At 47.2% G+C, this 132,634-nt stretch overlaps 1 protein-coding gene and 1 non-coding gene across 2 annotated transcripts; both read right to left on the bottom strand.

The window, feature by feature from the left end:
- Positions 1–23,704: 23,704 nt before the first annotated feature.
- On the bottom strand, positions 23,705–123,866 carry LOC126525223 (nose resistant to fluoxetine protein 6-like). The gene is made up of 15 exons (XM_050173256.3): positions 122,687–123,866; positions 97,466–97,701; positions 75,437–75,518; positions 74,746–74,833; positions 62,059–62,153; positions 58,800–58,967; positions 58,007–58,100; positions 53,647–53,739; positions 50,171–50,336; positions 38,291–38,370; positions 32,700–32,813; positions 29,835–29,955; positions 27,999–28,188; positions 26,939–27,081; positions 23,705–24,281 (listed from the first exon to the last, which is right to left on the bottom strand). The coding sequence occupies exons 1-15, from the start codon at positions 123,315–123,317 to the stop codon at positions 23,988–23,990; spliced, it is 2,595 nt and encodes an 864-aa protein (XP_050029213.3). The 5' UTR covers positions 123,318–123,866; the 3' UTR covers positions 23,705–23,987.
- On the bottom strand, positions 88,910–88,982 carry TRNAS-CGA (transfer RNA serine (anticodon CGA)). The gene has a single exon. It is a non-coding gene; the product is annotated as a tRNA-Ser (tRNA).
- Positions 123,867–132,634: the final 8,768 nt, after the last annotated feature.

Below are 132,634 nucleotides of genomic sequence, written 5' to 3'. Positions count from 1 at the left end.
GTGCCAAAGACACTCACTGTCTCTCCTTGGGCGCGTTCGCGTCGGGCTTTATCTTGACCAAACCAAGCATGGGCTTCAAGATAACCACATTTCTAAATGCGTGGGTAAGACATACAAGGCAGCTTAATACGCCTAAAGTAACCGGTTTTCAGAGAGAGAGAGAGAGAGAGAGAGAGAAGAATACAGGAAGGCAGGGATGTTAACCAGTCAATAGTCTGGTTGGCTACCCTACACTGGGTGATGGGAGAAGGGGAAGAGAAAGAAGGGAGAGAGAAGGTGTAGGTACGTGTACGGACAGCACTTCAGTTAAAGTCGCTCGAGCAAACCAGAAGTTCAAACCTTATCACTGAATTTAGAGAAGCTGAAAACCGGTTCAGCTTCTCTAAATTCAGTGATAAGGCTAAAATCCCAGAGTGTAAATCCACACCTACAGCATTTTTATCATGGAGGCATCTGCTTAAATAGTACTACTGACAATAAAATTTGTCCTTGCAAGTAGTAGAGCATAACAATGCTTTATATAATGTGCAAAAAGATCGACTGTTCAGGAACACGTGAAAGCACATGGCTTGTGCCTACAAATGATACAAGCACGTAATAATTCAGGCTAGACACAAGAGCTATGTAAACGTACAGAGGAGCAACAAAGGGTGCAAAATATTACGTAGCTCTACAGACAGCCCCCATTACAAAAGACCTCCACCGGCAGACAGAACAAAATCAATCCATGTACGTTGACTACCTCGCAACATCGAGCGCCACTATCGAAAACGTGGGCCAGAACCACTGAAACGATCGTGCCGTTTTGCACAAAAGCGGCGGACCAGGATATGCACGTACAGTACAAGAAAAACCAGGACGAGTAGAAGATGAACTGAAACACGGGAGAAAGGGAGACAGACAAGAAAGTCGCTTCTCTATCGCCATTTGTTTCAGGTTGCAGTTCAGCTTTTCAAACTAGTCTTATACCCGTGCCACACGGGCGAGGTTAATGCCATTAAGAGTTTAAGGCCTTAAGCTTCTTAATTTCATTATATTTCGATTGCTGCTACACGTGCATACTTAATGACATTAAATGTTGCGATGGCGATAGCTGCAGTGAAACGGTTGAGTTTGCTTCCCAATCGTAATACAGTAAAAAAAAAAAAACAGTTATCTAGGGAGCAGATCTTTAAGAAATGGTGGGAGAAACATTAATAGGCGTATTGTATGTAGTCCACTTCAGCAAGGTCATTGTTTCACCCAGCCGTAAACTGTTTGAAGCCAAAGCTAGCTCGACGGCCGATCCATAGCGTCGCCGAAGCATTGAAATTGGAAAAACGGTGCTCACAACTTCCAAGCTCTCACGCAGCGATCCTGAAGAATTTGACCGTATGCTGCAGTTTGTTCTGGAGTATGTGCTTCTTCGAGCCAAACGTAGTTCAGAAATTCGAAGGCTTCAGTATGAGGCCAATAAGGCAAGGAGCCGCCGCCGGGCAATCGAACAGCTTCTCCTGGCTAACGCACTCACGATTAGTGCTCTAGCCATCCGTAGCGGCAAGATGGCCTGCTGATCTCTACGAAAATAAAGAACTCCTTTTAAAACATTGAAGAATACATTAGTTGTTTTGATCTACAAGTTCGCTTAATATAGTCAGAATGTGGTCACCACTGCCACGGCGGGGACATTGGAAACGAAAGTACGCATTCGATGGCCAAGCGAGTTGTAATAATTGTAAGAACGCACTACGCTGCGAGAAATAGCAATTTTTTAAAGAAAGTGAAGAATATATGAATTGTTATTCACTAAGAATCCGTTTAGTCTCGTCAGAATGTGGAAACATAGGGAACGAGCGTACGCATTTGACGGCAAAGTGAGTTACGAGAACGCACAACGTCGCGAATGGCATTAAGCTTTAATGCCTTTAAGCATGTCCGTGTGGCAGCCCGCGAATGACATTAAAGTTTAAGGCATTAGCCAGTTAATGTCATTTTCTGTGCCCGTGTGGCAGGGGTATTAGCTATGCACCAATTGACTCTGTTCAATACTATTCCGAGAAGAAACACCACCGACATGCCTTGAAGTTATTGCCGAAACCACTGGGAGTTTGCGTTGTGCATCAGCTCTTCCGGCCCATGCTCAACACTCATTACCGGCATTAAAGAGAAGAAATTACAAAAACAAACCACCGACATACCTTGAAAACGATGTGCCTACTGACGACCGGACACCATTGCAGACATGGCGAGAATAAGAAATGAAGTGTCACAGCATCAGAACCGCAACCTAAAAGTGGTTCGTTGAGAGAAAGGAAAAGTTGGCGCCATCTTGCTATCTTCTGCAGCCCTTCAGGAAGCACAGCATAGAGCAGCACGGCTCAGCCATAGAGAAAGCTCAGCGCCAGTATTGGAACACAACACAAGCTCACACATTCCCGCATATGCTTGCTTGCTGCGCCATTGCCTTGGCGGCGCTTATGGTAGCGTATAACCGGCACGTGACTGTGAGAATAATTGATAATTGGACAATAATGCTGCGTAAAATCTCTTTAAATCTTTTAAATTTTCTGGCGTCTTTAAAGGGACCCTGAAACGATTTTGGCGATTTTCTACAAACGTACTGAGTCGTTAGAGTAGGTCCTTCTGATCATTAATTGACACATCTAAGTGCTCTGCGTAAAGCGTGTAATTTATTATAAGGTTTTAAAAATGCACATCGCTGTCGATCGCAGCGCACTGCTCGGCGGAATTTTAAGCCGCCCCTACCCATATGATGCAAATAACCCATATGACGTCACGTGGGTGAGCTATCTGATTGGCTGACCAGGGCGCGTGACCGATAATTTTTCCAACTTTATGGTAAACAAATGATCTTCGTAATAGTTGGAATGTTAGTTAATTTGTTTTTATAAAGAGAAAGTAGCAGAAAGAGAATGCACAAGAACAATTTTTCAGTACACTTAAGCACTTCCGGCACACAGCAAGTGTCGTCTGCTTGTGTTACAACGTACTCCATTTTGACGAGAGCTCCGCGGTCAGAGCACTATGATTCGACTTTGTTGCCTTGTGGACTGCAAACGTAGTGACTGGCAATATGTCAAGCTGCGACATCGTGTCCCTCTGCAGGGCAGCGTACGAGCGAACTGGCTGCTGCGCATCGGACTGCCGCTATCCGATCGGCGCCAGGATTTGCGCGTTTGTGGCCGTCACTTTACACCGGAAGATTACTAACGCACTAGCGTTTCGCGAGTCTCGTATTAGGGCAAACGTAAGCGCAAGGGGACAGGGTCTGGCCGCTTGACTGTGCCGTAACGGGATGAGCCGAGATGAGCAGAAGGGCAAATGTGAATCGTCTGCACGGTGCAGCCACCTGGTGGCATAGAGCTCAACCATACACAGTAGCAGCAACGAAGCGTATTCTTTTTTGCTGCTGGTGCGTATTTTTCGCAGGAGTGTAATCATCAACACATTGTTTTTATAAATGTTTAAAATGTTTTACACTTGGTTAGAGCAATATTAGCGCTGTGTTTGGCTGGTTAAGCGCTGCGCCAACAAGTGTCTGGACCGTGCAGACCGATCAGGCCGCTCACGTACGTCTGCGCCAAAGTTCCTTCATCAGCTTGAGTTTATGCCTCCAGTCATTTGCCGATATGACCAGCTTGCCTGTGGCTAACGGAATACCAGACACGTTCGGCGCTACGACAGAATGCTCGCAACGCACGCTGCTTCGATAGCTCTCGCTTGGGGTCGACAGCCAAGCGGCTAGCGGAGAGCATAGAGTTAGTAGAATAGAGAGTTTTAGTATAGGGGACGCAAGCGGCTTGCGTACGCAAGAACTAGGGGCGACGGCACTGCGCATGCGCAGACCGCTACGTCTACTTGCGTCCTTGGGTTGTTTGGCCGGCCGAAAACATCGCTGCCCCTAAGTGGTCACGTTACCCACGTGACTCTTGCGGTGTAGGAGAACTTACGAGTAGCTAGCGGGTAGATAATGTAATAAATCTTTCGCCAAGTGTCGACAGACGTCGTTTTTATATGTATTAGAGAGGTTTAGCATGTCTGGTATTTGGATAAACGCAGTTGGGGTGTTGGGGCGGAGCCATAAACGGGAGCGTCCTGCATGGTGCATCCATCTGGCGGCGCAAAGCTCAAATTGACAAAAGCAGCTAATATTGCTGTAACCAAGTCTATTCTACTTCGCTGCTGGTGTAAATTTTCGGCACTGGCATAATTGTGTTGCTGCCAAAAATTTATACCCACAGCAAAGTAAAATTCACTTGGTTACTGCAATATTAGCTGTTTTTGTCTGTTTGAGCTTTGCGCCACCAGATGGCAGCACCATGCAGGCCGCTCTAGTTCATGGCTCCGCCCCAATGTCTCAGCCTGCGTTTACCAGATTACCGGACACTGTAAACCTCTCTATTAACTGCTTTTAATAAGAATAGTTTTATGTGCTTTACTTCATATGCTTGATTTCATGTTTTAAAAAATGATAACGCAGCAAACATCAGACGTTGATGGCGCTGCGAGCGCATGCGACCTCACTGCGGCTTGCGTTTGGGGCCGCTAACCTATAACGTGTTTCTGCTTGCGTACGCAAACGCAAACGCACCCAAGCGCTTGGGGCCCCAACGCCTTGCGTCCCCAACACTAAAACTCTCTAGTAGCGGAGAGGTTTCGCGCGGGCGGGGGCGGGCTTCAAAACAACCGGAAGTGGACGATGTGACGTCGCATCGTGACGCAGGACCAGTGAAGGCGGAGCTTAGCCCCGCTCGCTCGGCGAACGAGTTGAGGAGGAAAAGCATGGCTGGGGAGGAGGGTAACTTCTAATCGCTTGTAGCTCCATTAATACGTAACGCTTCACTTAAATTGTGGTGCGAATGTTCTACTTAAGCTGTACCCTACGCGTCTACAAAATTTGTCCGAACCGTTTCAGGGGCCCTTTAAACAGCATTTTTCATTTAGTGTAAAGTTTCTGGCGGGCTTCCGGCTCCTTGCTTTCGAACATGCTTTCGACGCACATGGCCTCCGAGATGGAGTGTCAAGTGTCGGAGGCCACACAATCACTTCCACACGGGAAGTTTGCCCGTCTTGTCGTTTGTGTTCTTCTTCCTAAGTCCTGGTCTTCTGCGCCTTGCCTTTACCTACTTCAAGCATGAACCAACTAGCCCAAGCAAGAGTTTTACTTGAGTGTGTAAACCCTCCCCCTCAAAGGCGGATCAGCTACGATGACTTTGGACGCTCCGAATTGGTCGAAGGTTGAACGGCCGTTTTCACTCACCTAGGGTCTAGGGAGGACAGAGTGTTATAAGCAGCCGTGTCGCGGCTGCTGAGTGTGTATTCTCTTTAAGTCATGCTAGACTGATGAACTGTAACGTTCTCATGCATATACTGTGAATAAATCCCATATTCCTCGTTCTCGATAAGAACAAGTCCTTCCCTTCAACAACATCCTCAGCGTTGATGAGTTGGACGACGGCATGGGCCAGCTACCATCTATTTCATGCCCGACCCCAACCATTACACCGCATACCGCTGCGAGCCCGGTACCATAGAGAGAGGGTCAGCTTTTATTGATGCCAGCAATCACTAGGGTGGACGCAGAGTCCATCCGCCTAGCAGACAGCCGAGATACCCTGAGTCTCAGCGGCTGCTTCGGCTAGCTGAAAGGCCCAGAACTGAGGCGGCTTGCACGAACATTTAATAACGAAAATAATGACGAATTTAAGAACGCGTTCTTGTGAGGACTAGGCGTTGTCAAGGCAACATTTAGGAAGACGTCCTCAAATTCGTTGTTATTTTTGTTTATAAAATGTTCGTTCGTGGAAGCCGCCCCTGGTCTCGCTGGTCTTGGCTGAGCAGCAGGGTCTGCCACTGCTGCCGGTTTTGAATTTTGTGACCCTCGAAAGGAGCCGCCTTCGAGCATGCCCATAGACTATGTGGCAGATCCGCCGTACCCATACATAATATACATTGATCATTATATTGCCCTTGATAATCTGCTGGAGGCTACCGTGTTCGGATGCATGTTTGTTTGCAGTAGCAGCCAGGCTACCACCTCTTTCTTGGTTAGCTCGGGATGAGGTGGTGAGTACCGGGTCTTTCCCAGCTGATAGTAATCGGTGATTTCTTTGTAGCTAACCATGCGGTCTCCTCTCGTTCCCGTCTGGGCTGGCTCACTTGCTTGGCGAGTAAGTCCACCAGCTACGTTGTGAGCCGCCTCGTTGCCGGCGTGAGAGGAGTGCACGGGCACTCACATGATTTGGACCGTCCCGCAATGGTGGTCGGTGTTACTTAAAATTTTGAGCACCTCTGGCGAGATGCGTCCTTTTGCGAAATTATGAACTGCGATACTTGAGTCACTTATGATAATCCTAGGTTTGGCGGAGGCCACCGCTAATGCTATTGCCGATTCCTCCGCAGCTTCGGGGTTGTCCGTTTTCACGGTTCCGCTGGCTAGTGGTTCCACGTCCGCGTCTACCGCTACGACGGCCACCCCTTTGCGTTCGCCATATTCCGCGGCGTCTACGCAGGCCACGCCCTCTACATCATGATATTTGCGCTAAATGTGGCGCGCCCTTGCCTCTCGTCGCTTCTTATGCCCATAGAGAAAGAAATTCAACAACAGCGGGCACTCTCATGGAACCCAGCGGCCTAACTTACTGTAACGCTCCAAGCCGCCGACATTAACACCTGAACTGCACTTCCGGTTTCGGTTTCGGGCACGCGCGTTTCGAACGCTAGCGGGAAGGCGTTACACTGGCTGCGCTGATCGGTACGGCATTTGTATTTTTGCTTTTACTGCTCAACCGCACGCGGTCTTGATGCGCAATCGCCTTTTTTATTAAGTAATAATGACTGCGAACGATCTTTATACAAGCCTCCATTGGATATGTGGCACGTGTGCTTGAAAATTTCGTAAAGAAGACGCAATACGCCTTGTGAAATGAGGAAATGTTTATTTTGCTCGATGCAGGGTGTCCCACAGAACTTGAGCCAAGAATTTAAAAATGAAAGGCACGTCGGAAGCGAATTGAACAAAACGCATACTATTCGCAATAGCCTATAGTAACCTACACAATTTTTTTTTGTTTTCGTCATAACTTGCTAATCAATTCAGTTTAATTACCCGAATTTTCAACTAGTGGCTGAGGACCCCAAGGAGGTTTGGTGATCGGAGGAGATCTGGCCCATCCGGAGATTTGTAGAGCACCTTCAGAAACCACCGATTGAGTTGTTTCCTTTATTGTACGTCTCGCGTAGTCCTTTCTTCCGGGTCGTAAAGAAAGCCCGCGAAATATGAAAAAAAAGCCACGTGACGGAGCGCTTGTGCAGTGGTATCATGCTGCTCTCAAGCGTGCGTTCGGTGAACGAGGGCGGCTCCCGTCGGGCGACGGCGAAAATGTACGCTGCCGGCCGAGCGCTGCCGATTAGAAAAAGAACGCCCTGCCGCTTCCTCGTCGCCAGTCACGATGCAGCCGACTTTGTTCACTGAACGCACGCTTGAGAGCAGCCCAATACCACTGCGCTGACGCTCCTTCAAGTGACTTTTTTTTCATATTTCGCGGGCTTTCATATTCAGGTGTTGGGGTGCTCAACCAATAATTAAAAACGTAGATAATTAAACTTGATTAGTGAGTTATGGGGAAAAATGACTGAGTACTGTAAGCTATAGGGAATTGTATGCGTTCAGTTCCATTCGCTTCAGACGCGCCTTTCATTTTTAAATGCTTGGCTCAACTTATGTGGGACACCCTGTATGAGTGCTCGCTCCAGGCTTTTTGCGCATTCATTGAACGTTGTGGCACCAGGGACGCGATCGGGAATCTTTGTTCGATACGCGTTCTGTTCGGTTGCTGCAACGTCACAATGTTACAGTATGGAAAACCGTTGTGAGATCCGGCCAGAGAGAGGAGTCAATCGGCAAGCGGTGAACTCCCCGGAAGTTTACTCCACTCGTTTGTAGTCTGCTTGCAGACAGTATACTACAAAACGAAATGTTTCTCGTCTTCCAATGAACAAAAGCTTCATCTAAATATGTATTTTTTTTTTCTTCTAAAGCTTAAACACGTTTTCAAATAGTACTACGTGGGACTACTAGAATTTATAACTATTAGTTTCAAGTATTAGTATCAAGGTCGCGCTGTTCGAAACTATTGGCAATTCTGCTTGGCGAGGTTGTTTGTACTGCTTCGTGCGGTACTGTTCGCAATCAGACCGCTCAAATGATGTTTATGATTGGATATGCCATGTGTTTATGCCTTAAACGAGAAGAAAATTGGTTAACCGAGGGGCCCCATATTTCTTAATCGTATCGTAGCAAGGCAACAGACATTGACACAAAGGACAACATAGGGGAAATGACTTGTACCTAATAAATGAATTAAAGAAATGATAAAATACTGGGAATGAAAATGCATGAAAAAGCTACTTGCCGCTGGTGGGCAACGATCCCACGTCTTCGCATTACGCGTGTGATGCTCTACCAATTGAGCTACCGCGGCGCATTTCCTCCATCCACTTACTTGGGTTTTTAAATGTTTCCTACTACGGCCCTGTTAGCCAGCGCCCCCACTCACAAACCTTGGCGGCGGATGGGGAACATCCTTTGTGCCGCAGGCAGAACGGATGTGATTTGAACTTGGACTCCTGCACAATCGCAGAGCTTCCCTTTTTAATATTAACAGAGCCCCAATTTTATAAGCTGGCGTGCCGGAAAACGAGACACACTGAAATTCCATGACGGCTCGCACATGCATTTTATGTATCATTATTAATGTACAGGGTCGTCCTTTTTGAAAGGGAACACGCGAGCGCGTGGCCGGTGCTCTGCGGCGGCTGCCTAGAGCGCCGGTCAGTGGCAGCAAGAGGAAGCACGTCCGCTTTTGGCGTCATCTATTGACGGTCAGAATGACTAGGCATGGCCGATTGGAAGCGCTTACTGGACTCCCTTCCGCGTATTACTGATGCGCAAGGAGCGGGGCCTGCAGCGCAGCGTCTGCTGCTAGCAAATCGCGCTCGCGCTGCTGGCCCCGCTGCTTGCGCATCAGTAATACGCGGAAGGGAGTCCAGTAAGCGCTTCCAATCGGCCATGCCTAGTCATTCTGACCGTCAATAGATGACGCCAAAAGCGGACGTGCTTCCTCTTGCTGCCACTGACCGGCGCTCTAGGCAGCCGCCGCAGAGCACAGGCCACGCGCTCGCGTGTTCCCTTTCAAAAAGGACGACCCTGTACGTCTTCGCAACCCGTATCGTCATACCCTTACTGTTATCGTAAGAGTATCGTCATACCAATACGGTTACTGATGTTAAGTAACCGTAAGTTAAGTAACCGTAAGGTAAGTAACCGTTAAGTTACTGATGTTAAGCTCCAAGGCATGCATGAGTTGCCTTAAGGCCGGCCCACATGAAACGAATTTTCCCGACGAAATTTCGGCGGCGAACGCCGACGCGGCAACACGGCGGCGTGCCTTCTTCGTTCTGCGCACACATGCAACGGAAAACAGGCGGCGGCCGCCAGGCCATGATTTTAGTGTTGCGAGAAGCGCCGCTGTATTGTACACAGTGAAATGAAAACAGAAACAATTTTGTTTTTACAGGAAAACCATTTATTATTTGTTGGCAATATAGAGAACGACTTATTGTTTAGGTTTCACGTTAATTTGACAATCTTAACTTTTTTCTTTCATCAGAACCTGGACTGCAGAAGGTGGAAAAAATGCTCGAGTTGCTCACACTCTGCAGTGGTAATCTTCCGATTGTTTCTTTTCCTACACAGAATAATTTCACCTTTTCGGCTCCAACGTTCAAATTGATACTCCATTGTTTTTTTTTTTTTAACACTTAATTTAACCACCCGATTCATGCCAATACATCACTGTGGGTATGCACCACAGCCACTCAGGATAACAAAAACGAATCTTGATCGGGTGTAGTGGCGGCGATGTTCTGTGCGACAAAATGCGAACTTCTCTTTTAAAAACGTCAGCGCCCACTTTTCGTACGCACTAATTTCCCGAAGAATGTCACGAACAGAAGAAAAGACTGCATCCGTGGGGCCGCAAGCGGCGGGCGGCGGTGTGAACCAGTGTGGACCACCTAGCAATGGGTCACGTGCGGCGACTTATTCTGCTGAAATTGTTGCTTTTGAGAAAACAGGAAGAAAATTAAGAAAAAGAGAATAAGGTTCTGGGTGCATCCACTGTGGCAAAAGAATAGGTCAGAAGGAGAGTATGACATGTCGGGGAGCATGACCGCGCATAGTTTGAGGATTTCGTGCCTGTATACTGGCTCTATACGCTGCATGCAATGTGCTTCAAGGCACAAAAATATGGGAGAATGGGGCATTCGCCCCCCATTGGCAACTTCTTGAAAGCGAGCTACCTGCTGCTTCTTTCTTTATTTCTTGGGGGTGGGGGGGGGGGGGGCTCTTGTTGCCCGGATACTGTCGAGTAGTAGTAACGAACAACATAAAAACTTCAAAGACGAAAACAAGTCCACTACTCGAAACGGTGGCGCGTCAACTCAGGCTTCCCCTGCCGCCGAAACCCTTGATCGGTTTGTTTTGATGTTACATGCAAGATTTGGTTTGGTTTGGTGCCTGTAGATATAGAACAACCCACTACGGGGGATTGGCCATGAATCGGGTGGCAGTGGGTCGAAAAAGCATAAATACCTAAATAGGATTTTTTAAAATGAAAATGAGATATTAAATGAATTCTAATCGTTAATAATAATTTTCATGCTATAGTATGTTAAAATTAGAAGTTAATATTTTTGGTTTCTTGCTGTGGAAAATAAAACACTAAAATTAGCATGGAAGTCTCCTTGTTTCAATTACAAAATTATATATGGCATTACATACGTTCCTATTACAGTGTCCTAGTGCCGACGCCCCCAGAGACAGAATGATAGGTAGCGTAATGGCTAATCCAAGTTGGCGGAAGGGACCTTCTAGAAGTCGTTTTCTATGCACGTTGAACCTACGACACTCTATAAAGAAATAACCCATAGTTTCGGGTGCATTGCAGTAAAAACATGTAGGAGAAGGTGCCAAACCAGACCTATGGGAATAGAAATTAAGCCTTGGTATTCGGCAACGCATACGCGTAAATGAAACTTCAAACTTTCTTGTTGCACACCATCCGCTGTGCCAAGAAAATCTGAGGTGCTGAAAGTCGGCGTTATCTAATACATATAATTTCGGATGTTCTTCTTGAATGGAAAAATTTTTAAATCTTGCAGAAGTGACGTTGCCGAAGGTCTTAGGATCCTCAGTACTGGGCCTTTAAGAGATGCCGCTGCTAGTGTGTCTGCTGACTCGTTTAAAGTGAGCCCCACGTGCCCTGGCACCCATACCAGTTGGATAAGGCGTAAATGTTGGGGAATGAATGAACCGAATTCTCGGAGAATGATACTTGAATTGGGCACAGAAAAAGCGGAGCAAACAGACAAGGGGTCGGTTAAGAATACGGCTGAAGAAATAGATGTGGGAAGTTTCCGTAGAGCTAGGATGATCGCCAATAACTCTGCTTGAAATATTGGCGTAAAGTCGGGTAGTCGAAGAGAGAAAGACCAATTTAATGATGCCAAAAAAATGCCCACTCCGGCCTTCTCTTCACTGACAGAAGCATCTGTGGCTACTACTGCTTTTATTTGGAGGTTTTCAAGGTGGTCATCTAATAAACCTTTTAGGTATCGAATAGGCAGGAGCTTAGCATTATTGGGAAATATATCACCAAATTCAACACTTACTGTCGAAGTAGGTAAATTTCGAAAACCCACATCACGGATTGATATTTGTAATGGCTCTAATAGCTTCTGCACAAAAACTACCTGGGGAAAATGCAGTCTGGACCATTGATTCTCAAAGAATGCAGTTGGTCCTCGAACAAAAATACAGTAGGAGCGTCTCTGGCGAGAAGCATAGATGTTTAGAAATGTTTTGACTGTCAGTACACGAAATCGAGTTTGAAGAGAAGGCAGGTGAGTTTCATGATATAGAATATTATTGGCTAGAAATTTTGCAAGGCCGAGACACAGACGTAGTGATTCGAGTTCTAAAAAAACCAGAGGACGTAACTTATACGTAGGACCTCCTGAAAATAACACGCATCCAAACTCTAGAATGGGGCGGACATACATACAATAAGTAATCAGCAACATCTCCCTGCGCATTCCAAAACAACTGCTGCAGACTCTTCGTAATAAACCAACAGCGCGTGCTCCTTTAGATGCGATGTATTCTATGTGTGTCTGCCAATTAAGCTTTTCGGTGTAAATCATTCCCAGATATTTCAAAGAATGTACCTGCGGAATAATCTCCTGGCCATAAGACAGTGTTATGCGGATAGGAAAAGTTAAGGAAAAGACAATGATCGCACTTTTGTTGACATTTAGCGACATTTGTATTCGTTTTAGCCAAATTTCAATGTGATTCAAATACGACTGCAAAGTTTTATATAGCCTATGTATATCATTCGATACCAAGAAAAATGCGATATCATCAGCATATACGTATACCTGTACGTCATGATGTGTCGGGATGTGATTTAGTAAAATATTGAATAATACTGGGGAAAGTACTGCACCTTTAGGAACGCCTTGTCTGTTTGTAACTTTTAGAAGAAACACCGTTTTCATAGCAATAAAATGTTCGTCGGCTTAGAAAATTTTGAATCCATGCAATTATATATTGTGGAAGATTCACACTATTGAGTCTGTTGATTAAAGTACTGTGGTCGACACTTTCATACGCCTTCGCAATGTCTAATTTCACTAAGGCTGCGGACTGGTTGTTGCGGCGAACGAGTTGAATTCTACTCTCCAAGTCAACATGAGCAGACCAAATTTAGCAGCCGGGCCTGAATCCTATTTGAGAATCACTTAATATTTGGTTCTCGCATATCCACCTATCGATGTGACCATACAGAACTCTCTCGATTAACTTTACAAGATTTGAGGTCAGAGAAATAGGTCTAATGTTGTCTATTGTATATCCATCCCCTGGCTTTTTGAGTAGTGGAATTATTTTGGCAACCTTCCAATCTGGATGAATCCATGCATGTTTAATCGAATAATTTATAAAATTAAGCAAATCCTGGGGAGACAATTCGAATAATAATTTTATCATTGCTGTAGTTATGCCATCAGGACCTGAGGCTGAAGCTGGCAGCATCTTTACCACTCTCATCAATCCTTCTAATGTGACTGTTATGTACTCATTGGCTGGTTCAGGTGCCGGTATATGGTTCAGGGGCGAAGTGATGTGAATCGATGCTCTAAGCCTTTTGCAATATCCTTCAGTGACTGCACTAATTCAGTGGTAGTTAAGCTAACAGACTCTACATTTATTGGGGCTGAAACAATCTTTTTTGACCGTGGAAACCGAAATAGGGCTTTTTTATTACTAGACTGCGATAGGTAACTGTAATGTTTGGTGTTATAATTTTCTTTCGCTTTGTCAACTGTTTGCCTGAATGTAGCTGCAACAAACTTTTAGTCATTCCAATTATGTGGACATTGATTATACAGTAACTTTCTCCAGGCTGCCTTTCTTTTCTTATATTCGCGTGCACAGTCCGGATTCCACCATGGTGAATAAGTACCACCTTTAGTTGACTGCATACTGAACTTGGATTTTTTATAACTGTCACTTAGCACTTGACAAAAATTATCTGCCTTAACTTCATCATTTAGGCTAACCTGTTTTTCTAAAGCTGATCGCAGTGAACCTTGAAATTTACTATAGTTTACATAGGTGCGGACATGCTTTTCAACCAAATTAATTGGGCGTGTTATTTCAAAAGTTATTAGAAGATGGTCGCTATTTGTGGCCCAGGCAATAGCTGACCAGGAGAAAATTACACAGCCCGAACTGGAAAAAGTTAGGTCTAACACTGAGCGCGATTTGTCGGATACATATGTTGGGGTTCTCGAATTTACACAATTAAGGTTATTTGACGAAACCCAATCTAACAATCGTTTGCCACAAGAGTCGGACCGATAACCCCATGATACGTGGTGAGGATTAAAACCACCAGCTATGATTATATCCTTTCTGCATGCTGCTACCGCGGCATCAAGAGAATCTGTATTGTGGACTTCTGCAGGGAAATAAACATTGATTATCGAAAATGGGGCGCATCCAGGAAGCGTTACATTCAATGCTAGAATCTCACTTTCAGTGGAGAATGACTGGTGGCTAATTTTAACTCTAGTACAAATTTTTGTTGAGATGAAAAATGCTAATCCCCCTCTACGAGAAGGACGATTTAGACTAAAACTGCGATAATTCTTTAAATGATAACTATTTTCTTTGGATAACCAAGTATTTTGCAGAATAATCAAATCAGGAGAAAGTTCTTCACAGAGATATAAGAGATCAGCGGCTGCAGCAAAAATGGAACGACAGTTCCACTGCAGCACTTTCCAGCTTCCTATGTTGACCATATTCCGGCAGTATTAACTGCCGTCTATTGAGTGTTACCCTTTAGGAAATCATCCTTTGATAAGCTCTTATTTTCACTCTTTTTAGCTTTTAGTTTTTGGCGGGTAGTAGCTCTCGGGGAGTATGGAGAAGCACGACATTTACAAGTACTAGCATCCAAATCCATGTTCTCAATGGTATCTGAACAGGATTCGTAACTGTGAAAGCCCTCATGTTCTACATGAGTTTCGGGAGCTTCGGAGACGTCAGTACTGCGAGGTGAAGCCTCTGCCGATACGTGTTTCTCTATGTTCTCATCAGAGACTGTGAATTCAGAAGCAACACTTGGACGCGCAGTAACATGCAAAAGTTGCGACAACTGAGAGGTGAGAACTTGCCCAATGGTCTCTGAAAGGTTCGTAAATAAACTGTTAAGGGATTTTGCCATGGCTTTCTCTACGGCAGCAGCTACAACATAACCAAGAGATACATCCATTGCTTTGGAGTGACGAGCAGCAGCTTCAGCATAGCCACATGATTTCTCTAACGAGAGTGCACGAGCTTCACGACGCGAACACCGTTTCCGTTCTATAATTTGTAGAATTTCGAGCTCTTGGTCTCTCGCAGGGCATTGCGCACAGTCCGCAGGGTGGGAACCTTCACACAAACAGCATCGTTCGCTCTGAGAGGAACACGTTTTTCCATCGTGGCCTTCTCCGCAAATGCGGCACCGAAGCTCTGATCGACATCCCTTAATACTGTGGCCATATCGCCAAAACTGAACGCATTGCACTGGGCGGGGAGAAATTGCTTCCACCCTGTATATTAATGGCCACGCCTTCATCTCTGACGGCCTATTTGTGCCTGCAAAGGTGACAATAACCGACTCTGTGGGGGCTCTTTGATTCTCACAAAGACGTGAACATCGGTAGACGGAGACGGCACCTGCCGGGGAGAACATCTGCAGGACCTCGGAAGCACACAGACTCGCGTCGACTCCACGAACTAGCCCCTCAACGCAAGCTAGATGAGCAGGAATAAAAGGCCTCACCGGGTGATTCGCGAACATTTCGCACTTCAGAAGGTCGGAGACACAGGTCTGGTCTGGCGAACAGCATAGAATGCCCTCTCTGCCAAATTGTCGAACATCGGTTATGCTTTGGAAATGCGGGGCTGCTTTCCGCAGCTCTTCTTGAATCGCCTTGGGATTCTTCACGCGGATGAATCCCCCATTGGTCGGCACTAGGGCCACTGGAACGCTGTGAATGCCACTGCGCAAGAAAGCCTCTATAGGCATGTCATTAGTGGGAAGCGAAGCCGTCCAGAGGAAAGATCTCTGGCCGGGAGAAGAAATAGACATTAGGAACTCACAATCAGATTGACGACGCAATAAGAAGAAAGTACAAAACAAAACTAAAAAAACATTAAACCGCCCGATACTTGACCAATTCCCCGCAGAGAACAGGAACGATCGTGATTGCTTTCAAACCAGAAACAAGCGGGCCCACCGTCTCACAACGATACGAAATCCCAAGAGATTAGTATGAACTCGCTGGTGGAGCGTCTTTCTCTTTCACGCTCACTATGCACTTGCATATGAATGGCTACATATTTCCACTTGAAAGTATTTACTTTAGTCCTTTTGGTCGTCTGTTGGCGGTGGAGAACATGGGTATTATGCATGCTACAGCGACGCAATCGAAAATTCCGAAGGGATTCGTAGCACTCGCGCGGTACTCTGATTGCTCCTCAGAGTTTATTCCTTCGACAGAACAGTCTCTAGACAAGCAGGGGCCGTGGGAAAAGACAAGACATTCAGTTTTTACGAAACAGCCAATCGGGGACAAGTACTGAGAGAAATTATGCTGCTTTTCTTTGGATTGCTTGCCCTAAAGCTTCCTTAAAGCTTCCGCAAATTCCAGATGGAGACAAGGCTATGTAATGTTCCCGCTGGTTTCCCATGCTTCGTCGTCGTGAAATTTAAATTGGGAGGTTTTATTGGGAAAGCTACTTCAACAGTTCATTTTGCACTCGCAGAACATGCGCTCTAATCGCATGCAAGCAGTTCCTGTGTTCAGAACTGTGCGTAGTCATGATGATTATTTTTTAGTTCCAGGTGAAGAGGAGGATCCTGCTTTATTCTTCAAATATTATCGCACTACTCCTCAGAAGTTTGATAAGTTACATGGCATCGTGCAAATCGAAGTTAACAAAAGTGTTCCTTTGCCGAACACCCTTGTGCTCCGAAGAGCGGCTAGCTAACACTCTTAGGTACAGTAACAAACATTGCAATGACGCTAGTTCTTGAGGATTTATTGTGTGCTATGATCTTGTTTCGGTATACAGGTACCTCTCGTCCGGAAGTGCTGTGAAAGACATAGCATTGACCTTCAGGATTGGCATCGAGGCATGCAGAACCGTAATTCACCATACCTGTCGAATGCTGTGGGAGAACCTAAATGAGCGCTACATGCCGCTGAGTATATACGTACTGAATAACTGATTTACATTAAGGATGTGCAAATGTTCGAAAATGTCAAATAAGAGATTGAATGCACTATTAGTGAAATCGCTAAATGAATGAGACAGTGTACGTTCAAAATTGTTCGAAACAAATGGAATAATGCTTTGAAGTATTGGAATAGATTTTGAATAATTTTCTCCAATTTTGAGTAAGCCATGCTCTGGTTTTCTCCGACTAAGATGTCATACAGCATGCTTCCATAAGCAATGTGCACAGCATGGAAGGCTCACCTTCACAACAGTTCTGTATCCTAGATGTCCAGCCTCGGACGCCTTGGCTCATACATAAGTGCCATTCCTACTAGGTATTTAAATGAAGGTCAAGTTTTTTTGTTCTTGTGAGGATAAGTAGAGAGAGAGAGCAAATGATAAAGGAAAGGTAGGAAGGTTAACCAGGACTGAGCCCGGTTGGCTACCCTACACTGGGAAAAGGGAAAAAGGGACGGAAAGTTTAAAGGAAGAAGAGAAAGTCTACTGGGAAACATCAGTAGGAAGCATCAGTAGGAAACAATTTTGCTAGGCGTGTGACATGATGCTAAGGTTAACATAACAATGAGTTTTGTAGGTCTTACTAGAAATCAATGCCGAGTCTTTCGATATCTCTAGCTGTAAATCCGCATGTTATACTGCCGTCCCACTGAGGTGCTGCTAGTGCTTAATTCGTTTGTACAATTATTCATTGTACTAATGCCTGATAATTATGTGAATATTTGTTTTCAGTTTGGTAGCAAGCCTGCACTATTCATATTTGGTTCGATCTTGAAAGGGTACCGTTTGCACGCCCTTACTTTACACCACGCATCAGTGTCTACAAGTATATCTCCTTTGAAGTTAGAAACTGTAAAAAAATTGCACGAATGTCTTCTGGTGCTTGTGCAACACTGTTATAACAATAGCTTAGCTACATTCATTGCAGGACAAAAAGCCTCCCATTGATGTCCTACACCATCTGTGACAACCGTATCCTTGCTCTCCCTATTCTGGCTAACAGAGTCTGTCTACCTAAATCCCTGCTGCCTTTTGCTGCATTTACTGTTTGCGAGAACCCATGGCATGATGCTAAGGAACAAACGACTAACTGTTCACTACATTACATGCCCTGCCTTCCATTGCGTCTATGGATATAGTTGTAGGCATTACATACATTTTCTGTATGCATGCACACATTAACTGTTTACATATTAACTCGGCAGTTTTGAAGGTATGTATACATATTTTGTGAGGGTCTCTCTTTCCTTCCAGGTGCCAGGAATCTCAGAGTAGCAAGAGGTTGCCCGTGGTTTACACAGGCAGTGGAACTTCCCCAACTGATTAGGTGCCATAGATGGCAAACATGTTCAAATCATGGCGCCACCAAACTCCGGCAGCAATTACTTCAACTACAAGGTAAAAACTTTATTCATTTTGTGTAAATTTTTTTGCAAGCTCACTTCATTGCATGCTCAGGCTAGTTATCTTGTACATGTTCTAAAGCAAGCCAAGCCAGAATTACAAACACCTGCTTTTTCTATATTTTAATGTGTCATTGACCTCAGGTACTACAGACTTTCAGGGAAGGCACGCCATTTGCGATTTAATGCGTGAACTAAGTTACTTTTACTGACAAGTCAACAAAATCATAGTACACGCGCTGTTCTATCTGAATTCTTAAGGTACATGTTGCACATTATGACGCTATCAAAAAACATTATATCTGCCGTATCAGCCTATGTCACGTGTCATTTGACTGAATAACAAAAATACATTTAGCCAATAACGAAGAAACAAACAGTTCCATGTGAAAATTATATGCTACCTTTTCCTTCTTTCAGGAAACATTTTCTATTGTGCTGATGGTTGTAGTTGACGCAAACAACAAATCTGTCATGGTCGAAGTAGCAGCACCAGGACGCCACAATGATGATGGAGTCTTTAAGGCATGCATGTTTGGGCGACAGCTTGAACATCAGTCTTCAGACATTCAAAGCTCGGCAATACAGCTAAAGAGCACCATGGTGGCAGCACATGTATTTATTGGTGATGAACCATTCCAGTTAAGCATCCATCCATCCATCCATCCATCCATCCATCCATCCATCCATCCATCCATCCGTCCGTCCGTCCGTCCGTCCGTCCGTCCGTCCGTCCGTCCGTCCGTCCGTCCGTCCGTCCGTCCGTCCATCCATCCATCCATCCATCCATCCATCCATCCATCCATCCATCCTACGCCGACCCAGTGGATGAAGTAGTCTACCTGCTTGGGACACTAGGTATGTGCACCTTTCATTGCTAATGACGCCAGAAAACCAAGTCTGATGCCCCGAACGCTCAGAAATCTAATCGGGAGCGCAGACTATGTACGGTGACGCTGAGGCGTATCTTTTATGATGCAGGAGAGTACATTGTAAAGACAGGTGCACGGTTGGACACATGCGTTCTAAGTTCATGAACTTGAATTGCATCAAGAAAACTCGTTCAAGCAATCGCACCTGCTTTATCAGAAGCCTACTGCACCACGAATATACCGGCGGTATTTTTCAACGACACCGAATTTTAACAAATAGACCAATGTAAGTCTTCCTAGCGAGATCTTTATTATTCTAATGTTCAAATGGTAACCTCCAGATACGGAGCAAGTGGAGCAGTTGTGTGCGTAATTCACGAAGCTATGTAAATATCTTTTAAATTGTTGATTATGCAAAAAAGAGGTGAGGCGTGCAGACACGACACAAGAATAGAGAAGTGGACAACACGAACGCCAACTATCAACTGAAGGGAGCACTGAGGCGAAAAAAGAAAGAAGACACAAAACTCATCTGTGCAAGCTCAGGAATGGTATCACCACGTGTCAGTCGGGTACATGTGCCGGTCTACGTGAGAGATAACTGTTGTTCCTATTCTTAGCAATATTTACCTGAGTAAGGTTGACAACTGCTTAGAGAAACCCTTAGGTGATAGCTTTATCAAGATGTTTAGTAAGGTGGATGATTACCTGATTTTCTGCAATAGGGAAGAATTCGATTCCGCTGCTACCTCAGTAAGTGAGCAATTTAAACTTGATGGAGGAGGATTAAAGTTTACCAAGGAATTTCTTCAGCGGCGCGTAATTCAGTTTCTTGACATTTCCTTTGTCTCCGGACAAAATCACGTTTGTTGGCTGTACTCCCCAAGATCTTCGAAGCCGTTGCTAAACTTTCAATCCGAGCATTCCAATGTAGTAAAAAACGGAATTGCCATGTCGTGCCTTAAGCCGTCTCTCACAAGATCCTGCATGCACAAAATGAGCGCCAGTTTTAATGCGTAGGTCCGGCGCCTATTAGAAGCAAGTTATCCTAGTGTAGCAGTGGCCAGTGTGGCTGAGCGCCTAAAGGAGTCTGTTTCGAGGGGGACGGACATGATTACAGAAAGCAGTAATAGCAAAAAAAGAGTAGTGGCTATTCCGTACATTCATTCAGCGTCGCACAGGCTTAAAAATGTTGCAAGTAGATATGATGTTAATGTTGCTTTCACTGCTCCCAGTAAGCTAGGTAAGATATGCGCTGCCGTAGAGAGGAAAAAGGAGCAGGTAAAAGAAAAAAAAAACAGATATTTGTCCAGTGAAGCACAATAAGAACAACAGGTTTACTTACTGTCATATGGGTGTGGTTTATAATATTCCCCTTAGCTGTGGCCAGTTCTACGTAGGGCAAACGGGACGGTGTATCAATTAGAGGCTAATGGAACATAAAAGGTCGTTAACCGGTGGATCGCCTTCGAATCTTTCCCTACATTGCCAAGATTGTAACTGCACGCCAGAGTTAGATGAATGCGTGATATTGTACAGGCATAAGAATGAAGGTACGCGTCTTATGGTAGAGGCATGGCATATCTATAATGGTGGAAGTGCGTGCGTGAGTCAACCTTCGATTACTTTACATAAGGAAGAGATTAAGTGCCTTAACAGTTATCTCTCACGTAGACCGGCACATGTACCCGAATTTAAGGATGCTGACACGTGGTGACACCATTCCCGAGCTAGCGCAGGTGAATTTTGTGTCTTCTTTCTTTTTTCGCCTCAGTGCTCCCTTCAGTTGATAGTCGGCGTTCGTGTTGTCCACTTCTCTACTCTTGTGTCCTGACTGCACGCCTCACCTCTTTTTCTGCAAAATGTATCCCTACCAACTAGCTCAGCTTTCTGTCGTTCTAAGCTTAAATTGTTGATCTTGGGTGGCAAAACAAATGAGTAGTTTTGGAGCCTGTCTTCGACAGTGTGTAGCTGAGCGAATATGTTTATTAAACGTGCTCGTGTAATAGGTATGAACAAATATTTTGCAATGAAGCGCTCTCTGAAAGCGTAACTGACGCGGGAAAAGCTCCTCGATAACATCGACCTGACATCTTCCAGCCTTTTGCGATATTGTCCTCAATGGTACGGCTCCGTGCGCGTGTCCTTGCTGCCAGATGACTTGATTTTTATTCATTGTTTTGCCGAATGGAAGCATTTTAAAGTTGAGATGCCAATGTAGTAGCCATCGTGCGTTGTCGAAAGCTTGCTCGGTCAAACCATGCACAATTCAATGATGGCGGAAATTTAGCACGTCATTGCCCTCAAGACATTGCGCTTCCGCCGACGGAGGCAAGATAACGAAGGTGAATAGTATAGTGGCTTCTCCGGGGCTGTGTCGATCAAGGGCGGCAATACTGACCTCAGACGCTTTCTTTTTTGTCGATTTCGCTTTCACAAAAAGATAATGCTATAAATGTGGTGTCACTCGTGCATGTCTGGTGGATTGGAATAGCGGTTTAAATGATCTCCACATTGCGTTTGAATCCAAGAGCAGGTGTAAGCGGGACAATGTTCGCTCACACACACACACACACACAGATACACACTCTCTCTCTCTCTCCCCTTCGCACACCCACAGACAGACAGGCGAATTCTCTCTCTCCCGCGCACATACACACAATACGCACGCACAGATATACATGCGCACACAAACATGCACTTATTTGTCCACACGCAGGCATGCTGAATCACAAACACACGTTCGCATACGTACACATTCACATTCGCCCATGCGTGCATCGCAACCACACACACACATGCACTAACACGTTCGTACACGCGCACGCATACGCAAATGCAGGCATTGACAGACGCCGCGAACGCTCACACAGGCACTCGTGCGCGAATACGGAGGGCACACGCTTGCGCACACATAAACGCACGCACACGCACATACAACCATACACAGGCACGCTCAAGACGTGCCCACGCATAATCACTCTCTACCGTCTCGGCTGCCTCTCAAAAACCTGCGCGTGCAAATAGACTACATAACACTTCCTTCTACCATTGCCGTTTCAATGCCAGCTGTAATAAATCGCGTTACGGTTAATCTGCCCTCTGCCAGGAGGGTGCAAAACGATTTGATCCGGTCATGTGACTTCACCGCCCATCCCTGACCAAAACTCTGCTTCAACGCACTGCCACTGTTCCGACTATGTCTCAAAATGCACAGGTTGTTAGAAGGGACTACCCTCTCGTTGTAGTCAGCTGAAACTTTTTGATCCTCGGCCGATACTCTGAAATAATTTTTTTTTTAATTTTCCCATTGTGTTACAGTTGTGCATTGCCGTAACGTTCCGAAGGAGAATGTCCAGAATTCCTGGACATGGTTTTCTAAGGTTCACTAATTTCCTGACAGGGCACGTTTCCCTACTTTCAGTAAGTAATGCAGCTAGGGAATGTTCTGAGGGCAGGTAATGCTTTTGTAATGTCGCGAAAGTAAACTGATCGAGCAGGAAACTCTCGGCAAAAAACGCGCAGGAGCCGGAACATGGTGTTTTATACAAGAAAGGCCGGCGGTGAGTAGTCCCAGCCTCAACAGTATTTAATCACATAGCAATATCTTCGTGGCGTTGCGTGAAAGTGAACCGGCTTCTCGCAACCGACAAAAGCGCCTTCTCGTTCTTCACTGAAGGAGCAGCCTAGCAAATCGAGTGCATGTTCACTTTGTCCACTTCACTTCATAGCATGTTGATACCGCCGAAAGCAACGAAGTGGATGGCATGAATTAATTACTACTGTGCGTCGCAGCAACTTACACTTGTTTATCCTTAACTGGAGGCTATCGGTGCTAGCGAGTGGGCTCGATGTGGCCTAAGCGACATTGAGTATCATGGTGGCACGGAAAGGTAGGTCTGAGGGTTATGTGGTACAGCAGTCATTCGTCGCGTTGTCACTAAAAGTTCGAATTTTTCTGCAACATCGACTTCCCTCACGAACGCGACTCAGACGATCTCAGATATCACAACACGGCGGCGGATAAGCGTCTGCCACACCGTTTTGCTAGAACGTACAAGTTCGACGTGAGCAGTACGGTTGTCCGTTGGCGTGCTTTCAGCAGCGGGATTATATGGCGCGTTGCGGTGGCTCGATTCAGTGTTGGTGTTTTTTTTTTAACATAGTGGCCAGGTTGCCAGGTGGCGACCCAAAATCATACATTTTTGCAGAAAAAGTCGTTAAGGGACAATGACGATGATGGCTTACTCGACCTGAATTTTATATTTCTTTATAATTCTTTGTGGACGCCTTCCTCGTTATTTTCAAGTTTGAGTTTTGATGTACCTCGCATAGTGGCAAGTCAACGAACGGAATGGGAGCCCTCGTGTTTCTAAAACGGTATCAGATGTTGCAATTGTATTTGACCAGAAAACGGGTTTTGACGCACCCTGACTGCTAACTAATACGCTGTCTGATATGTCTTTAGAAGTAGCGACCGAATGAAAGCGTATATCCGCATCCGCATAAAATGAACGTGAAGCACAATTTAATGGATGTTCACGCTACATAAAGGTCACAGAAAAGTCACTGAAACTTCAAAAAGGCAATGTTGCCGCTAAGGTGACTAAAAACTCGCTAAATTTAGCGACCTCCTTGCTAAGACACCGACACTGGCTCGATTAGCCTCGTGTGGACGCCCGGTCCTGGGTCCTTGAAAGCACGCACGGTCATCACAGTAAGGTCCAGAAGCACCGGCATTGTCCGCGCTCTCGAGGCCTGTTGGCACCACAAGTCTGAAGCCTCGACAGATGTTCACAAGTGCAAAACCATGTCCTTGAGCGACGAGAACCTCTGCAGCGTCCGCGACACATGCTGCGGTTGCTGCAATTCTTTGGCAGTCCTCGGCGACTCCATGCCCAGCAGCTCCGAGAGGAAGCGCACTTTGCGGTCACATTCGTCGAACGATTGCCTCCGCCGCGCCGCCTCGCGGCCGATCACCAAAGTGCGCAGCAGCGAGCAGAGCGACTGTGCCGGCCCGTCGCACACCACGTAAAAGAGCAGCGCGCCTGCGTAGCTCAGAACCGTGTTGGCCACGAAGTCCCGAATCTGGAAAGAAAATGAGTCATTCCGGCGGAAAGATTATATTGGGGCGCACGTACTCAACGCACCGTCCATAGAGGCGCCACTTATGGCCTCCTAGAGGGCGCTTTCGAAAGTACAGTCGATTGGAGGATTGGTGGAAGAAAAGTAGGGAAACGACAAAAGACGGAGACGTACAAAAGCACAGTTCGCAGTAGGAGATTAGAAAATTTGGGCGTGGTAGTTCGTAGTGTTTCTTTTTCTTTTTTCATTGTTTAACCTAGTAGGACATTAGGCAGTATAAGAGCAAGAGCTTGGTGGCACAACCCACCGCCCCGTTCCAAAGGGTCGCTCATAACATCCATCCATCCATCGGGGTGCAGTAACCGACGACAACACTTTGCAGCAAGTATGTCTGAAGTTCGCGGCTGCGATTACCCCGTTTGCTTTCGGATGCCAGCCCACTGCTTAAACGGTGACAGCTGCAGGAAAGGCGCGGACCTCTACGAGAGTGGATGTTTAGACGATGTTACGAGCCAGATGCGTGCTGCAGGCAAGCCCAATAAAGGACAGTTATTAGAAGTGCAAATCGAGTTGACTAGTCCCTTCGTCTTGTTGTCTAATGCGCTGTCTGAACAGATTTTTTTTTCATTCTACCTATCCAAACACGCATGGGTGAATAAAAGCGCGAGTTAGCAATGCACCATTGATGCCATTCCGCTGCGCATGTCGAAGAACTGTCCTTCCTGCTACAGTTCTCGCAATATGAAATTCCCTGAGTGACTGGCTTGGAAACGTACAACGTGAAAGTGCCACCAATTCCTGAGCCTATATTTTTCGTTTCTAGGGAAGAGAGAAACCACAGGATACATTTAAAGGTGGAGCAGCGCTGGCCAAGCCAGATGGGCGCTGGCGGCAAGGCCGGGTTTAGTCCTTTGCGGCGTAGGCATTGCCACTCCTACGCCGCAAAAGATAATGAAAAAAATAATTCAGCTGAGTACAAAATGCACACGCAGAAATGCACTCAGTTCCGAAACAGACAAAGTGCTTTGCGTTATGAGCCTGCACACACAGCATCAAGGTGTAATGACTCCACAAATATGACACGAATTTTTCAGCGAAAGTCAAACAGCAGTACCGTATATGCAGCAGCCAACATCAATCTTCATCGTGAGCTACGTATTTCCTAATGCATTTCCCAAGAAACCACAGTATCGAAGGTGTCTAGGGCAAAGCAATAAAATTGTTGAAGGAGCAGTTGCCTCTTATCATTTTGAAAAACTACAGCGTGATTTAGGCCCCTTACAAAGGAGGTGAGGCGAAGACTTCGTACTTAAATATATCAACAGGAGTTCTGCATGCAACAACTAGCAACAGTTCAAGATGCGCGAGGTCCCGCATCAAATGCACCCAAGAACATAAATCGCGTAAGAGTTGCCACGACGATTTACCGCGCCTCATGAAAACAACAAATTCAGTCCTTGCAAGCCTTCAGCAGCTCTAACACACAGTCTCGTACAGTCGGACTAGAGCAACACAGAAAAGAAGCTGCAAACGGTAGAAGCGGTAAGGGGCAATCAGAACCTAAGCGAAATATTCGTCCTGTCCATACCGTTTCTTTCCGCACTTATTCCGCTCAAAGATACAACGAAACGAAATGCGTTTAACCTGCATGCGACACTGCGCACAAACCGAACCAAAACATGGCTAGGCCATGAACGGCTTCGTCACGTATTCGTATAAACATGATCGAGTGCAACAAACACCGAGGTGACAAAAGAAAGCCTGAGAACAAGAAATGTACCGGCGGCGATACATTGCTGCAGTTTGCACACCGCTAATGAAGCCTCGCTGATAATTGTTAGAGCCGTGTCGCCTACAAGTTTTTATCTGTATTTGGCCACCTTACTGCGCAAGAACTGTTCTTCAACATGCCTTGAAGTTTGGCCACCACACATATGCCACGGATGTGGCTTATTTCACTTCAAAAATGTAGATCAAACAGAGAGGCACGAACAACGACGCAGAAAATAACGGCGGATGGCTCCCTCCTTTCCCGAGTGCACTTAGCAAGGCCGCCACCAGTGGCGCGTCCATCGGCACGCACTACGGATATACACTGCAAAATACACGTCACTGTTAAAAGCTAACTGCAGCTTTATTTCACTTTGACCAAACTGTTAATAAATGGGTAGACAACATCATGGTGAAGCTATCTTAGCAAAGCTGCAAGGCTGAGAGTTGCCTAATTATACTATTAGCACCTCAGTAGAGGATGCACGCACTTCGTAGTTAGTTCCGCATGTCGCCAATCTCAGCACCTCGCCTCAGAGATTTTCAGCGCGCAGAGCGTGCCGCTATATCACATAGATCGTGTCGAGGAGCCGCGGTGGGACGTTGGTTCTGAACGTTCTGAGTCCTGGGCCACACTCAGCGAGCGGTAATGGGGGTGTTTCTCTTTCAGTTTCAGTGCCAAAGAACGTCCCTTTAGACAGTTCTTGTCGTACCACATCCACTCGTATTTCAAACGTAAAATTTTCCATGGAGGCTGCTACATACCTACATTTTCTGGAACTACACCATCTGTCTACACGATCCGCGATTTCGTCACAGTTGGTATTCAATGGTAAAATGCCACACAGTACACAACGTGTGTATAGCCGCCGTTATTTCTCGGCACTTACAAGAAAGGCTTGAGCGTTCTCAAGATTGTTGCGTGCAGAGAGCACGCCGTGCATGACGATCATCCAGGAGCAGAGGTAGGCGCCCAGCGAGAGCCTTCCCAATGCAGCAACGGTGCGGGAGCCAAGAACGTCGCGGACCAGTCCTGAATAAAGCGGATCCGCGTAAGCAGGCTTGAAATTGTAACTGGAAAAAGTTACAGTGCCCACAACAGAGATCGTACACGTACATACTGCCTCTGTGTGCGAACAATATATATCAAGACATCCTTACGGTATTCTTGTTCATCAGCTCTGGGTATAATGCCATTTGGGCATTTTCTTGCAAGGCACCAAAAGAAAAGGCGGATTACATATTAACTTTAATCTCGGCCGTATGTACATTTGTACTATCAGAAAAAAATTCAAGCCGAAAAAATTCAAGATCCAGTGCGTTGTTAGGCTATCAGGTTCAGCTGTATTTGTAAGAGTGGCTTAATTTAGTCTCATGAACGTACATTTGGGACTACTACAAGCTTAGAAACCGGCTACACAGCGATTACAGGGCGCGCCTTTTAATTAAATGACGAATGACATGCGTTTCGATCAATTATTTTCTGTCCGCAGTTCAACTCATGACGATAGTATATTTAAGAGGTGATGAGGAATATTGCTCAACAGCAGTAGGCTGCCCAGGTTGCCCACACAGGCTGCCCCGCAAATCCCCAACCTCACACCCGAGCAGTCCAAGGCAGTGCTGACCAGCTCAAAGCCTCGTTTCCATTTACCATTTACCGAGCTACCATTTTCTATTTCGCGGCTCCTCGCGAGATTCTTATTCAGTTTATTCCTCAAATTACATTGTTATACTCAAAAGTTTCGATTGCACATTCGCGAAATGCAGTGATTCTACATTTTCCGTTTCAAGGAGAATGGTAAGGCGTCGCCAGCGACTCGATGATGTCTGGAGTACGTGCTTTAACCAATTGCTTTTCGAAACGTTTTATCGGAGGATATATTCAACCCGCGTATAAAATTAGTGCGTGGTGGGAGCGGTTCGTGATGCGTCGCATAGCATGCGTACCGGATTTCCAGGTTGTGGCAGCCCACAGCACGTAGGCGATGACCACGCACCAGACCAGCCGAAGGCCCACGATGAACAGCACCGAGGCCGCTGCCGTCGGCACGGGAACCCAGGATGTCCAGAGGCACGGATAGAGGGCGCCCCAGACCAGTGCGGTGGCCGAGAGGAGCCAGAAGACGCCACGCGCGCACTGCGTCATGATATGTTCGTTCACATCATTCGTGGTCGACCAATTCTAAGGAAATTAGGGCAGATTTTAGGCAATAACTAAAGTCGCCATCGCTCAAGCCTTTCTGCGCTGGCTGCCTTATCGATGAACAGACAACGAGTGCAATTCGCAACCTTGCTCGAGGAACTCCGTCAGTAAACCTGCTACATCTTCATAGATGTGCACACGAAGGCGCAATACACTCAGCATTTCGCACGCGATTCACCAGCTTAATCGATATTGACGGTGAGCACGCGAACCAGGTACTGTATTCCGGAAGAATAACTTTAGAGGTTACGATCACTTAGGCGACACTTCGCGTGACTCGAGATCGGATGCGTCGAGAGAAGGATAAAACGTTCTATTTGCTCAGTGAATTATTGAGCCGTGGACCTCAGTCCACGCATCTCTCAGTGCGCTTGATGGCGAATAATATGTACGCTGCCAAGTATTCTTGCTGACGGAGTATAGTGGCCGCAACTCTCAAACCAGGGTTGGGACGTAGTGTTAGAGAGGTGGTAGAGGCTAACAGAGTAGGTACAAAGTGACACGTCCACAAAGATAGCTGTTAAGGTAGTCGTATCAGTGAATGTGCACTAAGGGGGCAGTCGAAGATATGGCTGAAAGCGTTTCTGCCTCTATGCGAAAATAGCCAGTTTGGCGTAATGTCAGGCACGCTGTCGGCCTGGGACGCAGATGCCGTCCGGTGTCGATTCACATGAAATCTTGAAGAGTGGTTGCATCATCGAAAGTGATCGCTCGAAAATTCCGCCCCTACTTTCCCGGCCGTAATAGCTCGACACATATGCCCGGTTGTATAAGTATTTCGCGTGCTAGCTTATTGCCACATTTTCCCCTGTGAGGGTTAAATGCGCACTTCGCGTGGTCTAATTGCTTGGAAAGAAATTCGCTGATGCCACTGCTATACTACTCACGGCTGTGCACTCGCCACAATGTATGCAGACTTAAGAGGAAGCTTTAGCTCGTGCCCAACTCCGACGCGGTCTATTCAAATACATGTAAAACGCAAAAACGTTTTTCTGAGATAACCCCTCGATCAACTTTAATGAAATTTGATGCGTTTGAGAGAGAACGTTAAATTTTAGTGACTATTGGAAGAACGCTCGCCTTCGTCTATAGCGTTGGCCGCCAATGTTTCAAGGAAAACATTAAGCTTACGCAAGCTGCAGTTGCCGGGAAGCGTGAGAAGCAATCAGGGATGCTTGAATGCTATCGTGTTACACTCTTAAAGGTGAAGCTCGAGCGTTCTCTCTCTCTCTCTCCCCCCCCCCCCCCCAATACTTTACCGTTGCTTTGCTTCCAAAATTTTTCGCATGCGAACGAAAGCCGTTATGAACCTTTACGAATCATTATATATTTTTTTTTGTTCCGGAGCCGAACCGGAACGGAACGTTTTTCAAAGGAACGAAACTAAAACCGGAACGAGAAACATTTCGCTCTGACACCCTGGTTCAAAGCGCGTGTATGTGACATGCGCCGGATCGTGTTTTTCGAAATACAAGCTGTCGTCTTGCTTAGCAACATGCCTAATCATTTATTCACAATTTCTTTTTTCCGCGCTTTGTAGCTGTTAAACAAAAGGAGAAGCATAGGCGACGACGTCTCACCTTAGAAATGCTCACTCTGCACACCCTGGTTATCCAGTTGTTGAAGAGGACGCCGATGATGAATGCCGGAGCGTGTAGGAATGGCAGGTACACAACTTCGCTAAGCGTCCTCGCGTATTCCCTGCAACATGCAAGAGAGCAAGAACACGTCGAGCAAAGTCAGGCACTACATACGCGGTACGTCAGCGATGCTAGTTGGCAGTGTTCTCGTGGGCACGTCGACGATCACGCTCGCATTTCTTGCGATAGTACACGCGGTCCGATGCTGATAGACGGAAGGTTATTTAGAAACAGTTTAATGACGTTATACTGCCGGCCACCCATTATCAGACAAATGTTAACTACGTAGGAAACCGATTATTCACAGAGCAGAGCCGCTATATGAAACAGTGATTAGGTATAAAGAATGTGATAAGACGGTCTACGATCACGCGGAGATCCGGCGATTATCGCTGCACAGAATCAGAGTGCACATTGCACGGATTAGCGAATTAAGTACTTAAATGCAATTTTTAATTACGAGGCTTCATAATTTGTTGCGAAAACTCGCCGTGAATTCGTAGTGGCTTTTGAGTGGCGCTGCTAAGCACGAGGTCGCGGCATCACATCTCGGATGCGATGAGGGCGAAAAGCGAAAGCGCTCGTGCACCTGCAATGGGTGCACATTGAGGAACCCCAGGTTGTAGAAATTGATCCGCAGTCCCCCACTACGGCGTGCCTCAAGATCTGGTCGTTGTTTGGGCACGTATAAAAACCCAGGAAGTTAATTAAATAATTGTTCACATTGTTATAGGAAAGCGGAACTAAACAAATCCGCATACATTCCTCCCTGTGAAAGTGGATGTACAGTGAAGCTGTTGCCGACATTAGACAAGCACCACCACCGCAAGCTACATATGCTTACGTCACGCACGCACACACACGTGCGTGCATGGAGGTGCAGCATGCTTTCGCATTCTTGGTGCGTTATTGAACTAAGTGACTTTCTCAAAGAAAAATGCGTGAGAAAATTCGTGCAGTACGATTTACACAAAACCTGCAGACATTATAGCATCAGATTGTATTTCTAATATACTAGAAAACATAATTCTGTTACGTGGAAACTCGAAAACAAGGCTTTCCAGCTGCCGTTCAATTGTTCTTGTGCGAGCACATCGTACGCGGACGCGAAACATCCCGACCAATGCTCCATCTCACAAGCTGGTTGCATCACTGCCGAAGGTACGAGGCGTACACGCGCAATATCCTTGCGCACCGGTATGCTGTTCATAGGCGCAACTGGCTGATTATTGGCTACAATAGAGAGTTTTATTTTTGCTTGCTACCTGACACGGTACAACCATGCATGACATGTTAGGACCTTTGCGCATGCACGTCGTATACCGAGAAAAACTGTGGCAGTTACCGCCGGTAACCGTAACAGCCACCCTAACCATGGCAACATGGCAGCGCCCACACAGCGCCGACCACCCGCTTCGATCCGAATTTGCGCTTGTTTCTGCATCTCCGTCCTGTCAGCAAGAAACAAGCGGCACAGCCCGTCATCACTAAGTCTCATCTCAAGCTGAGCTCAAATCGTTAGGTATCGTTTGTCGTAATTATTGAACGCGGCTCTTCGTTTTGACGCTGACAGGACTACAAATACGGCAGCGAACCGTAAAACTGGTTTGAGTCTTAGCACATGGCGCCACAGCATTAGCATTGGTGATGCGTTGACGATGCGAAGCGCTATAAAAGCCTAATTGTTCACTGCATCATTAATTTACTACTCCAACCTAGCGTGCTACGTGATGACGGCAGAGAGCAAACGCCAACTAGACGCCGAAAAGACGCTGTAGTGCAGATGAACATTTGTAAGGGCATTCGCCCGTACTACTTGTTAAGGAGGCTGCGAGGTAACTGCGGGGAAACTGTATAGGTAAAGCCAAGCCCTGCTGTCGCATACATGTAAGCGCAGCTTATGGTTACGGCATCAAAACATTTATTGCGTCAATTCACCAACCATGAAGCGTGTAACAGTATGACAAGCAGACGCTGAGCAGAAGACGCGACGCGGATGAGCGCATCTCGAAGGATATTCGGTTATTTTATTGGCTAAGATTTCGTGTAGCTTCCACAGTGCTGCAATCAGCTTGTGAGATGGAGTATAGAGACTAACAACTTGGCTTTTAAAAATATATTATTATTCAAAGGTATCAATATCAACCACATTGCACGTGTTTTTAAAGCACACTGTGCAGCTGACTAATAAAAGTCTTGCAACGTTTCTTCTACTCGTTTTAGTAGACATTCACATTACGTCATTAATATTCATCCGCTTAAGACGCTTTCTCTTAAGGTATGCAGTTGCAATGAATCTGTGGATCAGCGGCGATCGAATATAAAGTATACAGGCTGACCGTTTAAGGCGTAGTAGCTTATCGTATCACTTCAGACCAATGGATACTAAAGACACCGTCCTGGTTTATTGCGTGGCGGACGCCACTTCGCGTCGGAAAGTATGTCCTGCAAATTTCGGAAATTGTGATCGATGCGGAAGCCAAGCGATCCGGCACATGTTGCAGCGTGTGCGACAGTGTTTATGTCAAAGGGAAGGGGGAATGCACTGAGGTCCAGAAAACTTTGTTCACTTCCATGCCATGGACATTTAACGCGGCACACAAAGCTGCTTGATTTCATGGTCACATCTATGATTTTATAGGCCACAACAGGCCACCGCGTCAACTCGGCGTTGTTCTTCTGTGCCTTTTAGCGGTACCCTTCGACTTCGCATAGCCGACTCCACATCTCTAATGGTTTGTCGCGTCAAGCTGCAGGGTGAAACGACTTTATTTACCCCCTAAAGATGAAGAACTGAAACGATACCTGCTGTGGATGGCCACGGGAGGCTGGTATCCTCTGACGACCACTGCGGCAGACACTGCTGCAAGTGCGGCGATGCCGATGAAAGCGAGAAGGATGCACGATGTTCTCTTGAACCTGCGAAGTCACGTAGTAGGAGGAAACATTAGCTTGTTTGTTACGAGCTGGACTGGTGTAGGGTTAGTTTATGCCGAAGCTCGTTGCAGCGCTAGCGCTAGATCGCGTGGTGGTCCAACTCATGGCCTGAACAACGTAAATGTGCTTACGGTTGAAGTCAGCACGAGTGCTTTAGAAGTAATTTAGAATATGCTTGTCACAAGCAAAATATTTCGTATGCTTTAACTTGCGCCCTTCCAGGAGTAAATTCCTTCTAAAAATGATTTCATTCAATCTCTATGTTAGGTTTACTGAAGCAGTTGGCACACGCGATTGAATTCTCGTTGAATACCCTGCATGCAGTGGCCAGACGAACTTAAAAAATTGTGATAACTGGATACTATAGCTCAAACGAGGAAAAACAGCATGAATCGAATTTTGCGAGCGCGTAAAATTTTTTCGTAAAGTCAGCAGGCCAGAACACGTTTACAGCATCTCTAAAAATTATCCCTCTCGTATGAACAAATATACTTCCATATTTTTATCTTTTTTTACATTCCGCGTTGCGAAAGCGGACGGTATAATATTCCTCGTGCAGAACCTACCTTTCGCTTAGCTAGCAAATTACTGGAAAGCGCATTTATTTCGTTTAATTTCACAGTATCTGCCCGACATGGTGTAAATACCAGGTTCACAGGTCTTTCGGTTTAGCGCATTTGCACATTTCATTTAAGTAGCAGCTTGAAGTATATATACGTAAGATGTATTATATACCTCGCGTCTTGCTGGTCTTAGCACGTTCTGCCCAGAACAGAGCATGAAGTTTTCCTAATTTTACTTCACCTAGCTCACGTATTTCGTTCTGGATGTTCAAAATAAAATTATAAGCTGACCGGCGTTCTTATTTAAATATCTTCTAAATAAGCTCATGCGCTTACTTCTTTTTTTAAACAAGTTTTTACAAGATTGCATTTCTTGGATCGGAATGTTAAAGAAAATGCTTAGAACAGCTGCTTGCCTGTTTTTTTTTCGGGCCTTCAAGTCGGCAACAGCTCGCTTCTCTGAGTGCAAGATGCGAACACAATGGCGATTCTTTTTTTTCTGGGTGAACTGCGGATTCAAAGATTCGAAGGGTGGTGTTGCGATATGGCTGGAAATGTTGACAAATAAAATGAACCCTGGGGTTTTACGGGCCAAAACCGCGATTTCATGTCATGCCTATGTACACAATGCCACGTGCTCAGTGACCCAAGTTCGCCCTATGGTTGGTTACGAACCATGTTCCCTCAGCACAGCTGCCCGATGCGCTACCCATTCGACCATGGAATTACCAGCGACCCACGTACGCCGAAAAACGTTTATACGCATGCAAAATAGCCTTCAGAAAGTGCGCGAAGTACTCTAAGAATGCTGCTAACACATTAATAGTTCTGATATAAATTAACCGCAAAAGTAAATTTTTGCAACGCAATGTGAATAGCGAAACCCATATTGGTGCGAAAGCACTATATGGCTCATGATGGAGGCGGGAAATCCGGCGCAGTTGTCGGCGTCGACGTGACAACCGATGGTCTAAAAGGTCATCGAACCCTCGACCTTTGGTCGGATTCGAACCCACGACCTTCGGTGTTAATTAAGGCGAAATAATCAATGCAGAGTTAATTAGGGTACTCGATCCCGCGACGATTGGGGAGAGTCAAACCCACGACCCTTGGTGTTAAATAAGGCGGAGTCTATTAAGGCGACGTTTATTAAGATACAGTTAATTGAGGCACTCGACCCCACGACCTTTGGTGTTAAGTTGACGTTAATTAAGATACAGGTAATTAAGGCACTCGACCCCATGACCTTTGGTGGGAGTCGAACTCACGACCATTGCTATTAATTAGGGCAACGTTAATTAGGATACAGTAAATTAAGGCACTCGACCCCACGGCCTTGCTTTGTGAGCATCTTGTGACGAACACGGTTAGTCACGTCGCGGCGCTTCTGCTGACGTGGCCTCGAGTCATGTGACTCCTCCAGTGGCGCCACCGGACGTCGCTGCGCTTCCGCAGAGTTATAATGAACACACATCTACCGCCGATGGCACCAAATTTTAATGCGTTAGCATTCTGAAGGTATGTCATGTAATTTCCGTTGGCTATGAATCTATGCATGTTTGTACGCAACCGTTTTCCCGCCTACCTGTGTTACAAGGTGGTCAGTAGTCGAAGTGCAGGTGTATCAGGCTGCAGTGCTGAGGCAACAGGGTTCGAGGCGAATCATCGTACCAACTTGGTAGACTGCCATGTGTACATACGTGTCCCTCCTCAACGAACGTCACGCCGACATGGGTCGCTAGCCTCTGGGGCTGAGTAGGTGCCGCTGTTCGAAGGAACTCTTTGACGCCGACGGTGCAGTACTGGGTATGTGCCACTCAGTCCGCGTGTTTAAAATGAACCTCGCTCATGCGAACTTGGGCCACTGGTTATGTGCCAGTAGGGTTGCATCACACTCCAGCGAACGTCTTTGACGCCAACTTGCGGAACGAGGTATGTGCGTAATGCTGGGAATGTGTCGCTATACAATGACGAGAAAGGTTCCTTAAATTTCTCCGATGCTCAGCGAGCGAACCCACTTAACAAGGGTTCCTCAAGGACAGCAACCCGATGCATTAGCAGGCTGCTCCACAAATGCACTATGTATGTGCCTCTTTTCAGAGAGGGACAGAAGTGGTTCTTGTGCGGAAAGGAGAACGCCTTTCACCCCAACGCTTTAGTGAGCTACGGTATGAATGAACTGGGTATATTCCACTATTCAATAGAAACTCTCGCTAACTTGAGTCACTGAGTACGGGCCACTGAATGCGCGAAAAGCGAGGGAACAATTCTCAGCGGTCGCAGACACTGGTACGCCGCGCTTCTCGGCTGAGACCGTGAGCGGACAGGCGTGCTTCTCGGCAGTGCCATCAGATGGCGCAGCGTGTCCACATAGAATAAATTTACTGTGCATGCTACCAAAGGTAGTAAGGTAGTAGAGTTGCGCGTAGGTCCGCCATATTTCGCGCTTAAGCGTCCATACTATGCGGGAAAGCCATTCTTCCTGACTGCAGCAGAAGACATCAGGCCAGAGGTGACGGTGCATTCTTGTTCGTTTCCCGTCATTGCCCATAGCAGCACAATCGTTTCAAATTTAAAATAAGAAATATTGGGTGAAGAACGATTCCCCATGAAATAAGCGCTACAAGTAGGCTGTTGTTTGTACTTGATCAATAACCAAACGACGAGAATTATATCGAGGCAGATCGCGCGCAATAGACTCCGGAAAAGCTGCTAACATTTATACTGCGCTGTTCGGACAAATATATTATGCTGCCATGCTAGTTCTGTTGGGTGCATCTTTGCATATTGACGCGCGCTAGTTCTTGCTGGATTTTGGTGTCCATTTTTAATCGTGTAACGATTCTTGCAAAGATGTCGCTTGGCGCAAGGCGTTCGTACATGCGTCGAAACTGTCCAGAAATTTGTTGCCCAGTATACATCGAATCGATTCTAATCAGATTGTGTGCGTGACGCGAATGGTGGCGTACACTCTGAAACGCACTGGAATGTACGAATCGCGTATAAATAGGCAACGCAATTTTCCCGGAGGTCAGATTTTGACCACCGCCGACTATGCTCGCCGCGCTTTTAACACTTGTTTTTGTGACATAGATTTGCAACATGAAGTTTTATGGGTGTCATACGGCACACTTTTGATCGCAATTGGCTCCTTTGTGCAAGCTGCAGAAATACAGGTGTTGCATCGCAACAGGTACGCAACACCGATGGACAAAGCAGCTTCAAAAACATAAACAATCCCGCTTCACTACCAGCCATAGAGTTTCCTACAATTACTAGGGCAACTCTGGCGCTGCGATCATTACATGGGAATGATGGGTGATACGTGGATTTGTCCGATCATCTTGCTGGGGCTTGAGACGTTGCTGTAGCTTCATTTATTGCGCTTTATCTGGGCCTAAATTGGCGTAAACTTCAAAGCAATAAGACTTTGAAAGCACGCCTAATCGCTGCTAATTACAGTGATTTTGCTTTTCAATGCGTCCGCGGCGTAATGATTTCAATATCGGGCTTCTGTGCTAGTTGTCCTGTGTACGAATCCAGCCGTCGGACAATTATAGTAGTCTTTATTTTATTAATTATAACGCAGTGCTTTCTTAAATAAATCATCCCTTTGTAAAGTGACGAAGCCATATTAGGCCAGAAGGACGAAGCCTAGGCAAATCTATGCGCTTCGTATCATTTCCATGCTAGCTGAACTGCTCTGCTTGCAGCTCTGGTAGACACTAGCGCCACAGTCCCTTTCAATTATTGTATGAAATTCTGTGCAGCCAGCTGACCGCAGTGCGAGATGGTGGTGCGGCCAGGCTCAGCGGCTCGCCGGCACACGTGACAAACGACAGCTCCCGACTGCGCATTGGCGGCGCGGCCAGTTCCAGTGTCAGCGGCCAAGCCATGAAGTTGGCTTTCCTGCAAGAACTTGCTTTTTCTGTAGGGACCTACGTTTGGCGAATGGCGGCGCGAGCAGCGAATTCAATTGGACGCGAAAGTGTGGCTCACTAAAGGGAACCTGTGAAGAATAACTCTACGAGAGAAGCGCGGGAGAGGACCCGGGTTGCCGCATGACGCATTTCTCGCCGTTCGCACGCACCCGCGCTTCGTGCGTTTCGGAGGCCGCGGGCAGTCTTCGCGCCGGTCGCGCTAGATGGCGCAGAGTGCTCTTAGGGAAGCGCAAAAGAGGAGCCCCGTTGCAGTACACGCCTCACACATAACTAGTTTCGACGGTGGCAATGCGTTGTGTCGCTATATTGATTGAAAGGCTAACGCATTATCGTCGACAGTCATCGTGAGATCAGTTCTGCCGCAATCTTTCTTTTTTTAAATTCGCAGCCTAGGCGTGCAGGGCGGAATCAAGTGGTACAATCAACCTGCGCCTGTGAGGGCAATATAATATACAAAAGAAAATTGAACGTCGCTCGGTTGGGCTGAAGTGATCACAAAATTTTCTGATAGCGCGATTGTCTTTAGACTTTGTTCCCGGATGTACATAAAGCAAGTGCAGCGTCCAAAATAAAGTATAAGTGAAGCCTGACCAGTGTGTAGTGGACGAACCGGCAATCAAGGTAAGCCGATCATTTCGGACCGAGAAGCAAATTAGCCGTTCGAAACAAACGCACAGAAGCGGCAGGACTTGCCGATAAATAGTGCAAAACTTAATACATATTGTATGCAGGTTTTATAATGTGTGCCAAAAAGACTGGCGAAATGTGGCACACGCTTTTATAATCTACAAGCATAATGTGAAGTGCGCGACGCTCTGTAGAGTGTGCTTTGCACACGCCTGTTGTTTTAGAATTGAATACGGTAGCGCCTGTGCCATGCTTTCTTGAACAATGGCGGCACTGTCATTCTTTGATTACATATCTCGGCGTGAAAGTTTAGAGCTGTGTGTCTCACCTTCTTATGAGAACGACGATTCCGGAGAGGGCGACGAATATCTGCATCTCGCAGGATATGTACCACAGAGGATTGTAGCACTGCCATGATAGGGAAAGAGAGAATAAAGCGCCACACGTAAACTTCGAGCCGCAAAGAAAAAAAAAAGATACAGCAGCCACTGCCAAAATAATACACTACGGTCACTTAAACAAAGCCGCCAGATTTGACACACACACACACACACACACACACACACACACACACACACACACACACACACACACACACACACACACACACACACACACACACACACACACACACACACACACACACACACACACACACACACACACACACACACACACACACACACACACACACACACACACACACACACACACACACACACACACACACACACACACACACACACACACACACACACACACACACACACACACACACACACACACACACACACACACACACACACACACACACACACACACACACACACACACACACACACACACACACACACACACACACACACACACACACACACACACACACACACACACACACACACACACACACACACACACACACACACACACACACACACACACACACACACACACAAACACACACACACACACACACACACACACACACACACACACACACACACACACACACACACACACACACACACACACACACACACACACACACACACACACACACACACACACACACACACACACAAAAGTTCAAAAGTATAATAGCATAATAGCAGTAGTAATTGGCTGTTCTAGTATCCTAGTCGCGGGGAGGAAGTCGAGGAAAATTTCCCCTGGCGGCACCGCAACAGTCTGGGGCTACAACTGGAGGCGATCGCAGGAGCGCGTCTCACCTTGGCCGCCAGGCTTTTCCATAGGTGCACTTGCACGTGAACGATGAGTCAGGCGCGCCATCGCGACCGTGACTTTATTGTTGTGGCTCGTCAAACACCGCGCACAGATGTTTTTGTGGAATGCTCTGCTTGTAACGTGCCTGCAGTCGCTATCCACGTTAGCTGAGCCAAGTCGTTCGTTGGATCAAGTTGCCTCCGTTTTCTCGCGTTGCCACAAATGGCGTTACTGCCTGTCTCCCCATACGATTTGAAAAGAGCTCGCATATTTTTAATAATGGTGCGACATTAACATCGCTATGCCTAACAAGTTTTGCGTTCGCAACTTTGGGAAAAGTTACGAGCCAGGATGCAATGTACTCGTGGTCAGCTTTCCTGAGGATAATCATCTGTGCGAAAAGTGGTCGCGCTCTATGTACCACGAGAAGATTTCGCTCCTTCTCACTGCTACAATGTGAGCAATACCAAATACTTTTTAATCAGGGTTAGCCTACGCGATTTTTAGTATTGTGTTGTTCGCAGAGCATTCAATTGGTGCCTAAGAATGGCCTCTAGCGAGAGTATTATAGTGTGCCGTGCAGAAATCTCTTACGTGCCGGTAACATTCTTTGTAGGTTTGCGAGCATCACTTCGCACCTAAGGACATCATTTGGGAGACGTCTCACATTGCAACATTATCAAGCAAGCAAAAGTCTTACATCTAACAAGCAAGGCAACGACTTACTGCAACGTAGTGGCGATTGAGGAGGTGCTCTCGAATATCAAAGCCACCATACCGGTCTCGGTCTACGTGGCCGGGATACGCTGACTACGCTAATTTGAAGAACCTCAAATGCAAATAAAAGCAAAGAGGCACCGACAGTGAACAAAGAAATAAGCGTCGCCATTGCTGAAAGGTACTGTGATTTTATCAGAGCGCTGGACCGATGTGGGCTGGTACACCCTATGATGTCTATCGTCAGTGCTGTAGCTATAACTGCGCTGTTGTTGACGAGCTGTCAAAGATAGAAAACTTTCTAAATCTACCAATTCAGCGTCAGATAGTGACGTATATGACCTTAGAACTCCTAACCAGCGACGATTTATATGATTTTAACGCCTGTGATGATGGGCGCACAAGTGAAGTGGTTCTCAAACATGTGATGTGATGCTATATGAATGTACTGTTGAAAACAGTTCTTCGCGAAAAAAAGAAATAACTGTGGATGCCCCTGCTAAATCTAAGAAAGGTCGCAACGTTGAAAAAGTGCACCAATGTTAATACCGAAGAATGTAAGCAATAAAAAAGTCGCTGTTTCGCCCGACATACGAAGCATCGGTTGCGATAGCAAATTAGTAGACATTTATACGAAGCAAGTAAGGATACTAGCTTTATCGACCGTATAAATTTGGGAACATTCGCTTAGTAGTTGAATAACAAGCATTGTGTCAGCGCGCCATGCAAACATGAACACAGCACACTCGATGACCGCGGACGCTCGCTGTCAAAACGCTGGCGTGAGCGAGCATGGCAGCTGCAGCGAGCGAAGTGATCTTCGTGCTGTCAACACTTCAACGGAAACAGCGGCGAGAAAACAGCACGTACAAAGGTATGAGCCGCCTGCAGTTTACTTTCAAGACACGGCGCACGTGACCGCACCCCGCCGCGCGAAGTATGCAGTTGCTGGCGGAGTAGTTGTCCCCTCCCCTCCCTCCCGTGCTGCTTCCCCACTTTCCTCCGTTTCGCGTGCGATATTGAGCCGCGATCGTCAGTTCGTCTTGCGCCAGTCGCAAAATACGCGATTGCTGCCGGAGCCCAACGACCTCCCCATCTCGCTCGCTGACGATGACTATGCTGTCACGACAAGTGTATGACGAAAATGCATGGTGGCAACTGTATGACGAAGAATGTTTGACGACGAAGGCGAGAAGACAACGTTATGACGACGACCGAATAACGAAACTGCAATCACGATGATGAAACGACCACGACGGCATGATGATGACGGTATGACAACAAGTGTATGACGACGACTATTCGACGATAAAGTAATGACGACGATGACATGACAACAGGGCATAATCACAATCAGATGACGATAGCTTGATTACGATAGAAAGACGAAGAACTAATGACGTTGTTAAAGGACGAACGCGGTATGACAATGATGGCATGACGACTATGGGATGACGTTTATGAAGTGATGGCGTTTGTAAGACGACGGCATGAGGGCGATCTTGTGACGTTGAATGGGTGATGACGTACGGCGAGGGCATAACGAGAGTCCGGTAACAAAGTTGTAATGACGATGATAGAAAGACTCCGACGGCCTCACGACAACGATATCACAACGAATGCATGACAACCAGTGCATGACAAGCATGACACGCGAACCGTATGGGGACAATAGGATGACGACGAGGATATGATGATGGCTTGACGACGACTGTGTGACGAAGACCGTATGGTTATGGCGCCATGACGTCACGCCATGATGGCGATGGCCTGACGATAATCGGATGACAAAGCTCGAGTGATGTCGATGGAATGACTACGGTGGCCTCACGACAAAGGTACAACAACGCATGCCCAACGACTGTATGACGACGATGACATGACGAGTGTCGGATGACAAAGCTGGAGTGACGACGATGCAATGACCACGATGGCACCATGACCCGCGAGCAGATACCTAGTAACCTAAGCTATTAGTCAACTTGGGATACTGGGTTAGCGTAAAAGGCATGACGACAACGACACGACAAGAGTCGGGTGACGAGGCTGGTGTGAAGCCGTTCCAATGACGGCGACGGCATAAGAGTGACGGCATGACAACTTATGCATGACAATTAGTCTACGACGAGGATTGCGTGACGACGGCAACGTCCGGCGAAGAGCGCATGACGAAGCTGGACTGCCGACGATGCAAAGACCACGATGGCATCACTACCACGAGCACATTCCTAGAGCCCGTGTTAACGGGCTACTTGGACCACTTGGTCGATGTAAGAAGACAGACAGACAGACAGACAGACAGACAGACAGACAGACAGACAGACAGACAGACAGACAGACAGACAGACAGACAGACAGATTCAGGACGCCCTAAGTAGGCAGAGAATGCTAATCGCATTAAAAGAGAGAAAAGAATGCAGAGAAAGGCAGAGAGGTTAACCAGAGGTAGTTCCGGTTGGCTACCCTGCACGGGGGCAAGGGTTAAGGGGGATAAAAAGAGAAAGAGAGTGGAAGGGGGAGATAGAGGGAAAGAGAGACGAGCACGAACAAAGCGCGTACACTATAGAGCGGTAGACGGCGGCATTCTTAAGTTCTATCGTGAAGCCCCGTAGACGAAGTGCAATCCTACCACTTTCACGGTTGTTGAGTTAAATGGTTATGCCTCCTGTTTGTAACGGGATATCATTATGAATATTTATCCTTTATAATGCAGACCGGAGGACGGACCATTAGACAGTGCTGGGCACCATAAAGGAGCATCTGTGAAAACTACACGGATGCCGCTGCTAATTGAAATTGTTTATATGTGCGCCTTGGCTATTGTTATTTCGTGGTCCTTAAACTGCAATTTTCATCACAGCGCACTCAGGACAACTGGTACAGCGCCGGACTCTTAAATGCAAAAACGAAGTGTTTATAAGGGTCCACATACGCCACAACAATAAACACAAGAATTATGAGCTTTCGCGAGTGCGCAGTTTTTTAGTAGCAGCCATATTTGGTTCTGATGAAGCGAAGCGGCTCCGTGTAACATCATCTTTTGTTCTGGATTTCAGGGTGGGCTAAAAATACCGAGCGCACCAAAAATAAGCCTTTGGATTCCTTATCTATGAAGCGGTGTACCTCGTTGCCCTACACGTGTCAGCCTGGCAGAAACTAAGAGACCGCCGTCTTCTAACTCACGTGCTGCTCAAGGACGGAACTACGCACCAGCAGAGAAAGGCAAAAAAAAAAATACGATAGTGGCGTTTGAGATCGTGCTTGGACTCACGCTACGCTCATATTACCGCGAAGCTAAGTCGTAGAGTTACTTCGGAGGAAACTTAAATAACCCGCCGCCGTTGCTCAGTGGCTATGGTGTTAGGCTGCTGAGCACGAGGTCGCGGGATCGAATCCCGGCCACGGCGGCCGCATTTCGATGGGGGCGAAATGCGAAAACACCTGTGTACTTAGATTTAGGTGCACGTTAAAGAACCCCAAGTGGTCGAAATTTCCGGAGTCCTCCACTACGGCGTGCCTCATAATCAGAAAAAGTTTTGGCACGTAAAACCCCTAATAAAAAGAAAGAAACTTAAATAAATGAATGATACTTCCAAATAATCAGCGAGTGTTAATTAAATAGAATGCACACAAAACGCTGTATAGACGTATGCCCTAAATCTAGAGTGTGGTGGTTGCAATTACCCTTCGTATGAAGAGTATTTTCCCGAAGAGACAAGCACAGAAGAGTCCTCAAGGACCATGGTCAAAGGAGTCAGTGAGAGGTCAAAGTCTATCAACCACTGGTACGTAGCATCGATGTTTAGATATCCAGGTACACTATATATATATATATATATATATATATATATTGTACCCGGATATCTAAACATCGATACTACGTACCAGTGGTTGATATATGTCTATATATAAGTCATCTTACTGTACCCTAAGTGTCATGTGCAGTAGTGTAGATCTAAGTCGTGTTGTCATCACGCGTACTACCCTCGGAAAATAGGTACAGAGGCACGAAGAGATGTGTGTATGTATGTGTAAGCGGCTTCGTGCCTCTGTACCTATTTTCTGAGGGATGACAACCCGATTTAGATATACACTACTGCACATGAGACTTAGGGTACAGCAAGATGATTTTTGTGACAGAGTGTGAAGGGTTTTTGGCGCTTTGGCGAAATTCATCCCAAAGAAAGAAAATAATGAGGGACGAAACGCCAATAGTTATAACATATTATTCTAATGGTGAATTCAGACTTTGCATACCAAGCCCGACGACGTCTGCTATGCGCCGCATGCTTGTACACAGTATTGTGCACGATTTCTGCGAGGGATTAATAATCAAGCCAGACCTCACGGAGATTTCACGATTTCAGTGGGAGCTAATGGGAAAATAAATAAAATCCGAAGGAAAGGCAGGCAAGTTGCTAGATGCGCGCATGGGCGGAGAATTGAACAGATAGAAAGAAAGGAAAATCCAAGTAAAGATGGACGGGCGGGGGTACGCACAGATAGAGAAATGAAGAAACAGATGGACAGCGAACGGACGGACGGAACTGAACGGCAGTCAGACGGTGAAACAGTTGTCGCGAGAAGTCATCCGAGTTCTTTTGCTTGTGCTTATTGGCAGGGAGTTGATAAAGAAGAATAAAAAACAAAGTAAGCACTATTTTCGCGCACAGTTATGCAAGGTCCCAGCCACCCCAGTGAAGGTAAATCGCCTACGATTATAACGATGTAGGCACTCCAAGTCGCATAAGGGCGACCTTGACTGGTGCGTTGGCGATCGCTTTTGCATCTGGACGCAATTTGTAACACTGACACGAGGACGAGTGGGCGTCAGGCGTAGTATGTGTGTTACTGAGAGTATTCGGCTCGCCTGCGCGATTCTGAGGCATTTTCTTCCGAAAACTGGTCAAAAGTTTCAGCGATCATTTAAGGTTGTTTTGGAAAAACTGCAGAGGGATTTTTTTAGCACGAGAAACAGTACGAAGCTATTGAAGCTCCATTTACACTCGAATATCTACTGAATATCTACTGCTACAGTTAGAGAGTCCTTGTTCAGAGGCAAGCATGTATAGCACCATAGTGTGAGCCCTCTTATCGCTCATGCACGGCGCACCTGTGCATGAGTGATAATGTGATTCACCATGGTTAATTTTTATCGAGTTGTTTTGTTGTGCACAACGCGCCAGATGTACGTTGCTGAGTCTGCGATGGGATGTTTTGGCGAATATAGTACTTCTGATACTTGACTCCACTGGCGGATCCCAAGGGTATAGCGGTGAGTGGCTCGGTCTGCGATTGCACCATGCAGATGGCGATGCCTACAGACGATATCGCGCGTCCAACGAGCCTCCATTTCCTCCTCTACCTCGATCTGTGTACGCTCTGATGGGCCAATAATTAGCCCCATTTGCGATTTTAACGACAAGCGCTTCATAACGTGCAATATAAAGAGAGGAATTCGCTAACATCGTGAATATATAGGATGTGAGGACCACTTTTCATGAATTGGTCGCTCATTTTTCGAATACCATACGAAAGCTAGTCGACATTTGATTCGATTTGACTTGAGAACTATTCGATTCGTATTTTATCCGCTCAAGGAAAATGAAATTTGCACATCCGCACCATAGAAATTTCAGGAGTCAGGGTCCCAGTAGCCGCATACTGCAGGCGAAATGGCTCCGTCGATGAATAGCAAAAGAGGGCCGCGCTAGTTGGAGTCCGCCCAGAGAGCTGGGGTTTTTCGCTTACAGGAAGAACGACGAAGAGAGGGATAACATATGGCGTTTGACGTTCTTCGAAGGAGTCCTTTACTGCTGGAACATAAACGTGTGTCCTGGCTGCCGATAAACTTTCTTTGGATATCAAATTATCCATGTGGATTTGGGGACAAGCCAGTGATTGGTTAGAGACATTGGTCACCGTCCAGGTGAAGGCGCATTGCTGAATTATGAATGCTCTTCCGATGATATAAAATTAGGCTCGTGGTACGCCGCTTGTTAAATGTTAAACATTGCTCAACCTGCCAGGCAGGGCGGCTGGAATTCAGAATAATTGAACTCGTTTAGGCTTTTCGTACACATTCCTGCCCTAATGCACGGCTATAAAACGTTACAATACCGATGCTGCCGTTCACGGTTAATCTCTGCTTCCGCAGCAATGGTCTAAGAGAGTAAGCATTGCCGCTTCAGTATTCGCACCGCTTTTCCATTTGTGCTCAGGATGCTGCAAGTCCAGCTAGTTGGTCCATGTTGATTATCAAATATTTGAGAAATTGCTTAACTTTTTAGGTAAACGTCGTGCAGATGCTCACAGAATTTAAGCAGCGATTTTGCGCGGACAAGGCTTATTCCTATATATTCAATACAAATGTCAGAATGATATTATCAGAGTATACGAACATGAGAATGTGCGTAGGTATTCATGAGAATGTGGGTCTATACACCCGTAACAGTACTGTCGTAGCATAAAAACATGTGTTATATTTGTACATGTCATCGAAGAGATTTGGCACAAGGCAAGCGTGATTACACCAACATATTGGATGGCGCAGCGTGAGTCAGAGCACTGTAGGGGCCCGCGAGCTGGCCCAAAAGCCTGGGCCTGGCCTCGCCTTCGAGTCAGGCGTGGGCCGAATAAGCAGTTGACTCAGGCCCGAGCCGGGCCTGAGTCAACAACTCATTTTAATTAAGAAACAAAAATTAAATAAATTTCCAACAAGTCCAGAGGACCCGACAACTGGGGGAGCGTCACCACGTTCCCGTCCCGACTTCGGCGTCGCCTACGGTTTCGGCCGGAAGAGTTCCCCACGTGGGATCTCCAACGGCTCGAAACTCCTCAGGACCTCAATGAAGTTCTTTGGCTGGCCGACCGACCGACCGACCGACCGACCGACCGACCGACCGACCGACCGACCGACCGACCGACCGACCGACCGACCGACCGACCGACCGACCGACCGACCGACCGACCGACCGACCGACCGACCGACCGACCGACCGACCGACCGACCGACCGACCGACCGACCGACCGACCGACCGACCGACCGACCGACCGACCGACCGACCGACCGACCGACCGACCGACCGACCGACCGACCGACCGACCGACCGACCGACCGACCGACCGACCGACCGACCGACCGACCGACCGACCGACCGACCGACCGACCGACCGACCGACCGACCGACCGACCGACCGACCGACCGACCGACCGACCGACCGACCGACCGACCGACCGACCGACCGACCGACCGACCGACCGACCGACCGACCGACCGACCGACCGACCGACCGACCGACCGACCGACCGACCGACCGACCGACCGACCGACCGACCGACCGACCGACCGACCGACCGACCGACCGACCGACCGACCGACCGACCGACCGACCGACCGACCGACCGACCGACCGACCGACCGACCGACCGACCGACCGACCGACCGACCGACCGACCGACCGACCGACCGACCGACCGACCGACCGACCGACCGACCGACCGACCGACCGACCGACCGACCGACCGACCGACCGACCGACCGACCGACCGACCGACCGACCGACCGACCGACCGACCGACCGACCGACCGACCGACCGACCGACCGACCGACCGACCGACCGACCGACCGACCGACCGACCGACCGACCGACCGACCGACCGACCGACCGACCGACCGACCGACCGACCGACCGACCGACCGACCGACCGACCGACCGACCGACCGACCGACCGACCGACCGACCGACCGACCGACCGACCGACCGACCGACCGACCGACCGACCGACCGACCGACCGACCGACCGACCGACCGACCGACCGACCGACCGACCGACCGACCGACCGACCGACCGACCGACCGACCGACCGACCGACCGACCGACCGACCGACCGACCGACCGACCGACCGACCGACCGACCGACCGACCGACCGACCGACCGACCGACCGACCGACCGACCGACCGACCGACCGACCGACCGACCGACCGACCGACCGACCGACCGACCGACCGACCGACCGACCGACCGACCGACCGACCGACCGACCGACCGACCGACCGACCGACCGACCGACCGACCGACCGACCGACCGACCGACCGACCGACCGACCGACCGACCGACCGACCGACCGACCGACCGACCGACCGACCGACCGACCGACCGACCGACCGACCGACCGACCGACCGACCGACCGACCGACCGACCGACCGACCGACCGACCGACCGACCGACCGACCGACCGACCGACCGACCGACCGACCGACCGACCGACCGACCGACCGACCGACCGACCGACCGACCGACCGACCGACCGACCGACCGACCGACCGACCGACCGACCGACCGACCGACCGACCGACCGACCGACCGACCGACCGACCGACCGACCGACCGACAAGTTATCTGAGTACTTAAATAAAGTGGCAGCAAATAAATTCTGGAACATTCACTCACAATTTCTTTTGTGTTAGGACATAGTGCAATTCACTGCTGGTTTTCATTATTTTTCTTCATTATTTTCTCAATTGAGTTGAATATTCTGCCGTAGGTTATCGCACAATTAGTTCAACTAATCAAATTTAGGCTTTCAAGTATTCGCTGTTCTTGGATAAATACTTTAGGCCTACCCGGATGCTGCAAAAGTTCTCCACATTCGTGAGAGGGATGTGAAAATGAAAATAGCACGCAGAAAATGTTAATTTTTCGGTGAATTTTTATTTGGAATCCTATTTTCCCACGTTGACTGGCTTGACTCTTATGTTCACCGCTTTGTATATGTTTTTCTACCATTATAGGTGGTTTACCTGCGAATTTAAGTGAACAAGCAAGTAGATAATATTCCAATCTGACGGGGAAAATTACGTTGCCTATGCTCTGCATGCACTGTAATGAAGCAAAAAAGAAAAAAATCCAAGATTGCTTATATTGCGAAACAGGGATGCTTAAATTGTGGAATGAAAAACTGACACCATTACAATGAAGAAGAGTAAAGTAATAAAAATGGCACGTTCCGTGTGAAAATATTATTGTATATGAATGTTGGGATAGCGGATGAGCAATTTCTGTTTAATAAGCAAGCTTCTAGTGACAGTTTATTATGGTATTCCCAAAAGCCAATAGAACTACGTATTTAAATTTACATTCGCGGCAAATTTATTGGCCCGCGTTCCATCACTGTACATCCAAATGATTATGTGAAATTCAAAAGTGACATGAATTGGCTGGCGGTCTGTACGCGAGTCTTCACCTGTGCCTTCGTTGTAGTATAATGTCGCACAACTATTTAGAAAATGTGGCACGGCCGTTCATGTCACACTTTAAAGCGCGAGCAGGGTGGTGAACGGATGTATAAGTTTCCATATCTTCCTACCGAAATGTAAGTAGGCGTTGTGTCACTCCCCATGGCTGTTGCAAGCCTGATCCCTCCCTATTTTCCTAACTGCCCATTGTATATACGTGTCTTCATGAAATATATTCGAATAATAATCTGTGCGTGTTCAGCTAGCAATGAGATGAAATGAAATGTTTGTCACGCACAATTGAAGCAGACAGCAAGAGGGGATGCAGGGCAAGAAGCTGCTTTTGGGCAGCTTGAAGACCGCCCAGAGCCCGTCGATCACATGACGGTATCTTCACAATAACTCTAGATTTCGACCTAGCTTCGTATAGGCTCAAATGGTTATGGGTTAAGCAGAACCGGCCAGAATCTTTCGGGCCCGGGCCTAGTACGGGTCATGTTGAAAATCACCGGGCCGGGCTAGGGCAGTCCAACGCATGGTACATTAGGGCTCGGGCCAGGCCCAGACTTAAAAAGCAGGCCCATTCAGTGGTCTAGCGTGAGCGCATGGCCGCGTGTCGCGGCGCGATGTTCAACCACAATGAATGCAGCAACTTTAACAGCACAGCAATGATCGACTGCGGGCCTCTTAATTGCAGGACAGGAGATGTCGACAGCGACTAAATGGATAAGAACATATCACCGTACATCTCTGCTTTCAGAAAGACAAATACGCAGTCCAAAGCGAGTAGATTTCGCATGCATTGCGATTAATCAAACGTGTCACAAGATGTCGCCATTGTATCGCTTCTATTCTATAAAGGTTAAAAAGAAATGTCACCGTCTCGAGACCATAAGGACGCTGAGGTTCTGTTCTAGTTCACGATTTTCCAGTACTGTAGTATACGTCCACGCCACGAAGCACAAGCATGCTACGCGCTAAAATAACGTCCCGAATCCTAAGCCTAAACGCGTTCACTCACCACCTCGCCGTGTCCCTGCAAGTTGTTGAGGTGCACGACCACGAACCCCCATCGTCGCTGGCAGACGTCGCTGAGCCGCGGCAGCACCCGGTCGGCGGCTGGGCCGTCCACAAACAGCGGGTACAGCACGAACACGCCCAGGATGAAGAGAACTGACGCGGTAAGCCTGCGAAAGGACCACGTGATCAGTTGGCACCGGCAGAGTCCACGGGTTGCGCCAGAGGAGCCGCACGCCGTTTGTTCATTAAGTTATTAACTATTTCCTGCCTGTGCATACATCCCCCGTCACTCCGGTCTAGAGCCCGGTGACGGTGCGCCCGGGAATGCATTTACCGATGCTGCCGCCCATTCGAGACCATTGTTCCTGTTGCTTCTGAACATGCGCTTTAAGATGGCGAGGCCTGTGGCAGGCGCATCGAAAAAAATTACACAACCTCGATGCTGAAGGCCCAGGAGCAGCACAGTCGGCCTATGAGGGAGGATGTTGCGGAGGCGACAGGAGTCGGGATTAATTTTGACACTATGGGGTTTCTTTAGCGTAAATACAATTGCAAAATTTACACAAAAATTCTTGCGTCACGCCGTAGTGAAAACGATGCTGGCGCGGCCTGGAGTGAAACACGCGATCTCGTGTTAGGCCTGCTCGCGCGTCGACCGCAATGAGAAATACCGGCATAGATAGATGACCGAGCGAGCCGGATCTAGTGTAGCTACCAGATGGCGACATTCTGCGTTACCACACGTAAACATCCTGAGAAGCTAAACCAAAACCGCTTTGCATAAAAGCTACTGTGGTAAAATACTTGGAGCGCTCTGAGGATTGGATTGGATTGGAAAAACTTTAATAATAGTCCTGCAGGACGCACGTCAGCGCGCAGTGGGCGTCTCCTACGCAGGGACCGACAGGGAATACCTGGCGGCCGCTGCGCGAGCCTGCTGGACGGCCCATTGTCAGTAATTCTTCTGGGGTTTCATGGTTCGACCTTTCATTGAATGCAAAAATGAAAGACAGTAAGGAACTATCACTAATCTAATCACTATCACTAATCACTATGGCTAATCACTAGTCCATCGGCAACTTCCGCTGTTCAGTTGCCTTATTTTGCTACCAAGTGTTTGTTTTCGTACTTGCCCAGCGGGCACCTGTTGTGTTTATTATTTACACTGTTTGTTTGTGCTGCTCTTTATTTCATTGATTGGCTGTCTGCTGTATGCGGTTCTCAGTACGAACCGCTCGTTTGTGAAAAAACGCGAAGTCGTTTGGCTGTTTTGTCATTCTTTTTAAACCAGTGAGAATTATTTCTTTTTTATATGCATGGACTTTCTTGAAAGCGCCGCGATTTGGATAACGACATTACCTAAGTCGTAAGTTGCGTTGATTTTTGTTTGTTTGCGTATTAAAGCTGTTGTACTATTTGAAAGGTTGCCACTAATTTATAAATACGTTTGCTTTGTCACTCGCTTTTAGTGTGAAAGTAGTCGGAGCTCCAAAACGACACAAAACCAGTCGGGTGGCTGAGTACTTGTGGTTTATACACTGCGGCTCGCCAAGAGGTCACAAGTTCAATTTCTGGCCGCCATGGTAGTATTCAAATGGAGGAAAAATAATAAAAAAATAGACAGCACATTTCAGCGATTCATTCGGCTCTAACTCATTTACTGCGATAGCAGCATTCTCCTACAGTGAAAACCAGCATCTTATTTGTTTCTTTTTTTTTTTTTGGTTGGCGGCTTATCTTTGAAATAAAGGCGCCCACCAGACACGTGGAGCTCAAAATGGTTAGGGTAGTTTTTTAGGGGGGAAAGGTGCGGTTCCATGCAGGCTTATGATTTAAAGTAACAGTAAAAAAACTAGCATGCATTATACAATTTGAATTAACGTTTCTGGTAGCACAGAAAGGGTAGTGTTTGATAGATTAGTTCTGACTTTTCTTCATTGTGATGTACGCAATCTTCTTTCTGTATGACATAGTAATGCATGCTGTGAAAATAGAACTACGTACGTGCACGTACTTTAGTATTCTGAGATTCCCGTTGCATAAGTAGGCTATACTTAATTAGTTGAAATACATAGCTTTTGGAGACATTTTATTCGTAATTGTGTGACCTTATGATAACCTTTTTTTTTGTTCGCGGCTGTTGAGTATTCTACAATATCATATATTCCACTCGAACAATTTTGGCACACTTTGTTCATTTTAGAGCGCAGCTCTAAGGCACCCGTTCCTGCGTCGGCTTCGGCGTAACCGAGCGAATGAGCGCAGTGACGGATGAAAGAGCGAGCGCGGAGCGGAGGATTAAAAACCAGAGGAGGAGAGCGGAAGAGGAAGTTACAGAGGAACCACGAGTCCAGCGGCACAATTCTCTCCGTTTGCAACGTGCCGCACGAGACAGATTGTCCGCACCAGCCAATATGTCGCTAAATGAAAACACGTATAGAGCTGCTATCCAATTTCGCATTAGGAAGTATCGTAATCGAATCGGTGAATTTTTTGCTCGCTTTATGGGAAAAAGCTTTCTTCGAACTGCGACAATGGCGACTACAAAAAAATATATATATATTTTGTTGTGCGTCGTCGATGACAGCAATCGTCGTCACCCACTGCTGGATGGACGGGCGAGACGAGGACTGGTCAAACCCAATTTTGAACCCAATTTTGAGCTCTTAACTGCTGTTGCAGTAAAGCTTTCGTGTAACGGTGTAAGGGGCCTCAATTAACTTAGAGCTCCATTCACCCCTATGGCATCTCAACCAACTTGGTCCATTTCCTGTGTACAGACTCTAAAAAGAGGATATTCTTGAAGCAGAATAAACTGATCGACGCCTGCATCACGTGGTGTGCGAATCGCGCAGCCGAAGGAGCTGTGAGTGTATCTTCTTGACGCCGAGTAAACAAAAATAAAACGTAGTAGGCTAACAATAGCTGCGGCGGGAGAGCGCCAATGTGCAGCACCATTGAACATCTTCTTGGTCTTGCGCTGCGAGCACAGATTTGGCACAGGAGGCATTCGTTTACAATGTGAGATAATAAATAGCATCGACCACTGCCGAAGTCGGAACTTCAATGTCACTTGAGGCTGCGCATCACTTGTTGCCTTTTTATCACCAGTGGTTTTCTGGTGACAAACCAATGTATCTACAACCGTCATCGAAAACGCACGGCCTACAGGTTCAGCGAGAAGGCTAAATTGTCATTTGAAATGCGCCAGCAGCCACTAGAACAGTATATAACTATCATTGGTCGCATAAATGAAACGATACTACAAATACGAACCCCAGATTGTGTGCTCAGACTGCAGAAATACGAGCTTTTATTGCAGATGTTAAATCTCGTAAAATTTTGATTAAAGATAGTGTGATATACTGTCCCTTTCACAAGGCATGCAGGCGACCTGCTATACCTTCAGGATGAGGGCGTCGTAAGTGAAGTTCGGTTGGTTCACTGTTGAGTAAAAAAAGTCGACTGTAGGCTCACCTGTTCTTTAAGCAGTGGACGGCTAGCAGTCTCCTGCAGAAGCCAACTTTAAGTCTGTGCAGCTCGAGGACTGTGTTGGCCGCTGCGTATCCGCTGCGTTGGACAGGGAGGACGAGGCAGATATCATCATCATCATCATCATCATCATCAGCCTGGTTATGCCCACTGCAGGGCGAAGGCCTCTCCCATACTTCTCCAACTACCCCGGTCATGCACTAATTGTGGCCATGTTGTCCCTGCAAACTTCTTAATCTCGTCCGCCCACCTAACTTTCTGCCGCCCGCTGCTACGCTTCCCTTCCATTGGGATCCATTCCGTAACTCTTAATGACCATCGGTTATCTTCCCTCCTCATTACGTGTCCTGCCCATGCCCATTTCTTTTTCTTGATTTCAACTAAGATATCATTAACTCGCGTTTGTTCCCTCACCCAATCTGCTATTTTCTTATCCCTTAACGTTACACCTATCATTCTTCTTTCCATAGCTCGTTGCGTCGTCCTCAATTTCAGCAGAACCCTTTTCGTAAGCCTCCAGGTTTCTGCCCCATACGTGATTACTGGTAAGACACAGCTGTTATAAACTTTTCTCTTGAGGAATAATGGCAACCTGCTGTTCATGATCTGAGAATGACGGCCAAACGTACCCCAGCCCATTCTTATTCTTCTGATTATTTCAGTCTCATGATCCGGATCAGCAGTCACTACCTGTCCTAAGTAGATGTATTCCCTTACCACTTCCAGTGCCTCACTACCTATTGTAAACTGCTGTTCTCTTCCGAGATTGTTAAACATTACTTTAGTTTTCTGCAGATTAATTTTTAGACCCACCCTTCGGCTTTGCCTCTCCAGGTCAGTGAGCATGCATTGCAGTTGGTCCCCTGAGTTACTAAGCAAGGCAACATCATCAGCGAATCGCAAGTTACTAAGGTATTCTCCATTAACTCTTATCCCCAATTCTTCCCAATCTAGGGCTCTGAATACCTCCTATAAACACGCTGTGAATAGCATTGAAGAGATCATATCTCCCTGTCTGACGCCTTTCTTTATTGGGATCTTGTTGCTTTCTTTATGGAGGACTACGGTGGCTGTGGAGCCGCTATAGATATCTTTCAGTATTTTTACATACGGCTCATCTACACCCTGATTCCGCAATGCCTCCATGACTGCTGAGGTTTCGACTGAATCAAAAGCTTTCCCGTAATCAATGACAGCTATATATAATGGTTGGTTATATTCCGCACATTTTTCTATCACCTGATTGATAGTGTGAATATGGTCTATTGTTGAGTAGTAGCCTTTACGTAATCCTGCCTGGTCCTTTGGTTGACGGAAGTCTAATGTGTTCCTGATTCTATTTGCAATTACCTTAGTAAATACTTTGTAGGCAACGGATAGTAAACTGATTGGCCTATAATTTTTCAAGTCTTTGGCGTCCCCTTTCTTATGGATTAGGATTATGTTAGCGTTTTTCCAAGAATCGGGTACGCTTGAAGTCAAGAGGCATTGCGTATACAGGGTGGCCAGTTTGTCTAGAACAATCTGCCCACCATCCTTCAACAAATCTGCTGTTACCTGATCCTCCCCAGCTGCCTTCCCCCTTTGCATAGCTCCCAAGGCTTTCTTTACTTCTTCCGGCGTTACCAGGCAGATATCAGCACAGGTTAACGTGATATGCGTGGTAAGCCCGCGCTCGTGTGTGTGTGTGTATGTGCGCGCGCGCGCGCGCGCGCGCGTGTGTGTGTGTGTGTGTGTGTGTGTGTGTGTGTGTGTGTGTGTGTGTGTGTGTGTGTGTGTGTGTGCGTGCGCGTGTGTGTGTGTGTGTGTGCGTGCGTATTACGTACGAGTGGTTCCGTACTGTGACGGCCGAAAATGGTGCGTGAGTCGACTGTGGTCATAAAAGGGCCCTTTTAAGTTGATTGCAACACAATTTTCTACCACCTCAAAAGCCTATTTTAGGATAGTGTAGGCATAGAGCAGCCTCCATGGAAAAATTTGGGCTTGAAATATGCGTGGATGCATCACGATAAACTAGGAAAAAAAAACACGTTTCTGATGCCGAAGGTGGAGAAACTGTCGCGATTACCAATCACCGGAAATCACGCTCAAGCAGCCCGTCTCTTCGGCATGAATTATCCGATAAACGGTGTCCCCGGCATGCTCAGAGGCGGTTCATATCTGATAATGTCTTCTGCTTAGGAAATAATCAAAGGCTTTTATTAACTTAAATTATGGGGTTTTACGCGCCAAAACCACGATCTGATTCTGAGGCACGCCGTAGTGGGGGACTCTGGAAAGCTTGACCTCCTGGGGTTCTTTAATGTGCGCCTAAATCTAAGTACACGGGTGTTTTCGCATTTCGCCCCCATCGAAATGCGGCCATAGTGGCCTGGATTTGATCCCCTGACCTCGTGCTTAGCAGTCCAACACCATAGCCACTAAGCAAGCACGGCGGGTCAAAGGCTTTTATAAGAACATTAGACGAATATCAGACCTTGTCAACATCGTTTCGATATAGCATACTATTGATTTACAACCACCTTAGCCAAACTTGAACTTTTATTGGAGTTGACATTTGAGCACCTGCTTCGTGCCTGTTCTGCATGCCACGTGCAGAGGCGAACGCTCGGGACTGCATGTGCTAAGTGTCGTTTATGAGAGAGCTCTTCAAGAAGGGAGCGGCTTTATAATGCTGAATCGACGTCTAGCTGCAGCGGAGGATGACGAAGGCGCTTTTACAATTCTCAATGACAAGGTACTTCTACAAACGGCTTTAGTAGTCGATTGAGTTCATTTGTATCCATGACTGCCCGTGTGTATGTGCTAGGTGCTCTCTTTATTTCGGCCTCCTGATGCTATGAAGCCAACAGGATTTGCTTGTCCATTTGACGTCCTTGGCTTCCTTCTTTCTATCGTCTGTGTTGCCTCAAAGCTACGGAGACATTCCGCGTGTAGCTCGCGCGAGCCGTCCCCCGTGCACAAGCGACCGCCTAGAGTCCTAGATGGTCGTGAGACAAGGCCGGTCCTGTCGCACCGACGGTGACTGTTTTCGATGGGGAATGCGGCTCCACAATATGCTACCAGCCGAAGACTTAAGTGCAGAAGTATGTGCAGGGAGCAAAAGCGACAGTGTATAGGAATAAATTGAGGTGTTCTTCATTCACATGTGGACTTTCAAGGACATTGCGCCTAACGCAGTTCACCACTTTGGTGGTTACAATCCTGATCACAACGCTGGAATGGCCGGTCGTATTGCTTTTGATAGGATTACCTATTAAAATTTCCTATAGCTAATTTTTATGGTGGACCACCGCACATGGCCTTGTTTATTTGCTATAAAAATGTACACATCGGAAACTGCATCATAATCGTGTTTTGATTGGTTTATTTCTCGCGCGTCATTTGACGCTGAGTTTTCATGCTACTCTCGTACTTTACCTGAACTCGTTATTTGCATTTTGCGGCGGACCTTTGTGTAAAATCTTGTGTTCACTCGCAGGGCTTTGCTCCGGAAGGTAGGATGTGCGAAGCACTGCTGCACTTGATGTGCAACGAACTGCGTATGCCTGACAGAAAGCGACATTTAGAAATCAAATATTCACACGCACGCTCAGCCGTGCCAAATCTACGGCCACCGGAAATATTGCCTACACCCTGGAAGTTGGAAAATGCAGTTCAGTGATTGTTCTACCAGGTGACTTCAAAAAGAAACGAAAATTGGTAATACCGGAGGTTAAAGCAAAAGAGAGAAACTTGCGCACACCTACATATATGCGCACACCATAATAGTTAATATTGCGAGCTGCTACATTTATGCGCTCACCGAGTGAGAGGCTCAGACATTTTTCTTACCAACGCCCGGGAGCGAAACGTCTCCCCTACCTTATTGAAAGGGACAGCTCACGTGACAAGTATGTTGAGAGCTACGTTTCTTTTCATCTCTTCCTTTGAATGCAGTGAGGCGCATTTCTGGTGGCGGTTTTTCGCGCGCTCTGCGTTTGTTCCCGGTGGGGGTATTGGAATTGCTGCTCGCGGGATCGACGACGTTGCGAATGGCAGTGAGGACGTTTTGTCAGCTGGCGAGCAGAGTGGCTGCTCTGAGAATAAGAGCCTTGGGCGTTTTCGTTTGAGTTTTAGCTATTTCAAGGCTCTTATTCTCAGAGCAGAGTGGCTGCTCTGACAATAAGAGCCTTGGGCGTTTTCGTTTGAGTTTTAGCTATTTCCGCCGCGCACGTACGTGTGATATCTTGCAGACACGTTCGTCATCACGTGACCTGCGTCCAGCGCTTGCTTGTTTGCAATGCCAGGGGCTCTTTGATATGAACAGCGGCAGGACGACAAAAAGGGCTGGAGGAATGGGTACCTGAGCACGAGCAGCGTGGTGTACGCCAGGTCTGAACTGGTGGCGAGCGTGTGCAGGGCGCCGTGCCGCCATTGCTTGTCCACCTCGTGCTCGCCTGCAAAAATGACAATCGCCGCAGCAACGCATCAGTGAATGGGAACGAGAGCGAGAGCGCAGTGGTAGTCGCGCGATTATAGTACTGCCAACAGTGCCAGATCTTGTGGGACTCGTGGATCGCATGGAAGGGTCGCTTTAAACGCCATGCTCCGTGTAGAAGGAGAGACCAACCCGACAAGAAACGAATACGTCAAACGTTTGAACGTAGGACTAAAGAAGCAGGGTTCCTAACATTGAAGATGAATAGAGCGTCCTTAGGTATAATAAGATACCTTTAAAAAAGGTTTCGGCTGTATTACATGTTCGGTGGTTGTGGTCGTCGGTTCTTTACCAGGTGGATATTGTATCAGCGTGCGGCTAGTGGAGTGGTCGGAATGGGTCGGGTGCTCGCCATTTGTTGAGTGTACAGCTGCCAAGCAGAAGACACAGCAGCTGGCAGTAAACGACCACTGTTGTGGAATTCAATAATCGAGGAGCGAATGAGATACATCGACTCGTTTTTTTTTCTTTCTCTCTTTCCTTACTTTATTCCTTTCGTTAGAAGGGGTAAAGTGGAAAGCTCGCAAAAAAAATTAACAATGCGCTCCTTGGTTTTTCCTAAGCATCGATAAGTGCCTGTCGTTATATTTCTAAGGAAACGGCATGCGTTGCATCTTTATTTAGGCTTTTTTTTGCCGATGTAGAGCAACACCCGTACCGTGTTCCAGTAACCGGGCCCTGTACGTCATGCCGAGCACGATCCAGAGCAGGCTGACCGTCTTGAGCGGCTGCACGGCGGACATGTGCTTCTCTTGGCGGACCAGCAGCAGACGCTTGATGCTCGTCACGGCCGAGATGGCCACCGTCAAATTCCGGTGGCAAGAATCTGCGAAGGAGGGAAAAAAAGAGACGTGCAAGTCATTACGGGACTAGACCTCCCGCTTGGGAATGCATGTGATGAATCTCGTCGGAAGAACGTTTCGATAATATGGGAAAGCATTTTAGAGCGAGCAGGCACGGACAAAAAAAAAAGAATGACGTAAACACCGCGGCCTCCCTCTTTTACGTCACTGCTTGCGGTCAAATGCTTTCCAGATACCTTTATTGATGTGCCGAACACACAGCTAATTCTAAGAACCTCTTCAAACACAAGAAGCTCCTTGTCAACCTTGGGATCTAGAAAAAGTCGCAGTATCGCCCGACGAGCGAAGCATCGATTGGGATAGCAAATTAATAGACAGCCATACGGACTAAGGATAGTAGTCTTATGGACCGTATGAACTATTAAACACTCGCTTACTAACTAAATTAACAAGCATTGTGCCAGAATGCACAGGCAAACGTGCACACATCACACTCGACGAACGCGGACATCCGCTGTCAAAACTCTGGCGTGAGGAAGTGCGGCAGCAGCAGCGAACGAAGTGTCCTTCGTGCTGTCTATCGCTTCGACGCAAGCTGAGCGGCGAGGATACAGCACACGCAAAGCTACGAGCCGTCGGCCCACCTAGACTCTGCCCCCAAAGCAGATCGGTTTCAAGATAACGGCCGCGTGTTGCTGCTGAAGTACAACGCCCCCATACCTCTCCACCCCCAGGTTCAGCGCGCGCGACGGATGACAGTGTCCTTCCTCTACGCTTTCTTCTCTCGAGCACGCGAGATCGAGCCGCAATCGTCGGCTCACCCTTGAACGCTTCCACTCGCACATACAGCATACGGCGCGTGGCGACGGTGCTATCGCCCTTGTACTTTGTAGGAAGCATCACGGCGACGGCGACGACAAAAAAAAATAAAAAGAACGTCTGGAGTGCCGATATAATTGCTATCGCAATAAAACGGTGATTGAAATTGTGACACGACAAATTCGGCTATCAGAGTGCGCAGAACCGCAAATCGCAGGCTGCAGAGAGCGCAAAGACGCGCCCCTCGAGGCGATGTTCTGGTTACGTCCCCCAGGAGCCGGCAAACAGCGCTATGCGACAGTGAGGACCACGAAGACCAGAACGCTGGTTTGCCTCCGCCCATCCACGTGGAACTGTAGCGCGCGCCTGCACTTGTGGTCTGCCCTAACTCGCGTGGTGTTGATACTGTTCTAGCTCTGAGTGTATTAGTTTCTTGCTGTGAATTTTTCATTGATTTCAATATTTCTCTAAACTTTAATTTAACTTTTGAACCAGCAGATGAAACAAATAACTGATGTTGCCTTGAATAATTCTCCATGTTACGTGTCACTGTGAGTGACCTCACACTACTACCATTTACGTAAGTGCACTTGTGCGACCGCCGTTGACCCTCCGGCTGGAAGCGCGGCGCCCGCGAGAAGAGCGCGCAGGGTTTGGTTTGAAATTTCTGCTCTTTTCGCGGCGCGAAAATGCAATACAATACAATGCAAATACAATGCAAATACAATGCGCCCGATCGTTCGGGCGCATTGTATGTACTGCGCTTGCCAGCGTAAAATGACCAGATCTGCGCGGCATCGTTTAACGAGATATAAGAACAAGACGTAAAATATGTCATCTCAGAAGCATCCCTTTTGTGAATTGCAACCGTTCGCGTCATATCTCAACGCGTCCGTTCCATAACTGGTGACGGTCGTGCTTTCAAGCTCGCGAGTTCGCAGCTCTCGTGTCCCATAGATGTGAACTTTAAGCACCTCGCTGGCTACTTCATTCTCCGCCCATATTTTTAGCTGCTAGAAATGCCGCTGTTCCTGGGGCGCTATAACGTAAAGCTATTCCAAACTATTCAATTCCGATATTGCGATCAGCCCTCCACGATTGGTCAAAAAGTTTTCGTGCCACCACCGACTGCGCCTGTCTGTCACACGACATCACGAAAACAGCGAGAACGCCCCATCTGATATTATATGTGCACCCTGTCACACTCATTATGCATGATTGCAGCGAACAAAAGAAAAATAATAATTTCTGATTCGGCACCATTTTCGCCATCAGCGGAAAAGGCGTCGTTTTACCAACTGCTATTGCGCAAACGCTTGCGGACGGCGCCCACTTTGCCTGCCTGTCACGTGACGTCACAAAACCGCGAAAACTCACCGCGTCAAAGTGACGTGGACGCGATATAGACGCATTATTATCCCGAACAAAACTGAAAGTTTTTCTCAATAGCCGTAGACTGCCCCGTTCCGAAAAGAATAGAAAACGGCTGCCCGCCGACCTCTGTGGAACTGGCTGCTCGGAGCTGCCGTAGAGCTTTGATTTATTTGCGCGTAATAAAAGATTTTGCGTGAGAGTGTAACGTTTTCAAGACCCTACGGCACATATACGACATCGCTCTGCCATCTCTACTTTGCTGACGATCCGTTTTGGCGGTATTTTTAACCTTCCGTTGCATGCCGCCGCGAGTTTCGAACAGCCACCGCAACTTAAGTACAGCGAAGCGGACCAACGAAGCGCAGACGCCGGCACCACACTCCTTATCCAGTTATCTACTTTCAGTGTGCTGGCTCGGCCCCATTGAAGCTCTCTCCATTTGAGCTTCCTCCTAGCCTCTTCCCAGCCAATTAGATGAGAAAAACTGCTCAATGTGGGCAATGTTATTAGCTTGGAAAGCAAAAGAAATGGACTTCGTATAAACGAGAAGCGCGTTTGTTCGGCTTTTCAAACAACACTGCGGGTTACCACCCGATGCTTGCGTCGGTCGCTGCGTAAATTTGACTTCAAGAGATTGGAATAAAAAACAGATAGGAATAGTCTTACATTATAGGCTCCCTGGTGAGCAAGCAAATGCGAAGCGCCTCCGTTTACGTATATACATTCTTTCTTTTTCTTCCTTTATCTTTCTTGTTTAGACTGAGGAAGCGCAGTCGGTGAGAAGTAGCAAGACTAGCTCACTTTTTCCTTTTAAATTTTAGTTGGCGCGAAGGAAATGTGACTTCCAGAAAAAAAAAAGTTCTGCGGGCTGGCAGCAGTGAAAGAAGAGAGAGATAAAGAGAATGTTCTGCTGATTCTTACCAGCGATCATCTTGGCCGACGACTCCTTCCTGTCCCAGTAGAAATGCACCAAAGTAGACATGGCGATTAACGTGATCCAGACGATGAAGATGCATCTGTTGGAGAAAAAAAAGAAGCTCGTGAAAGAAGAAAGAACCTATCAAACTTTGCTATCACAGTCAATGGCTTATGATTTCCTCGAGGCTCGTGTGCCCCATAGCTGAGAGAGATAAAACGTGTACGCAGGTACAGTAGTTTGCCACTGAGCCTGCGTTTTCTTAGGGCATGCTGCTGTGCTTTCGTGGAGAAAGTACAGCGACCTTACTCACGCCGTCTTCCGCTCAGCGCATGAAGATGACGTCTCTGTGTAGCGGCGTTCTTCTTGTACGTCAACGTTCGAGTCTTAAGGAGTACAATAACTCGGTGAGTACCCTGAACAAACCGATGCGCAAGTGGAAGTTCTCGCCGGAAATACAATGTTGATGTACCAAAATATCAGGTGTGCACGCTGACTAGCTCCCAGTCCTGGCCTATAGGTGGGTACAGAGTTCTCGGTTTTTATTTTACCGGAGTTGGGGTTTACATCGTCAGTTTTGCTTTTTCACGAAACCCAATCTTCCCTTCAGTGACATCTTTCCAGGTGGACTACCGCTGCCTTTTTTAGAGCGCAGCTCTTAGGCGCCCGTTTTCTGCGGAGAGCGTCGGCGTAACCGCGCGAACGAGCACAGCGAAAGATGAAAGCGAACAAGGAACGCAGCGGGGGACGAAAGACGCAAGGAGGAAAGCGGAGGAGGAGGGTATGGCGAAAGGATGAAAAGAAAAGCGTAGTGCAGCGACGATAGCTTGGAGATGGCGCCAGAGCAGCACGCGTCGTCTGGAAGGCTTGTCGGCGGCGGCTGCTATGAATAACGCCCACGCATTACCCATGCGCTCGCTATCGCACTCTGAAGATTAGTGAGGCAGTCACGCCACACTTCGCTCCGTTTACAACGTGCCGCACGAGACAGATTGTCCGCGCCAGCCAATATATCACGAAATGAAAGCACGTATAGAGCTGCGCTCAAATTTAGCGTTAGGGATCGTATCGTAATCGTCGGCGAATTCTTTCTTTATTTTTTCGCTGGATATTTTTTGTAACGCTCACAGACTTTCACCTGTGAATATTTTAGGCTTGTAATTGTGACACGTTCGTCGTAAAAACAAACCTTCACTAATTCTGCTGCCGGATAAATTATTAGTGGGGATGTCCGGCCAATACGAAAACGCAATTAGGAATAGAAAATCTTTGTGAATCCCACCTCTGCTTCACTAATTTTGTTGACGCAAAAGCGTGATGCATGCGTTTCGATGTTGCGCTACCACGCCGTAGTTGCCTCCAATACAAGAACAAACAGTTTCCAAAAGTAGTCTAGCAAAGACACAACCCTATTTGGCAATGTGACTATGTATGAAATACGAATGACTACATTTAATATTCGAACATAAGATACGGCTTTATTGGTAATCATACGTGGGTATATAGCTCCAAGAATGATTACAAAAGAAGAAAAGAAATGAATGTAGTGTGCAAGCACTGTGTTAACATAAGTGAACTTGCCCAGTTCGCCCACCGAAGTGGGAAGATTGTTATGAAGACCTGCTACGGCCCTAAGCCGTCTCACAGGTCAGGCCAACAGTACTTTAAGGCTCCTCGGCAGGGTCTCAAATCGAAATGCAGGCCTCAAGGAGGACAACCTCATCAGAGCATATCAGGCATTCTTCATCAGTCATGTGACGTACATTGCATCATAGCTGAACTGGGGGGAAAGGAGAGAAGGCTAAGCAAAATGCACTTATACGCTCCGGACTCTAAAGGGCTCTGGGACTCCCGCATGGAAAGAGTGCCGAACTCCTCAACAAGTTAGGACTTCATAACACCATAGATGAGCTCATTGAGGCGCATTCGATGTCACAAACTGCAAGACTCTCCAACACTAAGCCAGGGTGAAAAATTCTAGATGAAGTCGGAATACTGCCTCGAGGAGGAGACGTCTCTAAGTTCAATATACCCAAGGAGGTGGAGACACAATTAGTTGTAGACCCCATACCTAGAAATATTCATCCTGTCCACAACAAGGACCGAAGGGACGCCAAGGCCAAATGCATTCTGGGTAAACTGCACTAACAACAAAGCTCAGCTCTTTTTGTCGATGCAAATAGTTAGGGATCGGGAAACCGCTACGCTATTGCCGTGGTCGATGAGAGCGGTAAATTAATAAGCGCGGCGTCACTAAGAACGAGCTAAATTCATGCCGCCGAAGAAGCAAGCATAGCACTTGCAATTACAATGAGAAGGGGCTCCACAATTTTGTCCGATTCTCGTACAGCTATTAGGAACTATAAAGCCAGCTTCGTCTCAATGGAAGCACACAAGCTACTTACACACTGTCTGAATACTCATAATTACGAGCAACTGGATAGCTCACACCTAGTCTGGTTTCCGGCTCATCAGGGCCACTCGGTCAGCCCCAATGGCTGCAATCCTAACGAGCAAGCTCACTCTGCTGTGCGAGATCTCACATGCCGCGCATCAGATCAGGAACTGCTCAAGCTTGGATGACTGCGGCTCCTACAAAGATCCACTTACTACTTTTCACGACATCACCTCACACTATAGGGACGGCAGGAGGTTCTTTCCTCCTCCACATCAGAAGCTCAACCGAGCTCAGGCAGTCACATTAGGAATGATTCAAACTAAATCTTATCGCACACCTTTTGTGCTTAACGAAATTGACCAGGATTTTCCCGCGGAATGTGAAAGTTGTGGACACACTCCGTGTCTATTTGATCATATGTTCTGGCTCTGCCCCAACCAAAGGGCTTCGGATCTCAACAGTGAGGAGGACTGGAGTCGGCGCATATCCAGCGAAGTCCTCCAAGATCAACTCCTGGCCGTCCGGAGAGCTCACGACATCGGGAAAGCTTTTGGCCTACCGGTGCCTACGTGGGCGGAGCCACCGACTTAGCGTGGGGGCTTTTGCCCTCGGTCCCTAGTTTCTCTCGACCCAAATAACGTTCTTGCCATGAAGACCTAGGCCAGGACTTCTGCTCACCCCTCCGCGTACTGCACTCCATTTCCTCCCTTCCTCTCGTTTTTGTTGGAGGCAGAAGGGACTCAAATTTGTTTGTAAATGTATAGGACGATGTAGACAAATGAGAGAGAAAGGCAAATAAATTACATTAAAAAAAAGTTGGGTAGTTTCTCCCGAGGCGCGAAGCATTCAAAGCGATAGCAAGGTTTGGCGTTGCGTTAAAGCTCCTCGGGCAGTGTTCCAAGAACACGCGATGGTGGTAAGCTGGTGCGACACAGCACGCGAAGCAACAGCTGCCTGGCAGCTATTAGGCGTCTCACAACACTGGCGTGATGAAGGAGCGCCGGCAACGGAGCTGCAGGCATCGCACCTCAATGGTGTACGAGGTGAGATGGAAGGAAAACCGACAGTGTTTACAGCTTTTAAGTTTGGGCAGCTAATTCCGTCCCGCTCAGACAACTGCACGTACCACGATGTAGCATGCACACTGTCGCACAAAAGGAACGCTAGTGTTGGTAGTGGCCGACAGACATGGCCAGCAGCGGAAAGCAGAACACTGCCCTTACTTTATTGCAGAGCCGATTGAGCGGATAGTGAGCCTGCGCCCACTTGGATTTAGTTTTTCTATTTTTTTTTTGCCAGCCAAACCCACGGCGCGTCTCTTGCTTAAGGCCTTCTTACCTTCCAAGCGTGGCAAGAATGTGCGTCGTCGATACCGTGACAGCACGGCGTCGGCGTTGGCGGAGGGATCACACCTCGAGTGTCCATATAATTGTTATTGCAATAAAAATTATATTGCAATAAAAAAGTAAAGACTACTTGGGCGCTAGGACTCAAACGTCGACCCCTGCTTCGTCAGGCTCGTTGCGTAGGAGCGCTCTGAGCCATACCTAAAAGCTGTCTCGTAGATCACATAAGCATACCCGGCTGCTGAGCCCCTGTATAGATCGCCTCAGATGTAAGCAGTTTTGAGACAGACCAGGCCACCGCCCCAACGGGAATCACTCATGTCACTACCAGAACAAACGAAACGTCCACGACAGCGTGCTCGACGGCATAGCATACGGGAGAACAAATGCGTGTCGGATTTCACTTCGTCGCTCTCCATATTTTAGTCAATATCACAACGCTGCTTTCGCCGGTCTTGCTATAGCGAATGCGATGAAGTGGTGAAAGCGGTACTCCGCGAATCGCACCCACAAGGTGCTGCGAGACGCGAGACAACTGCACTGACAAAGCGTGTGCTTATGCCTTGCGATGTGTCGCCCGGCCGGAAGAGAGACATCACTGTGGTGAAGTATCCCTCGGGTACGAGTTTATACCAGCGAGAGTTTCGGACGTGTTCAGTTCGGTTCGTACTTATTCGAAATGTAGAAGAGGTGTTGGCCTTAGCAAGAAGGCTGTGTATATACAAACATAATGACGGCTCGGAGAAGCCATGGGCACGCGAGATAGCAGAGTGAACAAAACACTGGTTGTGAAATTTTGGCAAACGTCAAGACATCGGTGTGAAACGATGATCGGGATGTACACATGTCAAAATAATTCTTGAACACTACTGAGTTCAAAGCATCTATCTACACATGCATTGAGATACAATAATTACAAAGTATACGTTAACATAAAGTTACGCTTCGCTATAAAGGACACGTGATACGTAACTCATATAGGCGCGTATGGTTGCATGCACTTTGGATGCTTACAGAAAAGTAAACCACGCAAGTCTCCTGCTCGCAGCGCCTTTTTCCTGCCATGACCACGCTGTCAAATATTGATATCAGTTCAACAAGCGCTAAATGATTCCAATCATGTGTTCAAAGAATTAGCGGAAAATAAAGTACTTGTCAGGCCTGGCGGCTTCGAACATTATCAGAAAGGAGGGCCAAGCGAGTAACCATAGTAAAGTGGTCTTAGGGTGCTTTACAACGACACGGAATCATTTGAATACACAGTTAAAAATATCGGCAGATCTGAGCCGCCTCTGGCAAGCCTAACACAAAGTGCGACAATTGTATGTGATTTAACTGCTGAGATCAGGCACTCTAACAAATTAGTAACAACAAATAAGGTAACCGTTATAAGTTCACGTCGGTGCTGAAGGTTCAAGAGTCATGAACACGCGGACAAAACTTGTAGATAAAGTGTTGTCTAGGAAAGAAATTAGTATAATAAATAAAGATAAGGACGATGGTGCACGATGGAATTAGTGCCTCTGTACCCAGCCGAGTTGGATTGTCCTGCTGTTGGATTGAAGACGACCTATGTCTGCTTTGGCAGATGATCGGTGACGTCAAAGGTGCTCGACGCGATCCTGGCGCTATAGAAGTGCTGCAACATAACGTAGCGCTGGTCCCGCTGCGAGCAGCCCGTCCGGTAATTGTCAAAGTCGACGTCGTACAGCAGGACGCACAGATCTTCCGCCTTGCCCAGATGGGACATCTTGGCCTGCAGCGTTGTTTTGTCGTCGAACGCAATCGTGACGTTGAGGTAGCGGCCCAAGGTTCTTCTGAGCAGGCAACCCGGTACTGGCTTCACGTAATCCTTGAACTCGATCTTGAAGTCGCACACCTCGAAAAGAGCCATGCGGCCGGGCGTCTGGGACACGAGCTGCGCAGGCGCGGGCCGTTCCGTATCGCGTTCGTTGCCGGCATACAGTGCCAGCGACATGCTGACGCAGAGACCTTCGTACTTCTGAGGTTGCGCGTTCGGCGCGCTCCCTGGCACCGGATGTGCCCCGAAGAAGGGCGTGACGAGCGCCATGTGGTACGCGAAGACGGGCACGGACTGGTCGCAGTAGTCGTCCGAGAAGCTGTTGCCGCGCGACATCTGGTGAATCTTGAAGAAGGTCACGTTTAGGCTGCTCTGATGCGCGCGGAAAAACTTCATCGCGGAGACGTCTTCGGCGTCGACAATGGCGGTGATCTTGAAAGCGGCGCTGGGCGTGTTGAGCGAGACCAGGCGCCTGAGGATATCGATGAACTCCACCAGCCGCGGCATGGCGTCCTTGAACGGGGACTCGCAGGCGGCCTTGTCCGGAACCCAGTGCAGGTTGAATCCGGAAAGGTTGTACTTGCGGTACACGTCGTAGGCACCCTGCGCCAGCAGGTGTCGAACGCTGTCGTTCTCGCTGACCAGGTGAAAATCGGCACTGTCCTCGGGGTAGCCACCGAGCGTGAGGATCACGTCTACGTTGACGCCCTGAACCCGCGCGACATCTTTGATGACGGCGAGTCCGTATTGCTTGTCAAATTCTTCCGCCCGGCTGGTAAGGTTTCCGTCGGGCAGGCTCCAAGACCAATACACGATTCCCGGGCACAAGGCCAACGGGAGATACTGCGCTAGGAAGAAGTACCCACTAGGCCTCCTGAAGCGAGTCACGTTGAAGAGGCAGTATACGGGTTGCGGACCGTTGAGTGGAGCGCTGGGACTAGCCGACAGAGTCTGCCTGGGCACATCCGACAGGTTCTTGGCGCCGGGCACTTTGGCTTTCGTCCGCCGGCACTGGTCAGGAGTCGCTGTCGTACCGGCAGTGACGATTCCCTTTTCCTTTTCCTTAGTAGCCGTTGTCTTAATCGGTTGATCGACGGTTGGTAAAATGGGGTTCAACACATGGCCTGGTGGTGCCTCCGTGGCAGCGAACAGGCTCGCCTTGATGTAAGGAAGCAGTAAGATCACCAAAGGAACGGCTAGAATTGCGACTCCCACGATGCAGAAAGCCCACACCGTGATGAGACAGCCTCCGGAGCGTCGCCGGTGATTCGTCATGTCGTAGTCCGACGAGAAGGTTGATGGGTCGCGTACGTGCGTGCCGTACCTGGGCTCGTCGCCTTGCTGGTAGTCGTAGAGGTCGTAACCTCCTGCTTCTCTCGGGGCGTCGACTGGCGGCGGTTCCTGCGGCGGTTCCTGCGGCGGTTCCTGCGGCGGTTCCCGCGGCGATTCCGGCGCGCGCCGTCGCGAAGCCGCCGCCGACAGCCTTTCACTCTTGGAGCTCCGGCCACGCGACGACGCGTATTGCCGACGCTGTGGAGGCTCGCCTCCGGGGCTTCCCTCATCGTAGTGCATCCGGGATCGTCTGGAGAGCTCGCCTTCGCTTCGTCGTCCTCTCTGAGTGGTCACTCACGGTGGCGAACAACCGCGCAGCAGGACTGATTCGTCCTCGCAGTGCTGTACCCGTTGGTGCGACTACGCCCAGTGACAGCAAAGCACACGCTGGCGGAACGAAGCTGCAGCTCGCGTCTCGAGACTGCGCGCTGTACGAGGGTTTTCTCTCTTCTTTCTTGGCCGTCTCGAATCGCACAGAAAAAGACGGCGAGAAATGGGATCCGGGGTGCGGCTTTCTATAGGAGCAGTTAGATTATTTAATGTTAATGTGAGCCGGCTATAGATAAATAATGTGCTTTGAGGGGACGTCGGTAATATCGACTGTATATGCGCTGGCTTTAGTTTCTGTGATGGCCGCTAGGTGCCAAATACAGGGTGTCTAGAGAACTGGAGAACCTGGAAATGTCAAGGAATATGTAACCATATAGAAAATTAATGAAATTGTTAGGGGATTTATTGTTTCATAGGGGTGAGCCATGCAAAATGAGCATGCAAATTAAAGATTGAAATTCCTACAGGATGGATGCCCCGCAAAACCTTCATCTAACCAAAAAGCTGAACTTGTGCCTTGATGGACTCGTAGTAGTGTATTAGACAAGCACTTGTTGAAATCAATTAATGGTGTTCTTCCCAGAAATCAAGGCATTCGATGAATATTCATAGCTGGTTAGAGGCGTGCAAACAGCTGATGCTGCTAATTTCTGCACAGTGGTTAATACCCGCTTTCACCCAGAGAACCGAAATTGATTTGCCGAAGAGAGCACTGTGATGTCGTTAGCAGATGCACATGATTGAAGTCACTGTTTACGCCTCACCGTCGGGTGAGCATGAAACGAGCATCCTTGTAAAGGAGCCGTCTCGCTAGCTTCATGCTCGCCCTGCTCAACTTGGCTGCGCATGCTCGCCTGTACATTTTTTTTTTCTAATTTCTGTTTTGTTTGCAGCCACAACTAAGACTACAACTTATAAACTGAATGAAAAGACAGGGTATTGTGACGTTTATAATAGTTATACAAAACCTTCTGCAATTCATATACGCGAACTGTCTCCTGAGTTAGCTATCTGTCACTGCTAATAGCATATTTCGTTACGTATTGAAGTAAGCACGTCAAAATGCTTCCCGAATTCCGAGAACGTCTCCTGTCACCTACAGCAAAGGCAGTCAGTTCCACCTATTCCTTCTTTTTGTTTCGTTTTCTTCTCTCAGCTTGTCTGAATCAAGTCAAGGGCGGATATGTGTTTGCTTAGGCACATTAAACATCATGAATCAGTCAAAGTTAGGAGTCTGCGAATATTAAAACCTTTGTAATAGCGAACGAAATATTTTCCTATTCGATTCCGTCTTCTAATCGAATAGTGGCTCTATGAAACTGCGAATATTTTTCCAAAACTCTTTAAATAATTTACATCGTCAAGTGTGCTCGATCAAACTTAAAATTATACCACTAATATTATATTTTTTATCCTATCCACATTGAGGATAACGCGCGCTGCGTACGCCTACTCAACCGTAATATTACGGCAAAGAACAACCACTCGCTAAAGGATGTTGCTTAGACAAGAAATGCGGCAGTGGGGATTGTTTCGTACTATATATATATATATATATATATATATATATATATATATATATATATATATATACCGAGTGCGTCCTTTCATGGGATTAAATCAGACTACAGTTAAGTGCAGCGTACTTCACACAACAATGGCACCTTCACCAGGGACAGTTCAAGCTAGAGAAAAAGTGCATTTTTTTTTACTCTGCCATTGCCGCAGATGCCACTGCCGCAGCTAATGTACTCAGATATTCACTGGTCCACAAGGCTACATTTACAAACTGATAATGGATGAGCGCGGATGTTCACAGCAGCCCTGAGTTTGCGAACAATCTGCTGAGTTGCTTGTTATGCTTCCATTGTGCTTTTAAGGAAGCACGCTTTGTGATGTGCAGTGTAGCAACAGAAACATTCTGTTGTTCTGAATACCAGGCTTTTAAAGTTGTTTGATATTATAGTCAGAGAGTTTTACATGATTCGCAAGCTATACGAAATATATTTGATTCGTCTTTTTGGTAATATTTTTTTTCTTTTTAAATTCGGCCTCAGAAACTGCTAATCGCACACTCCTAGTCAAATTATACAACATTAATTATGTCCTCGTTGCACTGAGCCATTTAGGCTCCCTCTAGGAGGGAGCCTTCTGGGAGTGCTGGGAGGAAAGTACGCAGGTAAGAAAAGCCCATACGTTATCGTTATCGTTGGAGTGGTGGAGTCGCGCTTTGCTCGGTTGGTTGACTACTAGGCGAACGCTCGCTTTTTTTTTTTTTCTTTTGCGGACGTGGTCAGTCAATACGCCATCCAGATAAGCAGTGTTGCGAGTGAGTGAGTGAGTGAATCAACTTTTATTTGTTCCAGCAAAACGCGATAAAACGCGCACCAGGCTAATCCCACGACGGGACTGACAGATCTAGCTCGCCGGCCGAATCGCGGACGCGCTGGACGGCCAGGATTGGGTCCTGAATGACGGGACTTCGCAGCAGCGCGTCCCACTCTTCCTTCGTGAACTTCGGGCCCAGCGACCAGCACTCCGAGAGCATATGAGGCAAACCTCACCACAGGTCACGCAAAAACAATTCGGATAAATCTCGGGATATATGCTGTTAAGGGACGCCGGATTTGCTATGGGACGCCGGAGGAGTTCGTTTGCAGGAGTCTGAGTGTGACCGCCTGCGGCCTGCTTAGCTTGATGTGAGGTGACGGGAGAACCCTTCTCTCTAAGTAAAAGAACTTAGTGATTTCGTAGTGCGTGATAGGAGCGTCTCTGTGTCCGTGGAGAGAGTCGCCCGATCCGAGGGCAGCGCGGTCGGTAAAGCCACGTGCAGCCTCGCGGGCAGACTCGTTGAGGTTCAGAGGAACTCCCCCAATCGCCCCGACGTGTGCAGGGAACCAAAAGATCGAGTGTATGGAGGTGTTGCCGTGTTTGACGCCTTTCAGAATTTGAACTACCTGCCGGGCTACCTGGCCTTTCTGGAATGCCCTGACGGCGGCTTTCGAATCGCTATACACCCTTTCTCTCCGACAGTCTTGCATGGCGAGTGCAATGGCCACTTGCTCGGCCACCCCTGGGTTCGTCGTCCGGACGGAAGCACAGTTGATGACTTTGCCCAGCGTGTCCACGACGAAAACCGCAAAAGCAGTGTTGTCTATTTGAGAGAATCGGTGTGGGCTGCGCAGGTACGAGATAAACTGTGCAATGAGAAATTATCAAAATTCGCAGTGACCATACGGTCAATTTATTATTAAATTATTAATAACAGGCAATATTGCTTTTTTGGCCAACTGCCCCATTCTAGTTGCCATGGCTTCCTCTGAGTACGGGTGCAAAGCTGAATTGAGTGTCTATTACAAACGTGACATTTGCACGCAAACGACACCTACGATTGCTTCCAATTCCTCAGTGACGTGAGGATTACATAGAAGAAGCATCGGGGCAGCGCGATATTTATCGGAAGCGAACGAAAACAGCTGGGCAATCGAAACCGCGGCAGCCGCATCGTTTTCGTCCATGCATGTTCGTCCATGCATTTGTAGATACGCCGTTAGAAACTTCAGGCTATTGCGTAAAAAAAAAAGTGGTCATCTTATTTCTGAACGAAACTGCGCTACTGCAGAAGCTGAAGCCGGTGAGTACTAAAGCCAGTGAAATTATCCATAAAGAGATGCGATAGTAGCACTCAGCGTCGGCAATGACTGCTCGATCGAAACGTTCCAGGCCCGTTTCGAACGCCCGGACTGACGCGTCTTCCGGCGATGCAACCTAACTCAGTACGTTAATGTCCTTGCCGTATGTGCAGTGCTTTCCTCAGAAGGCAATATTATTACTTTTCCCAATGGCCGGGTTGCAATTAAACAGCGCTAACTCTCACGTGATGCCACTAGTCCTTGCAGCCGACACAGCGTTTCGACGCAGCCGGTGGCGGTTTGTCCCCTCACCACCATGGGTGTCGAGAAAAATGTATGCGAGCGTTAAAACGCGTTCGTGCGTTTCGTAGCCTTCAACGAGCATTTCTGTTTCCTGCAGGAATCTCACGCAAGCGAAGTGTACTGGCGAGTGCTGGCTGATGCCGCGCCAAGTCAAAACTGCTGATACGACGAGCCGTCTTTGGTTTACAACAGCCACGGGTCCACGCTGGTGGCTGGCTCTTTGTCACTCGATATCGAGAGGTGGTCTCGAGCACTCCGCCGATATGTAACGCACCCAACTTTGCGGACGTGATGAGAGGAGGGGAAGCGAAGTTCTACAGCATCATTTACTGCTTGCGAACGGAAATGGCCATGCGTTTGGTGGGGTAGTCGGGGTGCCGCCGTATCGGACTGTGACGTTGTTGCGGTTTCCGTTTCGTTTTAAAATCTGTTTATCCGCTAAAAGTGTAAAGTAGAAAGCGCGGGGAGCTGATTCCGCCATTCCCGTCACTTGCTTTCTCATTCCACAGTCACCGATATTTTTCATGAATGTTGAGCTACACTGTTGTGCACTCCACCTTAGCTTGAACATGATATTGAGCGAAGGTTCAGCCATACTGTGTAGGGTAAGAAAGAAAGAGGAACAACTTTTATTTAGGTAGCCGGTAGACTGGTGGGGGGGGGGGGGGGGCAACTTCGCCTAGATGGCGGCCAGAAGCCTGGGCTCTAGCGGCATCTTCGGTCTGGTGGACGGCCAAAAGTTGGTCTTCGGGGGCCGAGCTGAGCAGCACGGTCTCCCACTGCTTCCGAAGCTTAATTTTTTGGCCCTGTCGGGGCACCCGAGGGCAGGCCCAGGTAATGTGATTTAGGTCCGCCATTTCTTTACAAAATTTACATCTGGCCGAATATTCTTCTGGATGATAATGATTATAGGTCACCAGATTTGGGCAGGTATTGGTTTGAAGGAGGCGCCATTCCACCGCCCGCAGCTTATTAAGTGATGGGTGTGCGGGAGGAAAACGCACCCTCTCTCCTCTGCAATGGTTAGTTATCTCCCTGTAGCCAACCATTCCGTCCCCTGTCAGCCCGAGCCGCGACGTCCCGGTGGTTCGGCTTGTGAGTCCTCGGTGTCGGCCGCCTCGTTGTGGGGAGGGAGGAGTGCGCAGGCGCCCAGAAGACATGGACAACCCGCTAACCGCTGAAGTTTGCCAGGATTCGTTGTGATTCCGGCGAAATACACCTCTTTGCGTAATTTAGAATAGCGGTTTTAGAATCGCTGACTATTAAAAAAAAAAAAACGTGTGAGAAGGCTTTGCTTACGATAAATCTTAATCAGCGCTTTCCGCTTGCCACAAGGTCGAGTTCGCCTGGACCAGAAAGAAAAAGAAAGAAAAGAAATGTGGCCTGCGTTATGCGCTCCTTCTCTCTAAAAGTATCAGGAACTTTTGTTTCTTTGTTAACGGCTGAAGTAGCATAACATCACAGCGTTTAACGAATTTCGAGAACTGTGATAGCCGATTCCTCCAGTAGAGTGTCTGTCACAGCGGAGATGTTGAACAAGCCCGACTTACATTACTGCCAGCTGCACGTGGGTGATGCTGAAGTCGTTCCGCGAGCGGCACGCTGACACTGCGACTGATGTATTGGACCCGTTGAGCACTGAAAAGAGAAAACAAATGTGAGAGACAGATAGAGAGATAGAGATAGATAGAGAGAGAGAGAGAAAGAGAGAGAGAGAGAAAGAGAGGAAGCGACATGTTCTTTAAGGAAAAGTGGAGAAGTTTGCCTGGCTGCATTAACTAAATATTTAAAATATGCAATTGCGTTGTCTGCATTCTACTCTATTCACTTGCATATGGGTTTAATATTTTTCAATAAATTCCAACTCAGGAATTATGACAAGAAGAAAGGTTTGATTGCAGAGAGATGGAGAGAGAGATTTAATGGATCCTGGACAAGTTTGGCCGGCGGCATGTTTAGCATGCTACTCCAGAAGGATAGGGAGAAAAATGAAACGGTTTAACAGTTCACCCTGCTTTAATGAAAGCCACGGCATGCAAATAGATAACGTCAGCTAAAGTTGGATCAAATGTGTGCGTTATAATAAATTTTACACTTAATTTTAAGCACGGAGAAAGTGTTGCGTACGTGTTAATTAATGCAACGCGAGCAGTAAAGCCAAAAAAATGAAGAAATTAGAATAAGAAAGGCAAAAGCACATGATAAACCTGTCGTTCACTGGTAAGAGTGACCACAACTTGCCTTTCGCAATGAGCGCTTCCACTTCTCCCCCAGAGCAGTGTGAAGGGACGCACACGCCTTGCCATATCCTCTTGACGGCATTCTGCAAGTGGTATTGAAAGAAAATGCTCACACTGGCAACTTTCGCTATGTATTTGCAGTACCACAACGAGCGGTCGCGACCGAGAGCCTATAGCACCTAACTGAGTACTGACACGCATTTTCAAAGTTGTGAAAACTGTACTGTTTCTGGCACGGAAAAGAATGGCACTTCTGAAGCGTGAAGTTTGGAGAAACACTCATGAGATGCTATTGTGAGCAACATTGTTTGGGAACTTCGCCCTTTTTTCGGTATGATGTCCGTGGTTGACTTTTTTCGCGACAACTTGGTTCACTTGGCATGTGCTACCTGGTGTGTTTCCGAATAGACAACAAGCGAATAAACCTTTTGAACCACAGTGTTTATGCGCTACTCGGTATGTTGCACGAGATATATGGCCATACATGACCAGTTCTACAACATGACTATGTGCGACTGGGTAGGTGACCGCACCGACACGCAGAACAAAAGGCTAAAAGTGAGGAAGTCAGCCACCGACAGTTTAAGAAGTCGGCTAAAGATAATTGCAGATGCCGGCATCAAAAGCAGCAGAGTGTAGGGAACGAAGTGAAGCGAATACAATGGGACCTGAGCGTTTATTGAGCTAGGGGCGTTGAGCAACAAAAAATTGTAGAAGTCGTTTACGCCCAAGTGAAAAAAATTTCGCCGTGCGGCGTGTCGCTACACTGCTTCGATGCTAATAGCAGTACCGTCGACCTTCATCGTGAGGTGGGCTCTGCAGGAATTGATTTAAATTTCATACTAAATTTGGCCTTGAAAAGCCGGATCTGGCGTTATCGACATTATCGCGACGTCTGGCACAGAGCGAGATTCAGTTACGTGGTATAGCAGTAAGGCTAGTTATGATGAAGCTGCTCATAAAAATACTAATGCGAGGTGCAGTGGGCCGTTTCTTCTAGCTGTTCTCAGGCGTGGCCGCCGCAGCGGTCGTAGGAACGGAGCAAACAAGAGTACCACGATGTCATGCGGAACCACCTTCCACGTACACAGGAAATAAACTGGCCCGTAAAGACATGCATTACAAGTTATTTTGCTAGTATGGTTTTTTCAGTGTATCAAGGGGCCCCTACCGTTATCCGTTATTTCACGCAAAACAAAATTCAGTAACGATTTAGCGGTAAATGCCAGAGAAAGGCATTGGCACTACGTCGCACCACTCTGAAGTACCGGATCCATGTTTTGTACTGTGTTCACCACATTGCAAAGTGTTGTTCAGGAGCTCTCTAGACACACGTCCTGCCTCTTCGAGGAGCGAAGTGCAACTGATGGGGGCCCGTAGCACACCACCATCAGTAGCAATACATACATACATACATACATACATACATACATACATACATACATACATACATACATACATACATACACACATACATACATACATACATACATACATACATACATACATACATACATACATACATACATACATACTACCCTAATCTCTCCCATCCCCTCACTACCTTTACCACGTGACCAGCTTTCCACACCTCACACACATGCACTTTTTTCCACTTTTACAATCCTATTGGCAATGCACCAAAAAGAAAAAGAACGGCAAGTACGAAATGTCACGTCGCTACTGTTTATGCGACGCAGACACTGAAAGACAGACAGGTATGGACGATGCGCCACTTCCTACTTAAATCCTATTACTAAATGTGATATCTGTATACATATGCTCAGGAGCTAAAGCAAATAGGGAAGCCAAGCATTCCAGTGACATTCATCGCCGTAAAATGAAATAACACAAAGCTAGGCTGAAGAGTACAGCCTACCTTATGGCATGATTCGCGCTTACCATTCTGGTGAATAAATTGTTTTGTCCCGTAATTTGCCGCCCTTCGTTCTTGCGATTACACGTTCGCGCAAGACAGTGTTTTCTTGTGTAATATTATCACGTTCTTTTAAACTGAGAAGGCTTAGGAGTAAGGATCAACGGCGCATATCTCGGCAACCTTTCATTTGCAGATGACATTGTTCTGTTCAGCGAAACTGGGGATGAGTTACAACAAATGATTGAGGACCTTAAGAGAGATAGTGTAAGAGTGGGGTTGAATATTAATATCCAGAAGACAAAGATAATGATCAATAGCCGGGAAAGGGAACAATAGTTCAGGCTCGCCAGTTAGCGTGTAGAGTCTGTGAAGCAATACGTTTACATAGGGGACTCACAGGGGACCCTGATCGTGCGAAGGAAATTTACGGAAGAATAAAAATGGGTTGAAGCACATTCGGCAGACATTGTCAGATGCTGACTGGAAGCTTACCATTATCATTAAAAAGAAAGGTACACAATCAATGCATTCTAGCGGTGCTGACTAATGGGGCAGAAACTTGGAGGCTGACAAAGAAGCTCGAAAACAAGTTAAGGACCGCGCAAAGAGCGATGGAACGAAGAATGTTAGGCGTAACGTTAATAGACAGGAAGAGAGGGGTGTGGATCAGAGAGCAAACAGGGATAGCCGATATTCTCATTGACATTAAAAGAAAGAAATGGAGCTGGAAAGACCGCGTAATGCATAGGTTAGATAACCGGTTGACCATCCGGATTACAGAATGTGTGCCAAGAGAAGGGAAGCGCAGTCGAGGACGGCAGCAGACTAGATGGGGGTGATGAAATCAAGAAATTCACAGGCGCTAGCTGGAATCGGTTGGCGCAGGTCAGGGGTAATTGGAGGTCGCAGGGAGAGGCCTTCGCCCTGCAGTGGACGTAAAATAAGCTGCTATTGCTGCTGCTGATGATGATTCAACTGAGATGGATGGTAACGTCGGCAGACGGAAAGCGACCAGAAATATATACGAGCATTTATAGTCGAGGATTAAATATCGCAATACAATATAGGACGGAAAAAATATGAAATAAACAACATAGCGGCTTGCTTGTTCTGTCTTTCGCTATGTACGAGTATGTAAGCAACATTTAATTGCGGACAATGCTACAACTGGTCGGCCTGCATTTCTGCATTCTTTAAGCATATTATAGCGTTGTTTTACAACTGGGTCTCAGAAACGGCAGATGAAAAGAAGTTCTGTATATAACAAAATGCATGGCGTAAGGAGCAAGCAAGCAAGCAAGATACTGTTTTGTGTGCGTACGTGCGTGCGTGCGTGCGTGCGTGTGTGTGTGTGTGTGTGTGTGTGTGTGTGTGTGTGTGTGTGTGTGTGTGTGTGTGTGTGTGTGTGTGTGTGTGTGTGTGTGTGTGTGTGTGTGTGTGTGTGTGTGTGTGTGTGTGTGTGTGTGTGTGTGTGTGTGTGTGTGTGTGTGTGTGTGTGTGTGTGTGTGTGTGTGTGTGTGTGTGTGTGTGTGTGTGTGTGTGCACGGCTACTTTGTTCACAGATGAAGAAGTAGTAGAAATTATTAAAACGTAAATGAGGCCGGCAAAGACAACAACGAAATAAATCAGAAAACGAAACTATATATGAAAATTAGGGAAAGCATAGCATTCACAAAGGTGACAATGACAAAAATTGATGCGTTATTCCTTCAAAAAGGTCAGTATAAATATTTTGCTGCGTTTTCACTGACTATACATTGCGATCAATAGAGAGGCAGTTGAAATGAAGTTTAATGACATATTCCATTTTTTTCTTACTCAGGTACCACCGGGGGAAGCGAGCGAGGCAGAAAAGAACCTTTTAGAGTAGGCGGCCAACACAGAGATGGGTGCGAAAGAAACAGACCGATACATCGACGCACATTTCTCGCACACGCGTGGCGCACACAAGCAGAGCACGAATAACCAAGGCAACAGACTGATTTCCCTACGTTCAGAGTGCATGCCCAGTTTCCCTGCCACGACGACAGTAGCCGTCGTCGCTTTCCCGCTGCAATTATGTTCAAGGCAACATTGGGGGCAATGCCGGGGCTATTGCTACTGGGGATTTTCGCAGTGGATGTTATGCGGAAGTTCGACCGATGAGTTTGCTCAGCCCCAATTTTATTGTGGCATCATTTTATCCTGACCTTCCTGCGCTTTAATATCGAGGGTTCGGTGGGTTTGTGATGGCACAAGAACAACAGGCTACTTAGTGTACAGTTGCCGTTCATTTCGCTAGGGACTGCTACTACCGACATGTTTGGCGGCAGAGGTTGCGTAGCGAAAGCTTCCTTTTCACAGAATCGATCTCGCTCGCTGTGGCCTCAGCGAAGGCCAGGCGAGCGCCTTCGTTCCGTGTAGAGCGAAGGTTGCACTCAGTCTTGAGCCATGTAGCCCGTCGAGGCTCGAGCTCTTGTGCAAGCTCAAAACGCAGCCAGCTTACGCTACTATATCCACCAAGGTGAGACGTCGCTGAAGACACAAATCACTCGATGTATCGGATATGTCCTGCGTAACATTTGGGGAATGAGCGATGTTTGATCACTGAATTTTAATTAGGATGGTGATAAGATATGCAACACTGAGCCCCTCATTCAATGAAGACACGCTCGAACGCGTCTACCGAGGCCACGCGACGTTCGAAGCAGAACCGCTTGTGTCAACCTCAGGGCCACTTCCTATTGAAACGTCCGAAGTAACTTGCACTTGTGTGGGTGGGTGTTTTATTTTTGCAGCGAAAGCTGTTGTGGGGTCTAATCAACTAGATGTATTTGATGTCGACACCACATGTCGATGGGGGGCGAAGTGCAAAAAACATTTGAATACATTATAACGTAAAACTATTCCGATTTTTCTCTATTTCATTTCCGCCATTGGCCTTCCGCAATTGGCCAAACATTTTCGGGAGACACTTACTTCGCCTTTCCGTCACGCGACGTCACAAAAACTACAAGAGCTTCCCATCTAATATAACGTGTTACACACTAAAATTCATAATTAGCCCCCCACTCCCCCTCCTCGGAACAAAGAAATAACCTCTTTCCCATTTTGCACCTCTTTCGCTACTAGCCCGCCGCTGCACGACAAAATTGTTTGAGCTGCGCCCAGATCCTGTGTCTGTCACGCGGCGTCACAAAACCGCGAAATTTCACCAGGTCACTGTGACGTGTACAGACTAAACGAGCATTATATGCCGCAAACTAAATGTTTTCCGGAATTACCGGAGACTTGAGGCGCTATAACGTAAAGCTATTCCAAACTTTTCTATTCCAATTCTGCCATCAGCCCTCCGCGATAGATGAAAAGCTTTTTTTAGACCACTCCCACTTCGCCTGTCTGTCACGCGACGTCACGAAAACCGCGATAGCTCCCCATCTCATATGACGTGTACACACTGTGATGCGACGCCTTTTCCCCATTAGAGCTCGGCTATTGGTCAAAAGCTTTCGGGCTGCACCCGCTTCATCTGCCTGTCACGCGACGTCACAAGATTGCGAGAACGCACTACGTCAAAGTGACGTGTATCTGTTAAAAATGCATGAATATGCCGAACAAAACTGATTTTTCATCTTAATAGCCGAAGGCTGCCCTGTTCCGAAAGGAGTAAAAGATGGATGCCGCCGATGGCTACTCGCACCTGCTGGAGAGCAAAAGTTAATTTGCGCATAATAAAGCTTTCTCCGTGGTCGGGTAACGTTTTCGAGCGCTTTCGGAACGTTTACGACCTCGCTCTGCCAACACTTCTTTGTTGAGGATCCGTTTTAGTTGCATTCTTAAGCTTCCGTTGCATGCTGCCGCGATTTTCGACCAGCCACCGCAAGCTAAGTAAGGGAAAGCGGACCAATCGCAGACGTCGGCACCACCCTCTTCATCCGGTTATCGATTTTCAGTGCAGTGGCTCGGCCCCTTCGTATCCCTCTCCACTTAAATGTGCTCCTCGCCTCTTGTCAGCCAATTATATAAGAGAAGCCGCTCAGGGTAGGCAATGTTATTCATTTTTAAAGCAAACGAAGTGACCTCCTATAAATGAGGAGAGCGTTTGATTGGTCTCTTCAGACAACCCTGCAGGTCACCGCCCTATACTTGCGTCGACGGTTAAGCAAATTTGACGTCAGGAGATTGGAATGAAAACATATTGGAATAGTTTTACTTTATAGGGCCCCTGGGGGCTATAACGAAAAGTTATTACAAAATATTTCTATTCCATTTCTGCAATCAGCCCTGCACGATTGGTCAAAAATTCTTCTGGGGCACCCCCACTTTGCCTATCTGTCATGCGACGTCACGAGAAACGCGAAAAGTCGCCATCTGTTATGATGTCTATGTAATGATTGTTTATGATTATACCGAACAAAAGAAAAATTATTAGTTCCAGTTCTACATCTTCTGTTGCCATTAGCCCTCCGCAATCGGTCAGAAATTTCTGACTGCGCCCTGTTCTCCTGTCTGTCATGCGACGTGACGAAATTGCGAAAACTCACCGCGTCGAAGTGATGTCTACGTAATAGATATGCATTGATACGACAAAAAGCTCATACTTTCTTTTTCTTGGAATGGTCGGAGTTCGCACCGTTGCGAAAGGAATAAAATATGTCTGCCGGCATGTTTGCGGCATCGCTCGACCAACTCATCTTCGTTGAGGATCCGTTTTAGCGGCATTTTTAACCTTCCGTCGCACTCCGCCGCGATTTTCGACCAGCCACCGCCCTAATCCAATAATCGGTTATCGAATTTCACTGTGCCATGGAGCGTTTTATTGAGGGCGCCGCCATTTTGCGATCACAGCGCCGTCTATCGTCCGGCGCCATGCTGGTATGTGGGATCGCGCGGGAGGGTGCACGGCGAACGTGCTGTTGAGGACGAGTGGCAAAATTTCGCGTTTTCCAGAGAGGTGTCAACTAGTTGTTTGGATAGGAAAACTTCTAAGCGTGTCGTCACTAAGCTTTCAGCTTCGATATAGCCGCAATATCGAACGGCTGCGGGCCTAGAGGCACTCTCGCAGCTTTGATCACGATCGAAATAGGAGACAAGTTTGAACATTGTCGGTGCGTAGCATACACATGTAACGTGTTGCTATTGTATGTCTAGCGCCTTGCACTCTATTAAGGTATCACTCAGGCGACAACAATGCGGTGTGCCGCACCAGCGTACACTGTAAAATAATTTACACCCTAAAAAGTGAAAAGGGTGTAAATGTGTCTATAACTCGCACCCTTAGGGTGTCCGTTACCCAATCCGGGTAACTGCGAAACTCCGAGGAAGCACGTTTTTCTAGTTTTCGTGCGCCTAAAATTTATGGCGGTACTATTTTCTAAACCTTGTTTGCCTGGCACCCGAGCATCAAGCTTTATCACATAAATAACTGTAATATAACTCCATCGAAGGGGCTGTTAACATGGATGAAATGAGCTTATGATAGTGGCCGGGAATATGCCACGATCAACGCACGCAAAGCGTTCAAAGATTATGCGCTCTTAGGTCTAGAATGGTGCCTGTGCGTGTAAGGGCACCTCGCCTAATCGAGAGAGCTGAAAAAGGAACAACTACTGTTTGCATCAGCACCTTTATTTTCTGCAGTGAAACCGCTGCACGGTGAGTCGCGTCGACAGAAGCACGGAAGCACGGGAGAGCCCATGTGATCTGTGGCCGGCAGACGGTAGACATGGCTTTGGTTACAGAATGGAGAAGAACATACCTTCTCTTCTTAGTCAGCACGTACTATTTACATAATACGTCCTCGGTCAACTTCCGCCAAAGCGTTGGTTTCCAAGCATGATAATCTCGAAACGCGTTTGAATGAAATTTTACTGCGCGTGCACGAAGAAATAGTTAATTTCGTCCATTCGCGACGACTCCAATTCGAATCTTTCTTTCACATCACAGATTGATCGTGGCGCCGAGTTCCGAGTTCGTCGCCGAGCGCTCACTGAGAACAAGACGTTCCAAACACGCACACGATGGCATCAAGCCCTTTCCGTTAATGCCGGCGGCAATGCAAAACGGACGCTTCTCTGCTATCGCAGCGGCGGGGTCTACGAAGTCGCCGCTGCTGACGATGCACTTCACGCTTGCTTCCGAAAGTTTTTTTTTGCAGGCCGTATACAGCAGAGTGGTAGCCCGGCGACCATTAGTCATCTGACATCGCAGAAATCCCACACGGAACACGTTAGAATCGAACTAATTCACAAGTAAACTACACCATTGCAAGCTGCCGCTGGTAGAAAACGGAATTAGCACATAGCAGTGAAAGGAGGAGAGCGGCGCGGGGCGCTGGTTCGAGGACACGTTATTCCTCACCGATAGAACAGTCTATAGCTCAGCCCCATCGAAACCCTCTCCACTACTGCTTGCTCCCCGCCTTTTCCCAGCCAATTAGATAAGAAAAATCTGTTAAGGCAAGCCATACTATTCGTTGTGAACAAAAGTGACCTCCTATAAACGAGGACCGCGCTTGATTGGTCGTTTCAAACTACGCTTCCTGTCACCACCCGTTGCTTGCGTCGGCGGTTACGTAAATTTGCAGCAAGCAGATTAGAATAGTGCTCACTGACCTGGAGAGGCAGAGCAGAAGGGTGGGACTAAAAATTAATCTGCAAAAAACTAAAGTAATTTTTAACAGTCTCGGAAGGGAACAGCAGTTTACGATAGGTAGCGAGGCACTGGAAGTGGTAAGGGAATACATCTACTTAGGACAGGTAGTGACTGCTGATCCGGATCATGAGAGTGAAATAATCAGAAGAATAAGAATGGGCTGGGGTGCGTTTGGCAGGCATTCTGAGATCATGAACAGCAGGTTGCCATTATCCCTGAAGAGAAAAGTTTATAACAGCTGTGTCTTACCAGTACTCACGTACGGGGCAGAAACCTGGAGGCTTACGAAAAGGGTTCTGCTGAAATTGAGGACGACGCAACGAGCTATGGAAAGAAGAATGATAGGTGTAACATTAAGGGATAAGAAAAGAGCAGATTGGGTGAGGGAACAAACGCGCGTTAATGACATCTTAGTTGAAATCAAGAAAAAGAAATGGGCATGGGCAGGACATGTAATGAGGAGGGAAGATAACCGATGGTCATTAAAGGTTACGGACTGGATTCCGAGGGAAGGGAAGCGTAGCAGGGGGCGACAGAAAGTTAGGTGGGCAGATGAGATTAGGAAGTTTGGAGGGTCAACATGGCCACAATTAGTACATGACCGGGGCAGTTGGAGAAGTATGGGAGAGGCCTTTGCCCTGCAGTGGGCGTAACCAGGCTGATGATGATGATGATGATGATGATGATGATGATGATTAGAATAAAATCAGGATGGAATAGCTTTACGTTATAGGGCCCTAGATTTAGATTCACATTAGACAACCTCAGGCTGTCAAAATTAGTCTGCCTCTTCCCCCCCCCTATACTTCTTATTGGACAAGCGTCGCTGTGGTACGTCAAGCGCTATGAATCTACTTTACCATTAAAATTTTATTTACGTAGCCTAACTTGCGATTGCGCATCTTTCTTCTCTTTCAAACTGAAACATTCTCTGGGCCATTCGGGGGGACATTGTAATCATAAAACGGCCGATTCCGCGGATGGTGCAATCAAATCTGGGTCAGTTACGAAAAGTGTGAGAATAGACGGAGACGACCGCAGAGCTGATCTAATAAAAACTGGACAATCCCGGAGACTATGATGAAAAGTCGTCACTTCGTGGGCCGATATCCACCCCAGTATACTTAATATAAAGTTTGAATGAGGTCTGTAACGCGAGGCGATCCTGTAGGCTGTGCAATCCTGATGTTATCGGATTGCAGTCGCCGAGGGGTAATTTCGTGAACTTAAACTGCGCTAGGGACGAAGTCACCGACGTCGAAGAAGACAGGACGAACGCACGCCTGTCTTCTAGATGCGTCAGCCAATCGTCAGGGTATCTTTTCAAGAAAGATCTTGATTTTTTGGTGTAGATAGGGGCTTGGTGAGGAAGTGTTGCGTGGTCACGCGGCATGCGCATAGTTCGAAGAGGCAGCTTGTGTGATTTCAATAAACCCGTGAACTGCGTTCGTCCTGTCGTCTTCTACCTCGGTGTCTCGTCCCTAGCGAAGTTTCAGTTCACGAAATTGTCTTACCAACTAGCCTCCCAACAGTCTCGCCATTGAGGTGCCGTCTGCATGCCCCCAGCTTCCTCACCACTTTATCTCGATTTGGCGTCGATGTCCGCCGTGTAGACTCCGCGGCAGCTCTTAGCGGTCACTTGGGGGCTATGATTGATTGGTGACGCGTTTTTCAGAGTCGTTGGGCTGTTTAACATGCATAGGCATGTTTTATTCCTCTTTGTACGTATACCGCTGTTCATATTGTTTCTTCCTGCACTCGCAAAACGTCGGATCTGCCAGAACGTAATCACTACGTCAACGTCGCATACAATGCATGGGAACTTGCGTATGAATTTAAACATAAAGTGTAAAGAATTCCACAAGGCAGGAACAAAGTACAGTGAGAAAAATCACGCGTGTCTGCATAGTATTTAGTTTAAATGATTCAAAAAAGCTTTCCTTAAAGTACATTCCAACACTTGCGCTTAATCTGCCGTCATTATTTGGCAATTTTCATTCTTGTTTTTTGTTTGCTCCTTAGACTATCGTGCGCTCTACCTTCAGTCCTGGACAACGATTCCTCGCCTATCTGCATTAGTGGTAACTGCCGAAGCCGTGCACTACCGTAACATCACCAGGATGAGACGGCTGTTTGCTGTGAGCGTGTGCCGGTGTCAAAATACATGAGTTGAGTGCTTGAGTGATTTCATGCTTGATTTCTTCGAAAGGTACCGTAGTCATATACTTTGTACAGACAACGCTGACGTCTCGTCATTCCCGTGTTGTACTTCAAAAGTTCAGAGAAAATCCCGCGGCTGTAGGTGCCTGCCTATAGTAGTACACACGTGCTTACTTTCCTTTGCTAAGCTGTCGTAACTGGCCAAGGTCAACGGGGACCCCGGTATACGCGGCTCATCGGTGACACGTGTGTGCCTTCTGCTACGTATGGTTGCGTCCATTTATCCTTGAAAATTTCTCTTCTGTCTACGCGATGACGGCCGCAGCGAAACCTCACTGTTTTGGTGTTTCCGTGTCAGTAGCAGTGTTTCAAGTGCGCTTTGCGCCGAAATTGCGACACACTGCAACACGGGCGCTCGCACGCGCGCGAACACGCTAAACAACGCGCACGTGTGGGCACGCACGCACGCACCAACGAGCACGCACGTACACGGCTCAAACGTAAACGGCCCCAAGAAAGCGACGCTCTCTGCAAAGGCGACCTCACCGTATTCCGCGGCAATGGCTGCACGCTGGCGCGCTCTGCATGCGGGGGCACGTGCGTGGATTCCGATATCTGTGCCTGGCAATCAGTGTCTCGTTGCAGTCGAGGCCCGAAAAGCACCGAGAGACATGCCAGCTACAGAAAGACTGTATCTCCGCCATCTTTAGTGATTTACAAACCGAACGCGGCCTCAAAGCCTAGTTTCTTTCCAACCCCCTCTCCCCCGAACCCGTTCCCATTTTCTTTCAAATCGAGAAGCACATTGCTCTTTTATCACGACCGATGCATAAATATTTCCCTCCGGATGAGTTTGTTCTCCCTTTCTCGGCGTTGTGCCGGTTTCTCAGAAAGCCGAGGAGGGGGGGGGGGGGGGGGTAGGTCGCGCAGCACCTTCAGCGCATTCGGGGGAGTTTCCCAACCCTTAAACGCGACACAACCTGTTGCGAGCGACGGCAGGTTGCAAAACAAAAGTTGATCTCGACGGGCCACGGCGCTCCGTATTTTCGCCTGTGACGCGGAAAAACGTGTGTAAAAGCTTCCTTTACGCTCTCAATCTGCGCGTCTCTCGTAACCTTGGACTCCGCTTCAAGCGCTTCGTGCCACCCTTACTCCGGCATTCACGGTCCCAGATCATATCGAGGAAGCGGAGAACTAACCTTACTGACTGCTAATCGACGGACGCAATTCGATAGTACTCACGCTTGGGCGTAATACAGCCTCCTCGGCTCGTTGTGGGAAATTTTCAAGTGCGCAGGTTGAATATTTCAATCTCAACAGACATCTTTATAAGTTAAACAATACAGCAGCTCCTTAAAAACACACCGCTATATTGTGTTGAGTCGTTTAAGGCGACACATGAAATTGACTTCTCCGTTTATCTTGCAGGATATTAGCTTCAAAACGGAGTTAAGATGCTCAAATTTTCCTACAACGATAAAAGACGTCGCATTAATACTTTTTTTTTTCGGGCGTATCTTCTGCTTCGAAGCAGGTGCACGAACGGTTGTCAGCACATCTGTCTGGACTAATGACAGGAAGCAGAGAAATGAAACGGATATACCGACGTCAAATTCCTGCAGCGCGTTGCTGCTGCTCCGACGAACTAGCGCGTGAGAATGGCCTCTGAGATCCAGCTGCGTAATCTCGGAGGCCGGGTCATATGAGCTTGATACCGTTTGTCAGCGAGCGAGCAGAGCTGAGAATGGCGTTCTCGGTGGAAAACACCGTCTCCGCTTCAGGGCGGTCACGATTATGAAAGAAGGACCAGCTCCCTGATTCACCTTAAACGCTTCACCACGAGCGGCACAAGGCCGGAAATCACCCGCCGTGGTGGCGCGGTGGCGTGTAGTGCGTTCTTTGTCGTTGCGTTGCCAAGCCCCGAGGGGCGCGGGATCAAATCCCGGCCCCGGCGGCGGCATTTCGACACGGAGCGATATGTAGAAATGCCCCTGTACCGTGCATTGGTTGCGCGTTAAATAACCCTCGCTGATCAAAGTTAACCCGGAGGCCTTCACTATACGGCTTGCCTCGTGATCATATCTTGGTTCAGTTCAGTTCAGTTCAGTTCAGTTTATTTCCAACAAACCCAGAATCAGCTAAATCCCCAGAATCCGATTTATTTATACTGGAAATACGTTCTCCATCGAAAAAAAAAAAAAAAGAAGACTGCTCGCCTGGGAAAACGCTGCTTCTGCTGCGATGGAGGAGCGTGGACGGATGAATCGAGTGAATGATATGTGCGGTGTACATGTACTTAATTACTTCAGGTGGAGCACTTATAAGCAACGTATTTTTATAGTGATTATCGTTACATGTATTGTTGCATAATTCGCTTGTTTTTTAGCTGCTGTGTTTGAGCCTATTCAGGGGGAGAATGCGGCGCAAAAACACTGGGTAATAGAAGCGAATGAAAGAAGGAACTAACTGACGGACGGGTGGATACTTCACTGCTGCACTGGATAGTATGCACCGCAGTAAACTGCTTTCGCGTCACTCGCATGGATCTGATAGACCCATCGTTGTTGCCTGCAAGTGCAGATTTATTGCATGAAATAATGCGAAGGTCTAAAACCCCACAATCTAATGATGTTTCCAAACTGAACTTTGCACATGGAACTGTGTGGCTGAATACTTATGTTATATCATAAGAAGCCAACAAACACTAACACCAAGGACAACATAGGGGAAATTACTTGTGCTTAATAAATGAAATGAAGAAACGATAAATTAATGGAAATTAAAGTGGATGAAAAAACAACTTGCCGCAGGTGGGAACCGAACCCACAACCTTCGCATTTCGCGTGCGATGCTCTACCAATTGAGCTACCGCGGCGCCGTTTTCCCATCTACTTTCTTGGGTATTTAAGTGTCCTAGTAGAACCCTGGGAGTGTTAGCCAGTGCCACCACTCACAGACCTTGGCGGCAGACGTGGAACGTCTTCTTTTGCCGCAGGCGTCACGAGAACGTGATCTTTTTAGGGTGAAGGCAACTGGTCAATAAACCCACATATGCTATATGCTACCTGAAGGCATCAATGTTGCTGGATTCGAGACCCTCGTTATGTAATAACGAGAAGATAGGGAGTTAACCGAGGGGCCCGATTTTTATTAGTCATATCATAAGAAGCCAACAAACACCAACACCAAGGACAACATAGGGGAAATTCATCATCATCATCATCATCAGCCTAGTTACGCCCACTGCAGGGCAAAGGCCTCTCCCATACTTCTCCAACTACCCCGGTCATGTACTAACTGTGGCCATGTTTTCCCTGCAAACGTCTTAATGTCATCCACCCACCTAACTTTCTGCCGCCCCCTGCTACGCTTCCCTTCCCTTGGAATCCAGTCCGTAACTCTTAGTGACCATCGGTTATCTTCCCTCCTCATTACATGTCCGGCCCATGCCCATTTCTTTTTCTTGATTTCAACTAAGATGTCGTTTACCCGCGTTTGTTGCCTCACCCAATCTGCTCTTTTCTTATCCCTTAACGTTACACCCATCATTCTTCTTTCCATAGCTCGTTGCGTCGTCCTCAATTTCAGCAGAACCCTTTTCGTAAGCCTCCAGGTTTCTGCCCCATATGTGAGTACTGGTAACACACAGCTGTTGTACACTTTCCTTTTGAGGGATAGTGGCAACCTGCTGTTCATGATTTGAGAATGCCTGCCAAACGCACCCCAACCCATTCTTATTCTTCTGGTTATTTCAGTCTCATGATCCGGATCCGTGGTCACTACCTGCCCTAAGTAGATGTATTCCCTTACCACTTCCAGTGCTTCGCTACCTATCGTAAACTGCTGTTCTCTTCCGAGACTGTTAAACAATACTTTAGTTTTCTGCAGATTAATTTTCAGACCCACCCTTCTGCTTTGCTTCTCCAGGTCAGTGAGCATGCATTGCAATTGGTCTCCTGAGTTACTATGCAAGGCAATATCATCAGCGAATCGCAAGTTGCTAAGGTATTCTCCATCAACTTTTATCCCCAATTCTTCCCACTCCAGGCCTCTGAATACCTCCTGTAAACATGCTGTGAATAGCATTGGAGATATCGTATCTCCCTGTCTGACGCCTTTCTTTATAGGGATTTTGTTGCTTTCTTTGTGGAGGACTACGGTGGCTGTGGAGCCGCTATAGATATCTTCCAGTATTTTTACAGATGGCTCATCTACACCCTGATTCCGTTGTGCCTCCATGACTGCTGAGGTTTCGACTGAATCAAACGCTTTCTCGTAATCAATGAAAGCTATATATAAGGGTTGGTTATATTCTGCACATTTCTCTATCACTTGATTGATAGTGTGAATATGGTCTATTGTTGAGTAGCCTTTACGGAATCCTGCCTGGTCCTTTGGTTGACAGAAGTCTAAGGTGTTCCTGATTCTATTTGCGATTACCTTAGTAAATACTTTGTAGGCAACGGACAGTAAGCTGATCGGTCTATAATTTTTCAAGTCTTTGGCGTCCCCTTTCTTATGGATTAGGATTATGTTAGCGTTCTTCCAAGATTCCGGTACGCTCGAGGTTATGAGGCATTGCGTATACAGGGTGGCCAGTTTCTCTAGAACAATCTGACCACCATCCTTCAACAAATCTGCTGTTACCTGATCCTCCCCAGCTGCCTTCCCCCTTTGCATAGCTCCTAAGGCTTTCTTTACTTCTTCTGGCGTTACCTGTGGGATTTCGAATTCCTCTAGGCTATTTTCTCTTCCACTATCGTCGTGGGTGCCACTGGTACTGTATAAATCTCTATAGAACTCCTCAGCCACTTGAACTATCTCATCCATATTAGTAACGATATTGCCGGCTTTGTCTCTTAACGCACACATCTGATTCTTGCCTATTCCTAGTTTCTTCTTCACTGTTTTTAGGCTTCCTCCGTTCCTGAGAGCCTGTTCAATTCTATCCATATTATAGTTCCTGATGTCCGCTGTCTTACGCTTGTTGATTAACTTAGAAAGTTCTGCCAGTTCTATTCTAGCTGTAGGATTAGAGGCTTTCATACATTGGCGTTTCTTGATCAGATCTTTCGTCTCCTGCGATAGCTTACTGGTTTCCTGTCTAACGGCGTTACCACCGACTTCTATTGCGCACTCCTTAATGATGCCCATGAGATTGTCGTTCATTGCTTCAACACTAAGGTCCTCTTCCTGAGTTAAAGCCGAATACCTGTTCTGTAGTTTGATCCGGAATTCCTCTAGTTTCCCTCTTACCGCTAACTCATTGATTGGCTTCTGGTGTACCAGTTTCTTTCGTTCCCTCCTCAAGTCTAGGCTAATTCGAGTTCGTACCATCCTGTGGTCACTGCAGCGTACCTTGCCGAGCACGTCTACATCTTGAATGATGCCAGGGTTCGCGCAGAGTATGAAGTCGATTTCATTTCTAGTCTCACCATTCGGGCTCCTCCACGTCCACTTTCGACTAACCCGCTTGCGGAAGAAGGTATTCATTATCCGCATATTATTCTGTTCTGCAAACTCTACTAATAATTCTCCTCTGCTATTCCTAGAGCCTATGCCATATTCCCCCACTGACTTGTCTCCGGCCTGCTTCTTGCCTACCCTGGCATTGAAGTCGCCCATCAGTATAGTGTAATTTGTTTTGACTTTACCCATCGCCGATTCTACGTCTTCATAAAAGCTTTCGACTTCCTGGTCATCATGACTGCATGTAGGGGCATAGACTTGTACCACCTTCAATTTGTACCTCTTATTAAGTTTCACAACAAGACTTGCCACCCTCTCATTAATGCTATAGAATTCCTGTATGTTACCAGCTATTTCCTTATTAATCAGGAATCCGACTCCTAGTTCTCGTCTCTCCGCTAAGCCCCGGTAACACAGTACATGCCCGCTTTTTAGCACTGTATATGCTTCTTTTGTCCTCCTAACCTCACTGAGCCCTATTATATCCCATTTACTACCCTCTAATTCCTCCAATAACCCTGCTAGACTCGCCTCACTAGATAGCGTTCTAACGTTAAACGTTGCCAGGTTCAGATTCCAATGGCGGCCTGTCCGGAGCCAGGTATTCTTAGCACCCTCTGCAGCGTCACAGATCTGACCGCCGCCGTGGTCAGTTGCTTCGCGGCTGCTGGGGACTGAGGGCCGGGGTTCGATTGTTGTATTCATATAGGAGGTTGTGGCCAAGTACTGCACCAGGGTGGCCAATCCTGCTCTGGTGAGAGAGTGCGTTACCGGTTCTGATCACCGGGATCAGGCCGCACTCCAGGCCTGTTTGTGCAATTTTCTCAACACACGGTTTTTTTTTTGTATTTTCCGGTGGAGAATTGCGCCGCACCGGGATTTGAATCACGGTCCTCTTGCACTGGAGACGGATGCTCTACCGTCCCCGTAGGAGTTAAATTAAAAATTAATTTATGGGGTTTTACGTGACCAAACCACTTTCTGATTATGCACGCCGTAGTGGAGGACTCCGAAAATTTCGACCACCTGGGGTTCTTTAACGTGCCCCTAATTCTAAGTACACGGGTGTTTTCGCATTTCGCCCCCATCGAAATGCGGCCGCCGTGGTCGGGGTCCGATCCCGCGACCTCGTGCTCAGCAGTCTAACACCATAACCACTGAGCAACCACGGCGGGTCTCGCAGGAGTTGTGCTTAATAAATGAAATGAAGAAACGATAAATTAATGGAAATTAAAGTGGATGAAAAAACAACTTGCCGCAGGTGGGAACCGAACCCACAACCTTCGCATTTCGCAACACGAACCCACAATACTTATGTTGTGAGTCGTGTACTTCAAGAACTACTTTTAAGTGTTTGAACAACATACACGTAATCCTGTTCACCTCCTATTTGGTCTAAATTATTGTCACCACCACACAAGTTGTCTAATGGCCTTTCTCTCGCTACTTATTTATAATGGGTGCCTATGCGAAAGGCGGCAAATTTTTAAATAATTACCTGTGGCATATAGTTCAACTTTTGTGTTTGAGCTGGGCTACTAAAAACAGGCGGGTATTCTTTGCACAGGAAATCGAAATGCATACTTGATTATTTACTCAACTTAACTATTTAGGCTTTTTTACCGCATTACTTTGCGGTATATGTTAAGATTTACAGATGATATCTGGTGAAACTGGAAGTCATATCGAATTCGAAAGGTATCCGTGAATCGCACCATTTTCGAGATATGTGCCGTCAAACTTGCGGAAAAAACGGACTGTTGTTCAACTTACTTTTTTAACAAAACACCTTTGCAGGCACAGAAATGTCAAGTATCTCGGCCGCGAATGCTCTTGTTCGCGAAGTTCAGGAAATTATATCTCGGAACTGGTGTAATACTAAGAATTCGTTCCTAATTGACCCACCGTGCGAAATGACGATTTGCAAAAGTTCAATACGTGCCGGGCAGTTAATATTTCAGGATATAATTAATGAATATTATTAATTCCAAAATTTTGCATTCCGATATCTCGAACAAATAATGTTCGCTTGACTGAGTAATCCAGCTCGAAAACTGCAATTTTGCTGTCTGCCACAGGTGATCCTGAAATTTTTTTTAGCGGAATTCGCAGGAATACCGAGTTCATTGTCTACACATGCGTTGCACTTGACACCCGCGTAACTTGCACTTCGGATCGACAGAGTGCCAGATCAGGGTTGTTGTTCCTTTGCATTCACTGCGTAGTAACCTGAATTTTAAACTTGAAGTGAAAACTGCAAATGTGTTCTATGTTTATTTGTGATACAGCCTCATTTTCACTATGGGGAAATCAAGAATATACAACATTCTTTGTTGACAACGTGGTGCGCAATTCAGGTGCGAAAGCTTTCCGTTCGCACTTTCCTTAGCCTCCTTTCTCGGTCTCACTTCTTTTTTTCTCCTCAATGAAATGCATATTCGAGATGAGTAAACTAGCACTCCCGACTTATTCTGAACCATTTAGTGAGCATTACAGAGTTCTAATAATGTTGCTATAAACCGCTGTTTCTAACACCTTTGCTTTTTAAATAATATGGAACATGAAATGTCGCATTGCACCATGAACTTGGGCTGCATTATCGCCCAGCCTGTTATTCCAGAGCACTGTCTTCGGATTCACGCCACATAGGCTAATAGCGGTGCAAACTAAAATCAAGCACACACACACACACACACACACACACACACACACACACACACACACACACACACACACACACACACACACATATATATATATATATATATATATATATATATATATGTATATATATATATATAGTCTTAGAAACGAAGGTGCACACTTACGAAAATTGCATCTTTAATTTTCGTAAGTGCGCACCTTCGTTTCTAAAACTACCTATGCACCGGACCTACAGAACTTCTCATTGAATTATCTATACATATATATTTGAGAAAGCCGATTGTTTCTGGCAGACTCCAATTATTATGAGTTCGGCTGCCATGTGCGCGTATGGGCCACGCCGGCAAGAACCAATAAGCGTGTGGCGCGTCTCATCACTTCCTACAAAAACACGAATCCTATGCTTTCCACTCTGTTCCACTTTATTTTTCTTCGTTGTTTACGCTTCGGCACGTTCGACGAGCCGTGGAGAATGCATGAGACAAAGGAAGAATTCTGGCCATGCTTCTACGAGGAAATTTATTGCTCGGTGTTCGTCTGACGTCGCTGCCTAGGGTCGTCGCTGGAAGGTCTCGAAACGGCATGCCACAAAGCGCCTGTTTTGAAAGTGGCCACGGACGAAAGCCGTCAACCGCGTCGGAGAGGTTTCGGCTCGGGACCTTCCTCGAACGGTCGCTCGAGGGCGTAAACACGTTTATCATTTGTGCGTTATTCTGCGAAGCAACTTTATCACGAAATTGTACGAGCAAGCGCAATAACCGCAAGTCCGTCATAGTCAGCGCTTTCAGTTACACTGCCGGACTGATCACCGAGATCATCCCACTCCACCTAAAGATGCAAAATTTCCAGAAATTCGGAATGGCCCGAGAAAAAGAAACGCTTGTTTCCAACTTCTTTTTTTTTCAGAAGTTGCAAATAAAGTAGGATACACGCTGTCCACTAGAAATACAAGATTACGATTATCTGATGCTGCGAATGTGACATCAAAAAGTACATTTTCTACAAAGATAGTGTAGAGAGAAAGAGAGAGAGAGAGCAAATGATAAATGAAAGGTAGAGAGGTTAAGCAGGACTGAGCCCGGTGGGCTACCCTGCACTGCGGAATGGGAAAAGGGGACGGAAAGATTAAAAGAAGAGCAAGTCCACTGGGGATATCATTCGGTCACTCAGTCCGGATCACACGTGCTGACTCCATCCAGTAGCTTTCAAATATCGCAGCAGCGCTTTTGTGGCCTTTTGTACCTGCGATATGCGAGGCCATGGTCCCAAGATCTTGTTCAAGGTGAACGGCTTTCTATCTAACTGATTGAGAGCTGTGCAGAGGTCGTGTCTTTCATTTTCAAAAGATGGGCAGAAGCACAGTAGATGTTCTATAGTTTCCTCGACACCGCAAGCATTGCACTCGGCGCTGTCAGCCATTCCAATAAAAAAAGCATATGCATGGGTGAATGCGACGCCCAAGCGTAAGCGGCACAGCATTGTTTCCTCTTTACGCGGAAGCCCTGGTAACAGCCGCAGCTGCATAGATGGATCGAGGGAATGCAATCGATGTTGAGTGAATTCAGGTGTCTGCCACTTCTCCAATGTCATACGGTGCGTTTACCTTGCTTATATGTTGGGCTGCGTCAGCCCGCGATAAAGGTACAGAAACAAGGGTTGCTCATTCGTGTGCTTTCCTAGCAGCTTCGTCAGCGAGGTTGTTGCCGGAGATACCGCAATGGCCAGGCAGCCACTGAAACACGACGTCGTGTCCTTTCGCGATCATATGATGGTGCATTTCTCGTATCTCCGACACGATTTGTTACAAGACCCGCGACGAAGAGATGACAGAAGACATTGTAAGGCCGCCTTCAAATCGCAGAATATCGCCCACCGATTAGCCGGTTGGTTGTTAATATAATCAACGGCACCTCGGAGGGCAACAAGCTCCGAACCGATCGATGTTGTCAAGTGAGAAATCTTGTATCGGATGCTTCGTGATCGTGATGGTATAAGCACACGATCACTAAAAAGACGGTGTAAGATAGTCTAAGCGCTTAGAACCACAAGCACATAAAACATAAAACTACCTATTCTGTGTCGCTTTCACTGCTTTCTCTAGGAAGCTTCCTTTACACAAAAAGCACCCTTTGCTACCCTCTATGCAGAATATTTTGTTTATATCCCAGATTGGCATTTTGATGGGCTGAACTTTTGGGGAATTTTTAGTGCTCAAGAAAAAAAAAAGGAACCATTCGCGTGTGTTTATTTGGAACAACAAAAATGTACATTCGCTAGCAACAAAAATATGCACTTTATTGCTCACAATCATCTTTGGAAGTTCACAGAAGTCCGTAATGCGGGACTAATACAAGAGAATATGTAGTGACTACTATTGGTGGGTTCATGGCACTAACAAAATATAAGAGGAAAAAAATGAATATGTCACCCCACATGGATTCCTGGACGCCAGGTCGGTCTCGCACGGACGTAATACAAAAAGCGGCGGTTCGTAATCACCAGGAAAAGAAAATCGTCCACCGAATCATGCATCGCGTAAGTGACAAAATTACCGTAAACTCCACTACGAGGAGAAAAAAGGCGTCAACAAATCTTGATAAGAACGAAGGAAGTCCCTAAGTTATGCATCTCTGTTAAGTTCATTGAGTGTTATTGTCCAAATGTACACGTGAAGCCAGCAAGGGATATGTCGGTAAAACAGGAATGCCGCCAGCAACTGATAAATGTGCACTTCGAAGAAAGACCGATGAAGCGGCGAAACACTTCTGACGGGCTAGGCTCAACAACGGCCGACTGAAGTTGTGACTAAACTATGAAACATTAAATTAAATTATGGGGCTTTACGTGCCAAAACCACTTTCTGATTATGAGGCACCCCGTAGTGGAGGACTCCAGAAATTTCGACCACATGGGGTTATTTAACGTGCACCTAAATCTAAGTACACGGGCGTTTTCGCATTTCGCTCCCATCGAAATGCGGCCGCCGTGGCCGGGATGCTATAAAAGATGCCTGCACGACTTCTTTAAAACATATGCACAGTAAGCATAGTAACTGTGCATATTCGGCAACAACCAAATATTTGAGCCGAAGAAACATCTTCCAATAGCATACTTCAGTTCAAAACAGAAGTAATCAGTTTATGATGGAAACAAAGTAATATTCGCGAGCCTTCGATATTCCGTACGTTTGATGGGCGCGCAGGCCTTCACGAAATTGCCACTCACGGTGCCCGTCCGGCTGCCATCGCCGTCCGCGATTTTCGTGGCCAAGGAAGTCGAGTTCACAGCCCACTGCAGGCTGCAGTATCGGCCTTCCATGGCGGGGGGCGGCCGGTCGCTGCGTGGCAGACCCTTGGCGTCGCTGTGGCCGATGTGCAGGCACTCGCCGTACGAGCCCAGGTCGGAGGACGGGGACGACGACGTGAGAACTCCGCTGGGGAACTTGCCCGTGGCATCCAGAACTGCGTACGCGCGGAAATCATCCAATCAACTGATCGTTCGGTTAACATTTGGGATTGGTGGGAATGGTATCAAGTATTATGATAGTCCGAAAAACAAAAACAAGAAAACAATAAACGAGTTATTAGGCTGGTATGAACTAAAAAGAAACGGTGAATTTTGCTATTTATTATGGATCAGAAATATTGGCAGAAAAGACTACATGTCGCCTGCTTCTCCGTAGCGGTAAACTGTTTATTTGGTTTAAAGATGAAGGTTGATTGGCGAAATTAAGCATTTCAGTTGTTTAGCGTTCCTCTGCAAAAGGCGGCGCAGTCTTCTGCAATAAAAGAAGTAAAGAAAGACAAAAAAATAAATAAAGATGATCATCGCGCACAATACATAGCGTTCACAAGCTTTTCACAGACGGTCCAAGGATAATAACTTTCAACAATACAAGAGGCATAGAGACAGAAGAAAAAAAGCAACGTTGATGGCGCTGATGCAGGTATCGGCAGGCGGCTTTCGCCTTATCAGCAGATTTTGTTAGGCTGGTTGGTAAAACATTAGCACGCCGAGGAGAGGCGTGGGTATACACAGAGAAACAGAAAGAAGGACAAACAAGAGAAAGACCAGCTCGAGGCTGGTGATCGAGGTTTTCAAGTTGTCTTTTAGATACCTCCAATGTAGGTGAAGCAGACCTGTAATGCTGTGAAATAAAAATGCGTGAACGATGGCGAGATCGAACCTCCTTCTTCCAGCACAGCAGCCTCATGCTGTAACCCCCATTGGGCCACGGTCGCATTTTTTATTTATTTGTTTATTGTTAGGCCACGATCGCTCGCGTGCTTTCATCGTGCCAATATTGCTCTTTGAAACGTCTGGTGCGGGTGTCAGGTGCCGGTTTTTCACACTCTTCCATTGGGACAGCTAGCGCTCGGAGGTGCTATGTAAGACTGCACTGCCCCCGGGATCGGTCTGTTTTTAGTCCAGGCGATGCTACCTCCGAAGTTGGCCAAGTCCGCCTGTAACGCCATCGCATTAAAATGAATACACATACTAACGCGTACACAAGTGCGAAATGCACTAACACAAAAAGACATTACCGGTGCCTCATTGACTTCTGTATTCCACACGAAGGGCATAAACGTTTTAGTGGGCCGTTGCCGCGGTTCAAGAATGACCCGCTGCTGGAGTCCCGTTTCATGTTCCACATGTTTGAAGCGTTCCCCAAGACAGCCCTGAAGGTTTTAGAAACGTCTGTAAATGCAAATTAAATACGAGGCACTATACATGGCACGCGCCGGCGCAGATGCGCAATTATACGCCGGGAATCGAGACGGCAAGAATTATATAACATTATAACGAAAGACTTGCTTACTTCTATTGCAGCGAAGCTATTCATGGCTAAGGTTCCGTGGATTTTTCGCGTGCGTCAACAAATCTGCGTGTGCAAAAACTCAGCTCCCGAATTTGATGCAAGATCGCTTCGTTCTGTGCAACAGCTTACACGCCTCATCGCTTGGATATGCATTTTTCAGTAGATTGGTTATCAACAGGCATCATTTTTCAAGACCAGTAGGCTCTCACGTGGATATTTCTTTCCCTGGCTTACGGGGGTAAAACACTGCCTCCTTCCGGGTAAGCCCCGGGTGAGGTGGCGGCATAGTCTGTCTGTTCAGTCTGTACCACTTCACTATTTCGTTGAAGGTGGTCATCTTGTCCTTGGCACTACACCGTGACCAACACTCCGAGTCGGTCGTGCTTGCAGCTGCGCGGTTGGTTAGTCCTCGCGCGGCCGAGTTGGCCGTCTCGCTGTGGTTCACGTTCCCGCGTTTTGACACGTCACTGCCTATGTGGGCCAGAAACCACTTGATCACCACAGCACTTTTGCGTCCGATGTCTTCGGACTTGCGCAGTATGCGCGCGGCCTCACTACATACCCAACCCTTGGCGTAGTTCTTCACTGCCGTTCTAGAGTCACACAACACCGTAGTACATCCGGGGTCGGAGACGGCCAAGGCGATGCCCACCTCCTCCGCCCGGTGCGCCTCTCGAGTCCGGACGCTCGCCGCGGTCTTCGTTGCACCCGTCGATGCCCCGACAGCCACCGCCGCGTATGCGTCGCTGCTCCCTCGATACTCCGCCGCGTCCACGTAGACGGCGCCTTCTTCTCTGGCGTGGAGGTCCACGAGAGCCCTGGCCCTCGCCAACCTCCGCTCCTTGTTGTGCTCGGGGTTCACGTTCCTCGGGATCCGGCAGACCCTGAGCTTTCTGTTGATGCTATCCGGTATAGGTACGTCTTTCTGCTGCTTGCCTTCCCTCGGCTCGAGGCCAAGGTCCCGCAGTATCTGTCTTCCGGTTCTCGTTTCAGAGAGACGCTCGAGTTGCGCCGTTCTCTGTGCTTCGGCTATTTCGTCCAGCGCGTTGTGGACTCCCAGCACCATGCATTTTTCGGTGCTCGTGCTCCCGAGGAGACCGAGTGCCGCCTTATAGGCCTTGCGTATGGTGGCGTCTATCTTGTTACGTTCGCTCGGCCTCCAGTTGTGGAAGGCGGCCACGTGCGTTATGTGGCTAACTGCGAAGGATTCAACGAGCCTAGTCAGGCTCTCCTCCTTCATCCCCGCTCTTGTGTTGGACACCCTCTTGATGAGTCTCATTGCCGCGGCCACTTTGCCCGCGTGCTCGTTGACCGTTTCACCGTTGACTCGGTTTCGCTGGATGAGCAGCCCGAGCACTCGAATCTTCTCGACCTCCGGTATTACTTGTCCTCCCGCCGTCTTGACCGTGATCTGGGGACGCTCGTACTTGACTTCCATATTCTTTCTTTTCCTACCCGCTTCTGTCGGTGGAATCACCAGCAGTTCTGACTTGGCCAGAGAGCAAACGAGTCCAGACCCGCCCAGCTGCTCCTCGATGGCGTTGACCGCTTCTTGCAGCATTGTCTCGATGTGTCCGTCGTTTCCTCCCGGTACTCATAGCGTAACATCGTCGGCGTAGATGGTGTGCCGGACTCCCGCTATTCTTTCTAGCCGGTTGGCCACCCCGACCATCACGAGGTTGAAGAGTAGCGAGGAGATCACCGAGCCCTGCGGAGTTCCGACGCTGCCCAGCTTCTTCTCTTCGAGCTGCAGGTCTCCCGCGCCGTCCAGCAGGTCTCGGCAGCTCTAGAGAGGCAGCGACCATGCGAAATCGAGGAGAAGGGGGGCAGCACCACCAGGAAGGGGGCGGCGGCCCTCTCGGACCCGCGGAAGTAGCGAGCAACCAAGACCTCGAGGAGCACAATGCACGAGACTGACGTAGTGGCCGCGTCGCGGTAAAAGCTTGTCCTCCCTGCGTGGAGGAAGCCTAACCGATTCTGCAAGCATTTTCAATAAAGTTGTTCTCTCTCTCTCTCTCTCTCTCTTACGGGTGTGTGAGCCATCGCTTAAAGGGGTATAGCCATTCATTGTCTTACGCGACGGAGTAACTTAATAACAGACGTGATATGCGAATGTGTGTGCGCACGCATCGTCACGATGACCACCGATCTGCACAATCAATGTGTTCGTACGTTTGTTAAAAATTCTGTGTCACCTGTGTGTCATGTGCTAAACAACTTCGCTGGTCATCCACCTTCACAGAGTGGAATGGCTCATGAATTTTAAGTCTCTTTTAGGGCGATTTGCTGGAATGTTTTGCGTAGTCCAATGACGATGGCCTTCTAATTCAGTGATACATAATGAAAATGCATACGTAAGACAAGATGTGTTTCTTTATTTATTTAGAAGGGATTTGTTTGTGTGTGTTTCTTCTTTTTTTTTAACGGGTGAACTTTTCCGGTTAAAACTAGATCGTAGGAAGCCCGCTAACTTTGATTAAAGGGTGTTGAAGACGAGCGGTTGAATGTGAGGTCGCATGGAAGAAGAATAACGACGAGGCATAAGGACGCACTCGAATTTGCAGATTCGAACTTAAAAAAGAAATAGACACAAGGCACAAGTGAACTTCCCTTGAAGAAAACCATCGCACGAAATACCATCATACCTGCTGTCATCTGTATGTTTTTTTTTCTTTTCGTGTTATTTCTTGTTGTTGTGAGCCACGATGCCCACTGTGCCGTTCCTGTGCCAATGCATTCGAAGGCCTCAGAGAGACGCCGCTTGAGTCGCAGAGTGGCCTCGACGTCTTGTTGCGCCCTCGCCTTATTCTTGCTATCTTTTTTGGGGACCTTAAGAACCCGCACTTACTTACGATACTCTACAAAGCAAGCGTAGGAGTGAATCCCAATGGCAGCATTTGGTTTCGTGATCTTCTGCCGGGGCTGACAGCACCTCAGATCTATATAGCAGCCTACAGAAATTATTTTAAAAAAATATTATACACAAACTTGGCACGCGTGCAGCTGTAAAACCAGAGGCGAAGATAGCTGGAGGAAACAAGATAGCCTCTTACTTCTTTATATACGATTTCCTTATTTCGTGCTGTTTTTCGAGCGTCAAGCTTCGCGGCCTTGCCGGAGCGTTCGACTGCAAAGGACCGCGCATAATGATTGCTCTGCTCCCGCTGAAAGCCTGAGAATTCTTCCAACGTCCGCGCTCCTCATCGGTGACCCTCATCGGTGTACGACTAAGAAGGCAGATATGGCTGTCGTCGTCTGAGAGGAGCTGTAATAAAAAAAATGTGCGCATATTATTTTCCTAGACTGCCAAGAAAGATAGGCTGGCTTTCTAGTTATCACTTATTAAGGCTACGCGAAAGTCGCTGTCGCTCTTGGTGCAACTGTGAAACCTCGAATCGGAGAGAGAGAGAGAATGTAATCATACGTTTAGGCGATAAATGATAGCGAAGTTAGCATTAAGTTGTTCGTCGAAGTGAAAACCAATTAATTCTTTTTTTTTGGGGGGGGGGGGGGGTATTTCGGTTTAGGTTATGACGTACTCGACAAAATCATTATTTGTCGAGGTGGGCGAATATCAGCTTTTTTGAATACAATGCCAATTGAATACGAATAGTCTGTAAGAGACATCGAACGGAATATTAAATAGTCATTCGAAGACGCATAAATTTACAACAGTAATATTTATTCCAGCATAATTAGGCATAACGACTGCAGTGACTAGTGCAAAACAGATAGTAAACTATCAGGAACAAAGGAACCGTTTTGAACACAAGATAATTATTTGTAAATAAAAGAAGTGCGTCATTGAATAGCCTCTCATCACATTGAGAGCCTGGTTGCAAAAAAATCTTTGCAACAACAAATGGCTCCTGTATAAAGAAGGAACAAAAAAAGCCGCTGAAGGACTTGCGGGCCGTAAACACATGCAATAAGGCCAGTTAGAATGAAAAGATCACTAGTTGCAGCTATAAAAGAAAAGGCTGCAATTTAACTAGGCTGCCAAAAACACTAAATGACAGACTTGACATTTTGACAGACACTATATACGGCGGCGAGGAAAGCGTGCGTCGCCTTGAAGAAGACAAGTCCACTTGTCGAAACGTTGGCTCCTGCATTCACCTTCTTCACGTTTTGCTCATCGTCTTGAATTTCCATCTCCCGCATTCCCCGTGTTTAGACTTGATATGATAGGGTGATATGTAGGCTTCGTCCGCAAAAACAGAAAACACAGCTCGTATTATATATTTGGCTCCTGACTTGCTTCGGAAACTTTTCTCGTTGTCTTACTTAGTATAATATGAGATACACTGTTTAACAAAAGAAGGACAGTGAAAATATTTAAACACTTGGTTCTTCCAAAATATTTGGCTAGCTTCAAATATTCTAAAATAACGAATAGTCCCATTTTGAACAGAAATACGAATAGTTAGTGCGTACTGTTCGATTAGTATTCGAAACTTCTATGATTCGCTCACCCCAAATCATTTGTGTTTAGAGACTGTGGTCACAGCGCAGTGGGGTCCAAATTTCTTGCAGTGAAAACGTTCGCTAAGGTGTACATCGTCACTAGGGATCGTGTGGGTCAGGTATCTTTAAGAAACGCATTATCGCTTTCGTGGTTTCGCGCATATACCGGAGTTTTTTTGGCCAATGTCCAAGGACCTTTACTTCCGGGAGCGTTCGTTGTCTAAGCGGTTGAAACTTGCATGCAGAGCATGTCGTTGACAGTGGAAAGACGGACACTGGCACGGAATGCGTTCTGCGGTTTCGGCGCATGCGCGGCGCTGTCGGCTATGCTACGAGTAGGAACAAACAGGCGTTTGCGAATGCTACGCCTGATCACGCGCGACGCACTGAAGCTGTCCGCGCTGTAGCTGTCGACGCAAGTCAAGGTCCAGCGATTACAATCTGGAAATGGAGGCTTACGTTCTTCGGTGAATTCTGCATAAATGTGGCCACATAATGGCTAGCACAATAATAGATGTGAGAGTGATGCACGAAATGACCCGCTGGTACATGTAATACGCAAGCGCAGAACATGCGCGAGCATGCACTTTAAAAGGTAAACAATCACGCTCTGCAACTAAGCGGTCAAGACGCGTGATGAACGTGTAACCCTTCCAAGAAATCCAAGAACTCCCGCCGCCTGGCATGTGCGAAATGGCAACATCGCGCGCCCCCCTCCCTTTTCCCTTAAGAAATAGAAGGAAAAAAAATGGAAATACGCGACGATGGAGATAGTTGGCAGTGCATTTATACATTCTCGCGACTGCTTCTTGGACGCCGCTACTCTGCGTTTTGTTCGCGATAGAGCACACGCATGGCACGGTGTCTGCTCGCCGCCCCAGAAACTTGTTGAGCTGTTTAGCGCTCCGCTTAGCACCGCCGGTCTGTGCCGCATCTAATGTCGGCAGTTAAGTAGGAAGTCGCAAGTATCACCCAGAGACTGGCAATTGTGTTTCATTGTATTCTAATGACAGCTCCGCCGGCGCGAGACGCGCGGCAAACAAGACGCGGTAAGTGGGAGACCTTGCTTGCGTTCGCGCCGCTTGGCTGAGACATGACAGGCGCAAGGGCATAAGAAACGCACTACACGGGAGCGCAGTGAACGGAGCTGCCGGTGCTACAGAATTCGTTTGAATACACCGCTCATACTTCGCACTGCCTGGGCCTACCGGGCTCTACCGGAGGCAAGCTCGAGGCTTCACAATTACAGCAGTGCATCGCTATAGTGGATGGGCTCTTAGAGCTTGGTGGAGGGGACATCCGTTCTCACGAAGCATGTATGAATGCGGTAGGTGCTACCTGGGTGATTGCGAAGGCTTTTCGCTCGTAAAGGCAGGTTCAGCCACTCATGATCGAAGCCTCTATTGGTTTAAAAGGACGCTGCACAGCATCTTTTAATGTTTTAAAACTGGCAGCACGTGCTGTCCACATGTTTGGCGGCTAGGCATCTGAGATTTCGGGAAGCATGCCTGCTTTTCAGTGCTGTGTGATAAATTTCCCAGTAAGCTTCACGGCAGTTAGTAGTACCCGTACTTGCTGTGTCATCTTCTGCGTGACCCTCTCGGGAGCGCTTTCCGCCGAGTCATTTTACCAAGTATAACCGCTTGGAGCAATGCGTGTGGGACAGCGGTTGCTGCGGATATATCGCCGTGACCTTTGTGCCCGCGTGTGCGTATAATTACGCTGCGATGGGTTAAACGATCTCTACCGTGTCACGACTGTGGGGAAACTAAACAAAAAAAAAAACTGAGCAAGTTTCGAGGAATGTGTGGGCAAAACGACTCTCGCTAGCGGACATATATCGACAAGGGCATCGCAAAGGCGACACGTGAGCGTCCAGCCTGTGTCAAAAAACTATTCGCGCGAACCAAGGAGTGCGCGAGCAAACGACGTCCGTCACGCTTTCGGCATTCGGGGCAGCGAGGCGCCAAAGAAAACGCGCGACCCGCCGACGACAGACTTCGGTCGACGGCCCGCCATTGCGGCTAATGTGTGCGCACATATCCGCCGGCTCTGTGCGTCACCGTCTCATGGCCTTGCCTTAGTGGATGCTTCCTAGCGGAGAAAGACGTAATGGCTATCGGGGCGACCGTGAGTACTGGCCGAGGGCATTCCTCATATGTCTAGTCTATATATTCGTGGTCGGTAGATTCTGCCTCTAGACGAACGGACCTCCTCTGTAGCATCACATTAGTCGGGGAGTGAGTTCGCCGATGCTTCCGATCTCGTCATAGTGTGGCTCCGTTAATAGACGTTACGCAATTCGATCGGGGTAGCAGCGTGGTCGGCGCTCACCGCATAAGTGATACACTTACGCTGGGTGACGCCGTGCTCGGAATGCGAGAAAAACGCGTTTCGCGTGGTAGTCGCGTTTATGGCGAACGTCGTTAAAATCGAGAATCTGGGTTTGCTTCATCCGTCGGTCCGCCCACCCACGCATTCCGTTACGCGGGCGAAATGGTCGTCATCGAAGGGTCGTTATCGGTTCGTCGCCGGGGCCCTTTTATCATCCTCAGCTTCGCACCCGGCGCGTGGTGACGTAAAAAGAAGGATAGAGCTTCACCTACCAAAGCCACTGCATTGCTTCCCGTCGCAGCCAATTCAAGAAATGGTAAAGCGACTCATAATTTTTACCCAAAAAGCAGTAACACCAAGCGAATTTCTTATCTCCGTAATCAAACAATAAATCGCAATATAGTTACTGTAGATCCAGATACACTCACACTAATACAAACCACAACGAATCTTCGGATGTGCCAGATAATGTGCAAGTTTTTGTTAGGTTACCCATACACCCACGTAGAAACAAAAACAATGAAAAGCGCAAGAGGAAAACAAAGGCAAAACAAAGGAAAACTACATTTAACGCTGGTATCAAGTGACACCATTTTGCGCTGTTTCTCATAGCTGAGCGCGTGTGTACTTCGAATTTCTGTTTTAGATGCACCGCGTTAGCGAGAGCACTGGGGAACCTTACGGTTGTCGTAGCATATTTCTTGGAAAACAAAGTGACACATGCCATAGATTGATCGCATGGCGCATTTCTGTTTGGCCTGATAACTGTGTGAAAAAAAAAAAAGATAGCAGGCCATTCTGACGTGTCTGGTGATCTGGCTTGTAACTGGTCTCCCGTCCACTCAACACGAACAATTTCGCAGGTAAGTTCAACACTCATATATATATATATATATATATATATATATATATATATATATAGAGAGAGAGAGAGAGAGAAGGAGACACTTAATTTGACAGGAAAATATTTTAAGGAGGGGTGGTCGGAGGTGAGAGAAATATCAGTTTCTAGATAAAACCCATCACAAATCGTCGACAAGCCTGAATTGCGGTGGCCCAAATAAATATACGCAAGCCAAATTCTGCGAATCACGCAAGTCTAAAAATAGCTTTTTTTTTTTACTTGTGGCGGTTTATTTTAATGTTCGGGTGCACTTAAAACTATGAATTCATTTTCTTTGGGGGCTTCTGTAATGATAAAGCTCTGTTAAGACGAACATATTTGAATGATGTTTTTGAGCTTATGTTGAGGAGACTCAACTCTATGCGGTAGCGTCATCGGCATTTCTGAAGCAGGTAGACCTACTTTAGAACAAAATAAAACGAAAACTAAAGGAAAGAAGCACCTGATATTCAGTGGTTGAATTGGAAAATCACTTCTGCGGAAGCCCTCAAGGTGCAGGAAAGTACTGGAAAGGGAAAAATTTACAGCCACCCGAATGGTAGAAGGAAACTGCAAAGGAAACCCACACGGGTTTCTCAGGAAGGAAGCCTCGCATATGAAGAAAAGTTCATCCTGGTCCGGGATTCGCAGTCGCATTGCACAGACGAAGATCCTAAGCTGTTTCAACACTTCTGTTGTTATATATGAACATCGCCAAAACACGCGGATAGTAGCCCAAAAAGTGGTTGTGGTTTCAATAGAGAGCGTTGCGTGTACCTCCCCTGCTGAAGTTCGAACTGATCTCGCTGCGGCAGCGACAGTCGAACGGGCCGAGCAGTGCGCTATCGCGCAACATTTGCGCTTGATGGCTGGTGGAAGTTCAAGGCATCAATGCGGCCCACGGCAGCGAAGTGCGGGAAGACAAGTGTGCGGTTAGCGATGCTTTGCGCTGCATTCACGGCATGAACATGGACCGACTCGGCCAAACTCACTTTTCCAACTTGTGGCAAGTTGCTGTTGCGCTCCGCACAGACTCTGAGAACTGCGACGTCTCTACATGTAATTCGGAGGCCACTACAGGCAGTTGTGTAGGCGACGGGAACAAAGTTGCGTGCAACACCAAAAAAAAAAAAAAAAAAAGAGAGGTCGATGCTGAGAGGGAGATTTTCACAGGGATTTATGGGCAGCCTCAGAGAAAGTCTTTCGTAAATCGAAGATGTTTCGTAGTATTTCTCATGGGCATATTTGTTCCTTCGCTTCTTTCTTTTTACATGCTTTGAGAATTCTTGTGTCTGACCAACAGTTCAAGAAAATGATTTCTCTGATCTACTTGCCTTTATCATTTTTCTGTAATTATAGATACATTTTTTTTAAATTCGTCCCGTAGTACATTCATAAAATTCACCCGACTACGATGAAGAATCGTCGTCGTCGTCTTCGTCATCATCATAACAAGCGACGTCCGTTGCTAGAGCCCCGCTGCTGTTTCAGCAATACATTTCAAGTGCTATAGCAATAAGGAACATCTGCATTTCTTTCCCTTTTTATGAAACGACTTCTGCAATACGTGGCACACTAAGAGGAAGACATTCATGTTCTAGAGGTACATTATTGCAGGGCTAGACGTTGTGAAACTAACAATTGGTCAAGACAGAGACAGGGTATCAGGAAGGGTGCCTGCGCAGAACTGATTGTCAGTGGTAGGCGTATCCTGCACTTTTTCAACTAAGCAATGCTATTTACGACTTCGATGAACGTCAGACAATTCCAGTCTCTTGGTCCCAACCGACGAATCAGCCTAGGTAAAGTAAAGGCGCTCCTCTGTTATCGCGAGACAACCTTGTTGCCCAAGGCTATTATTACGCTGTGTGTTTCGTAAGCGTCGTGTCCAAGTTTCCGCTTTATTTGATCCTGACGTCTTCCAATCTCTTACACGCCTTTCCGCTGTTCAGTATAGGCAACACTCCCTCACAACGAATCGTCAAACAAATCTAGCGAGCCCTGTGGTATACTTGCGTCGTTGTTAGCGAATGAACGAAACTGGTCACAAGTCGGTACAAGTACGAATAACTTCCAGGGAAAGTTTTGACTGAGACGTCATGACAACCCGCGAAACGGGTGCTACTACTCTTGATGCGACAGCATTATATGCCCCATTACGCGGAAATTCGGCGTTCTCGTCGGTGGCGTGACCGAAAGATGGTACCAAAAATGACCTGCGGCGTGAAGAGTAAAAATACGTCAGAAATGCCTGAATTTACGTCAGATTTGCGAGGCAATTTTTTTTGTTAACAAAGTACATTATAGCATTCGCAAAGAAAATTTGGCGCATTTCGGCCTGGGTGGGAACCGAGCCCGGTCACCCCAGGTGTGAGACGAGCACGTTCGTCCGACGCTGCGGTGGCTCCATGGTTATGGGTGAGCGAAGCTGTGCCCAGTGCGTGCGTCAATGCACACGTCACGTCACCGCCTCTCGCGCCGTCACTTGCTCTTCGGATTTAATCGGTGCTGCGCGCGCCTACTGCGATGCACACCGAAGCGTCTACCTCAGCGGCAGCTGCGAAACGTGGTCCCGCCCACGGAAGCACACATCGGAAGACCAAGCAAGGGAGCACAAAAGAAGACGGCATAGTCACGACAGACCTACAATTAGGAATGAAATAAACTTCACCCTTCGGCAGCAAAATGATCCGAATGTTTCCATCCTGTGGCCAACGCATACACAAACAACCAGCGGAAAGAACTTTAATGCATGTCGAAAACATCAATCGAAAACATTTCACCTAAGCTACTACAACGCTTTCGCATTCCGACACGTAAGCAGTCTTCAGTGTCTCTGCAGAATTTTTTTTGCTGCTCGCAGTGCTGGCGTAGTACACCTACGGCATTGCGCTGCTAGGCTCGAAGGGGCAAGATAAATCCCAGCCGTGGGGGCCACATTTGGACGGGACGAAATGCGAGAACGCCCCTGTACAGCGCATTCGATGCACGTTAAAGAAACCTAGGTGGCCCCAAATTATTCCGAAGCCCACAGTACGGCATGCCACATACGGATATTGTGGGTTTGGCGCGTAAAAACAGAGTTATATTTTTTTTTCCTTTTTGCTATGTCATAACACCCTGAGAGAGCCCCATCAGACGTACATGTTACCTACAAGAGAATCGAGATCTTACTTTAAAAAGTTAGAGCGCGTTTGCACGCATGAGACGCGGTAAACGTACGTACAGACATCCTAAAGTAACCATTCTGAAAATGTGTTTTGTTTGTACTTGTTCATTTAATGGCAGTTGGAAAGGATGCTTTCTTTTGCTGCCGCGGTGCTTTATAGCGAACCCATCCGTCTAGTCTTACGCAAGGAGAGATTTCCGGTCATTTTCTGCGATTACCAAAGTGGCAGCGGTAGGCTTACAGAGGAAAGTGGTCCGTCGATTTTTATCACACGCGTCGCCGCTTGAGGTATATATATATATTTTTACACACGAGGAAACACGTCAGTTTCCGCGAGAGAGCAATATCGTGGGCTTCTATATCTTTCGGCTTCCTGTTGCTCTTTTGTTTGCTTCTCACTGCGCAATCGGCTGCCTTCACGAGATGCTCATTTCCTGGTACTGAATAGACGTTATAGCCTCGCCGTCAAGTATACTTTTGTTGGCTCGTTTCTCAACGTGACGTCAACAAAGTGTGTTTTTTAACTTGTCAGCGATAAGAACGGCAGCGCTACGCGCAGCGTAAAATGAAATGTTCGGCAAAAAATTGCTCACCTGTGAGGTATATCAAGTCTGGGAGCTGGGCGATGTTATTCTGAGTTCTGCGCAGAAGTACATCAAATTTTTTTTGCGTTGTGCCGACATTGAAGAAACGAGCCTTGGTGAATAGCGCATCGTTTGTATTGATGACATGTTGCGGTGGTGGTCGTGGAATGTAGCGTTATGGCAGGTTTTGCCTTGGTGATCAAGGCCATTGAATTTCTCCGCCTGAGTGACTCTTGCAGTGTCGCTCAGGTGTGTCACGACACGTCCAGCGATTCACTGCTGCCTCTTATACGAAGGCTGTTGTCAACAAATTGAACAGGAGGACGCATATCAAGCAACAACATTAAAGTCGGGACATCAGGGGACGTATAAGTGTAGACGACTAGAATTTATAGAAGCTCATAAAAATATATTTCCAGTAAGTCTGATACTGTCATGAATATACAATGGCCGCCTGTGTTTTTACTAGGTGCGTATTTCCTATGCATCTGTCAGCAGTCGCCTCGCATGTTAACGACGGTGTTTGCAACATCTCATGCTCCAGCCAGTTCTCCTTTGTAACTAGTTGTGCAATGTAGGAACAATGCTCGGTTGAATTGATTTCGTACGTTCATAGGAGATTACGGCTTTGCAAAAGCATACAACTTGAAAATTTGTCCGCATGTGATTGTGTTACTACACTTATTGCAAGTCTACTGTGTGTATGTAATTACATTTCCCGGAAATTCGTTTTCTTTGTATCTGTTAGAACACTTCAGAGGATGGTGCCTAGGCTCAAGTGGACGGTACGTACATTGTACCTTATGTCTTCACTTCTCTTTTGTTAATTTTTTGTTGCTAGTATTGCACTGTGCATACCCGCGCGTTCATTTGTAATTATGTTGACAACTTCTTCGCAAGCTAGTTGCGCAACGTTGCACCAATGCTCTACCCAAATTAGATAAAACAAGGTCATGCAGCTGCAAAACCAGTCTTCATAAAAGCCGGTCCCCGGCAGGAACTTCGAAATAAATTTGAGGTGTTTTTCAACGTGGATTTACTCAACCACGACGTCAAGTTAGGGCGTATATATATATATATATATATATATGTATGTATGTATGCTGGAATGACCTCATATATATAATGGCAACAGCCGTTTCTAAAAACTCGTTAGTGATGCCCTCTACGTAGTACAGTGAAGAATTGTCGAGAGTGCCAGTGGTTGTGCAACATTGTGTCACGCTCACGTTGCTTTTTGTTGTGCATTATACACTCTAAGCCAAAAAGGACTAAAACGGGTATGGCTGTTAGTCTCTTGGGGGACTAAATGACCTGCCACAGATTTTGAACCAATTTTGGACTAACTGCGGGAGCAAATGCAGCGGCCTAACTGGGGGAGCAACTACTGCAGACTAAAAGTGAGGGCAACTTTTAGACCCTCCCAGTTAGTCCCTAGAGGATCAACGGTTAGTCTGTTAAAGTTAGTCTACAGGAGTAACTGCAGGAGCAACTTTTAGTCCCTCCCAGTTGGTCCCTAGAGGACCATTAGTTAGTCTGTTATGGTTAGTCCACAGGGAGTAACTGCAGGAGCAACTTTTAGTCCTTCCCAGTTAGTCCCTAGAGGACCAACGGTTAGTCTGTTCAGGTTAGTCCACAGGAAGTAACTGCAGGAGCAACTTTTAGTCCTTCCCAGTTAGTCCCTAGAGGACCAACGGTTAGTCTGTTCAGGTTAGTCCACAGGGAGTAACTGCAGGAGCAACTTTTAAGCCAGGGAGGACCAATGGTTGGGCTGGTTAAATTAGCCCAGAGACTATCTGTTCGCCCTTCTCCGGAGAAATGTTCTTCCTTTCAAGTACTTCCACTAAACCAACAGTTGTTCCCCCAAGATTAAATGTTGCCCACCATAAAGGTAATGGTTATACCACCTTAATGTTCTTCTAAAGGCTAACGGTTCAAACAGGAATGATTAACATTCAATCCGAAACAATGTGTTTCTGATTGAATATAGTGTTTGGAATAAATCATACTTTTCAGTCATGCACCGAAATCACTTTTCCAATGATTCCAGGTTGCCATAGCTTTTCAAGCAAAAACAATGATCGAACTCAAGTAACCAATGTTTATTTTTGATTACATATTGCCACCATCATCTTGAGCCACAATTAACAAAACAAAAAAAGGAATACTAGCATACAAATGCCAAGTCCTTGGTATACAGTAATGACATATAAATACAGGAGATAAAAAAAATGACTGAAAATATGCAGCAGTTCAAACAAAATAAAACAACTCCAAAGTATACAGCAGATGAAACGTGTCATAGCCAGAGTAAAATCATGAAAATGAAATTAAGTCAGGAGCAGTCACAGTCAAATATAAGTTAGAAGCACTTAACCCCGAATGCAGAGATCTAACTTGGCTCGAACTTGACATCTGGCAGTCTCAAGACAGCTTCGCCGCGCTTCGTAAATCGTGCTTGATCTTGAGGACGACTTGGGAACGACTTGGCTGCGTCGAAGTCCGCTCAAGTTTGAAGTCTGCTCCCGGGCTAGCTTGAAACTGACTTCGTGTGTTATTCCAACATGGCAGCCTCCCGAACGGACGTCGCGCGGAGGTTAGCTGCTTTCGAGTTTGCTTGCTACGCCATGGATACAGCATTTTCAGAGGCGCAGCCCTTGCCGAAAATTCCGCGACCTACCCTACGTGACCGAGGGAATTCGATGGAGCTGTACGACGACGAACAATTCCTCGGTCGCTACAGATTCACGAAGAACGCCGTGCGACTTCTCGCTACGTTGCCTATCCGGGTAAGCGGGGACAATAGAGGACCGACTGTGTGCCTCCCATGCTGCAGTTGCTGATGGCTGTGATGTTTTACGGCGCTGGCACGTTTCAAACAGTCACCGGAGGTCCGGTCCGCATTCCTCAGTCAACAGTGTGCCGCGCAGTAGGAAAGGTGACTCTGCTCATCGCGAAGCACCCGCGCCCGATGCTGGTGCGCTTCCCGCAGTCGCGGAAAGATTGATTGCGAGCGTATTTTCTCATCTCCTGTGACTACACATAATAAAAGGTAGCCCAAATAAGTCAGTCATGCAGAACATGTGCGCTTACCAGTTTTGTGGCGCTTTCCCTTTTCTTCCGCAGCTTCCTCTTTCCGCTTTTGCTTCAGGTTGGTCCAGCATTTTTTCAGTTGCAGGTGATCGCGCCGCGTAATCCTATGGTTGGCATTCAAATGTTTTGCTATTTCTTTCCATGTCTGATTCTTCTTGGTCAACGACGCGACGCCAGTTTTCTTGCATTCCACAATATGCTTGTAGCCGTTCAGGAGTGTCGTCGGCAGGCTCTTTTCGTCTTCTTTAAAACGGGCTGCCGTCTTACGTTGCGGTGCATTCTCTTGGGAGGAGACCGTACGTGAGTGCGACATTTCAGCGTCAAAGCCTGTTGACAGAACAGCAATTTCGTACCAAATGCGGCGCGCGGCCGTCGCGCGAGCCCCACAACTTGTTTTCCTAACAGACGACACGCACTGCCAATTTGCGATGTCTACGACGGTGCCGCACTCTCCCTCTCGTTGTTCTCGACAAACCCTCCATGCGAAGCAGACAAATCGTTTGCACGTGTCATTTTATTTATTTATTTTGTTTTTTATCGGGTGTTGTCACCCATATGGGTCCGGGCAGGGGACTCAACGGCGCTCGGTACTCTTCGTTCGCAGCACATGTTGCAGTTTTTTTTCTTGTTTGTGACTCCGGCCTAGTGCGTTCGAATAGGTTGGCTTTTTCTTCAAAGGGCCACGTAGCACGAGCAGAACACGGGCCGTCGCCTTCCTTCTGGAATGCCTATAGGCGAAAAGGGAGCGAGCTCCTTCAGAAACCGACCGTATGCCTCGTCTCGGCCTCTTGTATCCGGTTGCCGGCCCAGACGGCGCATGAACGCCTTGCGGCAATCGAGAACAAAAGCCGTTTAAAGACCACCATACGAACCAACCATTTCGTTCGCTTCTCTACGGCAACAAACATGCAACAAGACCTCTGAGTTAAAGATAAACTAAAACCAAAATATATGTGACGATAAAATTGATTTGCACTCAAATACACTGTCGCCTAAAAGTGTAGCGGCGACTTGAAAAGATGGTGAAACCTGCAACTCAAAAAGCGCGCCAGAACACCGAAACTTGAAGACCACTTAAATCCGCCGGGAACGCGCGCTTTCCGCAAGCAACACTACCCATCGCAGTGGCGGACGTAGCCAGATAGAATAAGTTTACGCAAACAATACTTCAGCACTTATGCCCTGGTGGAAATTTGGAAAGATACACACTTTTTTGCTGTACAACGTGCCTTACGCTAATAAATTTATTGTTAACCTCGAACACAGACGAGCAACCTGCTTTTGTATTGAAGCACAGTCTTGACTTGACGAAGCAAGTCAGCTTGAGCGTCTATGAAACGCGAAAGCCGACTTGGGCGTTTCGAAGTCCGCCTTTTGCTTCGGGCCGACTTCGTCAAGTCAAGTCCAAGCCCGATCCAAGTTAGATCTCTGCATTCGGGGAGTGTCTCTTTAATATCCTGGTCAGATGGGCAAACTTAGTGCACCTTGAGTGAATTTAATTTACTTCGTTGAGTGTCACTTCAGCAGCGGGGTGCTAGGTGGCAAACCAAAGTGCTATTCAGGAATACTGAAAATGATGCTACAGTGAAATCTTAATATAGTAAACTTCAGGGGACAACAATAAATTGTTCGTTAATATGAAAGGTCATTATAGCAAAAGCCCCAGAATTAACAATTCCGTGCATCAAGCCATAAGTGTGTAAGTTTTGACTGTGTGAGCCATCCACAAAAACTTTATAGTTGGCCCTCTGCCTATTCTGTTGCTATTTTCCATTGACTCGGCTACCATATACCACCAAAGCACCGCGGCGCACATGAAAGAGACGCTGTCGACAAAACCACAGACAAGCTCCCAGACGCCTCCAAAGCACAATGTTCTTTTTTCTTCTTTTCTTTTTTGTCACTTTCATTGCCGCATGCGGTCACAAAACCTATTGTGTCGTCACCTCCAGAAAGAACAAAAGAAAAATTTGTGGTCTCCTCGCTACGCTCACGGCGCGCACGCTCCGATTCCGCGCGCGCCGGACGACCACCGCGGGTTCGAGCACTCCGAGGCGCCATGCCTTCAGGGCACCGCGTCCGCGCCTGCTCCGGCCCGCTCCGTGTGCCGACGCGCAGCTGCGCGCGTACGCGCCCCGCCGGCCCCAGCTTAGGGGGAAGGCGAGACCGCGCGCGCAGCAAGGGAGACCCTAGGCAAAGCTCTCGAGAAGCCAGAAAGTACATTTATTAAAGTGGAAGTCAATACAAACATCAATTTTAACGTCCCGTCCGAATCTGAAGCTAGTTACACAAAACATGGCCGAATGGTCGCCGGTGGCCACTATCGACGCACCGCGACAGAGAGAGAACAAAGAAACGAGGAACAAAGAAAAAAGAACCCCAGCAGTAAGAAGTTGCCTATCCTTCGGTGAGCGCCTGCCATCGCGCGCCCCACAGTAGAGAAAAGGGAAATAGAAAGAAACGACAGACGAACAGACGGGGGCACGATCGGCAGACGCTGCCTCAGGACATCGAGACGACGGAAGAGTGCGCGTGCGCCCGCCGAGGCCGGGACCCCGACGAGCCGAAGTAACCATCGGCCGGCGGCGGACAAAGGGGGCCGCCGCCGGCAGAGAGGAACACGTACGCACCTTCAGACGCCCCGATGTGGTCTCCCCGGGACCCGACTTGCGCGCGCTTACCCAGAGTGCACGCAAGCAGGGCCCGAATCCCGCCAAAATGTTAGCCAATGGCGAAAGCCTGTTGACCTTAGTGTGGGCGGGATGACAGCAGAGCGACAGTGTTTTATGACCCGCTGCCACCCCGTCCAGGCAGGGAGGAGAGGGACACGGAGCCCCCCTCTCTAAAGGGACTAAAGTCAAAGGACTAAATTGTGCCGTTGATCCCCACCGTCGACCGTTACCTTGCAAGGACGAACATTTAGTCCCACAAATTTGCGCACGACACTTCGCCTCTTCACACGGCACGCACGGTGGATTAACCGTTGATCCAAAGGTCCAACGGCTGCCGTTAGTCCCCTTTTCCCCGTTTTCGGCTTAGAGTGTACCCGCCGCGGTGGGGCTTAGGCGTTCCAACGCTGATAAAGGTGTAGCGGATTCGATTCGAGATCGAGGAGACTGAATTCCGGAGTTAATTAAATGCGAAAGAATTTTACAGCGTTTTCGATGCCGGCTAATGACCTTCAGCAGGTGGTCAACATTAATCAGGAGGCCTAGCTACGAGGTCTCCCGTAACCCAGGCGTTGCTTCCGGATGGTAATATAAATAAATAAATAAATAAATAAATAAATAAATAAATAAATATGTTTGGTCTTTACTTAAAATATGAAATCCTTAATACCCAGATAGAAATTCAGATATGGCGATCTGGATACAAGCTAGTGTACACCAGATTGATCGTGTTACGCGATAAACTGCCGAAAATTATTAGTTATTTCCCAAGTTGTACGCAACGAATCACGCGTAATTAATTACTTGTAATAAACTAAATTATTTATACTTTTCTAATTTATGTTTAATCAATAACGCTCACCGTAAATGAATTAATTTTTTCTTTTAGTAGCCAATTACATGTCATCCATTCAGACGATCAAGCACCTCCTCTTTGACTGTCCCCGTTACAGTGCGGCTAGGAAAATGTTAGTGACAGCGCTCGAAAACCTGGAAGATCGCCCCCTTGACGAAGGAGGAAAAATGTCCAAGGGCACTAGTCCGGACGGGCTTCGGCACTCAATGCCTTAAATGTGCTGTTCAGATTCGTAAGGACATGTGAACTGTGTGATCGAGTTTGAAAGCTACCGCGTATTGCATCGCGTTGTTGGGGGCATCTTTCTCTTGATTTTTTATTCCTTCTATGGCCATTTTATTACCTTTACCTCTTTCCCAGCACAGGGTAGCCAGCCGCCACTTACACAGGCTAACCTACCTGTCTTTCACTCGCTCTCTCCTCCTCCTCTTTATTGAGGAAAGAAGCCGTATAGCAGGCGACGGAGATCTGAGCGCTCGAAAAAGAGAAACTTTTATTGAAGTTAGTTCGAGTGGAAGTGCCCATAATTTGGCGAGAGTGCGCGAAAGTGTTCGCGGTGTGCAATTAATATTTTCCGAAAGAATGAAAGCATGTACCCGGATTACCTCCTTCTCGGCCTCGTCGTCCTGCAGCTACTCCTCATTCGCCTGGACATGACCGGCTGGCAGATTTTCACATCTCTTTCCCGAAAGCGCTTTTAAGCGCCAGTCGTGGGAACAGCAGCAGCTCAAGTCTTCGTTGAATGTAGGCTACGAATTATCTGATATAAACATAACATTACGGCCGTTAAACGTACACGTTTCTATCTGTCGGATACATGACTCACGGATGCCTAATTGTCAAATTGTAACAAACAAATAAACAAACAAACAATATTTTTAGGGCTCGATAATATATGCAGCGTTATGTATATAAAATTACAGATTTGGCCGCCTTTTCGAGGAATGTGAGCATTTGCTGGCGTCGGTTGCGATTCCTCGTTTCAGCCTAAATGGCCAACGAGTGAAGAGCGCTGGCAGAATGGGACTCCGCCAGATGCCATCTGGCGAATTGAAATGGTGTTTCTGTGGGTTGACAGCAATGGCCGCCAATCCAGACGCTGACGCCAGAAAATCCCGGATCAACGATTTTTCCGTTTCCTTCTTTCGCTGGTCCTATCGGGAGTGCCTTCTCCTAGCCCCAGAAACAATGATGCGTGCTGCTCTTAACAGGCGACACGTATACGAGCATCGCAGCGTTCAGCAAGCGCTATCTTGTGCGTGAGCCGTTTGTACGTTACAACATTGCCTAGGCTCCCGCGTTCACATTGGGCGAGTATACGGTGCTGTTACCTGTTGCCTTCGCTAGGAAACGTAGAAATGTGTCCGTTAAGGATTTTGAAAAGCAATTGGTACTGCAGATAAACAACATGTAAAAGGGCAGCAGAGGACGCACTGACAGAGCCAGTCCAGCTCGTTGTATGTGCTGTATTTGTGGAATGTGAATAAATGTTGGCAGGAAATTATAACGTAAAAGTGATCGATTACTTAGAAGCAACTGCTGAGTTAATTTAGTGTGGTAGTGACTGGTCGCAGTAACAAATTACAATTTTGAATGAAGTGCAGTAATTGGGATCGGTTATTTCATTTCTGTCAAGTGTACAAGTCTGCCATATTTTGCAAGAAACACTTCGCGTTCTGATTACATATTCGCGTGGTTCTGTATTTAGGTCCGCAATTAGGATGGATGAAAGACAATTAAAAATTCACGCCTTACTCCACTAATAACAGTAGCTAAAAGACAGCAGCCCTTGAAAGAAAATAGACATTACATTAATTGAAATGCCGAAATGAAAGTTTCTAGAACACGAGAGCAGGTGGCGCGTTGAATCAGTAATTTATCTGAAGACTTTGAACGAAGGCATTGACACAACTCGTTAGACAAATAACGTCACAGCCAAGGTGACAGGACGAATGTTTGTCCTGTCATGACACCTCGAAGGCAGGATACGGCTGTGAACGAGAAGACTCTCAGTAAATAACTGAAAACGATAGAAAACTCTGGCATTTCTGGTCGTATCCTTCCGGTTATAGGCCGTGTGCCGTTGATATATTTATTGTTCGTTAATACATTCCAGCTGCTAATAAATGTTGCTGACTGATAGAACCTACTATTTCAAAAATAAGGGGCCAGTAAAAATGGCTATAAAAAGTATAAACGCCTGAATAAAGACATTACAAAAAAAGTAAAAGAAAAGCAGTGCAGCTTCTCATGTTACACATTACAAGAAAGACACTGAAAAATAAATTCCGCAATATTAGGTTGCAAAACCCTGATCGCAGTTTTGGCGTAGTGAGGTACTCGAAATTAACCACCTCGGGTTCTCTAACGTGCAACCAGTGTACGGTACACGCGAGTGCTTTTAGCGCTCAGCCCTCATCTAAGTGTGGCTAAAGTGGCCGGGATTGAACCCACAACCTCGATCTCAGTTGAGCAGCGCCCTAGCCACTAATATATACCGCAGCGGGCGAGACACAAATGAAGCCATGTCAAGACACAACTAACGAAAAGCACTGCCTCCTCCTTACTTCACAGTCAGATGCGAAGTTACGAACGGCACTCATCTTCTATCTACATTCTTTTTTTGCTGGAACCAGGTTTTAAGGAACACAGACATCTGCCCGCTTGCGTTGACATTGTTCACTGAGTCCCAAATGAGGGTCACGCGCGCACTTGACAAAACGTTCAGCAGAAGCCAGCCCTTCCACACTCTTGTTAAATGTGTGAAAATGAAGGCTGTATGTTAGTTTGCTTATTACGCCTACTTAGGTAGGTATAATCTAACTAATACACTGGAGCGATGGAAGGCACAACTCGCCAGCTGAAGACCCGAAGGTGCAGAAGGCTCTTCTGGGTCACGTTCGGCTGGCGGCAGAAGGTAGCGGAGCCCTGGACTTGGGGCCCCACCCATCAAGCTCCTAACCCTCCCCCCTCCCCCTTTTTCTCAGTTCAATAAAGTTATTCTCGCTCTCAGCAGAAACATCTGCGCCAGGGAGCCACTTATGTTCCAAGAATTAGTTAGTCGAGCCTGGAGAATACAAACGCTCTGAGACAGTGATACGCATACGGGGGCCCATTTATCGGCTTGAGCTTTTTTTCTTCTTTCAGCCAACGCTCCTACTGTCATGATTCTTCCATTCGCTTTATTTACTCCTGTTGCCGTACTTCCAGTGTCAGCCAAATGAAAACCAGTCTCGACCCACTTAAGTCATCGCTGCGTCGAAAGATATCGCGTCCATCTCTGTTTCGTAAGATATACCGTTTTAACCCACCGCTCTGGGAGAAACTGAACTAAGGATGTGTATTCGAGCTGGTTGGTAAGGCGACATCTTAAGGCAGGTAAAGTGCAAACAAAACACGGACAGCGGAAAGAATGAGGACACACAGATTGCTACTTCCAACTAGAGGGGCTTTCTTGCGTAAATATTTAGTTGGAAGAAGCCCTCTCTTGGTACTCAACTACTCTTTCCCAGGCCCGTGTTTTATTTGCGCTTTATGTGCCTCAAGGTGTTTCCGTGAAACTATTTTCAGCCCAACAACATACATTTCGGCACCGCGATGACCGCGCGCTCAAAGACGGCGTGCCTTGCAGCCGCACCAACTTATATGCTCAATCTATTATCCTGATAACTGGTCCTTAATGGAACCACCTGCCCGCCTCCGTCGCGTCGATCACTGACGTCACCGCCTTTAAGAAAGCCATCTATCATGAATATCGTGCCTACGCTCTATTGTACATACGTTTATTTTGTTTTCTTGTTTCGCGCCTCTCGCTGGTGCTTCGGCCTTGAGATCAACTAAATAACTAAATATACCGTACAGGAAGACCACGGACCGATTTCTCTTAATGTCTTGGGTTTCTTGACTGACAGCAGGTTTCTGAGCAAAAGCGGCCATAGTAATCGTTTTCAAACAATTAGCCAAGCGAATAAGAGGAATTGGTTCGTGCCGCCCCCCTGCGGAATGTGCAGTAGGCTTGTCTGACGATTATGTCCTGGCAAGAACGAAAATGACAAAAGAAAATCTAAAAACGAACACATATGATCTCATCACAGCAATACTTCTTGTAGGCAGCTACTAAGATGACAAAAAAGTTTCGAGATGCCCATTTCTTGCGTAGTTCATTGCTCATGTGGTCGCACTCTGCCAAAAGGAAATTTGACCAAATGTCCCCTTAACGAGAAAGCAACTACCCGAAGTCGGCACGTGCCGACTTCGGCACGTGCCCGAAGGTTGCAACGGGGTTGCAACGCATTTTACGACCGTTCAAGACACCGCTGTCGCTCTCTGCGTCTTTCCTACGAACAGGCCTAATTTGCATATGGCGCAGAGTAAAGAAAGATGTCAACAACTGACTTCGTCACCGACAGTATTGCACTGCGAGAAAAACCATAAAATATGGAAGCAAACGTTTGCACAGTTTGTGCCGTGATAACGCACCTTCTATAGGCAGTCTATAAGAACGCAGAATCGTACGCAGGGGATCGTGAGAAAAAGAAACCAGACATTTGTGACGTTGTTCTCGAAAGTTGGCGTCTTCTTTAGCTTTTCTTATTATGCGTTTCAGTACAGTGTTGAACAAGAGCAAATCAGTTGTTTTTCCTTGAGCTCTAGGATTTGGCTGTCGCTGGATGTTGACCTGAAGCAGGATGGATATCTTGGCTAGTTAGTAAGAAAGTTGCTCCTTAGGATAATGTAGCGTTTTCAATGCAGCACGAACAGATGTAGACTGAGGCGAGAAACAAATTTTTTTTTTATCTTAAGAGAATGGGGAAACACCCGTCAGCGAGGCTTCTATGGGCATTATCAGGCAAGAGATAAGGGATGTAATTATTTGCTTAGCACGAGGTCTCATAAAATATGTTACTCATGTTTCTTTTTTTTTTTCGCTATATCGCGCTGTTATATTAAAGCGATGGCGGGTTCCGCTGGTCACTGCAGGCCATCTTATTGCGTGCCTATTGTTTGTACACAATACTGTTTTCGAATATAGCTTCAGGAGGGGTGAGTCAGAACTCCTATTCCGTTTGTGTCGATGTTCCTACGTCTTCTCGCGCCGAAACGAAGGTGATTAATTCATGTTTGCAGCGATAGAAAACGAAAGTGCAAACTAACAGCGGGAGATGGAGAGAAGCTCTGGTTGAAACATTCGTTCCAGCAGCTCCTATGACTGAACGCAAGCTCGATTTGACTGCACAAAAGCACGAGGTTGGCCAGTTCGTTGGGAAAACAGCGACATTCCATGTTCTACCGCTGTTCATCTCAAGAGGGACCACAGTAAGCAGCACAACGCAGGCCCTGTCAAAACCAGGGGTTATATTTAGGTGGTAGTTGAGCCAAATGCTTGTACAGCGTAGTGTTTATAACCAGGGCTGTTTTCTTTTCAATTAAAGGTCATCCTTTTACGACAGTGCGAACATATTGAGTGTGGCCGTTGCCACTTGATATCAAACTGAAAACAACTTTGTACAAGTTTTTCAAAGAAAGACGCGTTAAGCACTGACTGTTTCGCGCCTTCTCGGTATAAACTTACATTTGAGCGCCCACAGCTGTCCACGGCGGACGCCGCCGTAGACGGCTAGCAGACCGGAGACGCACTTGGAAGACAGCGCGCCGTTCCCGGCCAGTTCCTGAATGGGCATCCACAGCTTGCGCACGAACCACTCGGCCGTCCTGGTCAGCGCGCCTTCGGGGTCGCTCCACACCGCGCCGTGTTCGCCGTCCAAGTCCAACGCCCTCCTCCGCCTGCCGCTCCGAAGTGCCGCCCGCTTGTCGGAGGACCATCCGTTCTTCGGCGAAACAAGACTAGAGTCGCCGGTGTACTCGCGTAGGTCGTAATCGGCACCACTCGCGTGTCGAAGCTCACTCGCGCGGACCGAAAGCGAAACCTGGGGCCTCGCATGTGCTCCCCGAGTGAAACTAGGCGCGACATTACGCACCTCGGTAGTCGACAAGCGGTACTCCGCCACGCCGTTGACCGTTGCCTCTTGAGGCCACCGTTCCCTTGTTGCTGCTGTTGTTTTGTCTTCTGCCACTCTTTGTTGCGCGGGAGAGACAATAATGCTGTTTCGGACGTCGCCGTCTGCCGCACTGTCGGCGAGGCGCAGTACTGCCGTCGCGCACAAGCACGCGAACGCGACGCGCACGGTTCTTGCAGGAGACATTTCTTTTGACAGTAGGACAACACCGAACGGCGGGAGACACGCGGTCGGCTTCAGAGAAGAAGCCGGCCGGGCAGAACCACGCGCACAGGCAGGCACAGCGGCCCCGAATGGAGGCGATTATCACGGAGGGCACATCTCGGCAACCGGCGATGGCGGTCACCTAGAAACGTGCGTCGAGCGGGACATTTAGAAATATTGTGAGACGGGGAGCAGCAGCGGCGGCGGCGGCGGCCTTTCGTAGGCCCGCTTACACTAAAGGAGCGCGTGCGTTTGCCGACCGAGGAAAAAAAGAAAAACGGCTCAATACGGCCCCCGCGCGATCGGAGGAGGCGGGCAAGAAAAAGCGACAGCGCGAACGCCGCCGACGCTGCCGCGGGGCTGGCAGCAGCAGCGGCTGTGTAGCATTGAGTGGAGAGGGGGACGAAGCACAAGGTCGGTTCGAAACTGGACGTCCTCAAGGCCGGAAAGTTTCCTGCAGCAGCGCACCCGCCGGCGCGCGTGGCGCGACGCGTGGCGCTCGCCTTACCTCACTGGCGAGCATTGCTTGCGACAGGTGGAAAGGGTTACCGTGCTTACCCTTCCTCCTCTCCACCAGCTGCACAACTTGGTGCTCTCCCCGACCTCTCTCCGGTGTTCGCGGCCGTGCGCGGGTGCGATGGCCGTCGAGGCGACATGCGCGACCTGTGAGCTGCTGCTGTTTTGCGCGGTGAATGATTATGTTGGATTAGAACGGAATAACCGTAATGAATTGCGCCCCCTGGGGCAACGCATCGGTGTTATGAACTTCCTCAGTGGTTTGGCTTTAATCGAGGATGCCTAGAGGCAGTATCGTAATTGCGTTGCTCGCCGTCGGTGCCCACTCTGCAATTATCCGTGTCGGTGAACCTATGTGAAGGAGTTCCTTATTGCTTCTGTCGGCGTAAACCTTTTTAACTAGTGGATTGTGTTCTTTATTCTGCTTGCGTGAAGCTTAAGTCATCGTGCGTGCCATATACAAAGAGATAGCGTGCCGAGATTATTAAAGCTGTCTTGGGGATAACTCTGTCCACAAGCTGCCAAGCGACCACCACACGAAGAGAGGTTCGACGTATTTTCTCCCTGGCATTCCCAAGCGCAGGAGCATGCACATAAGCGAAAAATGAATAAGAACGGCTCCATTATCGCGGCCGATATGCTTATCAAAACGCCCATCGTGTTCTTTCCTTAACCACTTGCAGTATATTTCACATGGTTTAAAACGTGGTCATTATGATGCATAAAATTGTTGCGTCCCTGCCGCACGCTGCCCAAGTAATACGCGTCCGAAATTGGTTTGACTTCATGTGCCGATGGAGTGCGGATTTATAAATGCTCATTGTAAACTTGGCAATATGGTCAGCACATTTGTATCAGACTGAACTGTGTCTAGCGAGGGAGAGAGAGAGAGAGGCAGTCGTTAAGAGATGGGGGAGACCATTCGCGTGGGCCAACTAAGCGCCGCATGCTACTCCATGTGACGTGAAAGTGAAATTCATTAAATGGTCTGCTCATACACGCGCACACAACATGCACGAGTAACGAGCGCTCAAGCACACACACTAACAAGCATCCAGAGCGTCGGATTGAGAATGTACTAAGCAGAATGTACTTGCAGAATCCTCAAGGAAATGCGCGTCCCACGGGCCCAAGAGATGCACAATTCTTATATGTTAGCTGATATGTGTCGTATTTTTATGTGCATACGCCTGTAATCACGATTCTCTCATCAACAAGCATCATACACCGCCTTCATACTTGTAACAGCCTGAACAAAGGTTTGCATTTTGGCACAGCTTGTGAACGATGCAGGGCATAAGCAGTAAAACTGCACGAGAATAAAGTTGTGACCTTTGTGCTGGATAAATGATACCATTCCGTGAGATTACTCGCTGAATAGGATGAAGGTAAACAACATTATTGGCATCGCCGTTGGTTGGTAAACATTTAATTAATAGCTGCACTAAAGCTTCGATTCACACAGATTCCAAGATATGTGTTGTGTCTGCAAAACGTTTCGACTATAGTGTTATTGCACTAACCATTCTTGGCACAATAATGCGAAACTTTCTTTGCCTAGCCCACCGCACTTGCGCGTCCATGGGTCAGTCGGTCAGTCGGTAGATATTTCGAATGATAAGATATAGAAACGCAGTTCATGTTACACGGAATCAACCCATAAATCAACCGCCCAGCTGCGTTATGCATGTGTAGTAAAGCATTAAAGCACCACCTAACTGCTGGTGGTGGTGGGTTGCAGCAACATGCGGGTTTAGCTAAGTTAATGTAAGTAGAGCATAAACGTTGCGCACATAACATCAGTCAATGCTAAGGCACACGGATTTCTTAAGAGAATAGCGTATTATATTGTACGATTGCTTCGACTTTCTTGTAGTTGTGCCACCCTGTTTTGGGGCAGTTTGTTATGTCTCATTCGATGCGTAACCATTCTTGGTCAATTCTGGTAGAACGGATATGTGCCACTGAGACACAAGGGGCGGGAAATTTTGAAATGCTTCTAGAGGTGTGTCGTACTTCTCTGAACGCACATCCCTCATCACCATTCTTCCTTAGGCACGCATCGTAGATCGCCTTCGTCTTCGTCACATCACAGCGTAGATATCTCGCACTGTGGGCCCGACTAATTTGGTCCTTGATTTTAGTGGTGGCTTGTAAACTGTGTAGTGCATATAAAGATACACATTGAATGAGGTTAAAGTCATGACCTGTGTGGTGCATACGCGAATACTTAATATGAGGTTACAAGTTGCATAGGATAAATTAAATGGAATTGTACGCGTCGCACTCAGTCGTATAGTATTTAGTTTAATAGTTCAATAAAAGTTTCCTTCACGTAGATTTCAGTGTGTGCGTTCGATCTGCATTAACTTTGGTTATGTGTGAAATTTCATTTCGGCACCTCTGTGTATCTATTTATAGTATATACATCGGGTGTTAAAAATTAAATTTCACGGATCTCTTAAAATAAGGCACGGGGACGCATGCAAAGGCGGCCTGTGCAGATAAGTGATTTGGCCAGGGGAACTCAAAGCGAGATAATAATTATCGCTGCCAGGAGCCCAATAAGCTAAAATTGAATAATTAACTTTTTCTTGACAGCACAAGTAGGTATGTTTGTAATGAAAAGCTAGATGCAGTCGTGTTTCTAAACAGTTTCATTGGAAGAATTCTTCTAACCTGTCTGTGCTCCGAGATAACCGGCTCCATATTTTAATTGTCGTCCGCATGATTACGCATGCAAGACAGTGAGGATCGGCGAAAAGGTCCTCTCTGATGAGACGCGGCTATTGCGTGCGGTGTGTAGTCTAACAACAGGGCGGAGGCACAGGCAAAGATGATAACTGTTTCCCTTACCCTCTCGGCTCACCAAATCAAGATATGACAGCGCCATGTATTGTGCAGTTGGTGCACTTGATTTCAATAAAACTTACAATACTTGGAAATCAGCAGTCTCTTTATTGGCGTAGCCCAGACATGGACCATGCCCACTCGTTCAATCACCATTAAGCACGAGCACTGCCCTCCGGCTTCGCCGCTCGCGCCATCATCTCGACATGGCAGCTGCCGCCATCGTTACACGCTGCGCGGTCGCGTGTTACGACTGCGGTTCCGGGTTCTTCCATGCATTATTTCACCAGCCAAGAGGGGAAGAGGAACGTTATCATCTTTGCCACTGCCTCCATCCCGTTGTCAGACTAAACGTCGCACCCAACAGCCGCGTCACATCAGCGAGGGGCTTTGCGCCGATCTTAACTCTCTTGCATGCGTAATCATGCGAACCATAATTAGAATTTAGAGTCGGATATCTCGGAGCGCAGACATGCTAGAAGAATTCTTCCAACTGACACTGTGTAGAAACACGACTGCCTCTAACTTTTCACTGCAAACATACCTACTTACTTATGTCAAGAAAAAAAAGAGAATTATTCAATTTTACTCAATTGGGCTACTGACAGCGATCATTATCATCTCACTTTGTGTCCCCCATGGCCAGATAACTTATTTGCACAGGTGGTTTCCGCGTGCCTCCCAGTGGCTAACTTAAAAAGAACCATAAAGCTTAATTTCGAACACGTTGTGTATATATATATATATATATATATATATATATATATATATATATATATAAACCCACATATGCTACCCGAAGGCATCAATGTTGCCGGATTCGAGACCCTCATTATGTAATCAACGAGAAGAAAGGGGGTTAACCGAGAGGCCGGAATTTTATTAGGCAGAGTTTGTTGGCTTCTTATGATATATATATATATATATATATATATATATATATATATATATATATATATATATATATGGACCGTTTGCTGGCTTCTTATGATATATATATATAGATATATATATATATATAGTCATATCATAAGAAGCCAACAAACGCTGCCTAATAAAATTCGGGCCCCTCGGTTAACCCCCTTTCTTCTCGTTGATTAAATAACGAGGGTCTCGAATCCGGCAACATTGATGCCTTCAGGTAGCATATGTGGGTTTATTGACCAGTTGCCTTCACCCAGATAGATCACGTTCTCGGGACGCCTGCGTCAGAAAGGACGTTCCACGTCCGCCGCTAAGGTCTGTGAGTGGTGGCGCTGGCTAACACTCCCAGGGTTCTACTAGGACACATAAATACCCAAGAAAGTGGATGGCAAAGTGGCGCCGCGGTAGCTCAATTGGTAGAGCATCGCACGCGAAATGCGGAGGTTGTGGGTTCGGTTCCCACCAGCGGCAAGTTGTTTTTTCATCCACTTTAATGTCCGTTAATTTATCGTTTCTTTATTTCATTCATTAAGCACAAGTAATGTCCCCTATGTTGTGTTTGGGGTCAGTGTTTGTTGGCTTCTTATGATATGACTAATAAAAATCGGGCCCCTCGGTTAACCCCCTTTCTTCTCGTTGATTACATATATATATATATATATATATATATATATATATATATATATATGTTCATACGTGTACTTGTTTAACCTTTTTGGGGGACCGCGTTTCAACGCCTAATAAATGTTATCGCACAGCGCAGGACGCGCCTGCATGTATCGGAAGTTTCTTAAGACATGTCGATGGTTTATCCGCTGTGTGTTGTCACCGAACCTTGTGTAATCTCATTTCTTCGCGCGACGCGAATGGTGTAGAACTTTCTGGAAGACCACGCGGGTCCCAACGATCACTCTGGAACCTTTGATGACCGATGTATGAAAGCCGACGCGCTTGAGCCGGATATCAGATTTACGACGGCCGCCGGCTGCGTTCGCCGCTATCGTTGTGCTGTAAGTGTAGTCTGTTTTCGAGGGCACAGGTTCACCCGACAAAAGTTAATTTCGTCTTTTGCAATGTTGCTACTGTGTTTTTTACGGCCACTACAAGCTCACAACATACGCACACACACACACAAACAAACGCATACATATATATACATATATATATATATATATATGTGTGTGTGTGTTTGCACTTCTTCCTTACAACATATATATATATATATATATATATATAGAGAGAGAGAGAGAGAGAGAGACAGACATAGAGAGAGAGACAGAGAGAGAGAGAGAGCGGTACACGAAGGTGATGTGAAACTAAAGGAAGTATGCTGTTAGCAGACGTATGTATCTTAGTTGCAGAACGATCCATAATCAAATATTTACCTGTGGCCGTGCTGCCTTTCCAATAAGGGGGATTATGGTTAACACCCTCTGGACACTTTCTTTGGTGTGTTAGCATACTCAGGGTACTTCAAGCACTTTCTAAAGGCCAAGTATCTAACTCTGTGTGTTTTTATCTGTATATTTACTCATTTACCCGTTTTCTCGCACGTGTCGCGCATCAGGCTGCTGTGCTGAGGGAAGAGGGTTTGCAACGAACCGTCGAAACAACTCGGGTCACTGAACATGTGGCAATGTGTATATATGTGGTGCTCTCCAAAGAACCTCTTTCATGCCGACATAGCTCACAGTAGATGCGGGGCTGGCTAGGTACCGTTATGCGAAGAAAATATCTGCTGCCGACCTGGAGCACTGGGCTTGTGCCACTCGCTCTGTGCTGTCCTGAAATGAACCTCTTTTATGCCAACTTGGCTCACTGGGTAGACGTCAGCGGATCTATGGCGCACGTCATTGAGTGTCTTTGGTACTTTGGTAATTTGGTACAACATCGAAAGGACCTACCTTCACAGAAGAAGGCCGTGCAAGCGCTTTTGCGCTTCTTGCGATCTACCGGCCTGTGTGAACGACTTTAACTGGAACGCCTTTTGTGTGTGTATCTCCATGTGTGCGCGTTCCCTTTTTTTTATTTTTTTTTATTTCCTTTTTTTTATTTTTTATTTCGTTTTCCTCTCTATCATCTTTCCAACCCCTATCCCCCATCCCCAGTGTAGGGTAGCAAACTGGAGACTCATATCTGGTTAACCTCCCTGCCTTTCCTCTTCATTCTCTCTCTCTCTTGGTAATTAGGTATGTGCTATTGGGAACCTCCGGTCTACAATGACGAAAAAGATTCGTTATATTTCTCCCACGCTGAGCGGAATGGAACCCACGTCTCAAGAGTTCCTTAAGAGGAAGCTTTAGCTCGGGCCCAACTCCGACGCGGCCTATTGAAATACATGTGGAACGCAGAAACACTTTTCTGAGATAACCCCTGGACCAATTTTAATGAAACAGGCTGCATTTGAAAGATAATGGTGATTTCTAGTAACTCTTGTTCGCCGAATCTCGGTTTAGGGCTTGAATTCTGTTAAAAGAATTTTCAAAAATTCGAAAGTTCAAAAATAATATAGAAGCACGAAGTGTAAAAATTAATAACTATGCATCAAAAATAGATATCTATTCCATAGATAGAATAGATAGACAATTCAAAGCGGACAAATTTGATATGTCAGCTTATATCTTACGTGAATTGGTTACATTGTGTACAAGGGTTTTGCAAAAGCTGTCTCTCCACATTACTAGATATTTTTCAGATTCATGTGTGACAAATCAATTTTGTCCAGTTTAGATATACTATTAAATGCAATTCACATAATTGTGATATCATTTTTCATTACTAAGTTACGGTGTTGGAAACTTGACAGTCTCGTTTTCTGAAAATTTGAGAAAATTGCCAATTTATGAATAAAAATTTCACAGCCTAAATCGAAAATTCGAAACAAACAGTCCCTAGATTTTAAGTTTTCCTTTTCAATGCAACAAACCTCGTCAAATTTGGTGCAGTGGTTGACGAGAAAGACGAATTCTCCTTTTACGTGTATTTAGATAGGAGCACCCGAGCTACAGCTTCCTCTTAAGGACGGCGACCTGGCGCTTTGGCAAGCGCCGCCACAAATGGTGCGCACTGGACACGTGCCGCTTTTTAGCTGAACGCCCTTCACGCCAGCCCTTCAGTGAGCTGCGCCTTGAATGCGTTGGCCACCCGCCGCTCTTCAGCGAACCTCTCGCCAAGTTGGGTCACTGAGTATGAGTCACTCGCTGGGCGTCATGCGAGGGAGCAATTCTCGGCGTTCGCAGGCACCGGCGCGCCGCGATTCTCGGAGGCCGTGCGGAGGCCATGTGCGGATCGGAGGCCGTGCGCGGATTTCTCGGCAGCACCACTAGATGGCGTAGCGTGTCCGGAAATAAATGCGACAAGGGAGCCCAGGTTACCTCATGAGAAGTTTCCAAGCACTCACACGCGCTGGGGCGCCGTGCATTTTTGAGGCCACGCGCAGGCTTCGCGGCGGCGGCGCTAATTGCTGCCGAATGTTCTTAGGGAAACACGAAAGAGGTGTCCCGATGCCGTACACGCCTCATACATACCTCGTTTCGGCAGTGGCGATACGTTGTGTAGCAATATTTTTCGATGCTAACGCGTTACCGCTGACAGTCATCGTGAGATGGTTTCTGCGTTCTTTTTTTTTTTGTTCTCGCCACGCGCGCTTCCCACGTAAGCTGTACACGTTCTTCGCTGTCACCGTCGAATGGAACTCTCGTAACAGGTATTTCCCAACTGCATCCGTCTGTATCCGAGCTGGTCGGTATGGCGACATTTTAAGGCAGCCTGCCCTAGAATGTATTTCCGATTGTTGCAAAACATCTTTAGATGCGCATGCATCCACTCGTACAAGGATTACGCTACACACCTGCAAAGTTCCTGCGCAAGATTTGTATTGTTAAGCTCGCAGCCACATGTTCAAGTTTACTTTCGCTGCTTCTCGAGGGCGTTTATCTGACCCTCGGAAGATTTTGGTTATTTCTCGTGCCACCCCTATATCGTCACACAAAAATAAAAATTTCCCAGTAGTTTCCGACCATCATTGTATTCCCTGTGTGTTGCGGTGATGGCCCATTCCGATTTGACTTCAGTTTTTATACGCCTATTATATTAGCTGTCGTGATCTATGAGGAGTTCTCCAATCAGCGCTAATTATTAAGACTTATGCAGGTTTACCGTAGTGAGTTCTTGCCGAAGAAAATATTCTGAAACTATTGTTGAGTTGAGTGCCAGCACCCACGAAATAAGTACGTCTAAGCAGCCTCGTATCACGCGCTGCTTCCTGAGTCCACGGCACCGAAACGGCTACGTTGCCGCCGTCATTCGCTGCAAAATAGAAAACTTAGCGGTTCACAACAAGGCTTTAGGAAGTAAAATACATGTTGTGGAAGAAAGGAGCAATGGGGAATTCTATTTGCAGATTATCTGTACGATTCAAAGAGATAAGTATCTACAGCAGGATAGCCAGCCGCGTCGTCCTCCTTAGCGGCGAGCTCGAGCTGTGCCTTATTGGTTGTCTGGAGCATCCCAGCAATATTTAAATAGCCATGTAAGAAACCTCGTTTCCATTTCTCATGCTGTTTACTGCTCGCTAATGCCTGGCAGGACGTTGCGTTGCTGTCATTGCGCAGTTCGGCCACATGCTGCAATAAGTGATCAGGAATAAACAGAATGTCATAAAGGAATCTTTAGGAGATAGTCGCCGCGTGTGAAATCCTCCAGTTTTCTGTCTTCGCTGGTCAATCTCAACTTTGACACGTTATATGTATGCAGTAAATGCTTCGAGTTGTGTGTAAGTATCTTGATGTTATTAACTGTGCACTTTCAGTTCTTCATTTACCCCAATTCTCATCTCTAAGTGGTTCTGTTCTGCGAATATTAGAAATTTTCCGAGTTAGATTGTTTTCTCAAATCGGAACAATAGATTTCGCTCAGCGATCTATTTCGTAAACGCAAACATTCTGATAATGATCTGCTGTACGGTAGTGCTTGGCTCAGGCTGAATGCGCACTTGCCTAAGTGGTTTA

Source organism: Dermacentor andersoni, chromosome 3 (genome assembly GCF_023375885.2).
Source record: "Dermacentor andersoni chromosome 3, qqDerAnde1_hic_scaffold, whole genome shotgun sequence".
Classification (NCBI taxonomy): Eukaryota; Metazoa; Arthropoda; class Arachnida; order Ixodida; family Ixodidae; genus Dermacentor; species Dermacentor andersoni.
The sequence above is the reverse complement of the archived record's forward strand: the minus strand, read 5'-3'. Positions and strand labels throughout refer to the sequence as shown.

Coding starts and splice junctions, on each gene's coding strand:
- LOC126525223 (XM_050173256.3), bottom strand. CDS start 123,317: ATGTCTCCTGCAAGAACCGTGCGCGTCGCGTTCGCGTGCTTGTGCGCG. Junction 75,519..97,465: donor ATGGCAGCCGGACGGGCACC/GTGAGTGGCAAT, acceptor TACCACTTGCAG/AATGCCGTCAAGAGGATATG. Junction 74,834..75,436: donor GGAAGCGCTCATTGCGAAAG/GCAAGTTGTGGT, acceptor TTCTCTTTTCAG/TGCTCAACGGGTCCAATACA.